The sequence below is a fragment of the Heptranchias perlo genome, chromosome 4 (assembly GCF_035084215.1).
Source record: "Heptranchias perlo isolate sHepPer1 chromosome 4, sHepPer1.hap1, whole genome shotgun sequence".
NCBI classification, from domain to species: Eukaryota; Metazoa; Chordata; class Chondrichthyes; order Hexanchiformes; family Hexanchidae; genus Heptranchias; species Heptranchias perlo.
This window is the reverse complement of record NC_090328.1, coordinates 119685522-119795463: the sequence shown is the minus strand read 5'-3', so window position 1 is coordinate 119795463 and position 109942 is coordinate 119685522. Positions and strand designations below refer to the sequence as shown.

General features: G+C 40.6%; 1 protein-coding gene across 1 annotated transcript; it reads right to left on the bottom strand.

Moving 5' to 3' along the window:
* Positions 1 to 8843: 8843 nt before the first annotated feature.
* On the bottom strand, positions 8844 to 109607 carry ecpas (Ecm29 proteasome adaptor and scaffold). The gene is made up of 49 exons (XM_067983574.1): positions 109536 to 109607; positions 98983 to 99113; positions 96878 to 96994; positions 94516 to 94634; positions 92295 to 92444; positions 90168 to 90321; positions 87799 to 87938; positions 85536 to 85617; positions 81171 to 81290; positions 76117 to 76202; positions 74923 to 75001; positions 73907 to 73956; positions 70453 to 70519; positions 70220 to 70342; positions 68396 to 68499; positions 67970 to 68096; positions 67216 to 67296; positions 65817 to 66036; positions 63292 to 63383; positions 62299 to 62430; positions 59612 to 59774; positions 57884 to 58056; positions 53728 to 53829; positions 49693 to 49816; positions 47444 to 47589; positions 46937 to 46991; positions 45263 to 45377; positions 44636 to 44704; positions 43262 to 43379; positions 42924 to 43091; positions 42134 to 42213; positions 41593 to 41698; positions 39256 to 39303; positions 37140 to 37261; positions 30660 to 30810; positions 30501 to 30566; positions 30107 to 30196; positions 29174 to 29240; positions 28538 to 28629; positions 25148 to 25214; positions 21545 to 21736; positions 20198 to 20409; positions 17732 to 17775; positions 17333 to 17525; positions 14853 to 14982; positions 13817 to 13922; positions 13634 to 13722; positions 13469 to 13540; positions 8844 to 11969 (listed from the first exon to the last, which is right to left on the bottom strand). Exons 1-49 carry the CDS (start codon positions 109555 to 109557, stop codon positions 11830 to 11832), a joined length of 5496 nt encoding a protein of 1831 aa, XP_067839675.1. The 5' UTR covers positions 109558 to 109607; the 3' UTR covers positions 8844 to 11829.
* Between the last annotated feature and the right edge of the window lie 335 nt (positions 109608 to 109942).

The window sequence follows — 109942 nt, the reverse complement described above, 5'->3', positions numbered from 1 at the left end:
TGTCCAGAATTGAACACAATATTCCAGCTGATGCCTAACCAGTGTTTTATAAAGGTTTAGCATAACCTCCTTGCTTTTGCACTCTATGCCTCTATTAATAAAGCCCAGGATCCCATATGCTTTTTTTTAAAAACAGCCTTCTCAAGTTGTCCTGCCACCTTCAAAGATTTGTGTATGTGCACCCCAAGCTCTCACTGTTCCTGCACCCCCTTTAAAATTGTACCATTTAGTTTATATTGCCTCTCCTCATTCTTCTGACCAAAATGCATCACTTCTCTGCCTTAAATTTCATCTACCACATGTCTGCCCATTTTACCAGTCTATGTCCTCTTGAAGTTAAAATTTTGGACCTGTGTCTCAGGCCTTTGAGTCAATGATTGTCCGTAGTCCTTTGGTTGGTAGCTTGTGTCCAGAAGTCTCTGACTGGGAGTTTAATTTATGATTGCCTGAGCCCAGTGAGTCAGTTAAATTCTTGGACATAAATTCCCAGAGGAATATTTATTACACATGGCATATCAATGATGACATCACTTCCAGGGCATCAGCAAGGCTGCGAGTCCTCAGTGGAAAGAAGCATGGAGTCAGCCCAAGAACCTTCTTCCGAATGTACAAAGCCTATATAATTCCAATCCTGCAATCCGGTCATTCATTTTGAGCGATCTAGTTATGCTGAAAGATAGCTCAGCGTTAGTGTGTCTTTGGTTGTTTTGAGATATTGCGAAGGTGGGGTTGCCAACTCTGGTTGGACCTGGAGGTTTCATCACATGACCGCCTGCCTCCAACTGCCCCACCCCCCAAACTCCCGCCATTGGTTGTCCGACATGTCTATCCTCACGGCACCCCGCCTTTCCACGGCCAATTGAAAGCGAGAAAGCTCTTCATTACCCAATCGGATGATTCTTGACTGTGGGTCAAACAGCCTTTTCTCCCCGTCTCCAATATATTTTTATAACTAATAAACACAAGTGTTCAAAGAAAATGAAAAAAACATTGTTTTTAACGCTCCTAAGATTTTTCTCCTGAGTTGCTCACAGCAGTGTCCTGGAGATTAATCTTCAAATCCTGGAGACTCCAGGACAATCCTGGAGGGTTGGCAACCCTATGTGAAGGATGGCAAAATTTGTAAGCTACTGTAGTTACATTGTTTTGCACTGATTACTGTTCATTTCTCAGTTCGATATTTGCCTGTTGGTTTACAGCCTGAGTTTCAGTCTGACAGAATGTATATTCAATGCGTCAATCAAAGATTAGGAGAGTCACACAGTGGCATGTAATACAGTCCAGTAAGCTGGCACAGAGTACAGGTTCTCAATTTCCTGGATCTCACTATCGTTTACCTAGATATTGGGTGGTTAAAGGCACACTCAGGTTCACAATGGTCATGAGGTCTGCTTAGGGGAGTGGTTATGAATATCTAGTGTAAAACCCAGACGTAACACTCCCTTTAGCTGAAGGTAGGGATATTTCCAGGTGCTGTTACTGGCTGGGGGTGGGGGTGATGATGCCTTTGGGTGAGTGGGTGGTTATTATCAGCTGGTTTGTTTGGTTTGTATGTGGATTCTGATCATTCCGAATTTAGCACACAAGTCAGAGAGCCACAACAACAACAACTGGCATTTATATTCTGCCTTTCACGTAAGAAATATCCTCAAGATGGTTCACAATGGAGATTGGTAGGGGAATGGACATTGAGCCATGGAGGGAGAGATTAGGCAGAGTGGCCAAAAGCTTGGTTGAAAAGATGGGTTTTGAGAAGGTTTGTAAAGGTGGAGAGAGAAGGAGGTGGATGGGTTTAGGGAGGGATTTCCAAACAGTAGGCCCAAGGCTGAAGACTCTACCACCAATTGTGGGACAAAAGCAGGGGGAATGTCCAACAACACAAGTCAGAGGTCCTAAGCTTGTTGGAGGAAATCTAAGGAGATAGGGTGGAGTGAGGCCGTGGAGGGGATTAGAAGACGAGGACAAGAATTTTAATTTTAATGTGTTGGGGCACAGGGAGCCAATATAGAACAAATTTAGTAGCCTATACTAGAAGGTTAGGCTTCTAAGTGCCGTATGGTTTTATAGACCATATGTAATTTTCTGCTACCTGTTAAGTGCGTTTGCCATACAGGAAGAGCCAGACAATATGATTTCTGTCTTTTACATGATCGGTCCACCATTAAAAATGAATTAGTCAACCTTAAGTTTCCTCACTCCAGCTGGTAAATTTTTTAAAAATATTGTAAATAACATGCAAATACAGTATATCTTTGGTACATAGTATAGTATCATCATTTCCTCTAGCTTCCCTCATTTTCTTGCGCACCAATTTTCTTCATTCCTTTCCTGAAGGCCTTGGCTCCTCTGTGGGGTAGAGTTTCACTGCAGCCCTCTGGGAGGCATCGTAGCTAAGTTTAATCCTACCCTCACTCGAATTTGGCTTACGTGCACTTTCAGCAGGGATGAGTGGATGATGATCGGGAGCAGGAAACTCTGAAATTGAATTCAATCAATCTGCTAATTTGTGGGCCAGCGCCAGAATCAATGGCCATAAAAGCTGTCGTTAAAAACCCAACTGGTTCAGTAATGTCCTTCAGGGAAGGGCCTACACGCTATCTGGTTCTAATGGCTCTGAAGTGGCCTAGCCAACCGCTCGTAAGACAATTGATACACATGCAGCAATTCAAGGTGGCCCACCACCACCTTCTCCAGGCAACTAGGGATGGGTAATAAATGTGGCCTTACCAGTGTCACCCACATAGAATCATAGAAAGGTTACAGCACTGAAGGAGGCCATTCGGCCACATAGAAGAAATGGAACTCAGCGTAGACCAATAATCGAACCTGGAGTCTTCTTGCTTCGTGTGGCTCAACTACTCATTGAATGAACTTGTCGAACAATCGGGTGAGAAAAAGCACATTATTCTTGAAAACCTATTGCATTGAATTTTTTTTAGATTTTCAAACCTCTGTTGCTTTATTCTCCATTATTTCTCTCTTCTCACTAGCCATGTTTATTTTCAATCAATTTCCCTAAAGCCTTCATCTAGTTGAGCCTGTTGTCTTAGTTCTACTTTACCCTAACCCTTCTGCTTCCAGAAATCACCCCCCCCCCCCTCGTCAGGAGCATCTTTGCTTACGGCCTTCTATATGTGATTCCATGTACTTTCTCTCCCCACCAATTTCTTGCCGAGGTTGGATTTTATGGGTATTGGCAGCTTTCTGGGACCTTACTCAAGTGATCATTGTTCACGTGTGAGCTTAGAATGGGTTACCAGCCTATTCTATCATAGAGGGGAACCAAAACTAAGCCCAATACTATATTACTAACAATCGTACAAGAGCACTGTCCATCAAATGGAATTGGAAAGTCAGGCTGATTTCCTCCTTCCTAAATCAACACAGTCCAGCGATGGAACCAAAGACCGTCTGGTCTTTACAGCTCAGTACAATGTAATACACTTACACACTAAGCCAGTGGAGAAACTTTCCAGGTACTTATATATATATTACCACCATTTGCATTTGAAGGCCACTCTTTCTAGTGGCTTCAACTCTTGGAATAAGTTCAGTTCTTTTTTTCTCCTCCCCATCTCGCCTGAGAAGATTGGCCAAGATCATCTGACCAGGGTTATTTTAACACTGGCAGTGGGTTAATGCTGGGGGTGAAAATAAATTAATCATAAAATCTAGGCAATTCACTCCTCGCTGGGCTATGGTTCCATAGGGGTAGGTCACCTTCCAATAATTCACCCAAATGGCTAGTATTTTTGTACGTGTCCTGACAATAAGTGTTGGCATCTCATCACAGTCTGATTCTCTCCTCAGCCAGCACCCACACACACACATATCGAGCAGGGCTGGTAGATGGTAAGCAGGAGTGGGAACCTGGGATGACTGTTCCCCTTCCTTACCCAAGGGCACCAACGGCCACCGTAACACCCCCGCCCTGCCAGAGATCAGCTAGCACCACAGATGAACCTGGGGCCTTTCACATCTGTAAATGGCTCAGCTACACAGTAGACCAACTAGCAGAGCTAACTCTCATGCTGTACTGCCATAGTGGGTTTTTCAGATGTGAAATTAAGTTGGTTTATTTGGGTCACGTCAATGATGGAGGGAGTTGAACAGGCCGAGTGCAAGATTACCTGCATCCAAAAGACGACTTGCATTTCTATAGCGCCTTTCATGACCTCAGGACATCCCAAAGTGCTTTACAGCCAATGAAGTACTTTTGAAACATAGAAGAGGAGTAGGCCATTCGGCCTTTCGAGCCTGCTCCGCCATTCAAAATGATCATGGCTGATCCTCTCTCCCCATACCCTTTGATGCCTTTTGTGTCTAGAAATCGATCGAGCAGCTCCTTAAATATATTTAGTGACTTGGCCTCCACAGCCTTCTGTGGTAGAGAATTCCACAGGTTCACCATCCTCTGACTGAAGAAATTTCTCCTTATCTCAGTCCTAAATGTCCTACCCCGTATCTTGAGACTGTGACCGCTCGTTCTGGACCCCTCAGCCAGGGGAAACATCCTCCCTGCATCCAGTCTTCTGTCTAGCCCTGTCAGAATTTTATATGTTTCAATGAGATCCACTCTCATTGAAGTGTAGTTACTGTTGTAATGTAGGAAACACAGCAGCCAATTTGTATAGTAAGGTCCTACAAACAGCAAATGAGATAATGATCAGATAATCTGTTTTAGGCAATGTTGGTTGAGGGATAAATATTGGCCAGGACACCAGGGGAGAACTCCCCTGATCATCTTTGAAATAGCACTGCAGGATCTTTTACATCCGCCCAAGGAGCCAGATAGGGCCTCAGTTTAACGTCTCATCCAAAAGATGGCACCTCCAACAGTGCAGCACTCACTCAGTACTACACTGGGAGTGCCAGCCTAGATTTTGTGCTCAAGTCCCTGGAGTGGACTTGAACCCACAACCTTCTGTCTCAGAGGCAAGAGTGCTACCCACTGAGCCACGGCTAACACAGATCCAAGTCTTGTGTTCCTTATTTGAATGGGGTTTCACGTATAATTGAATAGACCATCAATTTAAGGGGAGAAATCCAGGAAATGCCATCATACTTAATTAAGCATTTTACTCAGGAGTTTTCTGAGCTGCATACCACATTAGTTTACTGATTACATCAATTGACTATTTTTGGCGGAGTATTATGTTATTTGTGTGGGCAAGTCAGTCCCCCCACCTGATTTGTCGTCCACATTTATCATCTACTTGACTATAGTTGAACTTAAAACCAGAATTTAGGATGTTACAATTATCGTGTAGAGGATGCTCTCCGCATGCACTGTCTTGCCCAACGCATTCAATGTCTTTATTATTTTCAGAGATATGGTTCTTGCTCTGAATGGAGGGGGGGTGGGGAGTCCCAGCTCTAACAGAAATCGAAGGGCTGATTTTCTGAGTTGCGTGGGGACTCTTGCCCTCTGGATGTGAATGTTATGGCTCTTAAAATCCTGAAGGGGTTCGATAGGGTAGACGTAGAGATGATATTTCCACTTGTGGGGGGAATCCAATACAATTCAGGAGAAACTTCTTTTCCCCAGAGAGTGGTGAGAATGTGGAACTCGCTCCCAGATGGAGAGGTTGAGGCGAATAGCATAGAAGCATTTAAGGGGAAGCTAGATAAACACGAGTGAGAAAGGAATAGGAGGTTTTGCTGATAGAGTTAGATGAAGTAAGGTGGGAGGAGGCGCGTGTGGAGCATAAACACTGGCATGGACCAGTTGGACTGAGTGGCCTGTTTCTTTGCTGTAAATTCTATGTAACATGGAGCCTCGGCCACTTCGAGACAGGACCTTCAGGCTTCAACTGATTCAGCCAATAGAATTATTAACTTAAGTTCTCAATTCAAAAAGGGGTAACGGGTATTACCAAAATAAAGTTGATGACTGTTCAGAACTGCATGAAGTTGGGAGAAAAATATCTTTACAAAAAAATTTTATTTTGTGTGCGCGCGTCGGGGTTTGGAGATGAAAGGCTGCATCCACATAGGTTACCATGCGAACTCAAAACGAGCGTCAGTGGTTTTCTTCTTCAGGAGGTTGTGGGTTTAAGTCCCGCGCAACAGACTTCAGCACAAAATCTAGGTTGACACTTCACCGTTGAAGGTGCCGTCTTTTGGATGAGGGGCTAAATCGAGGCCCCGTCTACGCTCTCAGGTGGATGTAAAAATCCCACGATAGAATTCTAAGAGCAGGAGAGTTCGCCCCAGTGTCCTGGCCAAAATTTATTTATCCCTCAACCAACACATATAAATATGTATATGTCTTTGTAATTACATTTATATGTGACGGTTTTTGTATGTGAGAATTGTGCTGGACCAAGTCATTTCCTTCAAGCTTGTGATAGTTCAGTGATTAAAGATGACTTGATTTAGCAGTGCACTGAAATGACTGCTTGAAAAGTGGATAATATGGACTTAACTAGAATGCTTGGAATGATTTGTACTGATTATCACATTGCTATTTGTGGAACCTTGCTGCGAGCAAATTGGCTGCTGCATTTCCTACACTTCAAAAGAACTTACGTGGCTGTAAAGAGCTTTGGGATGTCCAGAGGTCGTGAAAAGTGCTATATAAATGCAAGTTCGTTCTTTCTTTCCTCTGCCTCCAAATTTGGGCAAATGTTTATTCATTTATATTGAGTTCGAACCAATAGTTTTTTTTCTTGTTCTGAACTATACATTTTTCTTGGTTATTTTAACTTTGGAGCATCATTTCCCAAATAGGTTTCTTTGACATTTCCTCAAACCACCAGCAAAAGTCAAATTATGGCTAAATGATGGGGAATGGTTTCCTGCCACTAATAAAGCTGGCATAAAATGGTCATAAACCTGAACAAATCCTCCATAGAGACGAGAAAAAAAAACAATTAACAGAATTTACTCCTTGTATAGAGTAGCAGCACAGATTTAAGTCTGGATGCAAACACAGATAAAGAACTGAAAGATAGTGACTGAATTTTAAGGGATGGAGTAAGAGATAGTGCTATAGATTCTGTTTGAAAATAAACTCAAGTAAAAATGTCTGATTTGCATCATCCACTGTATCAGTATATGAAGTATATAATTAAAGATTTAGGTCACAAATAGTTTGACAATTATATTTTATCTGCAAAAATCTGCTTACCTTAGAAATAAGTCTAAATTATTGAACTGTACAGTTTATTGGTAATTTCTAGTTCCAGGATAGCAATTAGTGTTTTTTTTTTAAATGAGGAGACACAATGCTTGTTGGAAGTAAGATTACAGATTTGTGGACATTCTTTTTAATTCTGTGCTGCACAAAATGAGATGTTAGTGCTGGGGAATGGAATAGCAGTCAGATGCAGAGTAACGCTCCCTTCTACTCTGCTCAACCTGCCTCAGCCCCAACCACCGCTTAAAAAAAAACATAGAATGATACAGCACAGGAGGCGGCCATTTGGCCCACCGTGCCTGTGCTGGTTCTTTGAAAGAGCTATCCCAATTGATCCCACTCCTTTGCTCTTTCCCCATAGCCCTGCAAATTTTTCCCCCTTTAAAGTATTTATCCAATTCCCTTTTGGAAGTTATTGTTGAATCTGCTTCCACCGCCCTTTCAGGCAGCGCATTCCAGATCATAACTCGCTGCGTAAAAAACAAATTCTCATGTCACCTCTTTTTTTTGCCAATTACCTTAAATCGGTTTCTCCTTATTTACTCTATCAAAACCCTTCAGAATTTTGAACACCTCTATTAAATCTCCCCTTCACCTTCTCTAAGGAGAACAACCCCAGCTTCTCCGCATAACTGAAGTCCCTCATCTCTGGTACCATTCTAGTAAATCTCCTCTGCATCCTCCCCAAGGCTTTGACATCCTTCCTAAAGTGTGGTGCCCAGAATTGGACAATACTCCAGCTGAGGCCTAACCAGTGATTTATAAAGATTTAGCATAACTTCCTTGCTTTTGTACTTATCAAATGACCAATCAGAAGCTTTTTACAGTTGGAAATTATAACTGATGTGGACAAGTAAGTTTCTCAGATAGCAGCACTGTAATAGCACCAGATTCACAACACTTTTAAGTAGACGATGTAGATAATTATACACTCGGTAGTTACATTTTCTTCGATTTGTGTGTGCACAGCAGCAAATGGGCATTTCAGCTTTAAGTGTTGGGGAAAAGTATCCTTTTTAAAGGAAATATATTTTTCATTCAAGGGAATAATAAAATAGTTTACCCTTTTGTCACTTGTGTAATTCTCTTTCAATAGCTTAGTCCCTCTATGCTTCAACTGCAGTCACGACTTAAACATCTCACTGGAGGCAGCCCTCTCTAAGGAGAAAATATTGACATTTACACTTTTAATTTCTCAGTATTTTTGCTCAGTAAGTTCCTTCAGGGATTAATCTTTAGTGACATCAGGGGCCAAAAAGTCAGTGCAACACTATACTGCTCTATTAGTCTGGTCGAGTGCCACCAGATGTCACTCCCTAAAGGCTGCAGACCTCACACCCAGTCTTGTGGAGAACACATGCGACTGTGTTTTAGCCATGAGGGATTCTAACCCAGCATATGATCTTTACTCTTGGCCATCAGCTCTTTTGCTGCTGTTGCTACACATTTAGGCTTTGTGCCGTTTTACTTTCTTTTTGGTTGGTTGGGGGGGGGGGGGGGGAAAGAGAACGAGAAAGAGTTAAAATACATTCATCTAAAGTGAGTGGTCAGTGCACGATTGTTGGTGTTACATGCCTGCATTTTGATCGTTTTTATTTTAACTCCAGTTAAATTAGCACGAGTCCAGTCAGCGACACCATAATCATTTACAGAATAATGCACATTCACCTATCTAAGAAACTGAAGATTCAAAGGCAGAAAATAAGTGGTACAACAGCACAAGAGCATTTATTGATTTTGGCAATGTTAAAGTGTCTGTATTCACCTCCCCCCAAGCGATGCCTCACAGAAGACCCAAGCATAATTTTATTATACACCATCATGCAAGCACAATTCATATGGACATTCTTCAAGGGGCCCACAAGTATTCTCAAACAATCCTTAAACCCCGCCCCACCCCAGCTCTAAATCATTTACATCGACACAATGAATTTGATCCATCTGATGTTTATGAACCCCTCTTTTGGGCCAGAATGTACATTCCAACTGTGCCCAATTAAGCATACAATACAGGTGCTTTGTCGTAAGGCCAAATTAGATCATCACAGGAATTCCAATTCCAATTGACACCTTTAGCTTCAGAGTTAGTTTAAACTGGCACTGGAGGCTGGAGTTCTAACTCTGACCTGAGTAAATTAATCCGCACCATTCAGACAACTCATTTCAAAATTAATTTGAAAACTGGTGAACCTACAGTTTTTTTTTTAAAACTAGAGTCTTTTTTTTGTTGGCCAATTCAAGATCTGGTTTCTGTTCTGCACAAACAATTATGTCGAGAACATGTGCTGACCCATCCACACAGTCAAAACAAAAGAAGATTTAATTTTCAATACAAAGCTTCGCCAGCGAATGGCAGGAGCAGCAAGTAGGTGCCCACATGGGGCAAGGTACAGTGTTCAAGTTATTAAAATAGTGCAATCGTTCTTCATAGAAAACTTGAGGAAGGCCACATTCTACCTGGCTGTGGCTGGCATCACACGTTCACACTGCATGTGGAACACCACTACTTTTCTTCTGATCATGTGAGGCACACACCTTGTTTCTTTCAAAACCATCAAGAATTCTAAAAAGCGGAGCATTTTAAGTGACATTTCAGTCAGTAAACAAATTGCCATGTACTGTACTATACAACATTAAGGACAGCCCAATATCAATTACAAGTCTACACTCTGATATAGCTACAGGAATAACCATACTCCAAACAAAGACCACCGTTTATTTCTTTAAAAAATGTTCTTAAACTCCCCTTTGTAGATCACTCACCATCACACATCCACATTAGCTGACATATGAGGCACGATTCAAACATCGGGACAGTATTTCCCCTTTCTGTGTGATACTCCATCGAAACTTCTTAACCAGGACCTAACTAAACACCAGAGGTAACTGGCAGGAATGGACATCTGACCGTCAGAGACAGAAAGGGAGTGTTCTACCACTTGCAAAAAAAAATGTTAATAGATCTGAAATCTTTAGAAAGGCAATGTCCAACTTTGTTATTTTTTCATCATTTCTCTTAATTCACACAAAAGTGCATATGACCTACAGAAGCATTCAATACGTCTTATAAGTTAAATAAAATTTATTTATGGGAAGAGGAGGACTAATCACCACCATCAAACTTCCTTCTGATCTACCTCGAGCACATTTAAACAGGAATCTTACCCCATGAAAGGTGAGTATTGCCAATCTCAATTACTCAGTACCGAAGCAAAGCTGATAAAAAGTTAGGAGGTTCCTTGTATAGCTGTGCAGAATATCGGATGGGATCCTTCCAGATTGTTTTACATGAGACTGAATTTAAAAGAAAACACTCAAGCTTGGTGGTTATTGTCTGTTATCTTTGAAAGACTAATTTATAGTATTTTAAGATTTTTAAAGCAAGTAACTAAAAATATTTGAAGTGTAAATTGATTTTTGTTGGGGGGAGGGGCAGCTTAAGAATCCAGTCTATATCCTAAACAATGAAACATACAAACTCCAATTCAATTTATCTGTCTAAGGAATTAATTAGCAAATTTGTGACCTAAATGGAGAAAAGGTGTGGTTGAAGGATATGTGATTTTGATAATCAGCTTATGGTTCTTTAGAAATAACTGCTTTTGCTACAATTACAAGCACAGCAAAATGCTTCACACAGTAGATGGATATGCATGACTAGTTCCCTGACTCTCAAGTGTGAAGTACATGGTGAACTCAAAACTATTTAAAATAATTCCTAGGTGACATCACTTTCATTTCACAAGTAAATGGTGTGGTGGAAAGACCCAACATGGTAGCAAGGATTATATAATCAAGAACAATGCATTTCATCATTTTAATTTTTCTTTTTTTTCCCCCAGAGCTCAAATTATGCAGAAACTCAACGAAAAACTTTTTTTTTTCTTGCAAAATAAAAAATGAAATGTAGGCATGAATTAGGTAGTGCCAAATGTATATTCAGCTGAACAGGAACAGCCTACTGCTAACACAACAAATGCTGGAATTACCACTAAGAGTTAATGTCTGAATTGCATTTTTGGAGCACACATTATGTGCACACAACCGACAGGAGAAATATTCAATTTTTAATCCAATTAACATGTTAGAAATGCCACTTCAATGGCAGTATACAATGACATATAAAATGGAGGCACGATGCACCTTTGACAGCAGTGTGCCAGATCTTGTCGATCCGAACATAATTTACACATCTTCAATATTGTAATTTATTAGTCTAACATTTAACTTTACTAGACCTGGTATCAACCGAACTGGACTATTTTCAACTGAATTGGTTTTTCTGGTGCAGTTGCGTGCACCTCCCCATCCAATTCTGAACCACTGTTTTGACACATGCATTAATTAAATGTCCCACGACCATAACCCTCAGCTTTTGTACTTTCCTGCTTCACTGGAGGAAGACCAGATGCAGAGATACAATTTGCATCTCACGCAGATACGAGAATCTGCAAAACGGTGACTAACTGAACGCACACACAAAAACCCACATCTGAAAATGGAATTCACCACACTCACACCTCTTCTAAGCAGCAGGTGCAGCATTCGTCTTACACTCAAAACATGCCAACCTGACAACATAGGAAGCAACATTGTAGATTTTATATATCCAAACTGGATCGTCAGATTTTGGGTTGTCAAGTCTTCAGCTGAAGTTATTCTGTTGCAGAATATAGGCCTGAGCAGGATTATGGGAGATTTGTAAGGTGTTTCTTGAGGTCCGAGGCCTTGTCTTTCAGTTCTGGCCGGTTGTCTGATTCCATGCTGGTTAGGGACAGAAGAATTATGTCCCTCTTCTCAGGTGTCAAAGTTGCCCACTGATTAGTCTCTGAAAAAGTTTTTTAAAAAATGAAGATTTTAAACATGCAAACTGTAACACTTAGGAACAGGATGTTAATTGTATCCATGTGATTTATATCAATTAGGGTTAATTGTATTCAGGTGGTGCATATCAATTAGGCACTCTCGTATCCATTTATATGAGAGTTTATCTAGGGTGTGGAGTGGGTAATGTGGGGCACTGTGAATAAAGGCTTGGAAGCATCTGACGACCAGGCTCTAGTATTCCATCCTTCACCACCTGGCTATCCAATTTATTACACAGAAGTAGATCATTCAGCCCCTCGAGCCGTTTACTAGGAACAGGGTTAGACCATTCAGCCCCTCGAGCCTGTTCCGCCATTCAATTAGAACACGCCGGATCTATATCTTAACTCCATCGACCCGCCTTGATTCCGTAACTCTTAAACCCTTGCCTAAAAAAATCTATCAATCTCAGTTTTCAAATTTTCAATTGACCCCCCCCAGCCTCAACAGCTTTTTTTTGGGAGGGGGGGTGGGGGTGGTGAGGAAGGAGTTTCAGATTCCCATTACCCTGTGTGCAAAGAAGTCTGACATCACCCCTGACGGCCTAGCTCTAATTTTAAGGTTATACCCTCTTTGGTCTGGACTTTCCTACCAGAGGAAATAATTTCTCTCCATCTACTCCTTTAATCATCTTAAACACCTCAATTAGATCACCCCTTAATCTTCTATACTCAAAGGAATACAGAAGGAATATTTGACTCAGAAGAGTAATGAGCGTGAACAAGTTGGAGAAAACTGAAATAATTCAGATAATGGCGATAGCAATGCTGGATGGGTGAGGGGCCCAGGTGTACTTCAAGGTTTTAAAGTATCCTTAGCTCCTTTTGCCCAAGGGGAGAAAGAGGTGGAACACTAAAGCAAGGCAGAGAAAGAAAAGGAAGACTTGTTGAGCCAGACTTCAGTGGGCAAAGATGGGAGGTATATCCAGAACTACAAAGTTAGCCTCCAACAACCACTGGAGCTTTTGCGAGTTTTGTATTAGATTGCTGCTCATACGTGACTCTCCTGCTCCATTCGTGACCTCACTCTGTGCCTGCAAGTTGCAATCCCTGGTCACATGAACAATGAGGAATTCCTTCCGGCAACACAAGAATCCTAACCTGTGAAGGGGGCAGGAGAAACTGTAGAAAGAGTCTTTGGGAAAGTGTCAGCCTGATTGGATTTATCCACATTTGACAGACCAAATGTCACTTTTTTTTTAAAAAAGATCAAAAATCTATCATTTATTAAGTAAAAGATGTTGAACCAGAATGTACTTTATTAAAAATATGAACATTCAATTTTTTTTTCCAGTGAAGCACTCCCCCCAGATTCCTCTAGAAACGTGTGAATCAATAGGTGAGCTGAGGGAGCATTTGGAAGAAGCGTGTACGATTTTAAATTTGCTACCGACACCCATCTCAGATAATGGCTGCTGACGATTGACTTGCAGTGTTATATAAGTAACTTTAAATTGCTTACCGTCCAGTTTTTTAAACAGAAGTTCCACTATTGATAGAGCTTCTGTCCTTACTGAGGAGTAGCTCTTGTTTTCTTTAAAAAAAAAATAGAAAAATTAAAAATCTGTGAAGTTTTGTTCAACTTCTGTTTAAACCATACAAGTTCTCTACTTTTAGGTTAGCTCACCTAGTGGAAATGTGAGTGCTGAGCATGTATCTTTCAGGATTTCAGTTAATGCACTGGCATCTTTGTAGTCTTGACCTAGAAGCAATAAGCTGCGGGAACAATTGTTGTGTTATTGAATTTTTTTTTGAAGCAGTTGGTTAATGGGGTTCTTAAACAAAAATTTAGCAACGAAACTGCACGCACCCTTGGAAGTATGTGTTCATGGCTTGGAGCACTCCGAGTTGGACTCGCCATGTACTCAACTTTAGTCTTTCACACATTAGATGACACAATTCTAAACGGTACTGAGCTGCAGAAAAGACAAAACACATTTTGTTATCACCAAAATAGAGACTTTTATACGACGACCATTCATGTTAAAGTACATAAAACAAACCAGGAGGAGGGCTGGGGCAGGGAAAAGTGTTCCAGCCACTATAACTGCAATGGACTGTAAAACTACAATACCCCTTGCAATGAGCTGTGCGTAAAAAAAAATTATTGCAGTTTCTTTTTTAAACGGACTACAATTATTCAGTCTATAATTGATTTCCCATGGCACTGCACATGGGGATCAAGACAAAGTATAATCTTGAGGTGATGTGGGCATAACTGGACCAAGGTTCAGATCCCATTTTAAAGACATACATTCTGTCCTTACTTTTTATATAACTGTAATTTGATTTTATAGTTAAATAGCAAATCCTACAGGAATTTGGGAAGCAAGCATTGGTTGGAACATAGGAATTTCTTTGCAGTACAGGCTTCAAAACTGAGGCGCCACAGGACTATCACTGGCAGGAAGGTGTAATTACAGTGTGACAAGTTTACATTATAAATGTGGACATGGGAATTTTTAAGAGAAAAAGTTGAGTCAAAAGTGTGACAAAAAAGTGGCTACAGAAAGTAAGATTTTGTAGACACAAAGTGCACACAGACTAAGATTTTTAACATATTATAGATAACTCAATTATGTTTTTTTTAAAAACAGGACTATTTTCATTTCCCAGACGGGCTCAATGAATACAGACTGATAATGGGGGTTTCACTTTCAGCTATGCGTTACAAAAACATTGTTTGGTAAACAGTAAGTGATCTCTTCACAACTGTACTTACCGCCCATGAAAATGGTTGAGGTGGAATCAATTTGCTTATTGAGAATACTTAAGAATTTTAGATGAGGACTGAGTGAATTAACATTTTATGAAGGAACATAATGAGGATCATTGTGAAGACCTACCTTGTGTTTCTGGAGTTCTGGGCCATGCCTTCCCCAGAGTTTCAAAAGCACAAAGCAGATATTCCATTCGTAGTTCCTTCTCTCTCTCCTCCTCTTCATGATCCTCTTCCTTGGATGATCCTGAAGAACTCTGAAAAGAAAAGTGGAAAATTTCATATTCAATAATCTTTTCCAAAACATTTCAATTTCAATTTACAACTTCAATTTGCAGTTGCTATAAAACGAACACAAACTCCACAGAAAAGGTAAGTGTCCAAAACTAATTTATATAATTTTGAGCAAAATACGACAATCTAATAATGTTGTCTTCGTTTCACACACAGCCACTTGTAAAGTGATCATATACATAATGGCCAGGTGTGCGCTTTATTAAACATTAGTTACGTTGGAAGCTGTAGGTGGTTTTGAATAAAGTTCAAATGTTTTATACATCAATAATATGGATAATTCTAAAAGTTTTATCAGTGGTCATTCATCTCCCTTAGGAGGTTAAATAAGTTGGGAAGAGTCTATGACAGTGAAAACTGTATGCATTTTATTTGAAGGAGTAGGTTTAACAGGCCGAATAGTTGTTTCTTATTTCATATTTATTTTCAAAAAATGTCCTTCCCCAATTTTCTCCCTTATTTTCTAAAGGAGCTGACATTTGTTCTCTAGCAACCTGTCATATTAGCTGTTTTTCCAGAGTCCAATCCTGTCATTGGACCAGGAGCCCCTCAAGCCTGTTCCGCCATTCAATTAGATCATATACTTAAAACTCCTTTCTCAATATTCATATAGGCCCCTTCCAGCAGGAGCCCTGGATGGCTTTCTCCTTCCCAGGTCAGGGGAGCTTTGGCCAATTGTACTGACCTCACTGTCGCTTTGGACGAGACCAGCTATCTCGACACACAGCAGGCATCTTCTGGTCTGTACGCCTCAATCATGTGCTGTCTTTACAAACTGAGCCATGGCAGAATGGATTCCAGATTTTACTTTAGATCCAAAGTTATAAGAACGTAAGGAATAGGAGGATTAGGCCATTCGGCCCCTTGAGCCTGCTCCACCATTCGATAAGATCGTGGCTGATCTTCAACCTCAACTCCACTTTCCCGCCCGATCCCCATATCCCTTGATTCCCCGAGAGTCCAAAAATCTATCTATCTCAGCCTTGAATATATTCAATAACTCAGCATCCACAGCCCTCTGGGGTAGAGAATTCCAAAGATTCACAACCCTGAGTGAAGAAATTCCTCCTCATCTTAGTCTTAAATGTCCGATCCCATATCCTGCGTCTATGCCCTCTAGTTCTAGACTCTCCAGCCAGAGGAAATAACCTCTCAGCATCTACCCTATCAAGCCCCCTCAGAATCTTATATGTTTCAATGAGATCACCTCTCATTTTTCTAAACTCCAGAGAGTATAGATCGATAGATAGATTATGGCTTCTTCAATGGCTCAGTAAGTTTACCCAGTGGGTAGCTGAGCAATACAGAGCAGGAAAGTCCCATACTTGATTAATGGACTATGCTGAATTGGTTGATGTCAACTGAGGCTTCCCGTGCCTTGGGTTTGGGAGGGGAACATTGACCAGGGTTCCCATTTTAGATTCCATTCTGTGGCTCCTGCTGAAAGTGCACATGGACACCAAGTGAGAACCGGGTCAAGAATAGCTGCAATGCCCCCTCTCTTGCAGTCAAATAGCATGCTGCAACTGACCACCAAGGCTCACATATTAAACCAGATCCCAGCAAGGAGTTGTGACTTTAGGAAGGGAGGAAGTGAGATGGGGGGAAATTGGTGAGAATCATTTGGTACAGAATGATGTCCAGGAGCGATAGAAAGCCCTCCCAGACAAAGCAGTGGTATTTCAGTCTTGAATGGACTTGGGACTTCACGTGGATCTATGAGCTCTTAAAGGGAAAGAAGCATTTGGCATGAAAAAAGAAACAGAACTTCTTGGGAGTCACCATCAGTGAGAATGTCCCTTTTGAGGTCAAAGCCTGTTGATGGATGGAGAATTAAGGATGGAATAAAAGCAGAGAGGTTGTGACTGTTTATGAAGAACTAAAAGAAATAAGCATTTCGTTTGGAGGGCACAGAAGGAGGCAAGAGGCCATGATTCAGCTACAACAAAGGTTGTGAGCACTGAGTGCGTTCAATATTAAGGAAGTTGACAAATGTAGATTTTTTATGATACATTACCAAGGTAATGAAATTAATTGGGTAGTTGGGGCATGACTGCTTTCACCAACTAAACTACATTTAGAACTTTAGCACAATATTTCTCAATTTCATACCATTTTGTGACTGACATGGAAAAAAAAATCAGTTTAAAAAAAAAATTCCCATCACAGTTACTAGTAACTGACAAAAGTAACATTTCACAAATAAACTTCAAAACTACCAGAATGTACCAACTGCAAACTATTTTCATCACTACCGCTGGTTATCATTCTAATCACCAGATTTGCTGGTTTCCACAAGTGTAATTAAATTACCCTTTTAATAACGGGAAACAGAATAGCCACCATTTCCTGGAAACGATCTTCTTTTGTGGCTTGTAAAACGTTGGCGATGCACTTTAAAGCAGTCATCTTGTACTGGAGATTCTCCTTGTGACACTCTTTTAACATGACCTGAATGATGGTGTCTATACTGGGCTGGTCAGGCAATGACTTCTGCAACTCTGCACTGGGTACAAAATTCAAAAGATAAAGCAAAATAATGTCACGTTGGAGACAGAGAAGATCCTTTATTGAACACAAATGGGCTTAGAAGACTGAAATTGATGTTGCCTTTCATGATACTTAATGCAGCTCATTACATTGTTGATTTACTTACTATAATCATACAAGAATGATTTAAATCATAATGCTATGTTTCTGATTAATGTTTACCTGCATGCAGTCACCACACTGTCAACAGCTTTCAGCAGTTCCTCCTGAAAGAAGAGCAAGTTGCAGTTATACAGAATTTTGCCCCCTTTTCCTCCCTCACCAGTAGTGTTTACTTGAACAACTTGACAGCTCTCTTAATGACTCTACTCTTACTGTTGATAAGATCTAATTACAGATGAGGAAGGCCATTCAGCCCATCTTGATTCATTCATCCAGAAGCATCTTAAAGTCCACCACTGTAGCATCCAATTGTTTAAGTGATTTCAGGAATTTTGCCTCCTTCACCATATCTAGAAATCTACTCTATATGTTGTTTAAGAAGAATTTCCTGATATCAGTCCTAAAACTACCATTTACTTAGTTTGAAACCGTTTCCCCTTGTTATACTCCTGCAATTTAATTTAAACTAATATTCCAGGTTTACATTTTCCATTCCCTTAACCTTATACATCCTCTAAGATCTCCCCTCTGACTTTTTAGGTTGAAAAGCCCAAGTTTCTCCAGTCTTTCTTCATAACTAGAGGTCAGCCTTGTGGTGCTTCCCTGCATTGCCCCTAGCACTTGACACTGTACCCAAGGTGAGCACTATACAGTTTGACCATTATCTCCTTTGACTTCAGAGGATGTAAATCTGTGCAGTTAAAGCTCCTCACTGCTTTTACTCTATGCATAGCCACAAATGCAATTACAGGGGAAGTATATTTCAACAGCAGATTGTGGGCAGAACACCCCATCCATCCTGTCACACAATGGAAAATTCTACACCCAATGTCCATTTGCACATTGCCTCTAATCATCAACACCAAACTGTAAAACAGAGCTGGAGGTGAAATAGATGGGAATGAGAAATTGATATGTGCCACATTTACCAGCAGATGAAGAGGAAGTGAAGATATTATAAACAAAATCATAAAAACATAAGAAATAGGAGCAGGGGTAGGCCATACGTCCCCTAGAGCCTGCTCCGCAATTCACTAAGATCATGGCTGATCATCAACCACAACTGCACTTTCCTGCCTGATCCCCATATCCTCTGATTCCCCTAGAGCCCAAAAATCTCTCAGCCCTGAATATACACACGACTCAGCATCCACAGCCCTCTGGGGTAGAGAATTCCAAAGACTCACAATCCTGAGTGAAGAAATTCCTCCTCATCTCAGTCTTAAATGGCCAACCACTTATCCTGAAACTATCCTGCCTAGTTCTGGACTCTCCAGTCAGGGGAAACAACCTCTCAACATCTACCGTGTCAAACCCCCTCAGAATCTTATATGTTTCAATGAGATCACCTCTCATGCTTCTAAACTCTAGAGAGAATAGGCCCATTTTACTCAATCTGTCATTGGACAACCCTCTCATCCCAGGAACCAATCTAGGAAACCTTCGTTGCACCACTTCTTCAGCAAGTATATCCTTCCTTAGATAAGGAGACCAAAACTGTGCACAGTACTCCAGGTGTGGTCTCACCAAGTCCTGTCCAATTGCAGCAAGACTTCCTTACTCTTGTACTCCAACCCCTTTGCAATAAAGACCAACATGCCATTTGCCTTCCGCCTTCCTAATTGCCTGCTGTACCTGCATGCTAACTTTGTGTTTCTTGTAAGAGGACACCCAGATCTCTCTGAACACCAACATTTAATAGTTTCTTCCTACCAAAGTGAATAACCTCACATTTTCCCACACTATACTCCATCTGCCACCTTCTTGCCCACTCACTTAACCTGTCTCTACCCCTTTGCAGACTCTTTGTGTCCTTCTCACAGCTTACTTTCCCACCTAGCTTTGTATCGTCAGCAAACTTGGATACATTACACTCAGTCCCTTCATCCAAGTTGTTAATATAGATTGTAAATAGCTGAGGCCCAAGCACTGATCCTTGAGGCACCCCACTAGTTACAGCCTGCCAACCTGAAAATGGCCTGTTTATCCCTACTTTCTTTTTTGTCCATTAACCAATCCTCTATCCACGCTAATACATTACCCCAGAACCCTCATCTTGCATAACAACCTTTTATGTGGCACCTTATAGAATGCCTTTTGGAAATCCAAATATACTACATCCACTGGTTCCCCTTTATCTAACCCGCTAGTTACATCCTTAAAGAACTCTAATAAATTTGTCAAACACGATTTCCCTTTCATAAAACCATGTTGACTCTGCTTAATCATATTATGATTTTCTAAGTGCCCTGTTACCACTTCCTTAATAATGGATTCCAGCATTTTCCCGACAACTGATGTCAGGCTAACTGGCTTGTAATTCCGTTTTCTCTCTCCCTCCATTCTTGAATAACAGGGTTACATTTGCTTCCTTCCAAACCAAAATTTAATATTGATTAAAGTAAATAACTAACAATATCTACTTACTAAAATCTTTTTACCAAGTTTCATACAGTTTCCTTTTTAAAAGAAAAGTCCCTCAGTTGAGTTATTTTGTGTAATGCCACATTAAATGTGGAATTCTACCTTTCCTGTCCATGTTCGACCTGATATTCCCTGTAAAAGTGCATTCAATATCATTCCTAAGTGTGGTGGAACCAGTGAGCCCGTCTGTTGTTTGGCAATGGATGCCATAGCAACTGCCCCTTGTGCTTTCATCTTCCACGATTGGGACTGTAGTGCCTTTTGCGTAATAGCGATCAATTCTTGCATGTAAAGTCGAATTCCACCAAAACTACCTGCAACAAAAGCCCAAATATTAACCTGTCAGTGCAAACTGCAAATAGAAAAATTGGTTCTCTTAATGAGCCCACCCATTTGATACATTATTCAAAATTTATTTCATCTGCTATAAGATGCTGTGTTTTTGATAAACTTGCAGTTGATTATTTCAATGAAGACATCAACGCACAAACTATAAGCATGTTTCTGGTTGTCCATGTCTGCCACAACTCTGACTGGTACCCTAACTGGAGTACACACAGTGAACAACAATTTAAAGAAATGGTATGTCATCCACGTCCAGACATCTGGTCAGATCCTGGAGTCAGCCTGCCTATTCCAGAATTCCTTCCTTCCCATTCGAGCTGGAGGAAGGTGACCAGGGAGAGGAAGAGACAGGGAATGGGAGAGAAGGAGATAGAAAGTGAGACAGAGACAGCTATCAAGAGAGGCATACAGAGTGAGAGAACCACAGAAGAGAGCATAGAGGGAAGGAGTGATTTGCAGAAAGAGCAAGAGATGAAAGATAAGTTGCTTAAGAGTAAAAAGAATGAATTAGAGAATAGGGCAGTAGACAATTTTAAATGTTAATTTGTCTGTGAACAATATCATGGAAGATCAAGTTGTTACATCAAAAATGGATACACAGGATTATCATCAGGTAATAATCTAACTTGTGGATTCAGACAATGGCTAAATCCTTTTACTCTTGCAGTTTGAGACATCATCTGAAGTCCCTTTTAGTGAGCATACTTCCTGCTAAAAACTCCCCAGTATCCACTGTTTCCTTTTTAGTGGGCTTTGTTTGAGTTATGAATTAAAAAAAAAATTGTTACAAATACTTTTTGTTCTTCCTCAGGACAGTTTATAAATTGTGACTCCCAGCATAGTGAATTTAAGACAAAAATCAATGTGAACAAGAATTTGATTCACACATAGGGTCAGAACTGATGGAAATGTGAATGCAACATAGTAACAACTAAGGGAAATTGAATCAGTTTAATGGAGAGGGCATCACTCCTGCATGGTTCACTGGCCTTGTTTCAGGAAATGAATCCAATTACTGATCTTAGCCCATTTTCTAATTCTATTAAAAACAAGGAAGTTCTGTACATTTAACATTTAAACTTGCACAAATAACATTTCACCAACCAGGTACATTCTCCTGCCACACTTCAGTCCAAAGGTCAGAGTCATTGGTTTCCCCTTTATCTTCATCTGGGATTTCATGCATTCCAAGAAAAGCAAGAGGCAAGGCCACGACTGCATGGTGCTTGATTACATCGGGGCTGTGACGTCCAATAGCATGTACTGTTAGTGCACATGCCGATCGATAGACTAGCTCTGGAAATAAATCACAAGACGGGACAATTTCTCAAATCAGTTGAATGGACCATAGAATTTATTAAGCACATAGGATACAAATAAACTATGCACACTTACAAGTCACAGCAAGATGGGGGTGCTGTTTCGTACTCGCTGTAAACCTTTGACTACTGAAATTGGTTCCACTTTCAAAATATATCTTTTAGACATCTGCCAGTTTAAAAATTGATATACTTGATATGTTTATTTTGGTGAAATATGCTAGTACAAAGGGTTAACCCACACGTGTACGATTCCTACAAAATTAGAAGTTCTGTCACCCAAGTCCATTCCTGTAGGTATGTTTTTAAAGAACTCTTTTCAGCTCAGTAACTACTAGCAACTACCCTGTTGCAACGTTATGCTTCATAGGTTTCAACAGATGATACTGATGAATGTCAACAATAAAATCAGTGAAAGAGACAAAGCATTAGACAGTTGCTGTTGATCCATTTCATACCTAGAATTACATGTAATCTCTATGTGCAAATTCTAAAATAGAAACGGGACTTTTGGCCCAACCAGTCCATGTTGGTGTTTATCCTCCACATGAGCAATTGCCCTAATCCCATTTGTTCACCCTGTTCAGATATCCCTTTAATCTCCCCTTCCTTCAACCACCAATCTAACTGATTCGTAAATGGTGACATGACCTCTGCTTCAGTCACTAACTTTGACTTCACAATCCTCTGTTTAAAAAAAAACAAACACTTTGTCCTGCTCTCTGACCGAAATCTCTTACATTTAATCTTAAATCTAGATTCCCTTGTTCTTGCATTCTGAAATTCATGTTGGCTCCTTCTAAGTATTTTCTCTTTATAGAATAATATTGCACAGAAGGAAGTAATTCGGCCCATTATGCCTGTGCTGGCTCTTTGAAAGAGCAATCCAATCAGTCCCACTCCCCTGCCCTTTCCCCAAAGCCCTGCAATTATTTTCCCCTTCAAGTATTTATCCAATTCGCTTTTGAAAGCTACTATTGTATCAGCTTCCACCACCCTTTCAGGTAGTACATTCCAGATCATATCTCACTGCATAAAAGAGATTCTGGTTCTTTTGCCAATTATTAATTAATTATTAATTCTCATCATCTAGATATTTAATATTTTAATTCAAAATATTCCCCACCACAGATGTTAATCTAATTGGACTGTAATTATTCGGGTTAGTTTGGTCTTTTTTTTCAAAAATGTTATTATATTGGCTACTTTCCAGTCTGCCAGCCCACATCCACTCTTAACAGTCCCGAAATTACTCCACTATTTCTTTCCCCATCTCCCTCAGGATCCTTTGATGTATCCTGTCAGATCCTGGCGTTTTGGCCTTCTTTAGCTTAACTAACTTCTCTTATACGTTCCTTTTATTTATTATAACAGCCTCTCATCTCGCTTTTAACCAATTCAGGAATTACCTCCTCCCCAATATCCTTCTCTTCCGTAAATGTAAACACTATGTAAACACTGAAACAAAGTACTTAGGTGTCCCTGTCAATTTCCAGTAATCCTCTACTAACTCACGATCCTCTCCCTCAAGGTTCCAACCTCACATTTAACTATTTGAAATGATCAATTTGTGTAAACTTTAATGTTCTTTTTAATGTTTCTTTAGATTCTCTCTTTATACTCCTCCTTGCTTTGCTTATCCTTTCCTTATTTTCAACATACCTATAGGACCACATGTCCTCCTTTCCAATTGCTTTTTCCATGGCTTTCTGAAACTGAAGTAGTCTCCTTTGTTTTTTTCTTAAAATGGTATATATTTATTCTGCATCTCTGCACCCTCCTTTTTAAAAATGTCCCATTGTTGATTTACAGCCCTGTGCCTATTTCTATTTCCAACTCACCTGAGTTAACTCCTTCATCTTCCTAAAATCTGCCCCATTCCAATCTGGTGCCCTTGTTTTGTACCAACCGTTTCCCTTTCTATTTGGACCTTAAACCTAATCATATTGCGGCAGACCATCCAGCGCAATGGTGAGCTTGGTAAATCTCGTTTAACTTGTTGCATATATTCAATCTTGCCACTTGAAGAACAAAAATATCCAAATGGATCTTCCGATAGCACCATAGCTACATAAAGTACTGATTTCTGCAGTCGATTTTAATCTAACAAGCAAATGTTTTATCAGCTAGATCTTGATATGCCCATTTTCCCTGCAGCTGGTAGTCACTCTATTTTACAGCAGAGGTCTTTCCAATAAATAATTAATATTGTACATTGATTTGTGGCCCAATTGAAACGTTGCCCATTTCAGAATTAGCTGATTCAGGCTTTGATTCTTGATTTAAAAAAAATTGTTCGCTCTGGTTGTAATGAGCTTTTAGTAGGAAGATCGAGAAAACAAAAAATTGATTTGATTGCGTTGCCTGTTGCAGCTGCATCTTCTGATTTCAGGAATCAGAGGATTTGCAAAAATAAAAATCTAAATATGTGGGGAAAGCAAAAGGTACAGCTAAAAAGAACTTAAGAAATAGAAGCAGGAGAAGGCCATATGATCCCTCGAGCCTGATCCGCCAATCAGATCATGGCCGATCTTCGACCTCAACTCCACTTTCCTGCCCGATCCCCATATCCCTTGATAATGTTAAGTGATGATGTACAATTAGGTACACAAGCATAGATTTTCCATTTTTAGCATTAATACCAGAACTTCTACTGGTTGCGTGCAGACAATCGGAAATTGAAATGGGTGTCCGACTACCCTAAACGAAGTGGGGGGGGAGAAAAGAGAGGAGCGGGGGGGGGGGGGGGGGGGGGAAGAGGAGAGAGGTGGGTGAAGTAGAAAGATAGAGAGGGAAAGGAGGCAGGAAATGGAAGAGGTTATCTCCCTCAGTGGAGGAGGGTTACACAGGCCCCAGGATTGTCCCTCTATGGGGGTGGGACGGTTACTCAGAGAATCACGGATTTTCTCTCAGTGAGGGGTTACACTTAGATCAAGTTCTACTTTGCTTGAGGGGATTGAGTTTACTGGCTAGGGAATGTATGTTGGGGGTCAATTGAACCATTCTAATAACAGCATGGAACTTTTAAATTGTTACCATTTTTAAAAGACTAAAACCTCATCTGCTGCTTTAGTAAGATTTCTGACAGAGAGAATTTAATGAACAGAAAAATGATGCAGAGCAGCATAGTGGCCAGAAATGGAATTGCAAGCAGACTCAAGTTAAGCTCTTTAATGGGGAATTGTAAAGTCACAGGCTTTTATGACTGAAAAGCATTTCAAATGGCTACGTATTCTAAATGGGAAGCCCCTATAAAAGCACAACTTGCTGGCAACACAGGCTATTACCAATGTAATTGAGTGTGAACATAATTTACAAGGAAATCGCCGTAAAAACATTGACAGGTGAGTGGGCATACGAATTTTAATATAGAGAGAGATATATTTACCATCTTTTTCGAGATACCACGTGCAGAGTTTTTGAAATAACTTTTCAGTGCTACTGGGTCGTGCTGTCTGTAAGATAATAGTACAGTTTTGGATTATTACAAGATTGTCATAAAATTTTTAACATACAAAATCGACAGGCAGGAAAAGACCACTGGTCCATTGAGCCTGCCGCAAAGGATGTCTGGAGCATCACCATTAGGCACCCATTCCCATTAGGCACACACACACACAGGAGAGGCCAAAAAACAGAAAAAATACCCATGGCCAATCAGGGAAAAAAACAATTTGGGAAATTCCTCTGACCCACCCACCCGTCCCACCATCACCCCAGGTGATCAAAGCTAGTTCAGGAGATCACATTTACCATTGCATATACCACCTGGCATTTTACCTCCATTTTATAATATGTGATCGACTTTCAAATGACGAGCTGGTCCAGCGCACTCTCAAAGGCACAGAGAGAGTCTGCACTCACCACGTGAGCCAGTAACTTGTTCGTTCCATAGGTCTACCATTCTCTGGGAAAAGAAGAGCCGTCGAACATCTAACCTAGCCGTACCCTTACGTAACTTATATGCATGACATTTGGTCTTCCCTAAAGCATCTAGTTGAAATAGCCTATCAAGGGAATACAACCAAGCCTGATAATTTTGTACACCTCTATCAAATCACCTCAAAGTCTACGCATTTCTAAAGGGAATAGACCCAGCCTTTTAAGCCTTTCTGAATAACTAAGGTCTTTTAAGCTGGGGATCTTCCTAGAGGCTCTCCTATGGACTTTTTCCAAAAGCTTCTATATCGTCCACCATGTGAGGGGACCAAAACTGGATGCAGTATTCCAAATGCAGTCTAACCAGGGTCTAGTGCAAGGACAAGGCGGAGTGCTTTGATCTATATTGAATGGTTCTTTTTATGCAAACTAATACAGTTTGCTTTGGCTACAGCTTCGCAGCATTGGTCATGAACCCTTAGAATTATGAATAACGTCAAGATCACTTTCTCGCTCAACTGATATTAATTCGGTACCACGTAGCATGTAAGTACACTTTGTATTGGTCCTGCCCAAGTGCATTACACTGCACTTATCTAAGTTAAAGGACATCTGCCAGAATGTGGCCCATTTCCCCAGCACATTTAGACCGGCTTGCAGACCCCCTGCAGTAATATTGCATTAAAAATCAGTAATACTGTAAACTGTAAGACAACTTATTTTAAAAGCGTCCCCTATCTTTCTCAGTGTACATTCACTCTGCATTGACCGAATGTCAGATTTGCACTCCTGTGATTTGAATGCAAATGTAGAGAACCTACCAATCAAATTTCAGCATAGCTGTAGAACATTAAGGATGGCTTTTCAATTGAGGCCACTATGATTGCATCTCGGAGACCTAGGTTCAAATCCAGTGCAGACTGAAGCATCTCAAGTGGAATTGGTTGGAAAAGTCTCAACTCAATTTTTAGTGCAGGTCCACAGCATAAATGTGCCATTTATTAGTGAGAATTTTTTTTAGGAACTAGAAACGGTTAAATGTTGGTTTGGATCAATGGTAGCACCCTCGCCTTCCGAATCCTGGCCAACACTCATCCCTCACTGAAAACCAAAAACATATCAACTGATCAATCGGCTTGTTGTTTTGCGTGGAATCTTGCAAATGCAGCAAATTGGCTGTCTTGCTTCAAAAAGTAATTAATTGGTTGTGAAATGCTTTGTGATGCATGAAGATATAAAAGGTGCTGTACTGATGCAAATCTTTCTTTCATTGGGCCCAACATGGCCTCTTTTTGACAGATCAATCCCACATAAGACCTCACCATATTGCTCAATCCTTTCTCCCTACAGAAAATCTAATTGTCTCTTGAACCCATTTATACCACTTGCTTCAGAGGCCTTCCCCAGTAATTTATCCCACAACTCTGTGACTCTTTGGGTGAGTGCTCCAGGTGACTTTCTTTCTTACTTCCTCATTTTTAATCTCAGGTCACTTTTACCAAAATGCACATTTTTCCTGATCAACGTTGTCAATTATGTCCATTATCTTGTCACCTTAAAGCCTCTTTTCCAAAGAAAACATGCCCAACTTCCTTAATGTATAATTTAAACTTCAAATATACAGGCATATTGTTGTTGCTTGTCTCTGTTGCTTCTCAAGGGCAATAAGACTTCTACTATGATTGGGGGAACCAGAACTCCCAACAGTACTCCAGAGGAGATTTGACCGAAGTTTTTATACAGCAAGAATACATCATCTGACATGATTCTCTGCTGATGCAATACAGTGTCTTACTTCCACTGCAGTTTAGCATTGGGCTGACCATTTCATTCACAATAATTCCAAGATCTCTTTCCTAATCGGTATGGGCCTAGGGCTGTTTCATGCAATACATACACCCCACTTTTTGTTTCTTCCCCCCCCATACTGATTATTTTACACATCCATATTGACCTGTACCACCACCTCCTGGTCCAGCAATTTAAAAGATCCAAGTCCTTCTGGATATGGTTGCATCTGGTTTCAAGACTCTTGTTTAGCACAAATTAGCATTCTCATCGAGAGCTGAGAGCAGCTGGTTTTGGAAAATGGAAAAACAAAACTTGCACTGCTGCAATGAGGCTTTGATGTAAGCAGTTAAGGTATGTTTTGAGGCAGAGTAAGAAGAGTTTTACTCTACAACTCACAGATGCAATACTTGTACGGGTTTGCTAAATGCTGACATCAGATTCCAAAGGTATCCAAGTGTTCTGGCGTGCGTCACCTTTTACAGCACAAAAATTCATAACGTAAGAACATTAGAAATAGGAGCAGGAGTAGGCTGTACGGCCCCTCGAGCCTGCTCCGCCATTCAATAAGATCATGGCTGATCTTCGACCTCAACTCCACTTTCCCACCCTATCCCCATATCCCTTGATTCCCTTAGTGTCCAAAAACCTATCGATCAGTCTTGAATATACTCAACGACTGAGCATCCGCAGCCCTCTGGGGTACAGAATTCCAAAGATTCACAACCCTCAGTGAAGAAATTTTTCCTCATCTCGGTCCTAAACGGCCGACCTCTTATCTTAAGACTATGACCCCTAGTTCTAGATTCTCCAGCCAGGGGAAACAGCCTCTCAGCATTTACCCTGTCAAGCCCTCTAAGAGTTTCAATGAAATCACCTCTCATTCTTCTAAATTCCAGAGAATATAGGCCCATTCTTCACAATCTCTCCTCATGGGACAACCCTCTCATCCCAGGAATCAATCTAGTGATCCTCTAAGGCAAGTATATCCTTCCTTAGGTAAGAAGACCAAAGCTGTACTTTGCCAAACTCAAATATATTCCTTTCCATTTGTTTCCCAGTTATTTAGCACCTAAAGTCACATAGCACCTTAAGTACTGTAGAAACTCACCCGGACCAAATGACCCATTGCTACAGCGAATGCTTTTCGTATGACACTGCTACGATCATTTAAACCAGAGAGCAGGGCACTCATCAATTTACCTGTAAGTAACGAGAGAAAAAAATATTACAACAGAATCAGACAATGCAATGGTGTCTCTCATTTCAGTCAACGGTTTTTGTTATTTGTGTGGGGCACATTTTCTTCCCCATTGTTGCAAATAGTTCTTTTTCAACTTAAGAGTTTGACACTAACATTAACAAAACAACATAATGTGAAGCAAATTTAGTCACTTGGCTTTGGAATGGCATCTGTATACAATCTGGAATGCACTGCCTGAAAGGGCGGTGGAAGCAGATTCAATAGTAACTTTCAAAAAGGAATTGGATAAATACCTGATGGGGAAAAAATTGCAGGGCTCTGGGGAAAGAGCAGGGGAGTGGGATAATTGGATAGCTCTTTCAAAGAGCCGGTACAGGCACAATGGGCTGAGTGGCCTCCTTCTGTGCTGTATGATTCTATGAATTTAACATTTAAGATGGAAAATAGTTCTCACAGTTAATCAACTCGTGATGGTAGACTTTTTGCAGCCGTCTCCTAAAATAAAATAAACAATGCCAATCAGCAATTTATCTGTATACTAACCTGCATAGGGATTTAAGTCTTGTGGACATTTGGTCACCAAAAAAACTACCACATGAGCACAGCCTCCCTGTGAATCAGAACAGCATATTAACCGGGGGTTAGCACTTTGATCAGCTTCATTGAACGTGATAAATTGATGGGTTTTAATTAATACAAATGATGGCATTGAAAGGCACCAAAGCAGAAATATAATCATGATAATAAAGTAACAGTCTCAAAGTTCAAATTTTGCTTATTTTTGGAAGAAAATTACTTCAACAGGTTATACACAATATTTCTTTCAAATTCCTCTCTTTTTCCCTCTTCCTCAACCTGAAGATGTTAACTTATGCTGGGGAACAGTTCCACGGGTACTTGTAATTCTCCAATATGTAACTCCAGTGGGAATTCTTCATATATGAGCCTGAACAGTGGAGTATTAGAAAGATGTGTGAGCATGGAAGAAGAGGTATTATAGCCTCATCCTGCCCACACGTACATTTTCCAGCAGGGGTTACTTAGCAATTGTTACTAAGCTAACTGCAGTGTTCCTATCAACATCAACCCAACTGAAGTCGGCTAATGCAGCAGAGACCAGGAACTGAAGTTAGAACCTTTCGAGTCTCTGATTCGGTTTCACACACGATGGCAGATTTACCCACTAAGGAAGCAGGGGATTTACCACATTAAAATACTAGATAAACGCTTGGCCTTTTCACACCTACAATGCTGATGGACTCATCACGGAGAGTATTTAAGTGCACTAAATCCCACAAACCACACACAATGGATCACTAAAATAGTAGGCTGCTGGTTTCTTACCAGCCCACATATTTTAATTTACGAGGAGGAAACTTTTAATGGCGTGACAGTGAGAGTTTAAAGTTTAACCCATGCAAATGTGATCAAAACGATTAGTTGCAAATATCTATTTTGAGACATTTCAATACTCACTTTGGTTCCAAGACCTACTCCACTCTTTAGCAGTTCACACAACTTAGGAACTAGATCTCCGAGAACAGATGCATCGAGATGCTGGAGACACTATAGAATAAAAAGATGCAGGCAAGAATGGAAAAATATCTCTATTTAAAATTGTAACGTCTCAACTATTAACCTTGTAGATTGTGTAAACACAAGCAGTGCCAACTCCAATATTGTCAAGGGGTACAAAAGGTAACATTTACTACTAAGAGAAAAAGAGTAGACTTGTGAAAGGGACAATTTTAAAACCAGAAATTTAATAGATTTATACTGGGAAGCAAAATCACTTCACTTCCCAGCAGGAGATTTTCTTTTGGTTTTCAGATTAAAATACTAGTTACCTGCTTAGCCTTTTCACACTTACCATGTTGATGGTCTCCATCATTGGAGAAGATTTAGCTGCACTAAGTCTGGCACTGTCCATAGCAGCCTAGTATTTAAAAAAAGCAAAAATGTTCACTAAGTCAGACAAATTAATTAGAAAGTATGCTGTACAATACAAACGTTAGATATTATACTTCACCTTCTCTTGTTCTGTGGCACGTAGACTCAAATAATTGAGGACCTGTGGCTCAAGTACACTTAACGATTCTAACAAGGTGGGGATAAGTCTTGGTGCATGTGGCTTTAACAGTGCCCCTGCACTTTTGCTAATTTTCACAAGGGTGTTGATACTATGTAAAGAAAACAGATTTATTACAAATAAAAATCACATTCTAATAAAATTGAGGTATCTGTGAAAAATATAACTATTTTCCTTAGGAAGTTTTCAGAAATGAAGAGGAATGCACATAAGGGAAATGAGAGACCTTCGATCCTATAGGCACGTTGGCATGACAATTGTTTGAAATGTTACAAGTTGGCAGCAAAGATACCACTAGCTAAATACCAGTGCCAAGTCATACCAAAACCAAACTGTATAGCAACCTACTTTTGCTAATTAAGCAGACTCTATTCTAGAAAGGAGATCTATATCACAAGTAAATGCTCTTGGTGCAGCTGCAGAGAATACACAATTCTCCAAATGAATTACTTTCTAAAGTTACTGAATCCAGGCTACCCAGGATAGCAGGAACTTGTTCACGTATGGATCCGCAAGAACCTTTATTGGAAGGGCCACAATAGTGAAAACAGTAAAGGGAAATCTACAATGTATTTACATGTGGTCTATATTCACCTGCAGCCAGGACCACAACAAAAGATTTCCCCAGCTCTGTCACGAGCACTTGTGAGTCACGAGCACTTGTGAGTCACTCCCAGATTCCCCATGAATCATATAGCCCTAAACGTTTGCACCACAGGAGGCTGTCATTTGGTCCATTGTCTCTGTGCCAGCTCTTTGTTAGAGCAATTTGAACGTAATCACATTGCCCTGCTCTCTACCTTTGTATCAACCTCTGATTGAAAAACTTATCAACTTTTCCCTTAAAAGATATAATGGTCTCTGCCTCAACTACTCCCCATGGAAAGAAATTTCTCCTAACCTCTTTTCTTTCACTCAGTAACAACTTTAAATTCATGACCCTTTATCACTGACTACCCAGAGTAAATAACCTTTCCCTATGCAGCCCATCAAAACCCTTCATAATTTTAAAAACCTTTATTAAATCTCCTCTTAGTCGTTGCTTCAGTGGAAATATTTCAAATATCTCCTGTCTGTCCATTCTGCTAACCTGTATGTTCTCCTGAAGTTTCATATCCTACTTTTGTCACATCAGCAAATTTTGGTAGCCTGCTCCCTATGCCCAAGTTCTAATCATATATATATATTTATCTCTCAAGATCAAGTGTGAAACCAGCCCTGAACCCTAGGGTACACCGCTCCTAACTCTTCTCCAATACAAGCAACACACATTGACCCTAATCCTTTGTTTCCTGTCCAACCAACTTTCCATTCATGTTGCTGCATTTCCGTGCACATCACATCCCTACATTTTTCTAACAAACCTCCTGTGAGACACCTCGCTGAACGGCTTCTGAAAATCCACATGCACACCAATCACATTTTCAAACAACTTCCCTTTGACAAATTCACATTAGCCATCTTGATTATTATACGTTCTAAATGCTCACTAATTTGATTTCAAATTACAGATTCTACAGACTAATTGGTCTAGTTACTCGGTTTATTCTTCTTTTTGTTTTTGAACACGTGTACATTGACTATTCTCCAGTGCCCCAGGGCATTTTTCCTATCTAAGGAGGTTTTAAAAATTGTCGGAGCCTACACTATCTCTTCCATGACTTACTTTAACAGCTGAGGGGGTGCATGCCAATAGGGTCTGGTGCCGTAGCCACCTGGCAGTCAGCTACATTTTTCAGAATCAATTTATTTTCTACAGTTATCTCTGATAATTGTTCCATATCCTCCTCCAGTACATCTACATTTTCACTTCTAACGCCATTTGTAAATATTAACAAAATACTTACTTAATATCTATTTATGAGGAGTTTTGATCAAGTAGAAACCGTTCCCACTGGCAGGACGGCTGGTAACTAGCAGACACAGATTTAAGATAATTGGCAAAAAAATCCAGGAGGGAGATGAGGAGAATTTTTTTTTAAAACTCAGCGAATTGTTATGATCTTGAATACACTGCCTGAAAGAGCGGTGGAAGATGATTCAATAGTAACTTTCAAAAGGGAATTGGATATATACTTCAAAAGGAGAAATTTGCAGGGCTATGGGGAAAGAGCAGGCGAGTGGGGCTAGTTGAATAGCTCTTCAAAGAGCCGGCACGGTGGGCCGAATGGCCTCCTGTGCTGTATGATTCTATAATCTTACTGTACCTTCATCCATCACAACTATATCCTTCCCTTCACCTGAGTAGTGGTCCTACTCCCTTTAAATATTTTTTTATTTTATATACTCATAAAAACCCTCATCATTTCTTTTTATATTATCTGCTAGCCTTTTATCACAACCTTCTAATCTTCTCTTTCACTTTGTGTAGTCATGATGTTTTTCAGTGTTGCTGCCCGTAGTTTTATGTTTTATCTCAGTAGTTTTTCCACCTGCTCCCATGGTGTCCTTTGCACTGGGACTAGGCCAATTTTGATGGTATTAGACAGGAACTTTCAGAAGTTGATTGGGAGAGTCTGTTGGCAGGCAAAGGGACGACTGGTAAGTGGGAGGCTTTCAAAAGTGTGTTAACCAGGGTTCAGGGTAAGCACATTCCTTATAAAGTGAAGGGCAAGGCTGGTAGAAGTAGGGAACCTTGGATGACTCGGGAGATTGTGGCCCTAGTCAAAAAGAAGAAGGAGGCATATGACATGCATAGGCAGCTGGGATCAAGTGGATCCCTTGAAGAGTATAGAGATTGCCGGAGTAGAGTTAAGAGAGAAATCAGGAGGGCAAAAAAGGGACATGAGATTGCTTTGGCAGATAAGGCAAAGGAGAATCCAAAGAGCTTCTACAAATACATAAAGGGCAAAAGAGTAACTAGGGAGAGAGTAGGGCCTCTTAAGGATCAACAAGGTCATCTATGTGCGGAACCACAAGAGATGGGTGAGATCCTGAATGAATATTTCACATCGGTATTTATGGATGTTAGGGAACTTGGGGAAATAAATAGTGATGTCTTGAGGAGTGTACATATTACAGAGAGGGAGGTGCTGGAAGTCTTAACGTGCATCAAGGTAGATAAATCTCCAGGACCCGATGAAATGTATCCCAGGACGTTATGGGAGGTTAGGGAGGAAATTGCGGGTCCCCTAGCAGAGATATTTGAATCATCGACAGCTACAGGTGAGGTGCCTGAAGATTGGAGGGTAGCAAATGTTGTGCCTTTGTTTAAGAAGGGCGGCAGGGAAAAGCCTGGGAACTACAGACCGGTGAGCCTGACATCTGTAGTGGGTAAGTTGTTAGAGGGTATTCTGAGGGACAGGATCTACAGGCATTTGGAGAGGCAGGGACTGATTAGGAACAGTCAGCATGGTTTTGTGAGAGGAAAATCATTTCTCACGAATTTGATTGAGTTTTTTGAAGGGGTAACCAAGAAGATAGATGAGGGCTGTGCAGTAGACGTGGTCTACATGGACTTCAGCAAAGCCTTTGACAAGGTACCACATGGTAGGTTGTTACATAAGGTTAAATCTCACGGGATCCAAGGTGAGGCAGCCAATTGGATACAAAATTGGCTTGACGACAGAAGACAGAGGGTGGTTGTAGAGGGTTGTGTTTCAAACTGGAGGCCTGTGTCCAGCGGTGTGCCTCAGGGATCGGTGCTGGATCCGCTGTTATTTGTTATTTGTTATTTATATTAATGATTTGGATGAGAATTTAGGAGGCATGGTTAGTAAGTTTGCAGATGACACCAAGATTGGTGGCATTGTGGACAGTGAAGAAGGTTATCTAGGATTGCAACGGGATCTTGATAAATTGGGCCAGTGGGCCGATGAATGGCAGATGGAGTTTAATTTAGATAAATGTGAGGTGATGCATTTTGGTAGATCGAATCGGGCCAGGACCTACTCCGTTAATGGTAGGGCGTTGGGGAGAGTGATAGAACAAAGAGATCTAGGAGTACAGGTTCATAGCTCCTTGAAAGTGGAGTCACAGGTGGATAGGGTGGTGAAGAAGGCATTCGGCATGCTTGGTTTCATTGGTCAGAACATTGAATACAGGAGTTGGGATGTCTTGATGAAGTTGTACAAGACATTAGTAAGGCCACACTTGGAATACTGTGTACAGTTCTGGTCACCCTATTATAGAAAGGATATTATTAAACTAGAAAGAGTGCAGAAAAGATTTACTAGGATGCTACTGGGACTTGATGGTTTGACTTATAGGGAGAGGTTAGATAGACTGGGACTTTTTTCCCTGGAGAGTAGGAGGTATTGGGGTGATCTTATAGAAGTCTATAAAATAATGAGGGGCATAGATAAGGTAGATAGTCAAAATCTTTTCCCAAAGGTAGGGGAGTCTATAACGAGGGGGCATAGATTTAAGGTGAGAGGGGAGAGATACAAAAGGGTCCAGAGGGGCAATTTTTTCACTCAAAGGGTGGTGAGTGTCTGGAACGAGCTGCCAGAGGCAGTAGTAGAGGCGGGTACAATTTTGTCTTTTAAAAAGCATTTGGACAGTTACATGGGTAAGATGGGTATAGAGGGATATGGGCCAAGTACAGGAAATTGGGACTAGCTTAGTGGTATAAACTGGGCGACATGGACATGTTGGGCCGAAGGGCCTGTTTCCATGTTGTAAACTTCTATGATTCTATACCATTTGGGACTTCTAGTCACGACCGCAAAAAAGGCCATTTATTCCCCCGATTTTAGGATCTCCCATTACTACCAATCCCTTATTACAGTAGGCCGCCTGCCTCTCATCACCCTGGTTTACAATGTTGCTTAGGACCACCTTCCTGAGTCACTGTCTACCTCACAGCTGTCCAATAGTAGGTGCCTATTGGATGAGGGGCACAATATGTATGCAAGATTATGAAATTTCCTTTTCAGAGCTTATTACTAATGGAAACAGTGCACCAGGCAGCAAAAGTGCCCTTTCACTCCTCGCTGAAGCAGGTTTAGCAAAGTCTTCTCCCTCTTACCCCACTCTCAGAAAAGTATTTTACATAGAACTAACCTAGTTTATAGAAATTAAAGGTGGTGTAAAATTGAGTGAGAATAATTTCGCACAAGTGTGCAAAAAGGGAGAGTCAATATCACCAACAAGGGCACACCTCCATAACAGTGAACATTTTTAACTAAAGCAAGCTTTTGCTACAGGCTGAATTGTTTGGAAAGCAAAATTAGAGATACCAGATTTCTACCTTGTAGGCTCACCAGCATCCTTTGAATGATATGCATCTTCCACACATCATAGAAGTATTTTTTATCCTATTTTTTTCGGATTGCAAGTGCTGGTAATGGTTCTGCTGTTGTCATTTACAGCTCCTCTAGACAGATATTTTGTTTCTTTACTTGTCCTATTACCACCCTCCTTGCTTTGCACCATCACCCCTTTTGTCATTTAATCACCCTTGCCCTCAACTCTATCTCAGACCTTCCCCTTTTGTTCTTTCCTCCCCTCCCTTTCCCTGGCTCTGTACTTGTTTAAAAACTTTAACATCTTCCGGTTCTTGACGAAAGGTCTTCGTCCTGAAACGTTAACTCTGTTTCTTTCTCCACAGATGCTGCCTCACTTGCTGAGCTTTTCTGTTTTTATTTATCATGGAAGTATAGCCTAGCTTAATGGGCTCTGGGAGAGCCATGGGCTAAACAGGCATATAAAGCAGTCATGAAGGTGTAAGGAGTTGTGCCATGCATGTTCCACTACTGTCATATAAAGCCCCAGGGTCTACCAATTTGGCCTGAAGCCCAAATTATGCTGTTCAACACTTAATGCTAACTGTGCTCCCAGAATGGAGCACTCAATTCAAACATAATTCAAGCTCCAATTCCTGACTCTTTAGTCTATATGCCCACTCTCACTCCCTTGTCAGCCACCTCAATGTTTAAATACTTGCCCCCCTCTGGTTGTACACTGAGATTGATTCTAAAATTAACCGTTTTCACCTGATTGAGCTCCAATTCTTACTTTAATACAAATATGAAAGCACTGAATTTGGTGCAAATGGAAACATTTTTAAGAATAAACACCAAATTCCCCCACCAAAAAAACAGAAACTCGACATATAATCATCGAGTCATCAAATAACCGTGTGAAAACTATCAGCAAGTTATTTTCATCCCAGGAGCGTTTTTCATTTTGGCTGATTTTTAAAAAATGAGCGCCGATTACATCTTCAGGGAAAATGGCGCTTGGAAGCTTGAGCCCAACAATGTCAGAAGGGTGAATTATAAAGGACAAATGGTGTTGATTATATGTAACTTTTTTTAAACAAAGTACATAAGTGATGACACCCTCCTTTAAATATTTTGCAATTCTAAATTTGGTCTGCAATACATACATAACGTTATCCAAAACTTAGGCAAGTTTTAAAAGGTTTCTGATTTTTTTTCCTTCTCGACATTGGCTTCATGGTATATAAAGATGTACCTTAGAGATTGAACTTCTGCTACAGTGCTCATAATGCCTTTGTCCAATAAGCAAGGCAAGAGCACAGCGACAACTCGCTGACCAGCAGCACCATTGGAAGGTTCACACATACGTACGGACACCTGTAAAGCAAACGCATTCAACTGTTATGACAAAGACAGCGTATCAACATTTATTATTTTATAACTCCCAAATTATGAAAATATTTCACATTATACAATATGTACAAGAGTCTGAGTCTTCCCATCATCCCTGGCTCCCATCCTTAACACATTAAGTCCTTATCCTTGTTTGCAAATCTCTCCATGTCTTTACTTCACCTCCTCTCATGGTCAGCATTGTTACACAAAATGTACAGCATAGAAACAGGCCGTTCGGCCCAACTGGTCTATCCCGGCCTTTACGCTCCACATGAGCCTTCTCCCACCCCTCTTCATCTAACCATATCAGCATAAGTTACTTTTCCTTTCTCCCTCATATTTTTCTCGCTTCCCTTTAAATGCATCTATGCTATTCGCCTCAACTACTTTGTGTGGTGGTAAAGCTGAAACAAATGCAACATTGATATGAAGTTTCTCAAAATTTGGATCACATTCTAACGGTAGAGAGAAATAATCTTCACATCATTTTTTCCTTGATTGATTTCGGCCTTCCGTAATTTAAAAAAAAATTTAACCATGCCAACTAAATATATTCACTCATGTATATGTGCTAATTAAGCTCCACACATTGTGTGCCATATGGCGGTAGGACCTGAGCTTACTCCCGTGATTCCCCCGCACAGCAAGTTTCCAACTCCAGCTGTGTCATCCTGTGAAGCACATTAACACAGGCTGGGGTTGGGCGGAATTAAAAAATTAAAATAAAAATCGATCAGAGGGAGAGAAAATCTACCCTGCTCTGGTGCACCTCACAACAAACAGGCTGCAGTGCAATACAGGTGGAGGTATAGGAGCAGGTTGCCTACCAATTATTTGGCTAAAAAATGAGAGTTTATCTTGTTTGCTTTGATATTTGAATGAAGATCTTTATGCTTAAACCATTAAAAAAGATAATCAGCAACAGAAAACTTAAATGTAGAGAAAGCAGTTAAAAAAAAGTTTTCAAGTTCAAAGCAGCAGTTTTGATTGCTGTAGTTCAGTTATGTGCCCTCTTATTTATTGAGTCTAGATGGCTGAAAACTCGGTCAATTAGTTGAGTTACTAGGCTACTGTAAAGACCTGCAGCTTTAGCTGATAAAGTTAATGGGCCACAAATGGTTCCCGAAATAACGGAGGAGCTCAACAGTGCTCTCCATTTTTAATGGCGAATTGAAGGAAGCAAGTTCTCACGTTTGCACATGCGCACTAAAATATGGAGATCGTGAACTTGCTTCTAGTGGTTCGCCGGCAATTTGACAGCTTTGAATTAAAGGGCCATCGCATGCTGAAATGATTGAAAAATCCTAAACTTGCTCATCTGCCCAGCTGGAAAGTAACTAATTACGCCACCAAACAGGTATGCTTAAAAATACCGGGTCTAAACTAAGTTTTAGCAGTGCAGTTAGTCTTAATGCCTGACAAACAACAAAAAATGTTATTTTAAAAATGTGGAGTCTCATATTACTCCTTATTTTAATAGTTTTTGGTCATTAAAAAAAAATAATTTTTAAAATGTTTCCCTTCTGCCTCTTTAATTTAATTCAATTATTTCTTTGGCTTTTTACAAAAAAAATTATTTTTTTTTATTTGCAATGACATCCAGAATGCTAAATTTAAATGAACGAAGTCTGTTTGCTTGCTTGAGCAAATGCAGCCTGAATCTGAGCGCGTGACTTCTCACAGACGTTTCCAGCCGCGCGGCAACTCACGCTGCGCAGAAGCTGGGTTGATTGCGCACAATTTCTTTTAAAGTTCAAAATCAAGCAATTCGACGCCACAGAGCCCGCAGTAAGTATTTTTCGTTAATTTAGTTCGCAGGAGCTGCGGTGAGCTTTGCTACGGCGTTCTGCGCGATTTCAGGCCCAATACGAGTACTAAAACTTTAACTAGCTCTCCCGTTTAATAGCATTGCACAGATAACATGATAGAAATTACGTTCTATCCTCACGCATTCAATAAACAAGCAATATCCTTACCTTACTCAGGGTTTTAAGAGCATGGTCTGCAGCCTTACGAACAGACTCCTGTTAAATCAAATAAGATTGCTCAGTTCAAGAGTAAAGGTGTCCACATCCTTAGCAATTAAATTTTTTGCTCCAAATTTTCAGCTTGTTCAGAACCTAAACATCAGTGTGTTATGTGTCCAGTTTTAGCCAGTGTTACTTATAGGTACTGGAGCTCATACTCTGCATAAAACAAATTGCGCTAGATGCTTAAAGAATCTTCAGAACTTTTAGAAACAGGAAAACGCCAAACTCCCCCATAACCTTGTTCTTTTCCCCAGAAATGTATCCAATTTCCTACAGAATTCAACCTTCTTTGGTAACTTATTTCACTCTATTAACCCTTTGATGAAAATATTCCATTTTCATACATTCGGAATCCTAAGTTCCTAATTTCTACTTGTATCCCATGGTATTTGAATCCTTTGGTGATAAGAGGTTGCAGGACTGGGACGTGCTGTCGAAGTAAGCTTGGTGAATTGCTGCAGAGCATCCTGTAGATAGTACACACCGTAGTCAAAGTGTGCTGGTGGTGGAAGGGATAGATCTCGAGACCAATGGTGGGGTACCAATGAAGTGAACTGCTTTGTCCTGGATTGTGGAGCTTCTCAAATGTTGTTGCAGTTGCACACAACCAGGTGAAGGGCAAGTATTCCATCAAACTCCTAACATGAGCCTTGTAGATGACAGAGAGACTTTGAGGGATGATGAGGTAAGCCACTCGTCGCAGTATACACAGCCTCTGTCCTGCTCCTGTAGCCAGCCACATTGTTGATTATAGCCTCCTTGGTCTCAGTGCACCCAGCCGCTTCTTAATGTCACATGGTGTGAACTGAATTGGCTGGACACTGGCATCTATAATGGTGGAGACCTCAGGAGGAAGCCAAGTGGCACTATTGATAGAAGGCACTTGCAAATACTTAAGCTTATTGTCTCTTACATTCATGTGATGTGCTCTATCAGAGTTGAGGACGGATATGTGTACAGAACCTCCTCTACTTCCTGTTAGCTGGCTGATTGTCCACCGCCATTCTCAACTGGATGCGATAGGGCTACATAGTTGCGCTTTGACATGGTTGTGTGGGACTGCTTAGTTTTATCTATAGCCTGCTGCTTTTGGCATTTAGCGATAGTCCTGTGTTGTAGTTTCGCTAGGTTGGTGCCTCATTCTAATGCGAGCCTGGTTCTTGGTACACCTGACTATACTCTCCGCTGAACCAGGGTTGATCTCCTGGCTTAATGGTGATGGACGATTGAGGGACCTGCTGGGCCATGAGGTTACAGATTGTGGTGGCATACAATTCTGCTGCTGCTAGTCACTCTCAGCGCCTTGTGGATGCCCAGTTTTGGGCTGCTAGATCTGTCTTACTTAGCACAGTGGTAGGCTCTTCATCTTGGCAATAATCACCGATTTAGAATTTATCAAAGGCCATCTGAAATTTCAAGCATATAATAACCACATTACCCTTTTCCATTATGCTGATATTGGAAAGCTCCAGCAGGTTGTTTACATATGTGGCCGTGCCTTCAACCATCTAGGCCTCATGTTCTGGAATTCCCTCCATAAACCCCTCCGTCTCTCCACCTCCCTCTCCTCCTTGAAGACCCTCCATAAAACCCACTTCTTTGACCAAGTTTTTGAGCACCCTTCCTATTACCTGCTTCTTCGGCTCGGCGTTCATTTTTTGATTACACCTCTGTGAAGTTCTTCAGAATGTTTTCCTACATTAAAGGCACTAAATATAAATGCAAGTTGTTGCTGTTGAGTGGAGAAGGACGAGTTGGAAAAATAATTCAGTAATGGATTGTTGGACATTTAGCAAAGGGGGAAAAGGGTAATTTATCACTAAGCACATGGCACTTGGAATATCTTTCGCATAATTGTGCAAATTCAATACCAAGTGTTCAGTTAAAAAAAAACATAAAATCCACCCCTATGGAGAACTTTTAAATGATTTTTCAAGAACATAAAGTGGAACCTCTTCACTGTACTACAGAAGGAACTGCAATATTTCCCCACCCCCAATTTTCTCCCCTATAGGCGTTGATTCATGCTGGCGTATGGTTCCTGGGGATGGCCACCCTCCATAACCTCACCCAAGGGGTCATTGGCATTTGTGAGCCTACACATTAAATGTTGGCAGGTTATTTATCAGTGGAGTGGCATCACAACCCAAAACAATCCTGCCTTCATTCAGCAGATGGGACACACAAACGCCAATATGCAAGAGTTACACAGCAACGCTATCTGAAAGTTATTTTCCATGCCAAAACCCAACTTGGAAGAATAACTGAAGTTAACTGCTGTACCTTTATATCATCACGCACTCTGAAGAGAGTTTCCCATATTTCTGTAAGTCGGTCAATGATTTCATCCACTTGTCTTCCCCGCAGTAGATCATTGATTGCTAAACAGCTGTAAGCAATAGTTATGTGAATGAATACAGTTGAAGAAATCTACAATCCACTTTAAGAGATTTTCTTTAGAACATAGAAGGCACTTTTATACAAAAGAGGATGTAATACTCAGTAGGCAAAAATTATAACAGACCTACAACCTAAATTTCCAGAAGTTCAAGGACAAGGTCAGTGAAACACTATTCAAGTATTGAGAGGAGACAGGAACAAACACAAATAGCAGCTGTTCTAACATCTTTATTGTACAGATGCTACACAGGTTTCTGTTCTCAACCAAGATTGAAAAACGCTTAAAGTGAAAAACTAATAGCATGTATCTTAAACTAGGAATGCAGAGGACAACTGTAACACAGATCCAGGTGTAATCAAGATTTGTGCTACTGTGACTCAGTACCACAGGGCCATACCACACTTCTGAAACCATAGTAAGTACCTGGATTCACGAACCCGCCAAAGATTGCTGGTTAAATTGTTTATCAGATCTTGTAGAATCTCCTTTAAGTATGTATCTATCTGTTAGAAGAAACATATAATTAACTCTTTCTAAAATTGTCTAAAGTGGGTGAGCTTAAAAATAGATTTACAGTAGATATAGTTTATAGCACATCCTAAGTTAAAGGAGAAGCTGGTACATGGATCAATTATGTGGGAACTATGCATTTAAAAAAAAGTTACATGCTATACATATAGATGTTGTATTCACTGAAGATGTTAATTAGAATAACAGCAGCTCCTCCATCACTAAATTTTACCTCCTGTTACATATTAAGAAAATAATAAAAATGATAACATATGCAAAAGAAGGTATCAACAGAAGGAGTATCGAGGAAGGTTGTTTGGGAGAGGAAGGAATTGCACATTAGTAATGAACATTTCTTTAGAGCAGGTAAAACAGAATTAATCCTGCACAGGTGGTGCATTGTTTACATAGAGTAGGATGAATCTTCAGAGCGTCATCCCTTAAAGGGACATCATCCCGATGAATTTTCCTCATAAAAGCACTAATTATTGGTGTTAATACCCAGCTGCGTTGGAGATTGACTGAAATAAAAAGAACTTTTTCCTTCTTTGTGTACTTCAACTTAAGTAACTGCAGCCAGTAATATCACCCAGTCTGATAAACTAATGGGCTTGAAGATGATAAGACCCCGAACAATGTTTTCCAAATTGCTGTAAAGAAACAACCAAATGCATCTGGGATCTGAATGAAACCCCACACTTACAGCATTTTTGTCTGTAACAAGGGCATTCCAAATACTGGTCATTGCCTGCCGGATTCCAGAATTCGGATCGAACTGATATCGATAAAGACGTGGGATAAGTTGAGATAAATAAGGAGCCAACTGCTCTTCAGCTTTCGTTGCTATGATGTTAAAGCCAAAAGCAGCACCCTGTAGGGACAAGCGGCAGTTATTTAATAACAGCATCACCATTACATACTCTTGCCGCTATCACAAAAGAATCCATACCGTCAGACCGCCGACTTAAGCTTACTCTTTTTGTTGAACTTCCTTAATTGTTGTTTACGCATAGTGTGCACAGTTCTTGAAATGTCATTTACCTTTCGAGAATTCCACATGGCATGGTGATTGGCCAGGTTCATGAACTTGTAAACAAGGTCAGGTTGATTAAGATCACTGGCAAGGCTGCAAAGTTCTTTGTAAGTCGACAGTCCCTGTCTGATGGAGGTTTAAAACAAGTCAATTGGTAGCGTGAAGTGACATACCTACAAACACATGCATTCACTAGGTTTAACAAAAGGTCGAACAGAAACATTATTCAACACCAAATGGAATTGGTGTGGGTGGTGGTGGGAGTGGGAGAGAAATACAGTAAAAACACCATCATTATCTTTGAGATTAAAAAAGAACTGCAGATACTGGAAATCTGGATCAAAAACAGAAAATGCTGCATAAAGTCCTATTTCCCCAGCACTCCCTCTTTAACCTATATTGGCTCCGTGCCCCTCAACAAGCAGAATTTAAAATCCCTGTATTCAAATCACTCCATGGTCTTGCTTCACACGATCTTTGCAACTTCTTCCAGCCTTATATCCCTTCCTTCATTGCTTACAAGGCTGTAGGCCTTAGCTGGCTCCTTTCTTTTGCTACCTATTTTTCTCTTTCCTATTCTGTGCTGCACTTTTAAGAGTTGCTTTATTCCTCTTGAGAGCCTGGCTGAGATTAACTGCGTACATCATCCAGTGCTTTCCACTTCTTTTAAAAAAAAATTCACAGGCTATTAAACCCATAAAATGCTTCTTTGTACTAATAATCCGTACTTTTGAGTCATGATCTTCGTTTTAGTCAGTCTTCAGGCACTCACTTGCCTTCCTTTGTAAGTATCCAAAATATTAACCTTTTCGCTTTTCAAATTCTGATGGTCCTACTATGCATGCACATCATTTTTTGTTTGTATTGTAGTTACTATCTTATTTTCCTTATTCACCACCCCTTCTTTTTAGTTAATGCATCTTGTTTTTCCTGTGTGGGGAAATTCTGCCAGAAATATTCCAGCTAAAATTATATGGAAATCATGGGGACAAACCTGCTTATCTTTCCAAACTGGGGAGAGTTGAGCTAGATTTTTGAAACTAGGACAATTTGATTAAGCATATCAGAACTGTAGCCAGGAAATTTGAAGTACAAGTCATTTGGGAAAGAAATCCTAAAACTGATAAGCGATGAGTGTGATTATAAGTATTGCAGGACAGTTATTTAATGGCTCTGGAAATAATTAAGATTTATATTTTATGAACAATGACCAAGAAAAAGTATTCCAAATCTGAATTCCATATTCAAATGTGCTTCACAAGAATTATTTTGTTGTTCTAATGCAACATGAACAGTAATGCAGAATTTCAGAAATGATCGTTCCATTCATTGCTTCATAAATACCAGAATGTTAGTAAATCATAATTTTAGGTCTTTCTTACCCATCAGGTGTTTTGCCCATTGAGGTTCCTTGAAACAGTTCAGTGTCTTCAGACAGATTCTGTTTAACCCTACCAGAGGAATTATAGCTTTTCAGTAAATGAACAAAGTCAATACTGTTGATCAATTATCACAATATATTCAAAATGGTTTATATATTCCAAAATAATTATTTGTAAAAAATCTAAATCCAGAAATCAAGTGTTCTAAATCAGCACCAATTATTAAAGTGAAACACATTTTGAAACAAGACGTCCAATTCATTAAATGTTCAGTGGTTTGGAATATATCAATACAGCTACACCACACTTTCATTCAGAACTCGTACATCCTCAGCTAATTGGCAATTTATTATTCACTAATAAAGACTCAAATCTTTGCGCACAGCAACATGCTCTCCTTTCTAGGTGGAATTTTGAAAGAAAAAATAGCATCAGAAAAGTCAAAATGTTATCACTTTGGCAAAATTAATTATTACTGTTTATTCAGTAATTTAAACATTTAAATCAGAAAAAAGCTGCAGATCCTGATGGCTATGAAAAAGCAAGTTTTTTTTGTTTAAATCTTTAGCATCAAGCGTAGTTATATCACTTTTTAAAATTCCTGCCAATTGAAGGATGCACTCTTACCGTTTCCCCGTCATAAGTGTTTCCACAAGTATTGACACCAGCTCCTGTTGATCCTGCTCACTGCCTAGTTCATATACCAATCCAAGACCTTTAGAAGCCACATCTTGGCTAAGCTCTACAATGTTAAGCAAATAAATAAATCAGCACAAAGCATCAACCTGTTCAACGTATTGTGTTTTCTTAAATAGGAACAGGAGTAGGCCATTTAGCCCCTCGAGCCTGTTCTGCCATTCAATGAGATCATGGCTGATCTGTGACCTAACTCTATATACCTGCTGTAGCCCCATATCCCTAAATAGCTTTGCTTAACAAAAATCTATCAATCTCAGATTTAAAATTAACAATTGAGCTAGCATCAACTGCCGTTTGCAGAAGAGATTCCAAAATTCTACCACCCTTTGCGTCTAGAAGTGTTTCCTAACTTCACTCCTGAAAGTCCTAGCTCTAATTTTTAAGCTATGTCCCCTCGTCCTAGACTCCCCAACCAGTGGAAATAATTTCTCTCTATTTACCCGATCAGTTCCCCTTAATATCTTGAAAATTTTGATCAAATCACCCCTTAATCTCCTAAATTCCAGGGAATACAACCCTAGTTTGTGTAATTTCTCCTCGTAACTTAACCCTTGGAGTCCAGATATCATTCTAGTAAATTTAGCTGCACTCTCTCCAACCCCAATATATCCTTCCTAAGGTGCGGTGCCCAGAACTGAACATTGTACTCCAAGTGTGGTGTAACCAGGGCTTTCTATAGCTGTAGCAAAACTGCTACCCCATGTATTTTATTCCTCTAGATATAAAGGCCAGCATTCCAGTAGCCTTTTTGATTATTTTCTGTACCTGTCCATGACATTTTAATGATCTATGTACCATGGAACCCTAAGTCTCTTAGGATTTCCACTGTTTCAAGCTTTTCACCATTTAGAAAATACTCTGATCTATCCTTTTTAAGTCCAAAGTGGATGACCTCACTTGCCGACATTGAAGTCCATGTCATAGTTTTACCCATTCACTTAATCTATTAATATCTCTTTGTAATTTTATGCTTCCATCTACACTGCTTACAATGCTGCCTATACTTGTGTCATCGGCAAATTTAGATTTGTGGCTCTCTATCCAGTCATCTAAGTCGTTAATAAATACAGTGAATAGTTGAGGCCCCAACACAGATCCCTGGTAACTAAAATACATATGCTGTCCCATAATCATATTGGCAGTTCCACAGCATTTTATTATTTTTATCCCTTACCAGAACGTAGTGTACTCAGTGTTGCAATTATTTGTGTAGAAAATTGACTATAAAAATTTAAACAAATATTCTATTCATTACTTTGAAAATTTCAGCTCAACAACTCCACAAAATAAATGTGTTTCTATTTCCTGTATTATTAAATTTGAGAACTTCACTGCACATTTATGATTTGCAGGTGCAGGTAGTGATATAAATTGGACCGTTACAATAAAAATATACATGCTGCTGGTGGGAAAGTTAGAGTAACAAACACTTGAAGACTGATTGCCTTAAATATAACTCTCATGTTAAGCCATTATATGCCACAGTGAAAAGTAGCTTAACTCTTATAATTGTTGCTTTCGCCCTTGCTTAAATTGAGCATTCTTTGACCAGCAATGAAAGAAAATGCAGTACAGGTAAGATTAAACGTAAAGCAAACTTACCATCATTCTCGGATAAAACTGAAATGAATGCACCCTGAATTTCCTTTAAATGGGACTGCAAAGAAAATATTATTACACATGTACAACCCATCAGATTGTTCTATGTTTTGGAGAAATCCATTATCTAAACTGCAGTACTGTTATGAACTAAATTTCTACACAAAATAACTACTTTGAAATTCCTTACTATTTTAAAAATGATATATTAACTTTTCAGTTCTCTTATCTGGAAATATGATTTCTACTTAGTAAGATTAATTAAAAGCCTTGTAATGAGTATACTCTGTATTTACTTTTTAAAAAAATATTCTAAAGTACATTTTGACCCATTTCCAATATCTCCATCCTAATTCAGAGTAATGTCTGCACCCCACTCCCAATTTTAAAAGTTTCATTACATTCTATCCAAAAATTTCACAAAGTTAATCAGTACAGTATCTCCAGAAGTATTCAGTAATTATGACCACTTTGTAAAATTATCATTGCAAAATAAATGAATGCCCTTACCTTGATCTCCTTGTGTTGACTCAGTTTTTTCACCAGCGACAAAAGCCAGATGCAGGAAGCCTGGCGGACATGGGGATTAGGACTAATAATATATTTCTTCAGGATTGTATCCAGAACCCATGGAACAACATCATTTACATTTACCTCTGAGGATTAAAAAAGACATTGAGACTTGCAGGTGAGGCGTATCCAAACTATATGAATACATTCTCCTATTCAGGAGAGTAAAGACAATATTCATCAGAAAACTGGTTTGCAAGATTTTAACTTGCATGACTGCAAGGTTACTGTTATATACAGAGGCATGGAGAGAATTCACTTTTATGGATATTCAAAAATTGAGTGCTGAATCAGATCACAGTTGCAATTATATTATTTCAGGAACACGGTCAACTGAGGAAGTAGATTTCTGCTCCCAAAAGAGATCTCAATGTAAAATATAAGTGTCAAACTGCTGTTACGAACACATAGCCAAATGTTGCCAATGGTTGCAATAATCAATAACAAGCTCCCTTTCGCATTACAAGTTATTACCAAATGAAATACTATCTCTCATGCTGCATCACATTTCTCACTGCCATTTTCCAAGTACCATACGAGTTTTGCACCATCACAAATACGCTTCTTGCACAACCACTGATCTACTCAAAACAGCCTAAATATGCAGCAGTATTAGTACTAAAACCAACCAGTTATTGGTGCAATGAATATCCAAGCGCACTTTCTTGCTTTAGAATTTAGCCTGTCCATCTAGCGATATTAGAAATCTTGTAGAAGTCTTGTGGTGGTGTGATATCATAGTGATTCTAACATTGCTTACAGGTCTACGCTAAACGTGGCACCACTAAATGATTTAATTGTTGGAAAAAAAAATTCAACTTCCTTTCAGCCACCTTGATAATTCAATGCCTTTCCCCCTCCAATCCTCCACATTGGGCATTTTACCTACAACTACCTGACCTCCACTCCTTCAGAGGCCTGCTTCTATGCTCTGTGCCCTCATAAGCCCACCCAGAACTGACTTCCGCCTTCCCTCCAAGAGAGGCTTCCAGTTCCCACTACTGTCCCCAGTTCCATGACCTCTCTTGCCACCCTCCTAGCTACAAGGTCCTGCTGCCCAAGTTGGGGCACAACAGGATGCTACTTTTGTGCACTAAGACTACCACCTTTGTACCTCCGACTCAGAAACCAGCAATGCTTTTGGCCCCGCAAACACAAACAGATCAGCATCACTGAACTTCCTACCCCTTTCTTCCTTCGGCCCTGGCAGGGCCCACATTTGCTTCCTCTCTACACCAGCTTCAGGTCCTACTATGCTCTATTCCAACCCCAGCTTTGGGCAATAGGACACCTCCCTGCCCAGGATACAATAACTCTTGAAGATGTTTGAACCATATGTCATATGAAAGGTACTGTGAAGCAACATGCTAAAGAATAACACACATAAGTATATACAGTATGTCAGTTTTGCATAGAATAAGCAGTTTGTTATCCATGTTGATTGGTTGAACCGGGAAGAGAGATCAACATCGATCTCATGCCAAACCAAATAGCTGAGTTTCCCCTCTTCCAACAGGCTCACCCCTTACAATTTCTCCATTTATCCTCCTCCCTCGTTTACATTATAGGAAAAGTAATTGTTTTTGAAAGATATACTTGAAATTGGAAGCAGAATAAAATGTTTCTGTATTACTGTGTGTTTTGAATATCACTTCAACACTGAGTAATGAAGAAGAGCAAAGTGATTTACCTTTTGCTCATCAAATCGCTTCACAACTTGAAATAAAATTACATCTATTGCATTTATGAGAATTGTGCCAGTATGTAGCATTTGTAAAGTTTTCTGCAAGCATTTGAAATTAACTATGAAATGTCAACCATTTATGCCTCTCCAAATTGTGGTGCTCGAAGGTATTAATACAGTAGATTACACTTATCACTGTTTTCTGACAAATATTTCATGCAAATGCACACCTGAGCTTAAGGTTATAATATGAATCAGATGCAGTTGTTTGTATTACTCCTAGGCAATGTGATCAAAATTTCCAGTCACTTCAAATTTCGCAAAGCATTTCATTTCAAATTCTTAGAAAATTATTTTGGAGTGAACCATCCATTATCACCTCTAACGTTCTTATCGTTCCCTTTGGGCTGTTAAAAGGCAAAATTTCAGGAATTCGCCGTAAAGAGATTATATTTTGAGCCCGATTGTGTTAATAGCTAAAACATGCATGCAGTTTGCAACTTACCAACAGGAGGGGTATATTCCTCCTCAGCAACCATCCACAGATCACGAGCTGCCAATGAACTCGTTCCTATAGCAGCACTGGTGATTGCTTCTCCAACTGTGAACTGCAGCTCTATTTGTTTTGCCTGGAAAAAATTAATTTAAATCTATTAATTGTATAAATTTAGATCCATTCCTCCAAGGCCTCATCCCTCCCTATCTCTGTAACCTCCTCCAGCCCTACACCCCTCTGAGATCTCTGCGTTCCTCCAATTTTGGCCCCTAACGCATCCCCGATTTTAATTGCTTCGTCATTGGCGGCCGTGCCGTCAGCTGCCTAGGCCCTAAGCTCTGGAATTCCCTCCCTAAACCTCTCTGCCTCTCTCTCCTCCTTTAAGGCACTCCTTAAAACTTACCTCTTTGTCCTAGCTTTTGGTCACTTGTCCTAATATCTACTTATGTGGCTTGGTGTCAAATTTTGTTTGATAATCGCTCCTGTGAAGCACCTTGGGACGTTTTAGTATGTTAAAGGTGCTATAAAAATGCAAGAAGTTGTTGTTGTTTCGATTTCCATGGATAATTGGAAACCCATGGGATTAGAGGCTGCCAGCATTATTTTTCTTTAGAGCTCGGCAACAACAATCTTCTCTTTTGGGCAAAATCAGCTGATGCTGCAACATCAGCTGATGTAACCCCACAGCTTCCCCACACATCCTCTGGACCAGCCACAAACCTGGGAGAAACGATCAAGAACAAACGTCAACCAAAGCCTCTCCGGCTATAGAGGGTAAGTACTGAAGGCAAGTTTCAGCTCATCTCCAGTGATCCTTTTGACAGCTCTGAAATGCCAATTTCAGCAGAGCTATGAAACCAATAGAGAAACTTACATATATATAGTGCCTTTCACAACCTCAGGAAGTCCCAGAGCGCTTTCAACTAATGAAGTACTTTTGAAGTGTAGTCACTGTTGGAATGTAGGAAATGTGGCAGCCAATTTGCGCACAGCAGAGTCCCACAAACAGCAATGTGATAATGACCAGGTAATCTGTTTTAGTGTTGTTGGTTGAGGGATAATTATTGCCCAGGAGGGCAGGAAGAACTCCCCTGCTCTGCATCGAAATATTGCCATGGGATCTTTTGCGTCCATCTGAAAGGGCAGATGGGGCCTTGGTTTGATATCTCATCTGACAGTGCAGTGCTCCCTCAGTACTGCGCTGGGGTATCAGCCTAGATTTTGTGCTGAAGTCTCTGATGGGACTTGAACCCACGACCATCTGACTCAAGAGGGGAGTGCGCTACCCAGTGAACCACGGCTAACATAATACAGACAGTGCCTGTTTAAACATGCAGCCGGCAAGCAGCTGTATGTTGATTCAGAGAGAGGCATCGCTATGTGGGATGGTGAACTGGCTGCTGGAGCAATTATTTCCTCTTATTACTGGCTTGCTAACCCACACTTGGTGTGAAATGTGCCAAGAGGAACATGGTCACAATAGCCCAATGTCTAGCTTAAAATTAAACCAAGTACAAGAATAAGTACACTAGTTCTCCCATAATGGATAACATAGTTTTTCTTTATTGATTCTTTGAACAGTGGCGGCCAGCTAAGCTCTATTCTGCTACTTTTAGAAATGGAGTTGTGATCTCATTAAGCTTCCAAGCTGGTACTATAGAGTGAAAATTAAATTGGAGTTGTGAAGGAAGAATCAGAAAGAACTTAACTTCCCTCACTGGCCAGATGTGCTTTTGACTTAGTGTATCTATTTTAAACACAGCAGCTGCTCTAACAGGAAGTAGCTACATTTTGATCAAGTTACATCAAAACTACAGCACAAACTGACCATTCGGCCCAATTGGTCTATGCCTGTGTTTATGCTCCACAAGAGCCTCCTCCCTCCCTACTTCACCCTTCAGCATACCTTTCTATTCCTTTCTCCCTCATGTGTTTATCTAGCTTAAATGCATCTATGCTATTTGCCTCAACTACTCCATGTGGTAACACGTTCCACAATCTTACCACTCTTTGGGTAAAGAAGTTTCTCCTGAATTCCCTATTGGATTTATTAGGGACTACTTTATATTTATGACCTCTAGTTTTGGATTCCCCATAAGTGAAAACATCATCTCTACGTCTACCCTATCAAACCCTTTCATTATCTTAAAGACTTCGATCAGGTCACCCCTCAGCCTTCTCTTTTCTAGCAAAAAGCACCCCAGCCTTTCCTGATAAGTATATCCTCTCAGTTCTGGTATCATCCTTGTGAATCTTTTTTGCACCTTCTCCGATGCTTCTATATCCTTTCTATAGTATGGAGACCAGAACTGTCCACAATACTCCAAGTGTGGTCCAACCAAAGTTCTATACAAGTTCTCTTATACAAGTATACTTCTCTGCTTTTCAATTCTATCCCTCTAGAAATAAACTCCAGTGCTTGATTTGCCATTTTTATGGCCTTATTAACCTGCATCACTACTTTGTGATTTGTGTATCTGTACTTCTAAGTCCCTTTGCTCCTCCATCCCATCCAGACTCATTATTCAAGCAGTATATGGCCTCCTTATTCTTAACACCAAAATGCACCACCTCTCACTTGTCTATATTGAAATTCATTTGCCAATTACACACCCATTCTGCAAGTTTATTAATGTCCTCTTGCATTTTGACGCATTCCTCCTTTGTATTAGCTACACCCTCAAGTTTGGCGATGTCTGCAAATTTTGAAATTGTACTTCTGATTCCCAAATCTTTAATGTAAATTGTGAACAACAGTGGTCCCAGCACAGAGCACTGATCCCTGTGGAACACCACTCACCACTTCCCTCCTTTTGCCAGTCTGAGTAGCTACCCTCAACCCCTACTCTCAATAGCCAACTTGCTATCTATTCTGCTACATGTCCCCTGACTCCGCATGCTCTGACCATGGTCATGAGACTACAATGCGGTACCTTATCAAAGGCCTTTTGAAAATCCAAATATATTACATCTACTCTTTCTGTTACTACTTCAAGGAATTCAATAAGGTTGGTCAGGCATGACTTTCCCTTCTGAAATCCGTGCTTGACTACTCTATTATTTTAATTTTCTAGATTTTTTCTATTACATCTTTGAATTTCATTATCTTTTTCACTACCAACATTAAGCTAATTAATTGTTCTATTGTTCACTGGACTTGTTCTATCTCCCTTTTTAAATATAGGAACAACATTAGCAGTCTGGCACCATTCCCTTTCTAATGAATTTTTATCTATCTATCTATCTATCTATCTATCTATATATATATATAGTGCCTCTGCTATTTCCTCCCTAACTTCTTTTAATATTCACAAATGCAATTCATCTGGATCAGGGGGTTTTATCCTCTCTAAGTTTGATTAGTATATCAATTATCTCTCCCCTTTCTATCTTAAATGTCTTTATATCTTTTTTGATCTCTTCTTCTCATGTCATGCCCACCATGTTAGTCTCCCTGGTAAATACTAAGGCAAAGTAGCTATTCAATATTTCTGCCATTTCGCTGTCATTACTTGTGAGTTTATCTTGTGCATTCCTTAATGGCCCTGTCCCTATCCTGAGCAACAAAGTTTAAATCAATCATAATATCTTAACATATCTACATTGAAAATATTTTACTTCTATCTTCAAAGTGACAGTATACAGGATGCACTGCAGCAACTTGCATCGGATTCTTCGACAGCACCTCCCAATCCTAGGTCAAGGGCAGCAGGTACATGGGAACACCATCACCTTCAAGTTCCCCTCGAAATCACACACAATCTTGACTTGGACATATATCGCCATTCCTTCATTGTTGCTGGGTCAAAACCCAGCATTGCGGAAGGACCAAACAGCACTGAGGGAGCACCTTCACCACACGGACTGCAGCAGTTCAAGAAGGCGGCTCATCACCACCTACTCAAGGGCAACAAATGCTGGCCTTGCCAGCGACATCCATATCCAGAGAATGAATAAAGACTAAAAAAAAATCACAATCATATTGTATGGTACAGTTCTGAGCTTGAATATTGATTTTCAATGTATGTCAAGTACAATGTTTACCTCAACTGAGTCCATCAATCCTTGCAGGAGTTTCTTTTGATAAGGAAAGTCACCATCTCCAACAGGCAAATAACCCAGTGTCTGCACTGCTCGCTCCTTCATCTACAGAAACAAAACAGAACTACATTCCATAATTACATAGTGGTTTTTATTTAATAACTAGATTTGATTAGTGCAAGGATTAACAGTTGTGGATGATATTTTCCACTTCCCATCTATTGACCGTGAGGTACATCTACACCTGAGTAGAAGATGGTTCTGAAGATTAAAAAAAATCCCAGATACTGTTCAGTATAAAAAATATTTTCTTCTACCAACTACAGAATTTCAACAGTTCATTTTTCTACTTTAAAAGGGAAAAATGAATGGTTTCAATGAATAATTAATAGCTTTAATAGGAAACCAGGAAAAGCTGTATTATTCTGATCGCTGTGACACAATTCATATTTCTTACTTTTTATATACAGAGGACCACCCACACACACAGGTGGAACTCAAATGATTATTTCCTAACTCAAAATTCCACCGTGGCTCAACATATTATGCTACAAAATGGGGCACTTACTGGAACAATTCTTGGACTGTGTTATAATATACATGCGGAAACAACTTCATCCATTATATTTTTTTTAAAGTGATGTTTCATTTTTGCTGCTGGTCCTAACTTCTACTAGAAAGGCTGAATAAAGATCAAATACATCCGAGAAATTCCACGAGTGGCTAATGTGATTTTAGATTAGTGTCATGTTTTAAGATTTTTACCTATTCGACCTTGAAGGGTTAATTTATATTATGTTATGCTAAATTCTGTTCACAAGGGGGTGCACTCCCAGCAACACACAAACTATCTGGGACATTGATTAGGTTCATTAGTTGGGACACCAGAAGGAGTGAACAGAATTGTGTTTCTCACATACCTGATTAGTTTGAGGTAATGGGAATGGGCTACCACCTCCTCGACATTTTTGCACCTGTAATGTTAGAATGGCTTCCATTCACTGAGCACAGCAGGAGGATAAACTAAACAGGGGAGGCGCCTCATTTGAGTTAGCAGTTTTGATTGGCAACTCAGTGAGCCAATCATCAGAGAGTTGAGAGAGGGGCAGAGATAAAGCTTTTGGTTCTCTCTCTGTGGGAAGTCTGCAGCCATTTTGAATCTGGAACAGTCAGAGTGAGAGGCAGAGAACTCTCTCTAAGTTAATGCCAATCAGTGATATAAGATCACACAACAGTTATGGATGAGGAAGGTCATTTGACCCATCTAAATTAATTCATTCAGAAAAATTCTGAAATCTTCCCATTTTAGCTTTGAACTATTTCTTGAATTCCACGTATTGATCAGTGTGTGTGAGGAGTATTTCTGATATCAGTCCTAAATTTACCGTTAACTAGTGTCCCCTTGTCCTACTCTTTAAAGTAGTATTCTGGATATATCTTTTCCATTCCCTTGGCCATCTTGTATATATCTCTCTAAGATCATCTCTCAGACATCTTTCAGGGATGAAAAGCCCATGTTTTTTCAGTATTTTCTCATCACTCAGACTCCTGACACTAGGGACCAGCCCTGTGGCTCTTCTCTGCACTGCCTCCTGAATGTCTCCCTTGTGTGTCAGTTTTGAGTTTAAGAGCCTTTCATGTGGAACTTTGTTAAATGCCTTTTGCAAGTGTAGGTATACTATGTCGCAGGGCTTCCCACAGTCTGTTTGGGATGTCACTTCCTCAATGAAGTGGAGGAGTTTGGTCAAACAGATCTCCCCCTTTTGAATCTACGTTGACTGCTGTTTTATCAATGAACAAATCATCCTTAAGTTTATTTCAGATAATCAATTCCATTATTTTATATGGAATGGAGGTGGGTCTAATGGATCGATGGTTGCCTGTATTTATTATGCCGCCCCTTTTGAATAATGGCCACCACACTGGCCTGTTTCCAATCTACTGTTAGCTCCCTAAAGTCCGGTGACCGTCCCATAACGATTACCTGTGCTGTACAAATCTCCTTCCTCGTCTCTTTCAGCATTCTGGGATGAATTGATTCAGGTGATTTGATGATTTTGAGCCCTTTCAGCCTAAGACCTCCATCTCTTTTATATCAGTCACTGATTTTATTTATGTTATCTCCGTTTGAGAAGGCAATGTTGTTCACGTCTGCCCTTGTGAATACTTGGAGGAAGTATTCATTCATAATATTTACTATTTTGCATCCATCCTCAGTTTCAAGCCTGTTTGCATCTTTTATGGTTTTCTTTGATTTTTAAAAAAATGTTATGTTTAGTAGCTGCTGCAAAGCCTTTTTCCAAGTCATTATTTGCCCCTCTGACCCCTTTAACGGGCTTCTGCATTTCCTTCTTTTCATCCCAGCGAGCCTTTGCCCCAGCAGGATTTGTACATATTGCTTATCCTCTTTATATCACTTTTAATTTATTAATCAATTTGGGATCATGTTTGTTTAATGAGCGTATGTGTTTATCCTGCAGCTCAAAATCATCCTTTAAAGGGAACAGACAAGTAAAGTAGGCCCATATCAAGGGCAAAGTTTGCGTATTTAGCCGATACTTAGTGAATTGGTATGCTGTTCATTCACATATTTCATGTAAAATGAACCAGTTTATTGGTTTACAGTCGGACTGATCTCACCAGAGTGCTCATCAGCCCACCTTCCAAAAGTTAGGAGAAATGCGCGTGGGGAGAATGTATATACTGGATACCGTGATCCTGCACAATGAGGGGGGTTACTATCAGTGCCAGCCAGGTTCAGTTAGGAGCACTCTCGCCTCTGAATCAGAAGGTTGTAGGTTCAAGTCCCACTCCAAAGACTTGAGCACAAAATCTAGGTGGAGGTCATGAAAGGTGCTATATAAATGCAAGACTCCCTTTCTTTTTATTACAGCCCCAGGTCATGCTATCATATGACTAGATTTTGGTCAGTGAAAGTATACTCCTGATTTTAGGGGATACAGGGTCTGCTAACGGCAATGACCTACTGAATAGTTACTGCAGACCTGAAATTTGTATCAGCAAATAACTGAAACGGAAAATATATCTGCTAGATATTTCTAGTTAGTTGGGTCTTAAATAAAGTAGGTTAAACTATTCTCTTTTAAAAAAAAACCCTATATTTAGGTCACATTACACACCTTTATGTATATATAAGCAGAAAATGGTTTTAGAAGATGTCATGCAGTTTATAAAATAGGGAAATATCACTGACTTTATACTTGTGTATATAATTGAACTGAGAACTGATTCAGCACTCAAGTGCAGCCTGCTGCAAACATTTCAAAATGAACGTTACTTGGTGGACTAGCTAGTGTATAATATAGTTTTGCATAATGTAATAATTTGGGGTGACTTTTAACAAGGTAAATTTGTATATACTGAATCCAAAATGTGCAGATTCCTCATAAAACCTTGGCCCTTGAAAGTATGCTGTTGCATATTAGCACACAACACTTAACATGTTTGCATTAATTCCTTTGTCCGTTATTTTAAGAGGCATTAACTATGGATTAACACCTCATTTAAAATAGCAGAGTAACAGACAATGGAATTTAATACAAACACATTAAGTGCTAATAAGCTGATATCCCATAATGTAATTTCAAGGCCTCAGTGTATCAGCAAAACAAGCTTATAAAACCTAGTTTAAAAGTGGCCTTTTCTCCATCTATTCCCACCGATAAAGAAACTGCATCTTCAAGGGCCACTTAGTGGGCAATCATATTCTGTTAGGCATCACTCCTAAAAGTAGTAGTCTGCAAGAATGGTAGCGTTGAACAATAGGCAACACATGGGGAAAATAGGACTTATGGTGAAACTTTGAAGGCACATCAAAATCCGAGGGAATTGGTGAATACATACAAGTCAGACCACAAATTAACTGAAGTGCTTTAACGTTACAAAGTAAAATTCAGTACAGTTTTATGCTAGGGACCAAACAGCACTACATCTGGCAATTTGATATCTTGAAGTTCAATATATCAAGGCTGCTGCGTGTTAAATTCCACATGCACAGAAATCAACAAAACTACTAATGGAAATTATATATTGAAGACAGGTTGATGACTGCTATTTATAGAAGTGAATGCTTTAGTATTCCTTCTTTAAATAAAACAATGCAAGATTAAAAACTTCTGGTATAAAGATTAACCCTTACCTTATTACTCTCCTTGCTTAAGGGGATTTTAGCCAACAAGCTCTCCACTAAGTGCAGTTTTGTAAACCCTGGGCCTTCATTTATGATGGGTAAAGCACCGTTCCTCCCAATTTCACCTACTGCTACACAAGCAGCCATGGCCAGAGAAGGGGATGCATCATCTAAAAATGAAGCTGACATTTTTTAAAAAAAAACATATGTACACACATACATATACGCTCAGACATATTTTAACAAATTTAAAAGGAGATATCAGTCCAAAAATACAGCAATAAATATCTGCATACTATTAATTTTAAAAACTGCTAATATTTCTTCCTATTTATTGTAAAAAATTGTAATTCTGGGTCTCCTTTTCTTATCCAGCACTTCAGGAGCATGTGTTACATGGAGGGAATGCATTTGTCCTGGAGCAGCTGCATTCACAGCTCCAATGAAGCTGGTACTTTGGACCCAGCCTGGAGGACAATTTGCAGTCACCCACTCTGGAAAAAAAACACTTATCGACAGGGTACTTTGCACACCGACCTGCATCATAAACTCATTCTTCAAACAGTTCAATGCTCGCTGTAAAGCTCAAAGCTGGGGTCTGTTGACATGCCTAGTATTGCAAGTGTGGATTGGTGGTGGTTGGGGGGGGGGGACTCAGGGTAAAGGCTAAGAGGTTACACAGTTCATGGACCCATGCTGCATGCAGGTCTGCAAACTGAAACAGATCTCTCACCAATGTTAAAAGCAGTAGCAGAGGCCTGGTCAGCATGCTGCGGTCTTGTGGCCACCACCATAGGACTAAATGCATGAAAAGTGGGGGCGTGCCCCTGGATTCAGAAGAAGTGGAAGTAGGGAGACTCCTTTTTCCAGCATCCTACTGACCACCATATCTGGGCACTTCATCCCTAGTGAGTCCTCCAGAATGTTACCAGGGGGCTCCAAGAGTTAAATAATGGAGAGATTACATAAACTAGGCTTGTATTCCCTGGAATATAGAAGGTTATGTGATGACTTGATTACGGTTTTTGGGATTTTGAAAGGAATTGATAGGATAGAGAGAAACTTTTTCTGCTGGTGGGGGAGTCTAGGACAAGGGGACATAGTCTTAAAATCAGAGCCAAGCCATTCATAAGAGAAGTTAGGACACACTTCTTCACACAAAGGGTGGCAGGTGTATGGTACTCTCTCCTATAAAAAGCATTGGATGCTAGCTCAATTAATAATTTTAAATCTGACATCGAGAGATTTTTGCTAGCCAAGGGTATTAAGGGATATGGAGCCAAGGTGGGTAAATGGAGTTAGGATACAGGTCAACCATGATCTAAATGAATGGCAGATCAGGCTCAAGGGGCTGAATGGCCTCCTCCTGTTCCTATGGTTTTTCTGGTCAAGGCTGCTCACTTTGCATTGTGCCAGTCGGGCAGGGTTTCAAATGGCAATCTCCAGAATTGTAGATTAAGCTGATGTCTTTTGGAACTATTCAGGGCAGTGCCCACCTACACTGTCAAACAATGCCAGGCTTAAGAACTTTTCTAAAAGTCTGGTGGAAACCCAGGCATCCTCTATCTTTCAAAAAATATTTTAACAAAAAAAAACATTGGCTTAAATGGAACTTTTTGTGCTGGAGCTAAAACATTTGGAAGTAGGAAAATTTACAATGACTTAATAGTTATATCAGGTGCACTCACAAAAGAAACTATGAAAACATAATGCAGAGTTATATTTCAAGTTAATTACTAATTGTTTCTGTGGTTGACTGGATTAGCTGATCTTCTAGTGGTTCTTCAGTATCCGACTGTTCCATATCTTGGATATCTAAACTGGTTTTCTTCTTTCTGGCCAGGTACCGTCCTATCATATATCCTAAGGCCAACAAAGCTCCATGTTGTGTTTCGGGGCTCTATAGAGAATAGAAACATGAAAATCACAAATAAAGGTCGGTTACTTTTAAATTTCCCTTATTTACCTTGTTAGACTATCACACATTGACATTTTAAAAATGGCTGAGCGCACAGAGCAAAGACTATGGGCCCTGACAACATACCGGCTGTAGTGCTGAAGGCCTGTGCTCCAGAACTAGCCGCACCCCTAGCAAAGCTGTTCCAGTACAGCGACAACACTAGCATCTACCAAACAATGTGGAAATTTGCCCAGGTATATTCTGTCCACAAAAAGGACAAATACAACTCAGCCAACTACCGCCCCATCAACCTACTCCCAATCATCAGGAAAGTGACGAAAGAAGTCGTCGACAGTGCTATCAAGCAACACCTACTCACCAATAACCTGCTCACTGAAGCTCAGTTTGGGTTCCATTTTATTAAGAGCTTTGGTCCAAACATTGACACAAGAACTGATTTCCAGAGGTAAGGAGAGAGTGACTGCCCTTGACATCAAGACATCATTCAACTGAGTGTGGCACCAAAAAATCCTAATAAAACTGAAATCAATGGGGTCAGGAGGAAAACTCTCCAACAGCTGGAGTCATACCTGGCACAAAGGAAGATAGTTGTGGTTGTTGGAGGCCAATCATCTCAGCCCCAGGACATTGCTGCAGGAGTTCCTCATGGCAGCGTCCTAGGCCCAATTTTCTTCAGCTGTTTCATCAATGTCCTTCCCTCCAACACGAGGTCAGAAGTGGGGCTAATCACAGATGATTGCAGTGTTCAAGCTCCACTGGCAATTCCTCAGATAATAAAGCAGTCCATGCCAGCATGCAGCACGACCTGGACATCCTCCAGGCTTGGGCTGATAAGTGGCAAGTAACATTTGCGCCAGACAAGTACCAAGCAATGACCATCTCCAACAAGAGAGAGTCTAACCACCTCCCCTTGATATTCAACGGCATTACCATCGCCGAATCCCCCACCATCAACATCCTGGGGGTCACCATTGACCAGAAACTTAACTGGAACAGCCATATAAATACTGTGGCTACAAGAGCAGGTCAGAGACTGGGTATTCTGCGGCGAGTGACTCGCCTCCTGAAGCTCGACACCATCCAGGACAAAGCAGCCCGCTTGATTGGCACCCCATCCACCACCCTAAACTTTCACTCCCTTCACCACCAGTGCACTGTGGCTGCAGTGTGTACCATCCACAGGATGCACTGCAGCAACTCGCCAAGGCTTCTTCGACAGCACCTCCCAAACCCGCGACCTCTACCACCTAGAAGGACAAGGGCAGCAGGCACATGGGAACACCACCACCTGCACGTTCCCCTCCAAGTCTCACACCATCCCGACTTGGAAATATATTGTCGTTCCTTCATCGTCGTTGGGTCAAAATCTTGGAACTCCCTTCCTAACAGCGCTGTGGGAGAACTTTCACCACACAGACTGCAGCGATACAACAAGATGGCTCACCACCACCTCCTTAAGGACAATTAGGGATGGGCAATAAATGCTGGCCTCGCTAGCGACGCCCACATCCCATAAATGAATAAAAAAAGAGCCTAACTCCCCCCCCCCATGACATTCAGTGGCATTGCTATTGCCGAGTCCCCCACCATCAACATTCTGGGATCATCATTCACCAGAGACTCAATTGGACCAGCCACATAAATGCAGTGACTACTAGAGTAAGTCAGAGGCTGGGTATTCTGTGGCAAGTGGCTCACCTCCCTATTCCCCAAAGCCTCTCCACCACCTACAAAGTACAAATCAGGAGTGTGATGGAATACTCTCCACTTGCCTGGATTAGTGCAGCTCCAACAACACTCAAGAAGCTCGACACCATCCAGGACAAAGCAGTCTGCTTGATCGGCACCCCATCCACAAGCTTAAATATCCACTTCCTCCACCACTGGTGTACCATGGTTGTAGTGTGTACTATCTACAGGATGCACTGCAGTAACTCACCAAGGCGTCTTTGGCAGCACCTCCCAAACCCATGACCTCCACTACCTTAGAAGGACAAGGGCGGTAGGTGTCTGGGAACACCGTCACCGCCAAGTTCTCCTCCAGGTCACACACCATCCCGATTTGGACATATATCACCATCCCTTCATCATCGCTGGCTCAAAATCCTGGAACTCCCTATCTAACAGCGCTGTAGGAGTACCTTCACATGGACTGCAGCAGTTCAAGGAGGCAGCTCACCACCACCTTCTCAAGGGCAACAAATGCCAGCCTTGCCAGCAACACAAACATTACAAAAAATGATTTAAAAAATGCATTATTCCACGACCTGAAAAAATTAAGTGATTTAAGGCCACTGTCAATACAATTCTGTAATTGGTCCCTGGAAGGCAACAAGGATGTGACCTATTCGGATTTCTCTTAGGCAGGGGGTGGTGTGTGGACTGAGATGACTCAAAGTAGGAAAGAGGGAGGAAAAGCAAATTCCATACCCCCCAGATTACAAGGTAATCGGCAACACTCAGCAACAGTAATAATGTTTAACTAATTAAAATGAATACTTACACCGTCTTTAGTGCTCTTAATGAGATTCTGAACAGCCAAGTGCAGGTCATTCCCTGACATTGTGGTCAGCACAACAGCATAAAGCTGTGCTGCCAGCTCACGCATCTCATCTCTGTTTGTGTTCATAAGACCCTTTTCAAATGAAGGGGGAAAAAAAAAACAATGATCAAATATATTTCTTATTTACAGAAAAGTTTATTCCAGAATTTTTTTTTAAAAAACAGGAGGAAAACTTTGAAGACAAAATTTTAAAAAAATAAGTCCAAAATCAAGTCAATGCTTAAGATGGTCAGGAAACAACTCCGGAAAAATACACGTGTCAATTTTATTTCTGGATAAAAATTTTCACTGGAGAAAAATGTAATTTTGTTCCTGCCCAAAATCAATTATATTACACTAGGCGTTTCTAGATTTACAGATGAAATATTATATTAGCTAAATAAACACATTAAGTTTTGTGAAGAGGTTCGTAAAAAGCAGATTTTTAAAAAAATGTGCATTTAGCACCTTCAAGAAATGACTCAAACCACGTTACTATGTGGGCGAATACAGTAACCAATTTCCGAATAGCAGCATCCCGCAAACAACGATGAGATGATTGACCAACTAATCTGTTTTTGTGGTGATGGCTAAGGGAGAAATATTGGACAGGAGAACTCACTGGTTTTCCTCAAACAGAGCCATGGCATCTTTGAATTCCACCTGAATAGGGGCAGATAGGGCCTCAGTTTAATGTCTCAACCATAAGATGGCAATCTGCAACATTCCCTCAGTCCTACAGTGTCAGCCCTAGATTGTGGCGCTCAAATCCTGGATCAAACTTGAACCCTTAAACCAGGGGCAAGAGTGCCAAACATTTCTGTTCATAAAATGTAGAAAAAAAACCAAACAATAAATATTTAAACTCAATAGTTAAGTTTGAAAACAGTACTCAGTATTTTCACTTTATTTTCCTTCCACAAAAAGGTCTATTTTAGCAATTAATGAGCATACCTTAATCCAATCTATTTTGTCTGTGAACTGCGCAGCCAATTTCTGTGGATAGATCGAGACTACTTCCAATAGACAGTACATCACAGGCAATCCTAACATTTCCAGGGAGGAAGACAGAAAGGAAGAGGAACAGAATCAAAGCACAAAATTAATTAGAATGTTTTGTATCATGGAGCACGAAATTACATCCCATTTCCTGCAGTCACAAAAGTCAATCCCAAACAAAAATCATCACTTCCTAGCTTATTACTGATTGGATGGATTCTGCTATTTGTAACATGAAAACATTACTGTGCAGTTGTCCAGTTCTATATGTCAGAAAACAAAAGTGCAGTTTGTCTTAGTTACAATTCTGCACGACGGTTTAAGGGTTCCTATGGCAGTTACTTCCTGTTCACAAACTCAGGGCAAATTTCAATATGCAGATTTGAACACGAAAGAGTCACAGGAGAGCCTAATCCTATACCAATTTTGTGTATGTGCCAACACAAGGATCAAGATCAAAAATAACTGTAGACTAATTTCTGCAATAAAAAAATCATAATTTTAGGGTTAACTCCAATACCCATTCGGCCCAGAAAGATGAATTCCAAAACTAAACTCTATAATCTAGAGGGGAGATAACTAGAAATTTTTTTTACACAGCGAGTTATGATCTGGAATGTACTGCCTGAAAGGGTGGTGGAAGCAGATTCAATAGTAACTTTCAAAAGGGATATATACTTGAAACGGAAAAATATGTAGGGCTTTGGGGAAAGAAAAGGGGAGTGGGACTAATTGGTAGCTCTTTCAAAGAGCCAGCATAGGCACGATGGGCCGAATGGCCTCCTTCCGTGCTGTATGATTCTGTGACAAAAACCAGAATCAGTGTTGACAAACTGCAGTCGTGGTGTGACACAGCTTTCCCTGTTTAGTGGGAGGAGTATTTCATTTTCTCTCTACCAATGGGCAACGTTGAGGTAGCATGCAACTTCAGTCACCTGTATCATTACAAACAGCTAAACAAGGTTCCATGGGTGACGAAGCAATGAAGGTACAGCTAGTGATACAAATCAGACCCTTTGGGCATTATATTTTATGAAGAAAGTTCAAAGTGTTTACTTGGAATATGTTCTATTTGTTTTGATTAAGCCCGAAGTTTTCTGATTACGAGCATTTTGTTTAACTTGGCTCAAAAAAACCAGCTGATTTCACCTAATTTGTTGACCTGAATTCATGAACCATAGAAAAGATACAGCACAGAAGGGGGCCATTCAGCCCATCGTGTCTGCGCTGGCTCGTAGAACAACCAGGTGCCCGTTCTAATTCCACCTTCCAGCACCCGGTCCGTAGCCCTGCAGCTTACAGCACTTTAGGTGCAGGTCCAGGTACTTTTTAAAAGAGTTGAGGGTCCCTGCCTCTACCACCAATTTGGGCAGCAAATTCCATACCCCCCACCACTCTCTGGGTAAAAAAGTTTTCCTCATGTCCCCTCTAATCCTTCCGCCAATCAGCTTAAATCTATGTTCTCTAGTTCTTGAACTCTCCGCTAGGGGAAACAGGTACTTCCTGTCTACTCCATCTGGGCCCCTCATAATTTTGTACACCTCAATCAAGTCACCCCTCAGCCTCCTCTGCTCCAAGGAAAACAACCCCAGTTGAACCCCAGAAAAATGTAAAAGATCAGAAGGCCCATCTATGAGGCACACAGGGGGAGTGGGACTAATTGGAGAGCTCTTTCAAAAGAGCTGGCACAGGCACAATGGGCCGAATGGCCTCCTTCTGTGCTGTATGATTCTACATCTCCCCAAAAACTCAAATGTGGCCCTGACAGTGGTATGCCCCCTGCTCCCCCCCCCACCAGCCCACAGTAATTAGGAAGTCAATGTATAGGGTACCATGTCCAAAAACCCAACTCCAACAACTCCAGCACATTGTGCCACATTTCTAGCTTCTCATTCTAACACCTGCTTCCACCAGCAAACATCTCATTCTTCTGCATCATTCATTCCATTTATATAAGCTACACAATGGGGGAAACCAATATTGATACACCATTAAGCAATATGTGGCACACGACTCAGTACTAATCAATTTGGATTACCTGAAATGGTCTATTGCTGGTATACTCTATGAAGTGCACTTCTGGAATGCATTCTTAATTTTTCTTTTTTGAACCATGAATTGCATCCATCTGAATGAGAGCTACTGTCTAGGGGCCAGGTACTAGGCTATGAAGCAAAGCCATCAATGCTTCAACAGAAATGCTAACAATGAAACTCTGCTGTAACAATCCATACACAATATATTAAAACAAGCATTTTGTTTATTGGGCCACAGAACAAGCTGCACTCATTGACAATAGTAATGAAGACATGTCAATGACGAATGTGATTCTGGTAGTTGCTGGGAGCACAGAAAAAACAAAAGGAATTGTATACAGGCGCCAATGACTTCCCATGTTCTGGTGTATGCTTCAAAAGCCAGCAATACATTAAGTTCACAATTAGATAGTTATGTTCTACCTACTTTTCCATTGATCTTACCTCCTATGGTTGACAGTAACTGCTCAAGAAGGTCAATGTACACTTGCACTGGATTCATTTCTCCATTCTTTGAGGACGACGGTGAAATGAAAGTGTCGGAAGCCAAACTTCTGACGTAGCGACCAATGGCTGGAGCGTGATCCTGCATGTCAACGAAACTCTGAGATGTGGGTACCACCCCTGCGCTGTGTGCCAGGCACATTCGCAGGTACAGGATAATCTACAGACACAACCAAATTGCGAATTTATTATTTTTAAACCAAAAGGATTATTTTCTTTTTAACTGCAAACAGGGAAAACTGTTAAGTGTCATCAAATCCATGGTTCTGGATTCAATTAGCTATAAAAGAGACGTAATCTTTGCAAAACGTCTCACTCCAATATGCTCAAGAGACAGGTTAGGCCATGACTCAACTTTTACACTGCAAGTTTAGCATTGGTGTGCAGACAGTTCCACACCAAACTACCAGTATGATGTAACCTTAGAGAATGTTTCCATTATATTTTTGAAAAGCACTCTCTTTAAAAGCTATTAAAAAAGTTAACTGAAATAACTAGGTACTTCGGCAAAAAAATCTTGAGCGCTTAAAGGAGAATTCTGCATAAACTTGGGGTGGATAGAAAAGAATAGCTACAGTTTAATTTGGAGAGAAATGCAAAGGGGGAAGAGAAGTCATTTTAGAAAATATTTTCCAACCTGAAGATTAATATGGCCAAATATTATTTTCCAAGTAATCAATATAATTTTTAAAATAAAGTCAATATAACCATCTTTCAAAATGAAATACTCTTTTCTGAAACCTACCCTAATCATGAAAACCATTGCGACATTAGGTACACTTATACTTGTAATAAATCAAATCAATTTTAGGCTTGATGGTACAATTTCTATACCTCTCCAGTGTATGAAAATGATCCTCATGCTAGGTCCAATTTGAGTAAACTTGTCCCATTATAAATATTAAAATGCGTAGCTTAAACTCTGACATTAACAGCAGCACAACTCCCATTGCACAAGGAAGAACATCATCCTTGCATCACATGTAATTGTGTGAATTAAATGAAGTAAATCAGCTAATGAATGGATAATGATTCTGTTCCACATTGTGAAAACCTTACTTGTATGCAATAGAATTTAGGTCTGGAAACTCATAACAATGGTAAGTGCCCAGTATTCTCCCTATATCAATTTCTTCTATTCAATCTTTCCTCTTTTTCTACTCAATTTAATTCACCCACCACTTTGTTATTTTTCCCTTATATGCCCAGACTAGAGGATAATGGGATAACTGCAAATAATTTGAATGTTCCAGAAACCTATTTTAAGTATCAAACAAACTTCTAGATTGTCTGATCTCCTTGATTAATACACATTTTAGCGTCATTTTACATTCCTTACCTCACCATATGTAGCAGGGTTAAATGGCAGAACGTGTGTTCCTGCGATATATTTTGCTGAAGTTTTTATCCTCTGAGAGGCCTGACGAGAAAGAAAAAAAAGTTAGAATGCATGTTCTTACTCTCAAGTGGAAGGTGGAATGGAATAGTTGAGCTTAAAAAAGTGCAGAAGGTGCTTGGAATAAAGTTCCAGGACCTGATATGCTTTTAAAGGGGTGGTGCACGAGACCTTTTTGCTAATTTAAGACTTTGACTGCGACTATATAGAGAACTTAAGACCGCTCCTATGCACAGGATAACCACATCAAGACTCCTTTAAGTAGCCAGTATAGAGATAACTGTGGAATAGTCTTCTAGTCGCCTTTTAATAAGTGTTCCCTCCAACAATCACTTAAATTGTTATAAACATTGTAAAATCAAACTTTCTGTGAAAAAAGGTACGACTCGAGTGTATAAGAAGCCACATTTAGAAAAAAAGTTTTTAAGAATCTGAATGAACAGTTAAGTTTTGGTAGACACTAACAGACACTGGAACTGTGGACTATCTTGCCGTAGCTTTTTAATTAAGACCCAATTTGAATTATCAGATAATTTGAATTAAACGACTTTGCATTGGGGAGTAGACTATATAAGTTGTTGGAATGATAACCTACCATACACTCTTAATTCTAATTATTTAGATTAACAATGGCAGAAAGTTGGAGTAGTCAGTGGAGCCTCTCAATAAAGCTTCAGAGGAGAAAAACAAAAATTACCTTATCCTGAATGTAATGGACCATTTCAGGAAAAGATGGCATGACCTTAGGGGTGCTTTCCTTCTCTGTCATTTGCTTTGGTAGAGCCCTCAGCACACGTTGTGCTTCCCCATGGACTTCTTCTCTCCTAATGTTAAACACAGAGTTAGACGACCAAATACTGGACTCTGGTTAAAAGTGTCCTTTGTCTTGTCTTGTTAAGCTAATTTTACAAAGCTATAAATTTACTGTGGCTGATTCATTTGTTCTTATTTGACTAAATATTTCCTTCATTCCATACATTTTACTTTCGAAGGTAACTGAGGTGAATAGAAATGTATGTTTAAAAATAAACAGTGCTCTGACAAACCAAGTTAAGCAGTACATTTCTTCAGTGGATTTAATTGCTGCATATTACATTTTCCCGGTATAAAAGAGGACACTTACGGGTCTCCTGCAGCAAGTAACAGCATGTATCTGGATGGTATATGGTCTGAGGCAAACACCGTGCTGGCAAATTTCACAGCAACCTGCCGGACTTGCACTTCAGGCTGCAGAAATAGCAAGAGAATGTGGCTTAAAGAGATTCTTTATGCACAGTTAAAGAATCATAGAACGGTTACAGCACGGAAGGAGGCCATTCGGCCCATCAAGTCCGCACCGGCTCTATGCAAGAGCAATCCAGCTAGTCCCACTCCCCTGCCCTATCCCCATAGCCCTGCAAATTTTTTACTTTCAAGTACTTATCCAGTTCCCTTTTGAAGGCCATGATTGAATCTGCCTCCACTACCCCCTCAGGCAGCACATTCCAGATCCTAACCACTCACTGTGTAAAAAAGCTTTTCCTCGTCATCTTAAATCTATGTCCTCTGGTTCTTGACCCTTCTGCCAATGGGAATAGTTTCTCTCTATCTAATCTATCTAGACCCTTCATGATTTTGACCAGCTCTATCAAATCTCCTCACAACCTTCTCTGTTCCAAGAAGAACAACCCCAGCTTCTCCAGTCTATCCACGTAACTAAAGTCCCTCATCCCTGGAATCATTCCAGTAAATCTCTTAGGCACGATCTAAGGCCTTCACATCTTTCCCAAAGTGAGGTGCCCAGAACTGGACACAATACTCCAGTTGTGGCCGAACCAGTGTTTTATAAAGGTTCAATATGACTTCCATACTTTTGTACTCTATGCCTCTATTTATAAAGCCCAGGATCCGGTATGCTTTTTTAACCACTTTCTCAACCTGCCCTGCCATCTTCAACGATTTGAGCACATATACCCCCAGATCTCTTTTCCTGTACCCCTTTTAGAGTTGTGCCCTCTAGTTTATATTGCCTCTCCTCATTCCTCCTACCGAAATCTATCACTTCGCATTTTTCTGCGTTAAATTTCATCTGCCATGTGTCCACCCATGCCACCAGCCTGTCTATATCCTCTTGAAGTCTATCACTATCCTCCTTACTGTTTACTACCCGTCCAAGTTTTGTGTCATCTGCAAATTTTGAAATTGTGCCCTGTACACCCAAGTCCAAGTTAATAATATATCAAGAAAAGCAGTGGTCCCAGCACCGACCCCTGGGGAACACTACTGTACACCTCCCTCCAATCCAAAAAACAACCATTCACCACGACTCTCTGTTGCCTGTCACTCAGCCAATTCTGTATCCATGTTGCTACTACCCCCTTTATTCCATGTTTTTCTTCAATATCTTAAAGGGAGTTCCATATTTAGAACAGTCATTGACCTAGATTTTACAAGTTAATTTCAGAAATTCCTAATGTAGTGTTCAGTATAGCTGCATGTATCCAATTTGCTACACACCATATCGGTTGTATTTGTAGAAAAACTTAACAGCAAGTAGTAAAATCTTGAGGCTCGTTCCTACACCATAAGCCATTGCTACAAACATTAATTGTAGGTTTTATGTAACTTTTTTTGTAGGAAGAACAGTCATAAATTTCAGCTCGATCCTAATTAGCATTTAAAACGATGGTCAAAATTTGTCAATAAAGGACAACATAATTTGACAAATGATAGCACAATTAATAGCCATCTGTAATTATATTATTAATGCATAAAGTTAGCGCAACTGATGCTACAAATGACATTTAAAATTCTTCAACTCTCGCCACATACCCCTCAATGAAAAATATAGCCATTTTTCACATTAATGCACTCTATTCTACCATAATTTTGAGAGTTTATAATGATCATAACATGAAGGGCATTTTTATGCATCAGTCTGTTAATATTTGGTTATGTTTGGAAATACCTTCTCCAGATACGCAGCAACTAGAGCTTCCATGAGTGTAAGAGAAGCTCCTTGCAACGAACAATAGGCTCCTACCATCATAGCCAGAGCTTCCTGAATGGAAAGCCTGATGTCAGGACCTTCCTAATAATAAAACAAATAAAGATTCACTGTACTATCGGTGCTACAATTTTTAAGAAACACAACCAGGCACTATACTATAAAAGAAAAATTTCCAGAGAGTTTCCACATACCTTGCACATGGCTTCAAAAAACTGTTGCACAAGTGCTAAATCTTTCGTGAAAAGTTGTGGTAAACGGCTATATGTGGAGGGTAGAAAAACACATTTCACTGATAAAATATAATGGTTACTCAATATGTACAGATATCTAAAGTCTTCCATGTTTTTTGTATTGGAAGATTGGCTCGTGTGGAGTATAAACATTGGCATAGACCAGTTGGGCCGAATAGCCTTTTTCTATGCTGTAAATTCTATGTAATTTGCATGGCTAATAAATGAAGGTTTCAATACTAATTACGAGTGGGAATGATCTTTCAGATGATTTTGTTCCTTTAAATTGCTCGCATTAGTTCTTTACTCCCTTCTAAAGCTTCCCCTATGTCACATGCCATCCCCACCCTTGGTATATTAGGCAGCATAACGGATGCAGATAGAGAAAACTACAAAGATAAGTGCCTCCAGTGTCCCAAATTTGACTATGGTTGCTGCTGAGAGCACAATAAAGCTTTAAAAATTGTTCTGTGCTAACACCAGGCAAGTCATAGATTTTCCAAAGCCTACTGTATGCTCCAGCAAATCTGGCTCAGCAAGTGATCAGATTAACTGTGCATTTCAACTTCTGCATACAAATCACGGAACTATTGGTGATCTAAAATTGTTGTTCCTCAAAATAGTTCATATGTGGGAAATGCAAAATATTCGCTGCAGATTAGAAAATGTATTCTCGTGACTTGGGCATGCAAGTGGAAGAAATATATTTTTCAGAGATTTCTACTGAGGTTCACAGCTCCAATTTACTATTTCACTGCCCCCTAAATGCCATGTTCCTTTTGTAATATTATCCACTCAATTTGTTCCCAACTTTATTGAACTATGTAAGGTTTAATTTTTAAATGTATTATGAACATGCTCCATTTCACTTTATCATAGAATCATACCACACAAAAGGAGGCCATTTGGCCCATTGTGCCTGTGCCGGCTCTTTGAAACAGCTCTCCAATTAGTCCCACTCCCCTGCTTGTGCCCCTTTTCAAGTACTTATCCAATTCCCTTTTGAAAGTGACTATTGAATCTGCTTCCACCGGCCTTTCAGGCAGTGCATTCCAGATCAGAACAACTCGCTGAGTAAAAAAAAAATTCTCCTCATTTCCCCTCTGATTCTTTTGCCAATTGCCTTAGATCTGTGTCCTCTGGCTAACGATTCTCCAGCCAGCGGAAACAGTTTCTCCCTATGTACTCTATCAAAACCCCTCAGAATTTGTGAATTATGAAATGTTGGTTGCTTATAACGTTCAATAACCTATAAAAGGGAGCAAGACAAGAGCTCACTTGTTAAGAATGGTGAAGAAATCAAGTATATTGTCTTATGGTTGGAGATAACACGTTGCTGGAGACATGCTATAGACAGAGCTAAGTGAATCCACAACCAACGGATCAGATCAAAGCTCTGCAGTCCTGCAACATCCAGTCGTGAATGATGGTGGACAATTAAACAACTAACGGGAGGAGGAGTCTCTGTAAACATCCCCATCCTCAATGATGGCAGAGTCCAGCATGTGGGTGCAAAAGGCAAGGCTGAAGCGTTTGCAACCATCTTCAGCCAGAAGTGCCGAGTGGATGATCAATCTTGGCCTCCTCCCGATATCCCCACCATTGCAGAAGCCGGTCTTCAGCCAATTCGATTCACTCCATGTGATATCAAGAAACGGCTGAGTGCACACTGGATACAACAAAGGCTATGGGCCCTAACAACATCCCAACTGTAGTGCTGAAGACTTGTGCTCCAGAACTAGCCGCGCCTCTAGCATAACTGTTCCAGTACAGCTACAACACTGGCATCTACCCGACAATGTGGAAAATTGCCCAGGTATGTCCTGTCCACAAAAAGCCGGACAAATCCAATCCGGCCAATTACCGCCCCATCAGTCTACTCTCAATCATCAGTAAAGTGATGGAAGGTGTCGTCGACAGTGTTATCAAACGCCACTTACTCACCAATGCTCAGTTTGGGTTTCGTCAGGACCACTTGGCTCCAGACCTCATTACAGCCTTGGTCCAAACATGGACAAAAGAGCTGAATTCCAGAGGTGAGGTGAGAGTGACTGCCCTTGACATCAAGGCAGCATTTGACCGAGTGTGGCACCAAGGAGCCCTAGTAAAATTGAAGTCAATGGGAATCAGGGGGAAAACTCTCCAGTGGCTGGAGTCATACCTAGCACAAAAGAAGATGGCAGTGATTGTTGGAGGCCAATCATCTCAGCCCCCAGGACATTGCTGCAGGAGTTCCTCAGGGCAGTGTCCTTGGCCCAACCATCTTCAGCTGCTTCATCAATGACCTTCCTTCCATCATAAAGGTCAGAAACGGGGATGTTCGTTGATGATTCAAAATGTTCAGTTCCATTCTCAACCCTCAGATAATGAAGCAGTCCGTGCCCACATGCAGCAAGACTTGGATAACATCCTGGCTTGGGCTGATAAGTGGCAAGTAATATCTGCGCCAGACAAGTGCCAGGCAGTGACCATCTCTAACAAGAGAGAGTCTAACCACCTCTCCTTGACATTCAACGGCATTACCATCGTTGAATTCCCCCATCATCAACATCCTGGAGGTCACCATTGACCAGAAACTTAACTAGACCAGCCACATAAATACTGTGGCTACAAGACCAGCTCAGAGGCTGGGTATTCTGTGGTGGGTGATTCACCTCCTGACTCCCCAAAGCCTTTCCACCATCTACAAGGCACAAGTCAGGAGCGTAATGGAATACTCTCCACTTGCCTGGAGCTCCAACAACACTCAAGAAGCTCGACACCATCCAGGGCAAAGCAGTCCGCTTGATTGGCACCTCATCCACCACCCTAAACATTCACTCCCTTCACTACCGACGCACAGTGGCTGCAGTGTACACCATCCACAGGATGCACTGCAGCAACTCGCCAAGGCTTCTTCGACAGCACCTCCCAAACCCGCGACCTCTACCATCTAGAAGGACAAGGGTAAGAGGCACATAGGAACAACACCACCTGCACACACCATCCAGACTTAGAAATATATTGCCGTTCCTTCATAGTCACTGGGTCAAAATCCTGGAACTCCCTACCTAACAGCATTGTGGGAGAACCTTCACCACACGGACTGCAGCGGTTCAAGAAGGCAGCTTACCACCACCTTCTCAAAGGCGATTAGGGATGGACAATAAATGCTGGCCTTGCCAGCGACGCCCACATCCCATGAACAAATAAAAAGTCCACAAATTCAGACAGTTCATTTTGAAAAGAAACCCAGAATATGATGTAAAATATTTTACATTACTGAGCTATTCATTCAAAAATGGATGTACAAAGATACCTACTGTATCATGAAATACTCCTCGACATGCAAAAAAGATGCAAAACATTAGAACTATACATCAATACGGCACAATATTAAAAAACTACAACTTAAAATAAAATTAGAAATATTCACCTGGATAATTTTCCAACTGCTGAATATGCCATAGAAAGAGCTTTTGGATCCTTGGTCAGGATAAAAGAACAGTTTTTTTTAAAAAAATGCAATATATTAGATTCCAGAGGCAAGGGACAGTGACTAAGATGGCAGAAAGACTTGAATAGAATAAAAGTTTTCTAAACAGCAAAATCAACTGGCTTACAGTGCATTTAAGCTAATTACATTTTCTTAAGGAGAAAATTGACAGAGTACATCTGTGAGCATCCCCAAATGGCTCAATTGATTGAGGCAAGGAGTACCTCAGCCACAGAGGAGAAAGGTTCCATAGTCAATCCCAGTTCTGTGTTAGGTTAGCAGTACAGGTGCTACAATTGGGCTCAGTGTCCTTGCTTAGGGAGAGGAAAATCAGCCAGATTACCTGATGGCTATTTAGTGTCTCCCACTGGAAGGAAATGCGTGCGTACACGTTGGGCAAGGACAGAATTAGCCTTGGCAATGATGCACACAAAGTTGAATAGCCTGCTGACTTTCACTGTCTAAGCTCATCACACATGAATATCCATTTGGCTGAGGAGAGCAGAGGACAGCCATGGAATCATCCACCAGCAAGGAGTCAGTGCCTTCAAGTGAGGAAAGGGAATGGGGAGAAAATAGGAAGAAAAAAGAAACCCTAAATGCCAAATTTGATCACTGGTTCTTAGCTGTAGGAGTGATACAATTGGCATCAATGCCCCGTCTGAGGTTTCTACTCCCAATTACTATAGAGTTACCTCTAGGTGAGGACAGGAATGGACTTGGTTGTGATGCGACCCACAGTCCAATAGTCTCCTGACAGGCAATGTCTCACGCATGAAGGATGGCTACTTCCGTGAGGTACCTGAAGATTGTTGGGCACTTCGGGAACTCTAACCTAATTTAAGATACCGCACTTTCATAAGAGACAGTGAGAAAAGAGGAGAAAATTGAAGAGTAAAGTAGAGGTGTCAAAATAATTACAAGTTCATGGATCAAATAGATTTCAGAAGCCTTACCTCTTTATATTCATTGATCAATTTAGTAAGTCCATTTAGAAGCATTGGTCCCAAAGGTTTAATTTTATTATCAGGACAACTGTAAATAATAAGGAAGGTTAGCACAAACAATAAAGGGAGTATGCTATTTAAAAAAATGTTCTACTTACCGCCACCTCAAATGTTAAATTGACAAGCAGTGAAACTAGACTTTTGTTTAAAAAATGAAAATGCTCTACTACTTGTGTTCTATAAATGTGTCCCCTAACAGCATAACCTTGCAGCAAATTAACCTTTCTTTTAGGATCAAAAACTGACAACCCCACTGGATAGGCAAATCTAGATTTTCCAACCAGATATCCACATATTCAAATAAAAAACCTGACCGTTACAGAACAAATGATCCCAACTGTTTATTTAAGAATGTGTCAGCAGCCTCTCTCGGCAGAAAATCAGTACTGCAATTGGGCAGTATTTACCTTAGCCATGTTGGTTCATTCAGATTGTCTCTGGAACTAATGTAGATGAATCAGGCATTGTTATCGTGCCTTGCAGCATGTAATGCTATACTTAAGTTAAAGTTCAATAACTAGAAAAAAAAGTGTGTGTTACTTACAAGCTGAATCGTGGCAGATTAGGCAGCCACTTAAGAGAAACAGTTCAAATCAATGGAACTCAAATGTTTTAAAAAAAATATTTATTGTATTGCTCCCTCTCACTCACCTAGATTCTCCTTGGGTCTCCCTCACCTGCCCTCCCTCTAGCCTGACTCATTTCCTAGCATTCAGTAATGCTGCTCTTGAACCAGTTGATTGATGGCGTCCATTTCTCCCTTCTTGTGCATACCTCCACCGCCACCCCTTCCCCCCCCCCAAACCCCTCCGATGGACAAAGATTGGGGATTCACCACATTGGGAGTTTTCTAATTACGTAAAACACGAAGCATCAGGCTACCTGGCACTATCAATTCAGACAAGATATATTTCACACAAGGAATGCTTTGAAGGGGGTATCATGAGCAATTTGTAGCTTATTTCTCCCTTATGATTCATATAAAATAAAAAAGAAATATATAAAAAATACGTAATATATATATAGATAATTGAGAGAACTTTTTATTTATAGCTTTAACCAGATAATCCGTGCAAGGCTTCACATTTATAACAATCTAACTTTTACTGTAATATATTAATTCTTTAAAGTATTAGAACTTACACTGAACATATATGGTGTACAAATTGTAGGGTGAGTCCTCTCAACTTTGCATTTGTATTGGCACCAAACAATCCATCGTATACCACCTGTGAAAACAAGACTGTGAATCATCACTATTTTATCAGATCTATGTCCTCACAAACAATTAACAGTTCACATTATTTAACGGTCAAATTAAACCCTCTGCTATATAACAGTTTTAAGGTTAACAGTTTGTGCAGCTAGTGTAATTTTCCATGTTCGCACTGCAACCGAGATGCCTCGCAGTCCAGCTGTGCATTCTGGCAAACCTCAGGCGTACTGCCCATTAATGGAGTGAATAGGATAGGCATGTCACCCAGGATTTCCCAGTATTACATAGAATTTGCAGCACAGAAACAGGCCATTCGGCTCAACTTGTCTATGCCGGTGTTTATGCTCCACACGAGCCTCCTCCCACCCTACTTCATTTAACCCTATCAGCATATCCTTCTATTCCTTTCTCCCTCATGTACTTATTTAGCTTCCCCTTAAACACATCTATGCTTTCTGCCTCAACCACTCCATGAATTCCTTATTAGATTTATTAGTGACTATCTTATATTTATGGCCCCTAGTTTTGGATTCCCCCCAAGTGGAAACATCTTCTCTATGTTTACCCTATCTAATCCCTTCATAATTTTAACAACCATAATATTCACAGTCAGAGGGCATGGATCCCCACCAGCAGTGAAACTCAGAAAATCAGCCCTTTGATTTCTGGATGGATGACCGCAAAGTACTTCATGAGCATCCCACACTAAAATCATAAGATACTAGAAATGTTTATGGGCGTTGTACAACTAAGTACTTTCCTAGCAAATAGTAACTTTCTACGTTTCTCAACTTGTGCCTATAATGCTGTGAAAAATTCAGACGGCAATATTGTCAGGTCACAATTTTACAAGTCAGCTTGAATAATGTTCTACACAATGTATCACTTTTATTGGGAAACCCAATCATTGAGTTACTAAACACTGCAGAGGGAGAGGGGGACTGACATCTCCCTTGTGGAGAAAAACTAATGCTGCAAGCTGCATTACTCCTAAACATTTGGTGGAAGTTTGCTTTGAGAAACTTACTGCACTTCAATTTTTAAATAGAATCATAGAATGATACAGCACAGGTGGCCACCGTTCAGCCCATCATGCCTGTGCCGGCTCTTTGAAAGAGCTGTCTACTAAGTCCCATTCTCCTGCCCCTCCCTTAGGCCCTGCAAAATTTTCCCCTTCAAGTATTTATCCAATTCCCTTTTGAAAGTTATTATTGAATCTGCTTCCACTGCCCTTTCAGGCAGCGCATTCCAGATCATCATAACTCGCTGCGTAAAGAAAATTCTCATCTCACCCCTGGTTCTTCTGCCAATTACCTTAAATCTGTGTCTTCTGGTTACCAAGCCTCCTGCCAGTGGAAACAGTTTCTCCTTATTTACACCATCAAAACCCTTCATGATTTTGAACACCTATTAAATCTCCCCTTAATCTTCTCTGCATTAAAGTTTGTAAAATTTTTAAAAATTGTAACATTTGTTGTTCGTATTCCATCTTTGAGACAGTGGCAATCAAAATGTGAACAGAAATTATGTAATTTTTAAATGATCAAATTAACTATAGTGGGAAGGATTATAGCCCACCTTTATAAAAAGTGTACACGTAATATGTCAAATATATTTTTTTTTATATTCATTCATAGGATGTGGGCGTCGCTGGCGAGGCCAGCATTTATTCCCCATCCCTAATTGCCCTTGAGACGGTGGTGGTGAGCCACCTTCTTGAACCGCTGCAGTCCGTGTGGTGAAGGTTCTCCCACAGTGCTGTTAGGGAGTTCCAGGATTATGACCCAGCGACAATGAAGGAACGGCGATATATTTCCAAGTTGGGATGGTGTGTGACTTGGAGGGGAACGTGCAGGTGGTGTTGTTCCCATGTGCCTGCTGCTCTTGTCCTTCTAGGTGGTAGAGGTCGCGGGTTTGGGAGGTGCTGTCGAAGAAGCCTTGGCGAGTTGCTGCAGTGCATCCTGTGAATGGTACACACTGCAGCCACGGTGCGCCGGTGGGTGAAGTGAGTGAATGTCTAGGGTGGTGGATGGGGTGCCAATCAAGCAGGCTGCTTTGTCCTGGATGGTGTCGAGCTTCTTGAGTGTTGTTGGAGCTGCACTCATCCAGGCAAATGGAGAGTATTCCATCACACTCCTGACTTGTGCCTTGTAGATGGTGGAAAGGCTTTGGGGAGTCAGGAGGTGAGTTGCTCCCTGCAGGCTACCCAGCCTCTGACATGCTCTTGTAGCCACAGTATTTACATGGCTGGTCCAGTTAAGTTTCTGGTCAATGGTGACCCCCAGGATGTTGATGGTGGGGGATTCGGCAATGGTAATGCCGTTGAATGTCAAGGGGAGGCGGTTAGACTCTCTCTTGTTGGAAATGGTCATTGCCTGGCACTTGTCTGGCGCAAATGTTACTTGCCACTCATCAGCCCAAGCCTGGATGTTGTCCAGGTCTTGCTGCATGTGGGCACAGACTGCTTCATTATCTGAGGGGTTGCGAATGGATCTGAACATTGTGCAATCATCAGCGAACATCCCCATTTCTGATCTTATGATGGAAGGAAGGTCATTGATGAAGCAGCTGAAGATGGTTGGGCCAAGGACACTGCCCTGAGGAACTCCTGCAGCAATGTTCTGGTGCTGAGATGATTGGCCTCCAACAACCACTACCATCTTCCTTTGCGCTAGGTATGACTCCAGCCACTGGAGAGTTTTCCCCCTGATTCCCACTGACTTCAATTTTACTCGGGCTCCTTGGTGCCATACTCGGTCAAATGATGTCAAGGGCAGTCACTCTCACCTCACCTCTGGAATTCAGCTCTTTTGTCCATGTTTGGACCCGGAGTGGTCCCGGCGGAACCCAAACTGAGCATCGGTGAGCAGGTTATTGGTGAGTAACTGCTGCTTGATAGCACTGTCGACGACACCTTCCAACACTTTGCTGATGATCGAGAGTAGACTGATGGGGCAGTAACTGGCTGGATTGGATTTATCCTGCTTTTTGTGGACAGGACATACCTGGGCAATTTTCCACATTGTCAGGTAGATGCCAGTGTTGTAGCTGTACTGGAACAGCTTGGCTAGAGGCGCAATTAGTTCTGGAGCACAAGTCTTCAGCACTACAGCCGGGATGTTGTCGGGGCCCATAGCCTTTGCTGTATCCAGTGTACTCAGCCGTTTCTTGATATCACGTGGAGTGAATTGAATTAGCTGGAGACTGGCTTCTGTGATGGTGGGGATATCGGGAGGAGGCCGAGATTGATCATCCACTCGGCACTTCTGGCTGAAGATGGTTGTAAACGCTTTAGCCTTGTCTTTTGCACACACGTGCTGGACTCCGCCATCATTGAGGATGGGGTTGTTTACAGAGCCTCCTCCCGTTAGTTGTTTAATTGTCCACCACCATTCACGACTAGATGTGGCAGGACTGCAGAGCTTTGATCTGATCCGTTGGTTGTGGAATTGCTTAGCTCTGTCTATAGCATGTTGCTTCCGCTGTTTAGCATGCACGTAGTCCTGAGTTGTAGCTTCACCAGGTTGGCACCTCATTTTTAGGTACGCTTGGTGCTGCTCCTGGCATGTTCTTCTGCACTCCTCATTGAACCAGGGTTGATCCCCTAGCTTGTTGGTAATGGTAGAGTGAGGAATATGCTGGGCCATGAGGTTACAGATTGTGCTGGAATACAATTCTGCTGCTGCTGATGGCCCACAGCGCCTCATGGATGCCCAGTTTTGAGCTGCTAGATCTGTTCTAAATTTATCCCATTGAGCACGGCGATAGTGCCACACAACACGTTGGATGGTGTCCTCAGTGCGAAGACGGGACTTTGTCTCCACGAGGACTATGCGGTGGTCACTCCTACCAATACTGTCATGGACAGATGCATTTGCGACAGGTAGATTGGTGAGGACGAGGTCACGTAAGTTTTTCCCTCGTGTTGGTTCGCTCACCACCTGCCGCAGGCCCAGTCTGGCTGCTATGTCCTTCAGGACTCCGCCAGCTCGGTCAGTAGTGGTGCTACTGAGCCACTCTTGGTGATGGACATTGAACTCCCCCACCCAGAGTTCATTCTGTGCCCTTGCTACCCTCAGTGCTTCCTCCAAGTGGTGATCAACATGGAGGAGGACTGATTCATCAGCTGAGGGAGGGCAGTAGGTGGTAATCAGCAGGAGGTTTCCTTGCCCATGTTTGACCTGATGCCATGAGTTTTCATGGGGTCCAGAGTCAATGTTGAGGACTCCCAGGGCCACTCCCTCCTGACTGTATATCACTGTGCTGCCACCTCTCGTCGGTCTGCCCTGCCGGTGGGACAGGACATACCTAGGGATGGTGATGGAAGAGTCTGGGACGTTGGCTGAAAGGTATGATTCTGTGAGTATGGCTATGTCAGGCTGTTGCTTGACTAGTCTGTGGGACAGCTCTCCCAATTTTGGTACAAGTTCCCAGATGTTAGTGAGGAGGACTTTGCAGGGTCGACTGGGCTTGGTTTGCCTTTGTCGTGTCCGGTGCCTAGTGGTCCGTCCGGTTTTATTCTTGTTATAACTTTTTTTTTTAAGCGAGATTGTACAACTGAGTGGCTTGCTAGGCCATTTCAGAGGGCAATTAAAAATCAACCACATTGCTGTAGGCCAGACCGGGTAAGGACGGCAGATTTCCTTCCCTGAAGGACATTAGTGAACCAGATGGGTTTTTATGACAATCCGGTAGTTTCATGGCCACCATTACAGATACTCGTATTTTAATTCCAGATTTTATTTAAAGAAGTTAACTCAATACGAAAGCATTGTAATTAATATCCAGGTAGAACTTCACTGCTTTTAATTTTTAAAAAAATCGGCAATCATAATTAATGAATCTGAAGAAGTCCATATTTGGATTCAGTATTAGATTTCAGCTGAAACGTGTCCAAAATGGAGCTTAAACATCTTCAAAGTTGCAGTTTGTATTGAAGTAGCCCAGTTTGACAGCTAAAGCAATAGTAGTGAATGTGTACCTGTATACTGGCTGGGAATGTCTCTGCAGCCTGCCTGGACCGCAATAAGTGAGGGAGAATCTTCAGTTTAACTCTGGTGCTAACTGGCTCCCGTTTTAGCTCGGGCTTCAACGCTGCTCCCTGTAAAAGATTATCATGCATTTCTGTTAAGAGTAGAACTGTAAATTCAAATAAACTGCAATAAAGTTTATACATGATATATATGGGGGGAAAAGCAGCTTATGTAAATAAGTTTTACTTATAGTAACATCTGGGGCCCTAAAAAGGGAGATTTCTTAAGAAATGTTAGACATACCTGTAACAGCACAAGGTCTGTGCTAAATTAATTGATCTGAGCTAGGATGGTAGAAGGGAAGGGCAGAGCAGAAGACAAGAAGTCTTCAGAAACATCCTTTTCCTCTGCTGCAGGTGTACAATTCCATAGGTGCTGACTGCCCTCCAGTGATTTGCCAAAAAGTAATTATTCTTCATTGGAGAGCCTAGACAGTGATTATTGGCAGGTGATTGGACTGAATGGAGAGGGGGGCAACATAGCCAAGCTCAAGTGTATCCTCACTCATGGTACACACAGACACATACCCTCTGGATAATGATTAAAATGAGGAGCCCAGGCGGCTTTTCCCTTCCTGATGCCAACTGTAGAATCCCTTCTGCCATGCTAGCTGAGATCAGTTAATTTAGCACAGGCCAAACGTGATCCATATAACGCGAGGCTGTGCATTTATCCTCTAAGCCAGTGAGGAAGTTGGAAAGGCACAACACATTTCTATCAAGGTATTTTTTGCAACCATTTAGTCTGGGAAATATTTCAAAATGATTCTACAATCACAGGACCACCCCCCCACCCCGACAGAGATGTAAACCATACTTTCAATCTTTGGGCATCCACTCCCATCCAGAACATTCCATCCCCTGGTACTTCACACAAGTAATAGTCTTCATGTATGAATAGGGACAGTGAGAACAGAGAGTGTATTTGATGAGAGAGTGTTAATTGTATCCACTTGATTTACATCACCTAGTGTTAATTGTATTCAGGTGGTGTGCATCAATTGGGGACTCTCTTGTATCCATATATAAGAGAACTTATCTCGGGTGTGTAATGTGGATCGCTGTAAAAAAAGCTTGGAAGCAACTGAAGATCAGGCTCTAGTATTCTATCCTTCACCATTGGCCTATCCAGGGCACCATAGCCGAACCTAATCCTGTCTTCATCCGATCTCCAGGTTTAGTTTCTAGGGAGGGGATTGTCACTGGACAGTGATCAGGAATGATAATCCACTGAGCGCTATCTGGGTACCTATTATGTTTATACTTGAACACTGCTCCTTGAGGCTAATATTTTTAGTTAAAAAGATTCCCTTCTACTTGCAATAACACACTTGAAAAAATAAAATGTTTACAGGCAACAAATATATCCTACACACAAGAGATTCTTAGGAGTCACTATAAAGTAATCAGTCCAGATCACATTGTCTACTTAAACTTCCAAAAAGCTTTCAACAAGGTACCGCACAAGAGGCTTCTCCACAAGATCAAAAACTCTGGTACTAGTGTTAATATTGAGCTGGATTGTGAATTGGCTGGAAGGCAGTCAGCAGCAAGTAGTTATAGATGGATATGGATCTGTTTGGAGATCGGTCACCAGGGCTGTCCTGCAGGGATTGGTGTTGGGACCGTTGCTCTTTACTATCTTTATTAATGATGTAGATGCAGGTGTTGGGGGCACGATCTGCAATTTGCAGACGACACTGAAATCTGTGCGTGTGTTAGGACTGTAGACGATGCTCAACTGCTTCAGGCAGATCTGGATATGTTGGGGGATTGGGCTTGTGACTGGCAAATGATGATTAGCTTGGAAAAGTACAGTTCATGCATGTGGGCAGTGTGAATGCTGAACATGCATACATCCTTCAAGGAAAAGCATTAAAGCAGAAAGAGAAAGATCTGGGCGCTCTAGTGTATAGAACGCCCAAAGAGCGCTATTCAAGAAAGGAGGGAGAAAAAGAAAAGGGAACAACGGGCCAGTTAGCCTGACATCAGTAATAGGGAAAATGCAAGAATTTATTATTAAGGGCGTAGTAAAAGGGCACTTAGAAAATCATAATATGATTAGGCAGAGTCAACATGGTTTTATGAAAGGCAAATCGTGCTTGACAAATCTAAGAGTTTTTTGAGGGTGTAACTAACAGAGTAGATAAGGGGGCAGCAGTGGATGTAGTATATTTAGATTTTCAAAAGGCATTCGATAAGGTGCCAAATAAGAGGTTGTTACATAAGATTAGGGCTTATGGAATTGAGGGTAACATATTAGCAGGGCTAGAGGATTGGTTAACAGACAAAACAGAGAGTAGGAATAAATGGGTCATTTTCGGGTTGGCAGGTTGTAACCAGTGGGGTGCCGCAGGGATTGGTGCTTGGGCTTCAGCTATTTACAATCTATATTAATGACTTAGATGAAGGGACCGAGTGTATTGTATCCAAGTTTGCTGACAATACAAAGCTAGGTGGGAAAGTAAGCTGTGAGGAGGATGCAAAGAGTCTGCAAAGGGATATCGACAGGTTAGATGCTGAGAGGATGTTTCCCCTGGCTGGAGAGTCTAGAACTAGAGGACATAGTCTCAGGATAAGGGGTAGGACATTTAGTACTGAGATGAGAAGGAATTTTTTCACTCAGAGGGTCGTGAATATTTGGAATTCTCTACTCCAGAAGGCTGTGGATGCTCAGTCGTTGAGTAAATTCAAGACTGAGATCGATATATTTTTGGGCTCTAAAGGAATTAAGGGATTTGGGCATTGGCGGGAAAGTGGAGTTGAGGTCGAAGATCAGCCATGATCTTACTGAATGGCGGAGCAGGCTCGAGGGGCCGTATGGCCTACTCCTGCTCCTATCTCTAAAGATTCATGAACAATGCCGTAAAGCGATAGCTGGAACAAATAGGGTGTTGACTGCAATTGACTATAAGACAAAGCAAGGTCTTATACAAGGACAAAATAGTATGGTCAGGCCTCTGTTGGAATACTGTGTCTAGTTTTGGTCGTCTCACATGGTGGGTGATATTGAGGCTTTGGAAAAGGAGCAGAGGAGGGTCAATAGACTAATATCCAGCATTTGAGTCACCAAGATAGGCTAAAAGAGTTGGGACTACACTTTAGAGAAGCATAGACTTAGGGGTGATCTGATCGAGGTTTATAAGATGATGATGGGAATAGATCGTTTTCGAATTGACAGTTTGTTCCAATTAAATAGGATAGGGAGGACAAGGGGTCACAATTTTAAGTTGTATAAGGCCAGATCTGGGTTAAAAGGCAGGAGGTGGTTCTTTTCCCAGAGAACAGTGGACCTCTGGAACAGGCTGCTGGCTTGTGTGGTGGATGCAAAGTCACTGAATTCCTTCAAGCAAGAGCTGGATTTGTTTCTGGCTGGGGCGGAGATCACCTCGTACAGAAGGTAGGTAATGAATAGAATTATCAGGGTCAGAGTGATCTCTGGACTAGGTTTGATCACCTAAGGTGGTGAGAGGAATTTCCCAGATTTTCCCCTCCAAATTGGCCTGGGTTTTTATCTGATTTTTCGCCTCCCCCAGGAGATAACGTGATTTGGGTGTGGTGAAGAGTGTATATATTGTGATAAATAAAGTATCACAATTGTGTGGGACAGGCTGGATGGACCAGAGGCTCTTTCCCTGTCCGTCATTGTTCGTAACATTAAATCACAAAAATAAACCATAGCCTTTATTTTATAGCTGACATTTGTGGGTGAGATGAAATTATTGCTCCATAATTCACTCCCATATGAACAAGGTGCCAGAAGATGACTGCCTACCCTGGAATTATACTCCAGCATCAGAGCTTTCAGGAGAGAAAACAGGAGGGGAAAAGGAAAAGGATACTGATCAATGGCAATAGCTCTAATCGACTACCTGTGACTGCTGGAGAATCTTGGGGACTGCTGCTGTTCAAAGTGGTCGAGCCTATTTAAATAATCAGTTTCTCCAACATATTTATTTGTGCAAGATATTCTATGTGATTTTCCCATTTTCATCACTCTGATGGGCCTGGACTCACTAGGTGAACAGAGCAGTCTGACACTCACTGCCTAGGTTATTGAATTCAATTCATCAGACTATTTAACTTAATTTAATAAATAAGGAAATCACAGGGAATCAAAAAAAATCAATTTTGGAGTGACATCATTCATTTGTACACTGCTCGTTTTTCATGCTTTCACTTAAATGGGCTCCGCTGTATTCACGATTTTTATAAAGGTATTGAAAGTACAGAATCTAAGTTATCAGCTTTACAGGATGCATGGAATTCAGGATGCCTGAAGGAAAGATAAAGCAGCAAACTAAACAAACTTACCTCCTTTGTTTTCAGTGGTATGTCCCCCAGGTAAATCTTGTACAGTTTATTGATAATAATAGGATTGTTCCAGTCAATTATACTGTGAAAGGTTTAAAAACATTAATTTTTTATATTGCACATACTATTGCTCATTAATCTCTACTACTCTGCATTAAAACAGCTTGGCAAATCCAATTAATTGACATCTCAGAATGTTAGAAAATTAAGATAAAATTATTAGGTGCACCTGTGAATTAATGCAGTAACTGCAATCAACATGAAAATATCTTTTGACATTATTAAAAGTACAATGTTTTTTTTAAAAAAAAGTTACGAGCAGTTAAGAGATGACCAGCAAAAGGTCACAACATACAAATTAAGCAATGGGTTTTCTCTCTCACACCTGTCCCTGTAATAGGATGGAAGAGTGAATGAAGAGGAGCCGCCTCATGTTGGCCTCCCGGTGCCATCTCAAGCCAATGGGACAACCAGTGGCCTGATTCTAGGTACCAGTAGGCTGTAACAAACATCAAGTTGGGCAGAGCTAGGAGATTGTAGCTCTCACACCTGGTTTAGTACCAGTCTAGTCATGAAAACCTCAGTGAGAGAAATCTACTTGTGGGGACGTATATTATAAAAGCTGCTGTATTACATAAAATCTACAGCACAGATAAAGGCCATTCGACCCAACTGATCTTTGCCAGTATTTACACTTTGCATGAGCCTCCTTCCACTCCAATTACCTCTTCAAATCGCCCTCAAGCCTCCCCTTAAATGGGTCAATGCTATCTGCTTCAACCACTCCATGCAACACCGAGGAGTTCTTCCATCTTGTATTTGCTCCCATATAATTCATGACTTTTAACAGGTAAAAGCTAAACTAACACACTGTCAGCACAAATTCATGTTTTTGTTATTTTTTTAAAAACTCAGCCAAGTACTCTCATGCACTTTCTAAACTAAAGAGAAATTGTCCAGCGGTTCCCATCCCATCACCATTCTCACACCTCCACTCAGTTATAACTTTACTGAGGTACAGGATCATAGGTGTAGGCAGTCTCTCTAACCTCACCAGGGGCACAGCCTTCATGTGTAAGCCTGTATAGTGTAAGCAGGTCATGCAACAATGTGGGAGGGGGCACCTTAGCCAAACCCAGGCCCATTCCTGTCCTCACGTTACAGCAGAGATCACTAAATAGCAATCAGGAGTCAAAAACTGTAGATAACTTTCCCCTTTGTTGGTTCATTCACTCCTTAATTTTATCTGTTACAACAAGTCACAAAGGACAACTCAAAGAGATTAGATCTTAAATAACAAATAGAACATGACTTCATCAAATGAAACACTAGGTACCCTACCCTTCATATGATTAGAATGTATACCCCCTCTCCCAATTTATAACTATAATTTATGATTTTCTTAGAAGCTGATAACGGCCCTTCTTAGCAGAATCTACATTAATGAACTGAGTGATTTATGGCATCAGCTGAACTAGAGGGTTATAGTGCACACTTACCAATTCATGCCACTAACCAAAAATCATAGCACATCAAAAAAATTAATTGCTTCAGACCATGTCAATACAAGGAGCTATATACATGGAAGTATTATTCTATGTGTTATCTCTACTGATGCTCCAAAGTGTCCTTCTACATTTAATTGCTGTACACTAACAATTTCTAATCTCATTTAAAAAAAACAGAATAAAAAGACAACACTGCAGTTGCAAAACATTGTTAACTTTTGAGCTATGAAGTTTATATTGTTCTACTCTGCTGATGCATTTGAAAAGTGTATGTATGTAGCTAGCAAAGTTGACAGCAGATTTGAATCCTGACATACTGCATCATGGAGCAACAAGCTGCAACGTGAATCCTCCAAATGTTGAATTGCCAAACTCAATTGTTCTGGTATGAGCAACACAGAGCACTGGCTGGCTTCCCAGAAGGTGGGCCCAAAATAGGGGTAGAGTGTACTCAAGCCGCTATTGTGCCCCTTTTAGTCAACTTCAGAACAGCATTGGTGAGAGTGAGCTGCCCACTCTACTGAGCAGAGTTCGTCTGTGAATAGTACAGACAGAAGGGAAAAACATGTTTATTTTCAATCTACCGCAATAACATACATGACTTTCAGTTTTAAGAAAATTTCTTTCGATAGTAATGAAACTATGTAAAAAAAAACATTACTGATAATATAAAAAGAATCCTTCATGAATTCTAAATGGACAGATATTAAGTATTGGGTCTAGAAAGCTTTAAAAGGGAAAGCCTCAATTCTTACCTTTGCCTGCTTTTCACCTCCATGTCTGCAGCAGTTGCCACACTGTGCCGCGTGTCACTCGATGCTACCACCTGATGAACAATTGCTTCATTTTCCGGTACCTGCTCCGCTTCAATGAATTTCACAATACCCAATTTGCACTATTTTCAGAAATTAATTAGGATTAATCAGTCTATTTGTAAGTAGTCTTTTTCTTCCCCCCCACCCCCCCAAAATCACCAAAGAAACATTTTTAAAATTACCAGTGTATCAATGTTAACCCTAACGATCGGCTAAAGTGCTGATAATCTGTATTGTCACGCAAGTACATACTTATGGATTTTTAAAATTATACATTTATATTAAAAATCTTATGACTGGACTTAGTGTTGTCGCATTTTTGTCACACTCTGCATCAATTCCCCCCACCCCCCATTATAAATTGCCATGTAAACTTGTCGGGTTCTAACTGGCAGTGTAGCTACATGCATAGTCTGAACCTTTTCAGAGCCCCTCTCTAGAAATTTTCAGAGTCCACCCGCCATCTTTTTTTCAGGTTGGTTTTACTTTAAAATTTTATCTTTTTAAAAAAAAAGTTTTGTTTACATTTTTAATTTTAAACACACATTTTTTTCCCCACCTTGGTGCCTTTCAACTTCCTCTCGCCCCTCCAAAATTTCAAAATAAATCTGGCACCTACTCTTGGGGCCTTTCCACTGGCTTATAAGCTTATTTTAAATTTGGAAAAAAATGTGGATATAACCATATACTGCCCCACTCCAAGTGTTTCTGATTCTTAAACATATAAATGAATATTCAGTAATATAGGATTGTGTGCGCTGCTCCCTCTGTAGGCTCCGACAGCACCACAATTCTATGCCTCCATACGCCAGTCCAGATTCCGTGTGGCTGTCATCTGGTACCTACTGCTGAAGCAAGTATATCTGGCTCCAGACCCGGCTCCCGATTTGACTATACTGGCTACTTTCTTACCCCTACCCACCCCACAATGGTATTTCTGATAGCGACGCTACCTCTTAATGCAGCCGGCCTGGCCCCTCACCAACGCTGCCAATATTTGCACACAAGACCCATAGCCATGGCCATTTTGTGGAGATGCATGAATGGGTCCAGGATGAGAGCTCTTTTAAAAAAAAATATATAAAAAGCAGCTACCGGGGTGTGGGGGGGGGCGTAATTACAATGCAACAAGTTTGTATAAGTAGTTTCCATTAAGAATGTGGACATGGGAATTTATCATGGAAATATAAAAATGACAGATTGTATGACTTTAAACGGAGACTCAACTACATCTGTGCACTTTGGTCTAATTATCGCCTGCCCTCTAACTCTACTTCACCTGAACACTACATTTGGTCTCGACACCCTGTGTGCAATGCCATGGGAGACTGACTAGTTTTAAATTACAAATGTCTTAAACAATGTCAAATCTATGCGTGATTTTCAAAACAATTTCCACAATTGTCACCAGGTTCTTCAAATCAGTTGTAATCACTGATACTCCATTTTGATTTGCTGCCAACTACAAGATCACCAGAGACAACCCAGTGCCATCAGAGGAACAAAGGCTCTCATTGGCAAAAATGTTGCCTGGTACTTCTGACTGCTTTGTGTCACCAGCTGTAAATTTAACAGCAGTGGCTGAGGGCCGATTTGAGGCTGGCCTTGAGTACTCACCTCTTGTCCCACCTGTACAGGCCAGCAGTGTGCTTTTTAGCATCGCCAGACTTTGAAGACCTTCCCCAACATCACGGAAGGTTCATTGCCAGACTGACACAGTTGTAAACTAAGCAGCTGCAAGAATTGCATTTGCACAGTTGCTTTAAACTTTGGAATGACATGGACAAATCTAATGTATGCACATTTATCTATTGCTGCCAAGTCTATCTTGCAGTATAAATGTAAGCAGTTCTGTGACACAAACATGAGACAAGGAAATTAATATGGCAGTTTGAAGAGTGTCTACATTCAAAGAGTCGAACCTTTTTAATCAAAAAATTGTCAGAAAATACCCCAACTTTTTTTTAAAAAATGGATATACCTCACCTGGTTTGGTTATCTCAAATACTTTTACAAAAAAAATTCAGACAATCTTAAAAAAAGTTTTGGCACACTATTTAGGTTGGTCTCCTCTAAAACCACATACAGGTTTTGGAACTCATCTTCCTCCACTGAGCAGTTCTTGGATGAGCATTTAGATGGAGCATTGCATTGCAAGCAGATTGCTCCTATTTTGGGGAACTGGGGGACGGGGGCTTTAGGAACAAGAGAGAAAAACTAAGACAACCAGATTAGTTCCATCAATGCATACCTCAAATTAGTCAGTATTGCAATTTATTTGCTCGTTATCACTGATACAAATTCTTTACCTGCTCTAGCTGTTCAGGCGTCCATGGGTTATCACCAACAACACGTTTAGCTGCATACGAGCTCAAGCCCGGTGGGGGCTGAGCAATACCACCACTACTGACACCCTGCTGCGGGCCTTGGCTCGGTCGATTTTGGGGCTCACTCAACACAAACCTGAAACAAGAACCAATTGTAAGATGCAACATAAATTATTTATTTCCAGTAGCCTTTGCTATAACATGTCGAGATAGCAGCAGGATTACAGAGAACCATAATAAGCTACTTAGATTCAACAGGCAACTTGATCACTTTACAAGATGCAAGCGTGTTTATTGTTCATTCCAAAAAACAAAAGCTCTTAGAAGCTTTTGCCTTATGCCTGCAACCATATACGCAGTGCTCAGTGCAAGTTAAATGCTCACCAAATCTGAAATGCGCTTTAGTGAAATATTTCAGTTTGATTGTTTCAAAAAAAAACTTCTCTCAAATTCCCCAAAGATGCAACGCTCAAAATATGGCTTTTACAGCACAGTCAAATCTACAACGGTTTAGGATCTGTCCCACGATCCCAGCTGAGTGCAATAACCCAGACAAAATACTCATTCCTCAGATGTTACCATAGGTAAATGCACAATGCAACAATCAAACTGAAATATTTCTCTAAAGCACATTTCAGATTTGGTGAGCATTTAACTTGCACTAAGCACTACATATATGGTTGCAGGCATAAGGCAAAAGATTTAGAAAAATCAAGCTGCCTTGGAATCTGTTCCTTCTACACGCAAAGGGTGGCAGAAGTTTGGAACACTCTTCCACAAACGGTAGTTGATGCTAACTCAATTATTTATTTTAAATCCAAGATTGATAGATTTTTGTTAACCAATAGTATTAAGGGATATGGGGTTGCGGCAGGTATATGGAGTTAGGTCACAGGTCAGCAATGATCTAACTAAATGGCGGAACAGAGTCGAGGGGTTGAATGGCCTACTGCTGTTCCTATGTTCCACTGTATAGTGTAGTACTAGGCCACATGCAGCAAGAGTTAGTTGATCTGTTATGACAGCAGTTCAGTGCACAACTGCAGCGTCACAAGAGTTTTTGTTGCTTACGGCAGCTTTCAGTTACAATAGGAACACAAGAGGCAACGCAGCAGGACTATTCTGTATCAATCCAAAAAATCCTCAGTGTGCCAGCAATGAAGATTCATACACCAACTTTGCCTGTTGGACTATCTGATAAAGAATACTGTCACTTGGAATTCAAAAGTTTAAATGTATAAAAACCATTACTAAGACTTGCATTTATATAGCACCTTTCACAACCTCAGGATGTCCCAAAGTGCTTTACAGCCAATGAAGTTTTTTTTTGCAGTGTAGTCACTGTTGCACTGTAGGAAACCCGGCAGCCAATTTGCGCACAGGAAGCTCCCACAAACAGAAATGTGATAACGACTGGATAATCTGTTTTAGTGGTGTTGGTTGAGGGATAAATGATGGCCAGGACACCAGGGAGTATTCCCCTGCTCTTCTTCGAAATAGTGCCATGGGATCTTTTACCTGAGGGGGCAGATGGGGCCTCGGTTTTAATGTCTTATCCGAAAGATGGCACCTCTGACAGTACAGCACTCCCTCAGTACCGCACTGGAGTATCTGCCTAGATTTTGTGCTCAAGTCCCTGGAGTTGGACTTGAACCCACAACTTTCCGACTCAGAGATGACATTTGGTGCGGAGAGTTGTTGAAGCACATCAGATTGTGGTAAATCTTTTCAATAGAATTATGCAAGTAGAACTGGAAATAAACAGACATCCAGTATTAACTTTGCGATTAGTACTGAGACTGCTCTATTTTGTAACCTGTGGAGCATAAACACCGGCCTGGACTGAATGACCTGTTTCTGTGCTGTACATTCTACGTAATTGCAATGTGGACACACTAGAATTGCTCAAATACTTAAGAGGTATTCAAATACTGGATATTTAAATACTTTGTATTTTAGTGGAAAAAGGAAACTAAGTGGAAGAGAAGGCTATGTTTCCCTGCACTATCCATATTGTACTAATGAGCAAGTACCAGTTTTAATGATTTCCAGCAAGTAAACAGACTTCATCTGGAGGCAGGGGGGAGGGGAGAACCTTTACATACATACCCATAAGGCATCAACAGAACGTCCAACATAAAGTCTAATAACTGCTGAACAATCTTTGGTTTCTCTCCCAAGTTGAAAAGAGATGTTCCTTTGGTAATTTCCGCTGGGTATTTCACATGATACAGTGTTGGAATAAGCAACTGCATTAGGCTGGAAGACAGAACAATCACAAAGATTTGATCTGGTTTGCAATTATGCAAAACATATTTATTAAAGTTTTCTTTCAATGTGCAGCAGACGCATTTAAACTTACACATGCATTGCAAAACTTTTAAAAACTATTTGGTAAACTTTTTTTAAAAAAATGTTAAGACCGATTCATACTGAGAGCACTCAATTTTTTGTTTAAAAACTATTCAGAATTGAAATCTTAGAAACCTGTAAGCTGATTGTTATATGTTAACAGGCTATTATGTGGGTAGCGTTGACAAGCTGATGGTACTGTGCCGATATAAATTATGGAGCTGTAACTACCAAAACTAAAAATCACAGGGAACTATAACCTTGGTGACATGCTGATAATTTATCAAGTGAAGATACCATGACAATTCAGCAGACCAGATTGCCCCAATGGACAAATAAGTTCAGAAGAGATTATATTAGAGTGTTGATGTTCCAAAATTTAGTAACTTTGATCCTGGTCAAATTAATGTTATTAATCCACGAATGCCAATTTATCACAAGCTAAATTTATATTTAAGTCAAATTATGTTTATAATTTGAGTATTCTGACAGTTTGGACAAAATTATAGGCAATACAACAACACTTCCTCTCTTAACATTCTAGGGTACACCACACAGAATGATAGTATTCCATCTCTAAGTCTGCAGGAAGAACAAACTTGGAGTTACTAAATACTATATTTGATCCTGTACAATCTATTTACCAGCTGAAGCTATAGTTTTATGAACAACCATCAACAATTTAAAAGATTTTAAAAAAAATCAGGAAAGAAAGTATTGTCCATTGCATATTTCAATATTTGTTAGAAAGGAAGAAAGAAAAAGTTGCATTTGGATAGCAGCATATTGTGTCCTCAGGAAGTTCCAAAGCACTTCACATCCGATGAATTACTTATAAAGTGTAGATATGTGGGCAAATGTTGCTATCAATTATGTGCACAGCAACAAACAGTAAATGGGACGAATGAGCAATTAATCTTTTTCTATGGTGGTGTTGGTTGAGGGACGATTTTTGGCCAGAACACCAGAACGCCATGCTATTCTTTGAATAACGCAATGGAATCAATGGATTCATCTCTACCTGAACAGGGAGATGAGAAATTAATTTAACATATAATCAGATTGACAGCATCTCTGACAATGCAGCATTCTCTCTGTACTGCACTTATGTTTGTAACTTGAGCACATAATCTGAATTAAGAGGCAAAAGTACTATTAACTAAGCCAAGCTGACATTTAGGTGGCCATTTTCAACATGCCTTATTTGAAAACCCTTAAAGTATAAAAAAGAAGAAAACATGCATTTATATATAGCATTTAATGTAGCTGTTTTTGGTTTTTTGGGGGGGGGGGGGAGGGTGGGACAAAAACTATTTTGGGAAAGTTAGGAAATATGAAAGCTCGGGTAAAAAGATGGGTTTTGAGAAGGTTTTTAAGCAGGCGGGGAGAGAAATGAGAAGTAATTCTTACATTTAATTTTAAGCAATTTTCACGATCCTAAAAAAATTATGCATTTCCTCACCACGATTCGCTCATTAACTTAATAAAGCCTGAAGCTTTGTCAGAAATCTACAGTTCACTAAAGGAATTGGATTTTAAAACAATTTAAGGTAAGAGACCTTATCTAAGTCCTGATGCAGATATCATGAGTAATGAGGATAATCGACCTGCTCCTTTATTATCTTCTCACCTCCCCTCTCAAAACAATCTGGTATGAATGAAAAATAGACAAAACCAAAACTACAGAATTGCGTTCATGCCTTCTAGATGCATCAATGGATTTAAAAGGTATTGCAGATTGGTTACTTTTTAATACATGGTCATTCAATATCCATAGCCAAGTAAACAGGGAACATTTATAGGCATTGTTTTCTTAAGCTTTTAATTTCTTAAATATATTTGGTATCATTTTAAGGAATTCTGGTAAAACAATGTCTTTTTAAAAGCCATTGAATTGGCACTAACCTTTGCTAATAAGAATTTTCTCAGTCAGGGTTCAATCATTATTTATATACAAAGCTTGGATAATAATGAATACCTGTCTTGCTGTGGCTGAGGTTTGCTTTCCATCGCAGTAACCAAGGAAGGTGCCAATTCACATTGTTTCTCCACAGATAAACGGGGATAGCCCATCTTGATGTATATTATTGTAAAATTCTGGGGTTCAAAAAATACAGACTTCATTACAGAGGTGCATTTGATAAGGTGTATAATACTACTTCGATAAACTCCTCTCTGTTGACAAGATCCAGAGGTTCCCCAAACTTGCTTTTAATGAATAAGCATCATAGTTGCCTCACTAAAATAAAGATCCACACTGCCAGATATGAATGAGTAGAGCAGAGCACTTGTTCTTTTCCTGTTCAAGTCCAGGTAATCTCACTTTCAAAAAAAAAAATCAATGTATGTCAGGAAATTGAACATTTTTCCATTTTTGCCACACAATGTCAGCTTCAAGTATTCCCAAGTCAGGTATATCAAAGGCATTAATCTTAACCGCAAAAGGATATTCCTGGGTCAATGTTAATTCTTCAACGTTGGTCATCCAATTCTAACCACCCCCCCCCCCCCGCCCCCCAAAACCTCTCCCAGATTTTTCTTCCCATCTCTCCAACTCTCTGACTTTTTTCTGGGCACAGTTCCACTGGCTGGTAGTCCTTTGGTGCCTCGTTTCAAATAGCTATTCTTCACGTGAGCCAAGGCAGTGAGTATCAGCGGGCTATTTGGTTGTGGAGGGCATACCAGCCGAGCCCAATCCTATTCTCACCCAACATCCACACACTGCACTTTCCAGCAGGGGCGACTGGCTAGAAATCAGGAGCATGCATGTTGGCTGATTTCCCCCTGTCTAGTGCAGATGAACAGAGGCCAATTGTAGTGCACCAACTGCTGTCCCACCTTAGACAGCTAAATAATCACTGACCAGGGATCAAACTTGGCAATGCCTTTGCCAAGTAGGCCATTGGGAAGCTCATTATGGCCAACTCTAGATTGTTGATTGGTGCTCTGGCAAGGAGTGGGATACTTTTCATTCGAACAGTTTAACTGGATTCAAATTCACATCCCAGAAGAGGAAAAAAAACACTGCATTGTCCCTTCCTTTTTCCTTAATCAGAATGACTTTAGTCAGATTGACTTAATTTCTCATCAATCAATAAGTGTTTTACTAATATTTTTCAATCAGTTTACATCACACCATCTACAAGTTATCCTAAATATCGGTTACATAGTTAAGATTGTGCTAAAAGTAAAATACCACAGCAGTATAGGTAAAACATGTAGTGCATTCATCAGCATAATCAAGGGTGTTATGACATCATTCATCCAGGCAAAGATTACAAACTCTTATTGTCCAACTGGAATGTAATTCAGCCTTCACCAGAATAGTCCTCTGTAAAATCTTTCCTCAAAAGCAACTCATGCCAATTCCTCTGAAGAATCAATCAAAGAATATAGAATCCAATTCAGGTGGAAGATGGTTTCTTTATTAATCCCTTGATATAGGAATCTGTGCCCTCAACAGCCTATGTATTAGCAATCCATTCACACGTTTTAAGCTAGTGTCCATACTCTTTCTGTATCCTGGAATTAAGATATGGAGGCCTTCAGGCATTCAGGTTTCCAGCAACTCTGAATGCCTATTAAGTGCTATATTAAGCAGTTGAATAACCTTGATTCATGGTCCCAGATACCTAGCATCTAATTTCATTTTATCATTCCCACAACCAAGCATCTTCACCTTCTGCACTTTCCTTCCTAGAAACCCTTGGTCACTCTTCCACCATCCCAACTTCCATCTGCCCTTCTCCATGCAACTGTAGCAGATGCAATATCTATCCATTTACCTCCGCCCATACCACTGCTTAGGGATTTCAAATAATCCTATGCGAGATAGTCATTTGCATGTACTCCCTCCAATCTAATACACTGTGTTCACTACTCTTGGTGCAGCCTCCTCTATGCTGGGAAGAGGAAACTCAAATTGGGTGACTGCTTGGTTGAATACCTTTTATTTTTCCACAACTGGGATTCTGATCTGTGGCTCCCCCTTTCATTCCCACTGGAAAGAAGGAAAGAACAACATTTTTTTTTGAAGAAAAACTTGTACCACAGAGTGTACGGTGCCTCCATCTCCTGACTCCTATGGTGCTGCTATATGAATCGCATTGCTCCCTCTTTATTTATGTCCTCAGTTTTGTTTTTTTTCCTCCAGTCTTGTTCCATGTGCAGCATCATGGGAGATGCATTAGATTTTTTTTCAAACCACTGCATATTCACATAACATAGACCCACTTATTCCCCCCGATACATTGTCTGGGTCAATTCATTTCTTTTACATTGTTGGAAACAATAAATCTAAAAATAAAAATCTATGAAAGATAAACCAGGTAGGTACTCACTGTGACAAAGGAAACAGCTGCTGGATCCTGATACTGAACCAGTAGAGTTTCCACTGGTAACTGGATTCTAGGTCGACTCTTAATGCGCTTGTTGAGATGAACTAGCAATTCCATGACCTGAATTCAAACATAGGAGAACAATTACTGTATATACCATGTACATGGGTGACACTAAAAAATAACATTTTTCTAGCAATCCCATCATCTGTTGGCCTGAGGGGACTAGGTACCACTACTGTCTCAAACATCTATGAACTGATCAGTAATTTTCAAGACAATATCATGGTCGTCAGTTTTTGCACCAACTGAATTCAATCTGCAAGTAACCAAATTCATAATAGCTGCGTGAAACAAGCCAATCGGTGGTATAGTGGTTACTGGACTAGCAATCGAGAGGCCTGGATTAATAATCCGAGAACTTGAATTCAAATCCCACCATGGCAGTTTGAGAATCTGAATTCAGTTTTTAAAAATCTGAAAACAGTAAGTTAGCATCAGCAAAAAAAAAGTGACCGAGAAGCTGTCAGGTTGTTGTAAAATCCCAACTGGTTCACTCATGTCCTTTAGGGGAAGGAAACTTACCTCGTCTGGCCTATACGCGACTCCAGTCCCACACCAACGTGGTTGATCTTAACTGCCCTCTGAAATGGCCTACCAAGCCACTAGCTTGTATCAAAAACCGCTATGAAGAATAACACCTTCACCACACGGACTGCAGCAATTCAAGAAGAAATCCCATCACCAACATCACCCACATTCTGAGAATCATTTTTTTTTAAAAAAAGACCAAATGCTATACTTTTCCTTTTGTTTAAGGCAAGTTAAATTGATTCGTTTCCTCTGAACATAAGATTAAAAACATGCCTGCTTACAAGCAAATTTGAAAAGCAATCTTTATAATGGTAATTTTCCAGAGAGTAAAGCTAAATGTCATTTGCAACCAGTTTTTCATTAATTATTGTAGAAAGTTTTTCTTCTCTAAATTGAAATGAATGATAATATAGAAAACATTTCCCCCAAATCTGCTGCATTTGTCTTTGCCAAAATCTAAGTATGCCCACAATCTTTTATTGAATTGAAAACTTTCACCTTTAACGAATCTAAGACCATCTACATTACCAAAAATGCCCTGCAGTCTCTTAGCAAATACATGAATTAAAGTCATCAGCATTCATTTTGCTCCCCCCGCCCCCCCGAAACAGTCATCTCCACCTAGACCCTTCCGAGTGCTCCATGTGTCCGATTTGGAATTGCCTTTCCTGTGACACGAATCAGAATCCCCAGCCCAACCATTCGCGTGGGTCTTCAAACCCCACATCATAGCCATCATCAAAACTGCCCATTTCCACATCTGCAACTGTGCCCACCTCTATCCCTAACCCACATTGTCACTGGCCTCCTCCTTCATGCCTTTGTCATCCCCAGGCTCGACTAGATGAACTCTCTCTCTGCTGGCCTGTTGCATCTCATCACTCATCAAACTTCATTTCCCGCATTCTATCCCACATTTCTGTCTTGGCCAACCTCCAATCGTTCTCTATTTCCCAAGGCTTCAAATTTAAAGTCCTTGTCCTCATCTGCAAATCTCCCACAGCCTGATTCCCTACCCTAACTCTGCAACCTCATTCAGCTCTATGCACCAGCACTTGCACTCTTCTGACTCTGGCCTCCTTTGCATCCCCTCCACTCTGCTCCGCTTTATGTCATAGAGCCTTGAACTGTCTTGGCCCCACACTATGGAATACTCTCCCTTCTGCAATGCAACCCCCTCCCATCCTTAAAAAAAGTCTCAAAACTTATCTCTGACCATGTCTCTGGTCACTTCATTAATTTTTCTTCCATCCATTTTGCAAGACTGGATTCACCTTCAAGAAGCATTTTGGGAAGTATTTATGTTAACGGTGCCACATAAATGCAAGAAGTTGTTTTTGATGAAAATGCTTTTGATCGAAGCAGCAGAGAACTGATAGTTAGCATATGTGCATAAAATTGTAAAATGAAGTCCTTTTGCTGTATTAACCGTTATAATACACAGACCTGTAACAGTCTTTAGTCATAAAGAGCTGGATCATAACATAGCAAAATAGAGTGCACTGTAAACTTACTTTTTTACGCACTCCTTCCTGAACACTGGACAGCTTCAGCAGAACAGGAGGAAGAAACTTTGAGATAATACTTTGCAGTTGCTCATCTGTTTCAGCAAGGCCAAGGCGCATAAAAACCCGTTCAAGTTGATCTAAAATTTATAAAACAAAATTCAGTGCTTTGCACAAAACAAATCCTAAATTTTTCAATAATTAAATGTACTGCACATTCCGAGTTTCGTATGCAAGTTGTTTTTCTTTTTAGACCTTTCCTTGACCATTTGATTGCATAGATCATCAGGATCACACACATATCCATCTCTTGAGCTCTATTATGCTTGTCTTTTTCAGGAAATGAAACTTCCCTCATAGCCAAATTGTAATGAAGATTGTGAAAGATTGCAGGAGGAAAGAGATAGGCCAGTAGGATGGGCTAATAGGTGGCAGATGCAGTTAAATGTAGACAAACATGCAGTAATACATCTGGAGGTAAGAATAGATTACAGTTTAAACAGTAAGATTTTAAATGGAATCGAGAAGCTTGGTGTGCAAATACACAGGTTGTTAAAAAGTGTCTGTACAAGTTGATAAAGCAAACAGTTCTGTATCAGAATTGAAAATTCAAGCAGGTGACCTGATGGACGACTTCAAAATTATGAAAGGTTATAAGATAAATAGTGATAGATCTTTTTCATTGGTCATCTCGATAATGAGAGCATGAATTTAAGATTAAAAAAAAAGATAACCACAATAAATTAGAGGTTAGAATAAAAATTCTTTACACAGAGGGTGGCTAGAATGGGGAACTCTGCCACAAACCATTGTTGAATGAATGACCATAAACTATTTTAATAGTTTGCTTGAAAAAGAATATTAAAGGGAATGTTATGGGGAGTGAGGGCAAGAGTGGGATTAAGCTAGGTGGCTCATGTTGAAAAAAACGTCAGCAGACTTGATGGGAAAGATGGCCTGTTTCTGTGTTGTAAAATTCTATAATTTCATTCTGGATTGTTGAAAGATCAAACAATGTTGGACTACAATAATAAAATTATTAATGGATAGCAATTAAATTAAGCCCATTGTAAGTGCATTTTATAACTCCCATTGGAAACCGCTTGGCTCTTGGTGTGGTTAGAGTGATCTTTTACATGCTACACGGTAAAAGGTATCAGCTATATGAAGATATATGGTACTGCCAAAGCAGTTTGCCTGAATCAAGATGCTCTGAGAAAGGGCCCACAGCAGATTATGTACTCCTTCAGGTAGAACCAGGCTAAACATAAGGTTTAGGCCAACCGTTCTAGATTACTGACTACAAATAGAATGCGGACAGCTCCTAGTTTTCGGGGTTAACTGGCTTCAAGGAGCCCAAAATAGCAGTTGGTTGACTGGGTGAGATCCATTTTGATTGTTACTAAAAACACCTTGTCCTTCAAAGAATCTATAATTTGATTAATTTCGGGTCCAAGGATTACAGAGGCTTTAACACAGACACACAGCCTGCGACAGCCGCAACAGTGTCCCAAGCAAGTGTTTGGACTCCATCTTGAGGTTACCACAATTTGTATGTTATATTTTTATGGATCTCCCATGGAGTTGCCCATGGTAAGTCAGGTGATGCATAGTTTTGTAAGGAAGGAAATGTTACACATTTAGTGCATAATGCATTATTCTGTGACTAAGATAGAGTTGGTTCCTTTAAGACTACAATGCCTAATTTTTCTTTAAGTAAACAGGTTCAAAGATCAACCAGAGGTTAATTATTGTTTGGTCAGGGAACTTTGCAGATTGGAAAGTGCTGGTAAGTTTCAGACTGCAGGTCAGAATCAACCAGCAATAAAGCAGCGCGTGACGTCTGGATTGCGCTGTCTGTGCATGCTATACATATTTTAATATGTTACCAGCGGATCTTGAGCAGTATTAATCACATTCAGTCTATTGATATTCTGTTTTATGAGTGCCATGTTATACCCTAAAGGTTCTTGGAAAAGTGTTTTCCTTATTCACTGCTGGTAGAGAAATAAATTTGCTCCCCTCATACAAGACAGTTCAGTTACATAAATAAATCTGTGCAAGTGCCATGTGGGGGAGGAGGGTGAAAAGAACAGCTGTTTACCTAGGATCTAGGATATCAATTGGGCAGGCTGACTGATCTCGTTGGTTTTTATAGTAGTGGGGGGGGGGGGGAAGAGAAAAGAGAAGAAATATAAAACAAACTAATTTGTATCTTTCAAATCTCTCTGCAACTGTACTTAGTCTTGCTAAAATATTTGGCTTAAAGATGTTCAAATTCAGGACTTTTATACAAAGCCTCCCTCCAAACTTAAATAATGGAACAATCCTTCCAGAACTTGATTTATATAAATAGTTGAAAAATAAGAATTTGCATTTATAAATTAGCTTATTATGTTCTCTGAATGCCCCAGATCAATTCACAAACCTATTACTTTTGAGTGCAGCTACTGTTAGGCAAAAGTGGCAGTCAATTTGTGCACAGCAAACACCCACAAATAGAAAATGAAACAAATGACTAAAGATTCTGTTTTGGTGGCGTTGGTTAAGGAAGGTGGCAGTTCTTAAGAACTGGGGGGGGGGGGGGGGCAAAGAGATGGGATCTACAGTATGACCTGTTCCATGTAGATCAGATTGGCTTCTAAGTGTTGCACCTGTTAAACTTGAGGTTTTGTCGATAGCATTGCAAGTAGAATCTTCAACTGCCCAAAAAGGTTTTTTTTCCCCCTCAACTACTTGGGTCTGTACCTCTGCAAGACAGTTCAAAAATTCACAATCAGGCATGCTGTTCAACAGCCTGCTGCTGGAGGGACGAATTGAAGGGAAAGTTCCCAGACTAACGTCTGAGTACCTCGACTTCAGCTAGAATTTCGGAAGTCCACTAATGTGAGAATCCTGCCTGGTGAATATTACTAAAGGATAAAAAGGGCTAAAAGGGTTAAATTATGAGAGCAGGTTGCATAGACTAGGCTTGTATTCCCTTGAGTATAGAAGATTAAGGGGTCATCTAATTGAGGTGTTTAAGATGATTAAAAGATTTGATAGGGAAAATAGAGAGAAACTATTTCCTCTAGTGAGGGAGTCCAGAACAAGGGGGCATAACCTTAATATTAGAGCTAGGCCATCCAGGGATGATGTCAGAAAGCACTTCTTCAAAGGATAATGAAAATCTGGAACTCTCTCCCCCAAAAAGCTGTTGAGGCTGGGGGTCAATTGAAAAATTCAAAACTGAGATTGATAGATTTTTGTTAGGCAAGGGTATTAAGGATTACAGAACCAAGGCAGGTAGATGGAGTTAAGATACAGATCAGCCATGATCTAATTGAATGGCAGAACAGGCTCGAGGGGCTGAATGACCTACTCCTATTCTTATGATATCCTCATGCGGACCATTCCTTATGCAAATAACTATCTTCCTTACAACTACTTCGATTCCCCAACTTGGGATCAGGATACATGCCCTAGAATGATTACTGGGTGTACTTGAAGCTGGCTGACTACTACTGAGTCAGTTATCAGGGGTGCATACAGGGCTTCAAGAGGGACAGAAGACCTAATGAAGATTGTCTAACTTAGCCATCACAAATACTTCATAACCAGTGCCCTCCAAATAACCCTTTTAAGAGTCGGAGAGGAGGGGTACGCAAATGCCCCAAAGGTCAAACAAGATAACTATTAAGAAATCCTGAGGATCAACTCCTAAGTAGTCCCTGCAGAACATACAGAATCTAGACCATCCTAGCAATAAGTATGAACATGCAAGCTGGGTCTATTAGGGGATTAGTTAATGTCTCCTCCTGACCAAGACTGTAACCCATCTCTTAAGGGTCCACTGAGGAAAACCTAGCAGGATCATTTATGATGTGGAGATGCCGGTGATGGACTGGGGTGGACAAATGTAAGGAATCTTACAACACCAGGTTATAGTCCAACAGTTTTATTTGAAAATCACAAGCTTTCGGAGCTTTCGTCCTTCGTCAGGTGTGTGACACCTGACGAAGGACGAAAGCTTGTGATTTTCAAATAAAACTGTTGGACTATAACCTGGTGTTGTAAGATTCCTTACATAGGATCATTTATAGTTGTGTTCTCCATCAGGACTCCAATGGATTCATTAGCTGAAGAAAATCTCTCAACCAGCAGCTAATGATATTAGTGGTGGTAGGGCGGGGGACGGGGGAAAAAAAAAGAGAATGAGGAAAGATCATCCTCAATTCCTGCCTCTCTGAGGCAAAGTGGCCATCTTAGGAATCATAATTAATTCAGAAAAAGCAAATATGCTGACAATTTGCTTTCAATGTCCTGAAGATTACAGTAATGAATACAATACTGATGAAATGAAAAATGATTGCATACTTTTATCAAAAATGAGGTTTTCACGTGTGCGAACAGCACCGAGCACCCAACTACTTGATGAAAAAAGAATCAATTTCACAATCTTAGACAATGATAGAAAAACTGACATCTCTGCCCAGGACAGGTGCCTTTATATGGCGTGGAAAGGGAAGATCACATGAACAACTGAATATCAGATGTCTAAACATATTAAAAGGGCTTATTTCTGCAACATATCCAGAATACGGAAATGAAAAATGGGTTTGCAGTCTAGCAAGTTATTTTAAATATGCTGCTGTAATACTATAGGGCAGTGAGTGGTATATTTATGCTAGTTAGACTTTTTGTTTCTGTATTTAATTTCATGAGGCACTGAGCCATTCTGGCAGTCAGTCTACACCGGGCAAGTTGAGTCTACACTGGGCAAGTTGAGAGAGAAGACAAATTCTCCTTTCCACTATTCCACAATCTACAATATATCCCTAGTAATGTCACTGATCTGTTGCCATTCCTCAGCTCAATCTGCTTCCCTACTTAAATTCTTACATTCTAGTGCTATGATTATCTCCAATTAATTCCTGCTACCCCTCCTTTCTTTCTTCCTTCTGCAACTTTCCTGAAAATATTATATCCAGGAACATTTAGTTGCCAATCTTGATCCAGCTGCAGCCACATTTCAGTCATTGCTATTATGCAATGATTTTATGTTAAATCAATGGCTCCCCAATTTTGTTCATCATATTCTGTGTTAAACAGTTTAGCTTGGATTCCCTTGTTTTGGCAATTACCCTTTTTTATTGCTTTTTTCCCCATCCTGATTCCCTTACTTTTGACTATCTAGTTCTGCTCTCTAGTTCTATCAGAGAATTGTACTGATGAGATGGCCTGCACTAGAACTATCTAGTTCTAGTGCAGGCCATCTCATCAGTACAATTCTCTCTTCATTTAGAACTGTTCCCAATGCCCCTAAAATCTGAATCCTTTTCTCCTAAACATCTCTAGTCACACATTTATCTCTCATCTGGCTGCTCTTATAAAAGATTACTATCTTTGAGCACCTGTTTTCTTAATCCATCATCCAGTTCCAGAGACTCTTTTTAGAGAAGCTGAATCCTGTTCTTCCTCATGTCGTAGATTCTGACATGAACCATGGTGTTTCTTTGATCCCCCTCACTCTCAGCTTCTGCACCTGCTTAAGTCCTTTACCCTGGCTACCATTGGAAGCTGTCCAATAATGTAAAAAGTTTTCTGTCCATGTGTCATTATATTAAATTGGATTTGAAAAAGAATAATCAGCAAATTATGGGCTACTCTGAATAGTCACAATGCTGCTTGCTTGTTCTATTGTACTATAATTGTTGGGGATATCCCAGGGCCAGATAACCTGATCTTGGCTTAACGTTGGCTGTCACTAGCTTACTATTTCTAATAGCAAAAATGATTAGTTGAAAATTGAATACAAATACTATGAATTTCTCTGGTAAAATGAATGCAAACAAACTAGATGGTTGTATTACAACAATATCGTATCCGGAAATATTATGTGGTAGCATGAAAATGTTTTTTTACAAACTGTTTTGAATTACAACAACTTGCATTTATATAGCACCTTTAATGTAGTAAAACGTTCCAAGGCATTTCATAGCAGTAATTTTCAAATAAAATTTGACACCGAGCCACATAAGGAGATGTTAGGACAGGTGACCAAAAGCTTGGTCAAAGAGGTAGATTTAAAGGAGTGTCTTAAAGGAGGAGAGGTAGAGAGGCTGAGAGCATTAGTGAGGGAATTCCAGAGGTTTAGGGCCTGGACTGCCGAAGGCACAGCCGTCAATGATGGAGCAATTAAAATCGGTGATGCACAAGAGACCAGAATTGGAGGAGTGCAGAGAACTCGGAGGGTTGTAGGACTGGAGGAGGTGACTGAAATAGGGAGGGGTGAGGCTATGGAGGTATTTGAAAACAAGGATGAGAATTTTAAAATCGAGGTCTTCCCAGACTGGGAGGCAATATAGGTCAGTGAGCACAGGGGTGATGAGTGAATGGGACTTGGTGCGTGTTAGGATATGGGCAGCAGAGTTTTGGATGAGCTCAAGTTTATGGAGGGTGGGAGATGGGAGGCCAGGAGAGCATTGGAATAATCACGTCTAGAGGTAACAAAGGCATGATTGAATCATGTAGATTTCTTCCTTGGAATGTACAGGAAGCTAGGCTGTTTATGTAAATGAGTACATTTGACAAAATTACACAAGATCAAACTACTAATGTATTCAACAAGAAGCCTCTAATGTTTTTAATTTGTATCATAGTCTTAGTCAGGTTGCTAAAATGTAAAAACAAATCTACAGGTTGAGCTTGTATGATGTGACCAGGTGGAGCCTGACTGGATATAAGTTGCATTACTTATAGTCTGGATTACATTTAGGCAGCTTGTGCAAAGGTAGAGTTGCCAACCCTCCAGGACTGTCCTGGAGTCTCCAGGAATTGAAGATTAATCGCATGGACACTGCTGCGTGCAAACCCGGGAGAAAAATCACAGGAGCATTTTAAAAAATGTTTTCTATTTTCTTTGAAAACTTTTGTTTTCTCAGTTATAAAAATATTGGAGTTCGGGGGGGAGGGGGAGAAAAAGCTGTTTGACTGGGTGGGACAATTGGAGGCAGGAGGACACATGATGAGACCTCCAGAGTCGGTAACCCTATACAAAGGGGATCCTGAAGTACTGGTAGTTGTTTTGGGCTTGCAAGAGGTTTTATTGCAACGGGGAATCAACTAATTTAGGGTGGAGAAGAGATCGGAGTGAGTATAATTGTAACTACACCTAACAGGCTTGGGTACCAGAGATTTTAAGCAAATCAAGCATTCCAAATGTTAGCTCCCTAGATTCTATTTGGAATGGAGAGTCAACTTACAAACATACGATAATGATGGGCAGGAATAGACAAGCTGGTTAACCAAGCCTGTCCCATACTCAATGCCTGGAGCACGACTTCCTATTCCTACCCCACCCCAACCCTACCCACCACACCATTCTGTGTACACACGGTTATTTTAGTTTAGTGGAGTAGTACATCAGTGCACCACACTGGTGTCCCAAAACAAAATGTGTCTATTTCTATTGACATACTTGAAATAAACATTTCATTTTACATTGCAACATATCGTATCAATAGGGTGAAAGAAACAGCATTCATATCAAACTCATTATTTCCCTGGGATGTCTCAAAGCACTTCACAGTCCATGGATTTCTTTTGAAGTGCTGTTATGTAGGCAAAAGTCACAGCCAAATGTGCACAGCAAGGACCTACAAACAGCAAGTGAGATGAATGACCACTAATTTTTTTTGGTGAGAGGAATGTTGGCCACGACATAAATTAACTAGAGTTCACATCAAAATGAAATTTACACTGTAACAGAAAAACAAAATCCAATGTATATAAAAAAAATTAGAAACACTAAATTCATTATAAGGAAACTCTTCCTTCATTACAGTATTTCACCAGAAGAACGAGCAATTCCACCCTAAGGTCACATTTCATCACTGGTTTAACTTAAAATCACTTCATTGGTGGGAGAAATTTGTTTGTTTGTAAACAAGGGGTTATTGGACTAAATCTAAGAGATTTTTGGTTTCCTGATCTATTACATATTTTTGAAATTCTAAAATCAATTTAATTCATTTAGCTTAAGATAAAATTAAGTGTTTAACTCTAGTATATAACAAACAAATTAGGGTGGCCACCAATACATGGCTATTTTTCCTAACTTTGTTCAATTGTCTCCAGGTCAGATTTGGCACCAGTGTATTAACATTGGTGTCTTTGATTCTGGGCGTTAAGAATCCTTGATGCACAAACCAGAAAGTGGTTACTTTATAAAGAAAAATAGACTTATACAAAATAAAATACATTAATCTGCAGCAATGCCTCATCCTTCTCCACAGCGCCAAAAGGAATCTGGATAGTGCATTGGTGTTCCAATATTTTCAAGATGGGTAATCAGAATTCTATATTTCAATTAACAAGATATACTAGATGGATGCTCTACCGTGTGAATTAAATTTGGTGACTGCTGCAATGGTATACAATACAGAAATGCTCAGCCAAAAAAAATGCTGTTTACACCCATTGTGACTACCACCAAGCAATGATTGTTCATGTACTCTGTCATGTCAGCACTGGCCGCACATTAATTGACTCAAAATTTAGCAAATCCTCAAAAATTAAGTTTAGTAGAGTATGTGACACTACATAACATAAATTCAATTCTGGCCATAGATTTAAATGTAACGACAGGAATCTAATTTTGCTGATCAGGTGACAACTATAAACACTTAAACTTTGTTCTCATGGTTTATGCCGTTTGAACTCTTCGATTCCATTTTACATAGAATCTACAGCACAAAAACAGGCCATTCAGCCCAATTCGTCTATCGATGTTTGTACTCCACATAAGCCTCCTTCCACTCTAATTTCCTCATCCTACCCTGCTCCCTTATCCCTCTATTCCCTTCTCCCTCATGTATACATCAAGCCTCCCCTTAAAAGGGTCAATGCTATCTGCATCAACCACTCCATGTAAGGAATCTTACAACACCAGGTTATAGTCCAACAGTTTTATTTGAAAATCACAAGCTTTCGGAGCTTACCTCCTTCGTCACCTGAAAGCTTGTGATTTTCAAATAAAACTGTTGGACTATAACCTGGTGTTGTAAGATTCCTTACATTTGTCCACCCCAGTCCATCACCGGCATCTCCACATCACCACTCCATGTGGCAGTAAGGAGTTCTTTCCACCTTGTAATTGGTACCATATAACTCATTACTTTTAACAGGTGAAAGCAAAAACAAAATACCATCTGGAATTGCACAATTTCACATTTGTTTTTAAACTGTCACAAACTCAACCATGTACCCTCATGCACTTTCTAAACTAAAGAGAAATTGTCTAGAGGTTCCCATCCCATCACCATTCTCTCACCTTCACTCAATGATAACTTTACTGAGGTACAGGATCATAGGTGCTGGCAGTCTCTATAACCTCACCCAAGTGAACAGCCTTCATGTGAAAGCCTGTACAATGTCAGGTCATGCAACAATTGGCGAGGAGGCATTTTAGCCAAACCCAGGTCCAATCTAGTCCTCACATTCCAGCAGAAGTCACTATAGAGCAATTAGGAATGGAAAACCATAGATGATTTTCCCCTCGCTAGTTCACAGGCACAGAAATCAATTGTAGGGGTCTCAATACTACCTTGACATCAGCAAACTCACTCCTATCTAGCTTGTTTGGCACAGCAATGCACTAAGCATATGTTTTGAGCTGTGGTCTGTTGGTTTCTTTTTATAAAATGGACCTTGAAAAATCTTTCATACTATCTTCATGCAATGGGTTTACACTAAATCATTCTCAGCTAATCTAGCGTTTCAGGCTTACGCATAGGCCATTTGCTTAACAGGAGCTTATTAACTTAAGTATCTAGTTTCAATTTTTAAATGCTACAGGAGGGTGAAATGCACAATAAGTAGAGCAACATGGGAGGTATACAAAACTGCATTAAAGCAACAAGCTAACAAGTTAAATCAGGTGCAAATGAAAGAAGAGTTTATACACTGGTTTTCTGTATTAAAATCCTACTTTCATTTTCCTGTAAGTGGCGTGGTTTCACACCAAACCTCTCTCCTCCTCAGTTAAACCTCGAAATGCAGGCCTGCAATCTCACAAGGGCCGACAGTTTGCAATCTGCTTTCCAATTGCCACAAAAACGCACAGAAATTGAATTTACAGCAGTGAACTATCCCTTTGGGCGTGTGAGGGGAGAGGGGGGGCAAAGAGATGGACTCAAATGTACTTCAGGATAACACAACAGATGATTGTGGCAGGAGGTGGGGCCCACACTTTCTACAAGGTGTCACACATGGGGCCTGCTGACCAACCTTTTAGACAAGAGTGTGGATTTATAGAGACCCAACAACGAAATAAGAAACCTAAGCAACTCCTCTCGCTGATTAACAGTTCGACGTCGATACTTTTACATTTAGAAAAAAATGTGATTATAAAACTCCTCCACCCATTGCAGTTCCCCCCTCGCTCCGTGTCACCGTGTATGCGATGTGGTGATGACAGGTGGAGGGGAGGAGGAGGAGGAGGAGGGGGGGGGGGGGGTAAAGCCGCCGCCGCCCCCCCGGGGCTTCTTGACTCTTATCCCATTTACTCTCTGTAAACTTACTCAGCTCGTCCTGAGCGGCCATCTTGCAGCAGCAGCGCCGAGTCACCGCCAGGCCCCGCGCTCGAGCCCGCTCTCAAAACCCGCCCCACCGCGCGCGCACTCGGCCTGACAGCGTGCGCGTAACTCGGCCTGAGGGAGAGCGAGGGCAGGTGAGCGTGAGCGTGCCCCCGCCCACTCTGCCTGAGTACGTGCGCGTAACTCGGCCAGAGGGAGAGCGAGGGCAGGTGAGCGTGAGCGTGAGCGTGCCCCCGCCCCGCGCGCGCACTCTGCCTGAGTACGTGCGCGTAACTCGGCCAAGAGGGAGTGCGAGGGGAGCTGAGCGTGCCCCCCCGCCCCTGCGCGCGCGCGCGCGCGCTCTCTCGCCCGCCCCCTTTTCCTGCACCGTCCGCGCGCCCGGAGAATCGCTG

What these genes read in the sequence shown, in the direction of transcription:
- ecpas (XM_067983574.1), bottom strand. Translation starts at nt 109,557, where the DNA reads ATGGCCGCTCAGGACGAGCTGA. An exon ending in AGTTTTATCCGAGAATGATG is followed by an intron (nt 45,378 to 46,936) that starts GTAAGTTTGCTT and finishes TTAACATTGTAG; the next exon opens with AGCTTAGCCAAGATGTGGCT. An exon ending in GTGGCAGGAGAATGTACCTG is followed by an intron (nt 20,410 to 21,544) that starts GTTGGTGAAATG and finishes CTTTTGTTGCAG; the next exon opens with GTAGTTTTGGTGGAATTCGA.